At 36.5% G+C, this 111152-nt stretch overlaps 4 protein-coding genes and 2 long non-coding RNA genes across 65 annotated transcripts; 5 read left to right on the top strand and 1 right to left on the bottom strand.

Moving 5' to 3' along the window:
• Positions 1-1225: 1225 nt before the first annotated feature.
• Positions 1226-13004, bottom strand: LOC100788220 (protein FAR1-RELATED SEQUENCE 5). Its single transcript, XM_003517880.5, has 2 exons — positions 10552-13004; positions 1226-1642 (listed from the first exon to the last, which is right to left on the bottom strand). The coding sequence occupies exons 1-2, from the start codon at positions 12709-12711 to the stop codon at positions 1472-1474; spliced, it is 2331 nt and encodes a 776-aa protein (XP_003517928.1). The 5' UTR covers positions 12712-13004; the 3' UTR covers positions 1226-1471.
• Positions 13005-33057: 20053 nt separating this feature from the next.
• On the top strand, positions 33058-38884 carry LOC100781438 (protein FAR1-RELATED SEQUENCE 9). Of its 6 annotated transcripts, XR_005887707.1 has the most exons (7): positions 33058-33240; positions 33303-33489; positions 33594-33705; positions 33816-33895; positions 34697-36249; positions 38312-38538; positions 38682-38884. XR_005887707.1 is itself a non-coding variant. In XM_006572850.4 (6 exons), exons 5-6 carry the CDS (start codon positions 34771-34773, stop codon positions 38477-38479), a joined length of 1647 nt encoding a protein of 548 aa, XP_006572913.1. In that variant the 5' UTR covers positions 33058-33240; positions 33358-33489; positions 33594-33705; positions 33816-33895; positions 34697-34770; the 3' UTR covers positions 38480-38884. The 6 variants fall into 6 exon arrangements, 5 of the variants coding, with proteins under 5 accessions (XP_006572913.1, XP_006572912.1, XP_040863743.1 ...); XM_006572850.4 differs by having other exon boundaries at positions 33358-33489; positions 38312-38884; XM_006572849.4 differs by having other exon boundaries at positions 33314-33489; positions 38312-38884.
• Positions 38885-55382: 16498 nt separating this feature from the next.
• On the top strand, positions 55383-56810 carry LOC106794262 (protein PHYLLO, chloroplastic). 6 transcript variants are annotated; one of them, XM_041015558.1, is made up of 4 exons: positions 55383-55927; positions 55997-56113; positions 56494-56555; positions 56725-56804. In XM_041015558.1, exons 1-2 carry the CDS (start codon positions 55411-55413, stop codon positions 55999-56001), a joined length of 522 nt encoding a protein of 173 aa, XP_040871492.1. In that variant the 5' UTR covers positions 55383-55410; the 3' UTR covers positions 56002-56113; positions 56494-56555; positions 56725-56804. The 6 variants fall into 6 exon arrangements, with proteins under 6 accessions (XP_040871492.1, XP_040871495.1, XP_040871497.1 ...); XM_041015553.1 differs by having other exon boundaries at positions 55384-55927; positions 55997-56120; positions 56725-56810; XM_041015557.1 differs by having other exon boundaries at positions 55384-55927; positions 55997-56120; positions 56710-56727.
• A 1099-nt stretch (positions 56811-57909) lies between these two features.
• LOC121174904 (uncharacterized) lies at positions 57910-58656 on the top strand. The gene is made up of 2 exons (XR_005891596.1): positions 57910-58359; positions 58429-58656. It is a non-coding gene; the product is annotated as an uncharacterized lncRNA (long non-coding RNA).
• Positions 58657-58932: 276 nt separating this feature from the next.
• LOC102661143 (uncharacterized) lies at positions 58933-79197 on the top strand. 50 transcript variants are annotated; one of them, XR_005891546.1, is made up of 14 exons: positions 62139-62275; positions 62344-62467; positions 62840-62901; positions 63070-63137; positions 63969-64052; positions 64245-64301; positions 65307-65451; positions 66090-66173; positions 66366-66422; positions 67427-67571; positions 68912-69056; positions 69694-70045; positions 70467-70544; positions 71066-71109. XR_005891546.1 is itself a non-coding variant. In XM_041015567.1 (7 exons), exons 2-6 carry the CDS (start codon positions 70036-70038, stop codon positions 72629-72631), a joined length of 291 nt encoding a protein of 96 aa, XP_040871501.1. In that variant the 5' UTR covers positions 69725-69777; positions 69970-70035; the 3' UTR covers positions 72632-72759; positions 73284-73326. The 50 variants fall into 50 exon arrangements, 2 of the variants coding, with proteins under 2 accessions (XP_040871501.1, XP_040871506.1); XR_005891550.1 differs by lacking the exons at positions 70467-70544; positions 71066-71109 and adding exons at positions 76502-76504; positions 78527-78659; positions 79152-79197 and having other exon boundaries at positions 63969-64301; positions 66090-66422; positions 69694-70041; XR_005891558.1 differs by lacking the exons at positions 70467-70544; positions 71066-71109 and adding exons at positions 76502-76504; positions 78527-78604; positions 79152-79189 and having other exon boundaries at positions 63969-64301; positions 66090-66422; positions 69694-70041.
• Positions 79198-79291: 94 nt separating this feature from the next.
• On the top strand, positions 79292-81169 carry LOC100808170 (uncharacterized). The gene is made up of 5 exons (XR_001383238.1): positions 79292-79774; positions 79868-79887; positions 80281-80386; positions 80510-80736; positions 81101-81169. It is a non-coding gene; the product is annotated as an uncharacterized lncRNA (long non-coding RNA).
• Positions 81170-111152: the final 29983 nt, after the last annotated feature.

Genomic DNA, 111152 nt, shown 5'->3' with positions numbered 1-111152 from the left:
AAAACTTTTTAAATTTAACAATCTCGTCAATTAATCTACATTGGGTAAAAAATTTAAATCATATAAAATAATTGAATTATTATCTTAGGATTATTGATTTTTAGGAATTATGATTTTGGGTATAAAAGAATTATCCTTTACCAAATATGTGTATTACAAAGAATAAATACTTTTTTTATATAACTAAAATTTATAATAAATAAATACTTTTAATTATATACTTTATATTATAATTAAAATTTATAATAAATGAATATTTTGAAACATTTAAAATATATTTTAGATTTATGATTAATAATTTATATTGTGATAGTAATTATTGATATATTTTTTTAAAATATATATATTGGAAGAAAAACAGTTAAACACGTTCTCATTTAAGATTGACAATTAAAAATACTCTTAAGATGAGTAGACTTTTTATTAGAAATTACAACCACATGATACCATGCCACAATAGTATAAAAGCAAAGGTACATTCTAGAATCTTAAGCCTACAATGTTACTTATTTTGGTAAGAGGATAATATTTCAAGTAATTTCTTAATTTCTCTTAGAACAGCTACTATAGAATCTTGAGCCTATAATGTTATTGATTTTGGTAAGTGAAGATTTCAGGTAATTTCTCAATTTCTCTTAGGATTCACTAGACATGACAACCACCATCTAACTCTCTATGTGATCTTAAATTTGAATTTAAATTTGACTTTTGTAATTTGAATATTAGAAATTCACCAAAGTTAAAGTAAACCTTAAGACTCAATAAATATTGACATAAATACTTATATATTACTCACCAACAAAATTCTCACATCAATAGAAAAAATTGAATCTATAGAAAAAATTGAATCTATGTCTTTGTGAAATATGAATTCGTTCTATACCAACTAGATCAATTTTTATTGATTAAATACACCCAAGCTTTTATGATTAATGAAAAATAATATTCTAAATTCTCTTGCAAAATCTTTATTAATCTTCTTACTAGGCAAAACAGAGTATTAAAAGCATTTTAATTTCCAAAACATTAAATATGTTTATTTTTCATTTAATATTTTCTTCATATATGGTATTAAAAAATTATAAATAGTTGTTCAAATATTTGGACTGTAGGCAAATCAAATAGTTCATTTTGTGAGTTAAAAACTATGTAAGCAATTTCTTAAAAAAGAAAAAGCTATATAAGCAATTATTAAACTCAAAAAAATATTAATACATGACGTATATGTGCTAAATTATTATTTTCTTAACGAAAACTTGGACTATAAAAGTTGACATCAATATAATAAATATAGTACTGAACAAAAAAATAATCCACTGCAAACCAACTTTATACAACATCATAAGAGGGCTACAAGACAATTGTGGGGCGGCGGGTTGTCATGGGATCATTATTGATGCGCGATAGGGTTGCCAAAATAGAATTTAGAATTTGTTTTCGTATCTGTTTCAATGTTAATTATCCATAGTCTTTAGATGCCATCTTTCATGCTTATCTTGATGTTTTCCACCTTAACTGACAACTCTAACTTGTGATCCTCAACAGCTTTCAAAACTGAAAGCAGGTTGGACCGATAAATTTCACACTTCCGATTTGCACACTCAAGCTCATTCATAAGTTTTCTAATATTATCCAAATCATCCTGCAGGACATAAAGCAATGAAACTAAAATAAGCAAAAACATACTTAAGCATGAATGATTATATATTTAAAACCAATGATATTATAAAATCTGTTACACAATAAATGTTTTCTTTCTTCAGAAGGAATAAAATATTTGAAAGGAATGAGAAAGTACATCTAGGGGAAGAATAATAAATAAATCCCCCTAAATAGAAGAAAATGAAAAGACACCCAAAGCAAAACAGTAACGAAGTTTTTATATATTTTTCCACATCATTAATATTTAACCTTCCTCAACCAAATGCATGCATGCAAGAACAAAATGGACTTATGGACCTGAAAGCACTTTTGACAAATTTCACAAGGACACAAATATGCACATGCTTCTGTTCCATCAAATAGCAGAAGCTAGACAGGTAAGTTAACAAAATCTTAAGTTAAAGTGGATATAAGACAATATCCAGTCAATAGGTATGTAATTATGAGATCTGAGTAAATGCATCCTGAAGAATAAATACTCTGCAATCATAATACCACCAAACATAACCTCATAATACTAACATTCACAATGTATATCATCTACAGGCCAATGTCATCAACATTAGTTGCTTAAAACCCACAACTAAGACCATACACCATATCTTAATTAAAGATTTTAATTATGAGATGATATGTGGTGCAAGTATTTTTAAAATTAGCATTGAGGATAAAAAAAACATTACAGAGGAAAACTAGGTTCAGCACAATATGCATACTTGATTAACCCAGTCATAATTAAGATAATTCTCTTAAATAAGGCGAAAAAATGCACATCAGACAACCGAGTGCATTAATCAGACTGGAACAAGGAAAACTGATCATTATATTCATATGTGAACTCTGAATTGCAAGGATGAAAGCACAAACAAAACATAAAGAGCTTGGTTAGATGAGAGACCAAATAAGGAAAACACTCAAGGGATTTATCTGTTGAAGGGCCAACTTTGTTCAATCGTGATTCATGATTAAGATATTCCTTTTCCTCTCTAAATATATTAATTATTAAACTACCAATTTGCTTTTTAAAAGATAAGTTACAAGAATTTGGTCTTCAAAAGATAAGTCCATATTTGACTAAATTAGTCATAATTGATGTACTTATAGCCCAATCCTCGGTCAAGGTTGATGGACTTATAGCCAATTGACGTAAATATTCTATGGAAAGTAAATTTCTCCAAAATCATGGAAAGTAAATTTCTCCAAAATCATTTATTCAGGGAGAAAATAGGTAGTTTGGTGCAGAAAATCTACCATAACTAGTTAACTTCCCTATAGGAGTTGTTGAATATTCGGGGAAACATTAGTCGCATGATGGGAGGCACCTGAGTTAGGGTACCGACTTGCTGAACCTTGAGGTTTAGCGCTGGTAAGCATAGCTTGAGGAGTGGGGTGCAAAAAATTATTCGAAAAATTAGGGTTCATGAAGGGAGCCTGCCGTGGTATAGCATGAAGCACAACAGAAACATGTCCTTGAGGCATGAATAAATAGGAACCAGAAAAAGGAAATTGAGAGGGAACCCTAAGTGGAGGATACCTTGACGTAGTGGAGGATTGACTGAAGAAGGAGGATTCAGAGACATAGTAGGCACAGTTTTCATCAAAACAATGATAGCAAACAGAAGCATCATGTCCAAATTTGCGACAAACTTGAACACTTGAATATCTGCCATGGCCTCCATGACCACCATTATGGCCACTGCAGCCACCTCTGCCAGTGGGACCAGCAACGTAGCGATCACCACCATTAGAGTCAAAGAACTGAGATAAACATTGCTCAGTCAGATTCTGCAGAGGAAGTTGTGGTGAGGCATTAGAAGTAGATCAATTTTTTCATATTCGCTACTGATAAGAGAGTAGAACTTGCTATTATATTCGCTCCGGCACCCCTTCCAGAATAATATCAATTTGTTCTTTAGAATAAACAAAGTCCCCAATCACCATGAGAGTATCAACTAAGGCCCGAATACGAAGCAAGAATTCAGATATGTTGCTATTCTCAAGTGTAGTGCTGTGTAGCTCAGTGCGATCACATTAGTGTGCAAATGAAAATGTGAATCTTCTCCCAAAGTTGCCACAAAGATTTGCAACCAATAACACAGCCAAGCATTTCGCATGAAATAGAAGATTGAAGCCATGATAAGAGAAGTTGGTCTTGCTGCTCCCAAGCAAGATAAGAAGCAGAGACTCTGCCAGTGTCATGATCTTCAACAGTGAGGAATTTGAGGATTGACAAGAAAATGATGCAATCAGTGGTGACATTTTATCACAGGATGTTGATACCCGAAGAGATAGTTTTTCGTATATAATTTCTCTGAAATAGAGTGAGAGAAAGTAACAGCAGCCACCAAATGACAGCAGTGGAAAGGTAGAAATAGGTTCCACATTGAACGGAAGTGTCAGAGGTGGAGGAGGATTTTGATCAGAAGCCATAGATCTAAGTTAAGAATCAAACTGTGCTCTGGATACCATATTAGAATTTATGAACAGAACTGTAATTTGTATTATTGAAATTCTGAGAATTGTTGGTTTACAACAAAGGAGAAGATAGCTATTTATAGCTGTGCAATACAAAACAGAAAACCTAACTAACTCTCAGTGTGACAGCTATCCCCTATCTAAAAAGCAAAAGAAAAGACACCGAGTAAGTATACTGTAATATCACTAATCCAAAATGATGTATGGGGGCCATGCTGAATAAAGAACATAACAGGCTCTATATGGCCTGTCATGTTCATTAATACCACCAAACAGAAGACGCCTTTATTAAAGCTCTTCCAAGATCAAACTATGACAATGTAAGTGTACATGAGTAACTAACTCTGGTTAGTTTAATAACTGTAGTCACTTGACAGTTAGCTCTAGTTAGGTTTCAGTTACAACTGAATCTCAGCAGTATAAATACTGCTCTTGTAAGGGATCTCAGTGGCTTCGTAATATTTTCTAAATTTTTATTTATTTATTTATTTAATTTTTTTGCTCAGCAAAAGTAAGTAGTATATATATAAATGAGTACCAGAGGTACTGTAGATACATAATGGGAGTGGATTAGCAGCTGGTTCTGAATGCCAAGATACATATAATAAGAACCAAGCTGAACCTGCAGAAACAGAAATACATTTACCCTGCACTAATTACTTAGATTACAGCAGCTACCATCCTTTCCTAATTACAAAAAGCTACTGTGAGATGAGAGGACCAGTGATTGAAATGCAGGGTGAAACCCTTCTCCATAACTTTAAGCCATGTCCATAGTAGAAAAATCGCATCCTCCATCACTTTACTTCCTTCGAAAGTTTGGTTAGCAAAGATCACCCCATTTCGATGCTTCCAAATGGTCCATGTTAGCGCTACCCACCAGCACTTCCATCTTATTGCTTTAGTTCCAACAGCAGACCCACTTACATGTTGCAGAAAATGGTCCTTGGGATTTTGTGGGAATACACCCCTTGTGTTTACCCATTGCAAAGACTCCCACCATAAAGGGAGGGTTTTGTTGCAGTTGAAAAATAAATGGGCTGCGTTCTCCTCCGAGGTGTTGCATAGAGGGCACCTTGAGTCATTTATCTCCACTTGTCTACTTCTCAGGTAGGTCCTAGTTGGTAATCGATCTCTAATGAGCCTCCATGCGAACACCGCTGCCTTGGATGGAATCTTAAGCTTCCAAAGATCCACGAAGGTCCGGTCTTCATTTTCCCCCCTTTTTTCTGCCAACAGTAGCTGATACGCTGTTTTTGCTAGAAAATTCCCGCTCGGGTCAACCTTCCATATCCATGAATCTGCACTATTTTGGTGAATTGTTAGCTGTGCTGTCTCCTCTAGAAAATCTGCCGCCATAGCAATCTCATTTTCGAAAAGGGGTCTCCTCCAGCCAAAGTTCCATTCCCACCCTGCAGCATTATGGCTTCCCATACAATTGATGGTTTGCTGCTGTTGATTTGAAACCTGGTATAGTCTAGGGTATTTTGCCATTAGTGTTCTGTCATTGCCTGCCCATATATCTTCCCAAAATCTGAACTTGTCTCCACATCCCACCCTCCATTCTATCTGATTCCTAAGTACAGTTGAGTCCCGTTGTTGGTTGATGGACATAAGGTCCTTCCACCATGGTGAATGATAGCTGCTTCTTCTTTCTTCATCAAGGGATCTCCATCCGCCATACTTAGAGATCAGTATTCTAGTCCACATCTCCCCTTGGTTCTGAAATAATTCCCATCTCCACTTTCCAAGCAGCGCTGTATTAAACGTCTGTAGATCTTTTATACCGAGTCCTCCTTTGTCTTTTGGGAGACACACTGTTTCCCAATTGACCCATGCAATCTTCCTTTGTTCCTTCCTCCACCCCACAAGAATCTACGTTGAATATTGACCAGCTTGTCAACAACTTTGCTGGGTACCCTGAAAAAAGAAAAGAAATAGATTGGAAGTGAAGTTGGGACTGCATTAATGAGGGTGACTCTCCCATCGAAAGATATATGTTTCTGTTTCCATCTAACTAATTTTGCCTCACTTCCTAATGATAGGATCCCAGACCACAGCACTTCTTGGATTTGCCCCAATTGGGATACCAAGATAGGGAAATGGCATGGACAACACGCTACAGTTTAGGAACTCGGCAGCCACCCTCCTCCATTCATCAGATTTGCCAATCACCCCAAATCGACTCTTCGCAAAATTAATTTTGAGCCCTAATGATAATTCAAAACATCTGAGAATGGTTTTTATGACCTTCACGTTCTGCATTGTAGCCTCCCCAAAGAAAATGGTATCATCCGCATATTGTAATATGCTAACTGGCTCCTTATTCTTGCCCACTAGAAAGCTGTTAAAGAATTTTTTATCCACCGTTTCTCTCATCAAACCTGTTAAACCTTCTGCAGCAATATTAAACAGTAGAGGGGCTAGGGGATCCCCTTGTCTAAGGCCTCTTTGTGGGGCAAATTCTTGGGTAGGGCTACCATTAACCAGAATGGAGATCGATGCTAAGTGGAGACAACCCATGACCCACTGAATCCATTTATTGCAGAACCCCAAACACCTCATCATATGTGCTAGGAACTTCCATGAGACGGAGTCATATGCTTTTTCATAATCTACTTTAAACACCAAGCATGATTTTTGACTCCTTTTTGCCTCCTCCACTACTTCATTAGCTATCAGTACACTATGTAGTAGGTGTCTTCCCCTTATAAATGCGGATTGTCTCTCATCAATGATGTCCGACAACACCTTCTTCAATCTGTTTGCTAGTATCTTGGCCACTATTTTATAGACATGGCCTATTAAAAAGATAGGTCTATAATCGTTGAGCGTTTGAGGATCTTTCAGCTTGGGGATCAGAGCGATAAAAGAGGCATTACCACCCTTCGGGAAAATACCGTTGACATAGAATTCGTCCAGGAACCGGATGATGTCAGGATTTAGTGTCTCCCAAAAGTGCTTGATAAACTTGAAATTTAAGCCATCAGGTCCTGGGCTTTTCTCACTGTCACACCCATACTGCAAACTTTATTTCCTCCTCCTACAATCCTCCCACCAGCAAATCATTTTGCTACGATCCAATCCTCCGAAATCTGGTGCCACTAATTTCTGGTCTGTCGAGATCAGGTTCGCTAAATCTGGACATGAAGAAATTGCGGGTTTCTTCTTTCACTCTAATTGGATCTTCAACCCAAGCTCTCTCAATGAGCATTCCATTGACTGCACTACTCCGGCGGTTAGAATTCATGAGCATGTGGAAATATCGTGAATTATAATCCTCTTCTCTGATCCATTTTGAACGTGCCTTTTCTCTCATCAGGGATTCATGTGACTGTGCCGCTGTCCAAAGATCCTCCTGCAACTTTTTACGTGCTGCCAGTTCCTGCGGGGACAGCTGTCTATCATTGCTGCCTGCTTCCAACTTGTTGAGATCATACTCGATCTGCTGTACCTTCTTAAGTGTGTCTCCAAACTGCTGTTTGTTCCACTGCTTCATCCTTTCCTTGAGTTTCTTAATTTTTTCTTTCAGTGAGTATCCCCCCACCCCCTTAATTGTAAGTTTGTCCAGCTCCCTTTGACTAGGTTTTCGAAAGTTTTGTCGTTCAGCCAACAATCGAGAACCTTGAAGGGTTTGGGACCCCAATCAACAATTCTAGATCTAAGCAAGATGGGACAGTGATCCGAGAAGTTTCTATTCAAGATGAGGTATGTACTTTCGGGCCATTTAGATATCCATGCATCGGAGACAAAGAATCTATCCAGTTTGCTCTTTGCAGCCCCATTGGGTCTATACCATGTGAATTTTCTCCCTACACACTGTACTTCTTCTACTTCTAAGTCGGAAACCCAACCATTGAACTCAGTAATGGTATTGTCGACCGCCACCCTCTGAGACACACTTAGTCTCTCAGCTGGATCTCTAAATGCAATATACAAATCCCTTTTCCCTTGCGTTTGGTATCAGAGCTCTCTGATCTTTTTTTCATGGCTTCCACAAATTCTGGTGCAACTCTGGCCAACAACGGTGGGCCAACTTTGGCGAACAACTCCAGTGCAACTTCACTCAACATGGTTCTGATGAATCAAGATGTTTCTTTGTTGTTCCCTACAACAATTTTTTTTGCATCAAATCACAGAATAGATTCAATCGCTTCATTGCGAGTCCTCAAATCCCTCCGCAAAACCTTTCCGATGAAGATCATGATCTTAATCGCGTTAATCCTCTCTTCTTGAAGTGGCAGAAACAAAATCAGTTTCTCATTGTTTGTCTTCAGTCTACGCTCTCAAGCTCCATGCTTGCTCGAGTTCTTGGATCAACACACTCGTATCAAATGTGGGACAAGATTCATGCATATTTTCATCACCAAACGCAAACAACGGCATGACAGCTCCGATTGGAGCTCCGTCACACAACATTGGATAACCATCAAGATTCTGATTTTCTCTCTCAGGTCAGAGACTCATTGATGTGCTTGCTTCGGTAGGTGATGCTGCTACCTATCGTGAGCACATGTATGTGATTATGGAAGGACTTCCTAGGGATTTTGACTCGACCATCGCTCTAATTGAAAGTCGTCTACCACACACATCGCAATTGAAGAGACTGAAGGATACATCCTTGCGCAGGAGCTATGGCTTCACAAATAGACCAAACTCGAAGCTTTGAGTAATTTCTTCACACCAAGAGTAAATCTCACCGAAGTGAGTTTGCTGCACTCCACTGAGATTGACAACTCGAATTTGTACTCCGACACTAATGCTGTGTATACGAATCAATATTCTTCAAATTCACAAGGTTCTAGTGGCCATAATGGCCGAGGCGGGGGTGGTTTCAACCATGGAGGTGGTTGCGGTAGTCGGAGCTCAGTCTAGTGTCAAGTTTGTTTCAAGTACAATCACATAGCTCTGACATGCTACAATCGATTCAATCCTCAGTATCAAGCTGCCAGTGGTGGTAACAATAGCAATTATGGGAATAGCAACAATGGCAATTATGGGAATAACAACAATCATAATAACTGGTCTCACAATCAGAATCAGAATCAGAATTGGGGTCAGAATTAGAACCAAAACAATAACTGGAACAAGTCTTCTAATTCAAATTGGAGTTCACAGCAAAGTCAGAATCAGAATCATAACTCTCAGAACTCTAATTCTAGCCCTGCACAAGCTATGGTGGCAAATTCTGACTGCAATGCTTCATCATCTTGGTTTCCAGATTCTGGAGCGTCCTTCCATGTGACCAATAACTCACAGAACATCCAGCAAACTTCTCCTTTTGAGGGTCCAGACCAGATCTCCATTGGCAATGGACAAGGTCTGAATATCTCAGCCGCTGGTCATTCCAATTTTGTTTCCCCTTTCAGTCCTAATGTCAAACGTATTCTTAAAAACATGCTTCTTGTTCCTCAAATAACTAAGAACCTAATTAGTGTAAGCAAATTAGCCAAAGATAATCATGTTTTCTTTGAGTTTCATGCTAATTGTTACTTTGTTAAATCTCAAGATTCCAATAAAATCATTCTTCAAGGAGATGTTGGATCTGATGGCTTGTATCAATTTCCCAATCTTCAGTTCTGCTCTGTTGTCCAGCTTGTATAAACACTTTCTTCTGTTGATTGTAAAAATACTGTGCCTAATTCTATATATATCTGACACCATAGGCTAGGTCATCCCAATTCTCAAGCTTTAAAGCTTGTGCTTAATCATTGTAATTTCAAAATTCATGTTAAAGATGAACTGCCCTTCTGTTCTGCTTGTTGTATGGGCAAGATTCATAGATTTCCTTCTAAGCTTTCTCAAACTGTATACAATTCTCCTTTGGAATTAATATGCAGTGATCTGCAGGGTCCTTAAATAGAGTAAATCTACAAAAGCTTTCTCAAACAGAGCTTTATTTAAAATACGACAAATGATTATATATCAGGACTTGAATAGAGTAAATCAACAAAAGCACTCATAATAACTCAAGGTGATTGAAGGATTAAGAGTAGAAAGTAACTAGCCTTACCTTGAGAGCTGAAAAGGGTGCGCCGACAACCAACTTTCTTAAAATCTTATGCGGTTAGATGAAGGTTCGAGACTAGTTATATATCTCTAACCCCCTCACATCAATTCCTTAGGGCTTGAGACAGGGCCATTGCACAGGTTTTCTCTATATTGTGACAGAATTGAGCTTTATTTATAAGAATGAAAGTGGCAGGGATCAAACTTCTAACTACTTGGTCATAGCAGCTCTGGTACGATTTCAAGATTGGTTTTAGGTGAAGTCGTGAAGGTTTATATCATAATGCCTTAAGCTATTAGGGGAAGGTTCAGGATTGGTTTCATATAATGATGGATGAAAGAGTAAAATGCACTCAAACAGATATCATAAAAGAGGTTAAAAATATTTTCAAATGGAAATCAGACCTTAGACATATGCTGGCTCAAGCTTGCTTCCTGGCACCCACTTGTGTAATTAGCATGACTTTCATCATTCAGCACGTGACTCCTTACCTTTCCATTACTGATAGGAATTTTTCCCTCATTTTGTATTCCCTGAGAAACTCTTTTTGCAGCTTCTTGTAAAGCATCTATTGCGACATCATAAGTTTCAGCAGACCGCGCGCCTTCATCAACAAATTTAAGAGCCTCATGCCGGAGGGTGTTATATCTAACTGTATGAGATTCCAAATAGTAAGTATATACATCACAAGCATGTTCTTCTAATATTACATTGCTTTTGGCATTTCTTGTCCAACGTTTCAATATATAATGAGATGGGAGAGTAAGCACATTGGTAACTCTAAAGACTGCCAAAACATGCCTACAAAGAAGGCCTGAAAACTCAAACATTTGGCAACTGCAAGTTGCTTTCATCTCCAGAACATTGAATTTAACACAATACCCTTTATGGTCCTCTCCAAATTTAGCTACATGATATGTAATGACCTCCCCATCATCATCGGCTTTGGATGCCATTAATGCAAGTGTCCCAACTAACTCCTCCTGGAACCTCATGAAAATTTTTCTCGTGTAAAGCTCAGATGCTTGCTTCTCCATTGGAGATGGGGTTCTCAATACCGGCAAAGTATTCATTGTGTCATAATCCGCTCTCACTTCTTTCTCATTGCGACTTTCAAGTGCTTTCTCATAGAGCTTAAAGAACTGACTTAAATTGGTTGAAGCATTTATATACCCATCAAAGTAAGAGTTCATGCTATCACTTCGCTGAGTGATGGACATTTCTGCAAAGAATGTGTCTCGCAAATATACAGGTACCCACTGCCTACAAGAAGAATATATTGCTTGAAGCCATTCATGGACCCTGAGATCATATTTATCTACAAGTGTTGACCAGCAAGACTTAAATTCCTCAGTCGACTCAGTCAAGTTAACACATTTGTGAAATTCTGCTTCAAAATTTGGATATTGGAGGAAAATATGAGATAACTTCTCCTGGCATTTTTTAAAGATGTGCCACTTGCAGAAACGGTGACGAGTCTCGGGGAAGACTTGTATTATGGCTGACCGAATTGCAGAATCATGATCAGTTGTTATTGACACTGGCGGACATCCAGACATGGCCATAAGCCATGTCTTGAAAAGCCACACAAATGATGCTTCAGATTCGTTAATTAGGAAAGCACAACCAAAGAGAACAGGTTGCCCATGATGGTTTACACCAGTAAAGAAAGCAAATGGTAACCGATACCTATTAGATCGGTATGTGGTGTCAAAGGTTACAGTATCACCAAAAAATGTATAATTCATCCTAGCCTTGGGATCAGCCCAGAAAACATTGGTTATGGACTGATCCTCATCTCCTTGCACAGCATAGAAGAAATTAGGGTTTTCGGCATGCATCTGTCTCAAATAATCAAGAACAAGTTGAATGTCACCTTCTAAACTTCTCAGCCTATTATTCCTCATGTAATTCCTACAGTCCACCTCTGTGAAGCCGACTTTGCTAATCCCACCATACTCTTTAATTAGTGCAGACATAATTCTACGAGGACCCATCCCAGCAGCCTGTAAAGTATCGATGAGAGTCTTGGCAGCTCCTGAAATTTGCCTGTGAGAGCGAAGGCAATGCACCTGGTCTGGTGGAACGAGCTCGTGATTATGTTCTCTAACAAAGCCAGAGACGATCCACTTGCCAGAGTCTTGCATTTTGACAGAAAGAGAGGCTTTACAACCGACTCGGGTAATTGTTCGTGGGCGCTTGATCTCTCTATCCTTCGTGCGTTTCTCATTCAAGTTGCGGAAACCCTCCTTTGCGCAAACAAATTGCCTCTGTATAATAGCTCCATCGCGCCTGGAACGACGGGATGAGCTGACGCGAGTACTAAACCCAACACGACGGGCATAGGAATTGTAGAAGGCCTTGGCAGCCTCTTCAGACTCGAATTCCATGCCCTCGCAAGGTTCAAGATCTAAGAGGTCCACCTCAGGAAGATATATTTCCCCACCTCCAGTGGCTACACCCAATTCCTCCTCATCAATTCCTCCTCCGTCGTCATCGTCATATTCTCCCTCGCCTCCTCCCAGCCCAATATCAAATTCTAGCACCTCGACCTCGTTATCCATCACTAGTTAACTTGTTTATATTCCGAATACTAACACTATTTCTGCGATCGGGATTCAGGATATACACTACAACGAAACGAAAGCAAAGCCACGAGATATGGAAAAGAAAACAACTGACCGTCGTCGAGGTCGAGGTCGAGTGACAGTAAGAAGTCCGCGCCTGACAACAAAGAAATTATGCAACTCCTCAAACCAAACTGCAGAATGAAAAATGCCGATAAACATATTGCTCTCCTCTCAAAACAAAACATAAAGATATTTAACCAACTTTTTTTTTTTTTTATAAAAAACCATATCATTCAAATATGGATAAGTGATAATGGAATTTAAATGCTAGATCCCCTCCTCTTTAAAATTGTGTCATTGGATAATGGAATCAATGGAGTCAAAATATTTTTAAAAATGGGAAACAGAATTGTATTTAAAGTTTCTTATTTATACTTTCGGTTGCTGTATTTTAATATTTTTTATTATTTATTCACATAATTTTAAATATTTGATATTACTTATTATTATAATAATTGAAAAAAAATTTCTAATACTTTGAAATCGAAAAAAGAATTTAATACCTATCTATATCCTATATTATAAAAGAGAAGTATAGGAAAATTACTGGTGTGTCCCTGCTTAGAAAATGGGCACCTGTCCCTTTTGCTGGGTTTATTGTCATTTTGTTGGCTTTTTGGTTTGTGTTGGAGGTTTTACACGTGTGTGGTTTACGTGTTTGTTTTTTCATCATTTTTCATCAAAAAGGAATTGTTGTGCCATGTGTCTGATGGCTAAGCTAGCTTGCACTCTTTGATTGGGCACGTGATTTGGGTGTTTTGTGCAATGTCGTTGGTTGTTGTTGTGTCATTTTCGTTTGTTTCATTTTCAAGTTTGAAAGCAAAACTGAATTTGAAGGTGTGAGGCTCTGCCTTAGTCATTTCTTTTCTAACTTTTATGTTGTGCATGGCTGTGATTTTCCTTTTTGTTTTCCAGTTTGGTTTTGTTCTGTTGTTCGGGTTGTTCTGTTTTTTTGTTTAATGTCTTTGCATTTGGTTTGGTTTCAGTTTGTATGTGTGTTAGTTTTTCCAGGTGATTTTAGAACTCTTTTTCGGTATTTTTCTTCTTTGGTGCTTTGTTTACTGACTTTTATATTGTGCATGGCTGTGATTTTACAATTTTTCTTTGGTTGAGAAGTTTCTTTTGGAGTTTGTTTTTGCTCCGTTGCTGGGTTTGACTGTGAGAAGAAAAGGTAATGTTTATGTTGTGCATGTGTGCTTTAGCTTTTGTTTTTTGTTTTTTAATGAGTTACGTTTGTTTTATAGTTTGCCTTTTGCTGGGTTTATTGTCATTTTGTTGTCCTTTTGGTTTTTTCTTCGGCTACAACACGTGTGTGGTTTACATGTTTGTTTTTTCCTCAAAAAGCAACTGTTGTGCCATGTGTCTAATGGATAAGCTAGCTTGCATTGTTTGGTTGGACACGTGGTTTGGGTGTTTTGCAGAATGTCGTTGGCCGTTGTTGTATCATTTTCGTTTGTTTCATTTTCAAGTTTCAGAGCAAAACTGTTTGTTTGCTTGCTTCTGGATTTCAAGGTGTGAGGCTGTGTGTTGGTCATTTGTTTTCTAACTTTTATGTTGTGCATGGCTGTGATTTTCCTTTTTGTTTCCCAGTTTGGTTTAGCTCTGTTGTTCGGTTGGTTGTGAGAAGAAAAGGTAATGTTTTTTTTTGTTGAATGTCTTTGTATTCGGTTTGTTTTGAGTCTTTTTCTGATTTTGGTGCTTTGTTTTCTAATTTTTCTATTGTGCATGACTGTGATTTTACAGTTTTTCTTTGGTTGAGAAGTTTGTTTTGCAGTTTAGTTTTGCTGCCTTGCTGAGCTTGATTGTGAGAAGCTAAGGTAATGTTTATGTTGTGCATTCTTTGGTTGAGAAGTTTGTTTTACAGTTTTCCTTTGTTTGGTTGTTAGTTTTGAGTGCAACAAATGAAAATTATACTTTTGTACCCAAGTTTGAGTTTGGCTGAGAGAAGTTGAGCTTTAACTTGAGGATGTCTGTTTTTTCTATGGTTTGTTAAGTTTGGTGTTAATGCATTCTTATATGTTTGTTGCCTCTTTTGTTAATTTTGTTTACTCACATGGCCAGGTGTTTATTTTTACTTATTCATATGCAGTTTATTGTGGTCTTATGTGTGTTTTGTGAGTTTTCTTCTTTGTTTTTTTGGTGACAGGTTGTTAACTTTGGTTTCCAATGGTTGAGGTGGTAGTTTAATTTTTTCACTGTTTGACTATATGCTTGGTTTTTAACTGATGTTCTGTTTTTCTTGGTGTTGTTGTTCAGGCTTTGCGATTATGAAGTTATGGCACGTGTTGTTGATAAAATTAAGTTGATAGATGGATCAAGGGAAGCTCTTAAACTTTCTGTAAGGATCACTGATCTTTGGTTCATTGGGATTCCCGAAAAGTCTGAACATGCCAAAATGGTGGTTGTTGATTATGATGTATGTTTTTGGCAGTTTTTTTATTATAAATTATATTATTGACCATTCAATCAGGTATTTATATGTTTTCTATATTATAGGGAGATGAAATGCATGTTGTGTGCAAACAAGATCAACTGAAGTCTCGCAAGGCTGATTTGAAAGAAAATTTGACTTATGTGATGCATAATTTTAAAGTTATCAAGAATGATGGGAAATTCAGAGTTTGTGATCATGAATATAAATTATGTTTTACTGGAGTTACTGTTGTTAGGCAATCTGATATGGAACACTTACCTTTTAGGAAATTCAGATTTGTTGATTTTTCCAGTGTCATCGCTGGTCATTTTCAAATTGGACTCTTGGTTGGTAAGATCGTTGTTTGCAATTTGTGGATTGATTTTGTTTGACGTGATTATGGCTTTTCAAGTAAGATGCGTTTACCTTGTGGTTGCTTTAGATGTTATTGGCGTGGTTGATGAAGTGGTATTCCGATATGTGTCATCGAAAAATACGAGGGTTGTTTTGAAATTAAAGTATTTAAGGTTATCTTTTACAATTTAAGTTTTGAGTGTGTGTCATTGTTGTTTCAATCGGATGATGATTAGATGCTGATATACTGATACATTAATTGTTGTTTCCTTCTGATAGTGGACAGGTGCTATCCTGCACACTCTGGGAAAATTACTGCTTACAGTTTTTGTCTTATTTGAATGACGTTCAAGATGAAAGGCCGATCGTTATTCTTTTGACACATGCCAGCATTAAGGAAGCGCAGGGTCAGTGTAATGTGAAATTTCTCAATTTTCATGCTTACTAGATAATATTTTTTTGGGGTCTAATCTGTAGGATCATATTCGTCGTCGGTCAGTAATTCTTTCAAGGCGTCTAAACTCATGATCAACGACCTTGTGCTGGAAATTCAAGAATTTAGAGAGAGGTATTTTGGCAATGTGCTACTTATGTGATTGTAATTTCAAACTGTTAAATATGTAAGTAATCTTTGTTGGGCTTTTGCATTTGTTGTATTCTTATAGCCTTTTAGATTTAGGGATCGAGGTTAGATAAGTTTTGACGCCTATTGGACAAGGAGTTCACAGGTTTCAGGTCATCTCATTATCATCAAAAGATGCATTTCTGTCAAAGGCTGAGTGAAAAATATCTCTCAGATAATGCACTTCTGAGGATATGTTCTTATTCATTTGGAGCTTCTCTTTGCGAAAATCTATTGTTATTTCCTTCAAACAGGAAATTGTTTGTGTTACTGTTGCCAAGATTACAACTATAGTGATGGACAACTATTCATGGTGCTATCCGGCTTGCGATCAATGTTATAAAAAAGTTGACATAGAAATTGTGCCGTTCACATGTCTGTGTGGAAAAGAGAACGATCAACCTGTACTAAGGTGATTGATTCACTGTTTAATTGGTATGACGTTCATCAACTACTTTTTCTTATACTGGTATCTATATTGGCAGGTATAGAGTTGAGGTGATGGTTAATCACAAGGGTGAACAGACCAAATTTTTTATCTAGGACCGTGAATATGCACAGTTAATTGGTCAATCAGCGGATGAAGTCAACAAGCTCAAAATAGAAGTATGTTATTGTATTGTCATGCAATGTTTTTTAATTTACAGTGAAAATTTGTTAGGTTGCTATCCATTTTCATTCTTCTTTTTCCGCGCAAGGATGGCGATGTTGATTTAAATGTCTCTCCTCAAGCACTAGATAGGCTATTGGGTTGTTTCCTTGCATTCAAAGTGAAGGTGCAACCAAGGTTCAGGAATTCTGTTGTTCTTAAATATTCAGATGAATCAGACTTGATCAATGTTGTGCTGGATATGATTCCCGATAGTGAGGTTGTGTTTTGTCAAATGTATTTTAGTTATTGTGAGTGTATGCATATATTCCATTTGTTTTTTTAGTGTCAATTCATATATCATGCAGCCATGTTGCAAGATCGAGAATTCAATACTTGAGTTGACCGATCCTACAGAGCTTGAATCTGTAAGCTAATATTGTCTTTCTCTGTTTTTCTTGGTGTATGTTGCAATGATGGCAACAAAATTTAGCTGACTCATCAATCAATATTTTATGCAGCAATCTGTGTCTGTTACCGCTGATCATGACCGCTCAATGCTTGACTCAAGTGAGCCTACAGAGCTTGAATCTGTAAGCTGGCGTTGTCCTTGTGTGTTTTTGCTGGTGTATTTTCCGATGATGTCAACAAAATTTAGCTTACTGATCAGTTAATATTTTATGCAGCAATCTGTGTTTGTTACCGGAGATCATGACCCTCTTCTCAGGATTCCATTGACACCAACTAAGCGCGTATCTTTTGATGAGTTGGATTATGAGCGAAAAAACTTTCAGATTTCACCTGCCGAAGTTTCCTCCAACAAATTAGCCAAGCATTCTCAGGCTGAATGAATTATGCTGTTGACATGTTGCCTTGGATGTTTTTTTATGATCGTATGACCAAATTGTAATATTTACCCCGTCGCACTTTTTGCGGTTTTTTTACTCTTTGCATGGACGACGTTGTTGGAACATTAATTGTTGGCTATTTTGTAGAATACCGTTCCTGTCTCATTTTTGTTAAGTTCATTTTGTACTTGCAAACCAAAACTGTTTTTTTTCCTCTTTGATTAAATGAAACAATAGTTTTTTGGGGCTTTGCATTACTCTATTTGTTAATACTGTGATGAAATTGCAATCTGTGGATTATTGTTGTCAAAATCTTAATGAATGTAATCAACTCAAGTTAACTGATGAATTAAAATTTTTTTTCTCTGCTGAGTGCTAATTAAAGAGAGATTGAATACAAGGATTATTTCGATTCAATACAAGAATGCTGATGAATGTTAACAAGTCAAGATAATTGATAAAGAGAGATTGAATACAAGGATTATTTCGATTCAATACAAGAATGTTGATGAATGTTAACAAGTCAAGATAACTGATGAATTAAGGGTTTTTTTTGAACAAATTACACATAAACTAAAATATAAGCTGACATTTAGTAATTAAACTCAGTTTTTTGACTACTTAAATATTAATCATGAGTCATTACAATCAGTAAAATAGATTGACATATTAAGTAATTTTCAAAACTATTTAATCCTATCTTTATTGCTATTGCACAGCTAATTTTGAAACTTAATATTCAGTACTAAGTAAAGAGAGATTCAAGGCAAGGATTATTTCGACTCTATTAGGGATGAGAATTGCAAATATGACATATTGATCAACCAAAGAGAGATTGGACAGCCTTTGATATCAAAGTTTTCTCTACCGTGCATCTTTAGTTGTAGTTTTGTGTTCTAATTTCAATTTCATGCTTAATTTTCTTTTTTATTACAATAACTGTAAAAATGTCTAATCACATTTAATCCACCAAACCCAGAATTGATATTTGCCATCTCTTGCTTTATGTCAATTAAGATTTGTTTATTAATTTACCCATGAATCTTTAGTTGTAATTTTGGATGCCAAAACAAATCTGTTCATTAATTATGAAATCCATTATATAAAAACATCTAATCACATTTAATCCCCTAAACTCGTATTTCATATTTGCCATCTCTTGCTTGATGTCAATTAACATTTATTTATTAATTTACAAAATATTCCATCCTTTGTTGCAAGTTCCGTTCTAAATTCTTAAGCTCTAAAAGTGCAGATCAATCACATAGTTGATTCTATATCCAGAACTTACTCCTCTATATACAATATCTTTACATCTGAGTCTGATCATTGCTACATGACTCATTTTCGAAGCTACTTTAATTCAACTTGCATGTTTAATTTTGTCTTTATTACACAACTGGACATTTGGAATTACTTTGATGTATAATTTCCTCTTTGTGCATTTCAAAACTTTGTCGTGGTGAATTGATATACCAAACAGCTTCATTGATATCAACTGCAAACATGCAAAACAATACACATGCAAATGCATCTACCTCAGGTAAAGCCAGAATGTATAGGAAAGCTATCCTGGAAAAAAAAAAAGATAAGATTCAGCCTGATAGATCACATGAGGCAACTATAGATTCCACTCTGAAAGATATACAACGTCATGGTGAGAAATTATAAATAAGATGTTTTCTTTTAAAAAAACATTAGTCTGTTCAACTTGACTTAATTTGTATCTATTCTTAAGTCATGACAGCTGATTCATTAGAGGATATAAATTCTGAATCTCCACAAGGTACGATGATAGAAAATCCTTGTTCACTTTTTTTCCCAAATTTTAATTATATCTATGATATCTAACCTAAATTGTTACAACATCTGATTCTAATTTTTTGTCTGAGGATGAAAATTGTCAATCCAATAGTAATGAACCTGTAATCGATACTGAAGGTAATAATTATAGCTCTGATATAACCTTAAGGATATCGATTGATATGCTTTAAATTAAATTCTACTATCTCATTAGACAATTTCAGGCTATTCTGACTTGGGTGATCAGGCCAGGCAATGTAGACATTGCAATGCAAAAATGTGGTATAATGAAAGAATTTCAAAAGATAAAAATACAACAAGTCCAAAATTCAGCTTATGTTGTGGAGATGACAAAGTTGAACTTCCATTATTACAAAGTCCCCCGAAGTATCTTGAACGACTTATGTTTGATGGTAATGCAAGTGATAGTAAAAATTATCAGTGTAACATACGGACATATAACATGATGTTTGCCTTTACATCTGCTGGTATTAAGCTAGACAAATCAATTAATGAAAGCAGAGGACCTCCTACAATTAGAATTCAGGGTCAACCATGCCATCGAATAGGCAGCTTATTACCAATGCCTGGAAAACAACCGAAATTTGCATAGTTATATATCTTTGATACGTAGAATGAAGTTGAAAATAGAATTAATACAATGAGGTAGTACTTCTTTTGTTTCTTTTATTATCAAATATGAAGAATTATGATTGGGAAAACATGTTTTCTGACACCAATGGATGTATTTTTATATTGTTTTTTGCAGCCAACATGTTGTAATTCAACCAGAGATTGTTTCAACTTTAAGTCAAATGCTGGATGAGCACAATGTCCATGCAAAAAGTTTCAGAATGGCCAGGGACAGATTGACAGATAGTCAACTAGATAATGTAAAATTGAGATTGATAGCTGCACGTGAGAAAGATGGTCGTACATACAATCTCCCAAATGTTTCTGAAGTTGCTGCCCTGATTGTTGGTGATTTTGATCCAGACTCAAGAAGAGATATTATTGTTGAAACTCAAAATGGAGAATTACAAAGAATCCATGAATTACACTCTAGCTATCTAGGACTCCAATACCCTTTACTCTTCCCTTATGGTGAAGATGGATATAGACCTGATATACTTCACCGTTCTATATCTAGCAGCAGAAAAATGAAGAGAAATCGTCTAACGATGAGAGAGTGGTTTGCTTATAGACTGCAGTCCAGATCAAATGAAGCACAAACTTTGTTGCATTCTAGAAAACTATTCCAACAATTCATCGTTGAAGCATACACCATGGTTGAGTCTGAAAGACTTAGCTACATCAGGAACAATAAAAAAAAAACTTAGAGTTGACAAGTATTTAGTTTACAAACATCATTGGATGCTGGAAGCAGTAAAGGCTCATCTAAAGGAAAAAGAATGATTTTGCCGTCAACCTTTGTTGGCAGTCCACGTTATATGGACCAACTTTACTTTGATGGTATGACAATATGCAACCATGTGGATTTTCCAAATCTTTTTATTACTTTAACCTGTAATCCAAATTGGCCTGAAATCCGTAGAGTACTTGCACCTTTGAATCTAAAAGCAATAGATAGACCGGATCTTATCTCACGTGTTTTAAGAATGAAGTACGAACAAATGCTTTTTGACTTAACAAAAAAACACCTACTTGGAAAAGTAGTCGCATGTGAGTTTGCCATTAATATGCTTCTTAAAGTTACACATTTGTTTATTGCTTTTCATTTTTCCCTGATATGATACAACTATACAAAATTTCTATATTACTGTTGCACTATTAATACGATCAGCTAACAATTGCAAATATGCACACAATTGAATTTCAAAAAAGAGGACTTCCTCATGTGCATTTATTGCTATTCTTACACCCAAATAATAAATATCCATCTTTAGATGACATTGACCAGATAATATCAGCAGAAATTCCTTCACATGAAAATGACCCGGAACTCTATACATTAGTCCAAAATCATATGGTACATGGGTCATGTGGAATTCTGCAATCTAAGTCTCCATGTATGAAAGAAGGCAAGTGTAGCCGTTTTTACCCTAAAATGTTTCACCCTTAAACTGTTTTAGATTCAAATGACTATCCAATCTATCGTAGAAGAAATGATGGTCGTATAATTTCAAAGAATGGAGTTATTATTGATAATAGATATATAGTACCTTACAATGCAAAATTGCTGAGAAAATACCAAGCACATATAAATATTGAATGGTGTAATCAAAATACTTCCATTAAATATCTATTTAAATATATAAACAAAAGGTTATGACAGAGTCACTGTTGTTATTTATGATGCTAATGATGCACTTGAGAATCCTATCACTCAAAATGATGAGATTAAAGAATATGTAGATTGCAGGTAATATTAATTTAATATGTATACTTAATTTACTCATTGTTTCTTTAATTAACTCTTTTAATTATGAATTTTTTATGCCAGATATATTTCTCCATGCGAAGCTACTTGGAGAATTTTTGGTTTTCCAATACATGCTAGAAAGCCTGCTGTGGAGAGATTACATTTTCATCTGCCAGGGCAACACAATGTTCTTTATGAAGATGATGATGATATAGATGATATCCTGTCAAAGCCAAGCATTTCAGATTCAAAATTCTTAGCTTGGATGAATAGCAACAAATGTTTTTCAGAAGGTAGAAATCTTACTTATTCATAATTTGTTTCCAAATTCGTGTACAACCAAAAGGCTAGATCATGGAATCTTAGAAGGAAAGGCAATACAATTGGCAGGCTAATATAGGTTCCACCAACCATTGGTGAATTGTTTTATCTAAGAATGATGCTTACTACATGCAAAGGAGCTACTTCATTTGAGGATATTAGAACAATTGAAAATGTTTTATACCCTACATATAGAGAAGCATGCTTCGCAATGGGTTTTTTGCAAGATGACAGAGAATTTGTGGAAGCAATCAAAGAAGCTAAGGACTGGGGCACAACTAATTATTTGAGAAAATTATTTGTCTTAATGCTATTATCAGGTGCCATTACTAAACCTGCAGAACTTTGGAATCAGACATGGAATTGGTTAGCTGAAGACATTGCATATCATTATAAAAAAACAACTCTGAACATAGGTTAGTTTTAATCAGTTTGTAACTTTCTATATTGAATAACATCGCAGATATGCATTGTTTAACTATTTTCTTTATCATTTGTTAGAATTAGAGATTGATGATGAGCAACTTAAAAATTTAACATTACTGGAAATTGAAAAACTTCTGCATCCACACCAAACATCACTCAAAGACTATCCTACAATGCCATATCCTGAGGGTGCAAATCTTGCATTGTGTCTAGAGAATAGCTTGATATTATCTGAACTTAATTACAACAATGATGAGGCTAGATCAGAATTCGAAAATCTTTTTCTATCTATGACAGGTAATCTACCAATTCATATATTATAAATTGCATTTAACAAAGTTAAATTCCATCTGTATCTTCTAATTTTGCATCTGCTAATTCTTCATTTCTATCAAATCTCAACTTATTTTTTATTCTAGACGAACAAAAACAAATTTATCACAAAATTATGGAAGCTGTCAACAACAATGAAGGTCGCATGTTTTTTCTATATGGATATGGAGGTACAGGAAAAACATACATATGGAGAACATTAGCAAATTCACTGAAGGCAAAAAATCAAATTGTGATTATGGTTGCTTCTAGCGGCATAGCTTCTCTGTTATTGCCAGGAGGCAGGACTGCTCATTCCAAATTTAAGATACCTGTGCCAATTTTTGAAGACTCAACATGCAACATACTTCAAGGAAGTCAACTAGCAGAATTGTTAAATCAGACAAATCTGATAATTTGGGATGAAGCACCCATGGCACACAAATTTTGCTTCCAAGCACTTGATCAATGTTTAAGAGACATTATTAAAGAAAAAAAATCGAATCAAATTTTTGGAGGCAAAGTTATTGTATTTGGTGGAGATTTCCGACAAATTCTGTCAGTCATTCCAAGAGGAAGTCGTTCAGACATTATAAATGCAACAATCAATTCATCATATTTGTGGCCTTCCTGTGAAGTCTTAACAATCAGCAAAAACATGCGTTTACAAGGCAATGCCCAATCAATTGATGATCAAGAAACTACTAAATTTGCAAAGTGGATTCTAGATATTGGAGATGAAGTTATTGGGAATCAAAATGATGGATATGCTACCGTTGAAATTCCTGAGTACCTATTGATTACTGAATATAATGACCCCATTGATGCTATAGTCAAATCAACATTTCCAGATTTATATGAACATCACAGTAATCCTGAATTCTTCAAATGTAGAGCAATATTAGCTTCCACCAATGAAACAGTTGAAGAGGTCAATGATTATATACTTTCCTTGATTCCAGGTATTTATGCATATCTGAAACTTACAAAAACTAACATCCATTCAGTATTTATTCTCTATTTAACTTTGCATGCTACCTGAAATAAATATAATAGGTGAACAGATGGAATACTTAAGCTCTGATTATATAGAGAAGTCAGAAACCATTGACAGTTGGCATTTCCAATCAATTACAACTGAATTTCTCAATTCACTAAACACATCTGGTCTGCCAAATCATCGTATCAAGCTAAAAATCGGTAGTCCTATAATGTTGCTAAGAAGCTTAGACCAAACATAAGGTCTGTGAAATGGTACTAGATTAGTAGTTACTAGACTAGCCAAACATGTAATTGCAGCTGAAATCATTTCTGGCAAAAATTTTGGCGATAATGTTTACATCCCAAGAATGTCAATGTCACCTTCACAATCACCATGGCCTTTCAAGCTTTTAAGAAGGCAATTTCCAATCATGCTATCTTATGCAATGACAATTAACAAGTCTCAGGGCCAATCACTTTCTATGGTTGGACTTTATTTGCCAAAACCAGTCTTTAGCCATGGAAAATTATACGTTGCATTATCAAGGGTCAATTCAAGGCAAGGATTGAAAGTTCTTATTCATGATAAAGACCAAAAAAATATGACTTCTACTACCAATGTAGTCTTCAAAGAGGTTTTCAAAAATCTTACAAGGTAACTCTAAATTTTGAAACAACAAATTGTACTATTTATTGGCAACAATTCCTAACTGTTATCTTACTCATATACATTCTAACATACAGCCAAAGATGATATCATATATTACAATCTTAAATTTTACATTGTCAGGTATGTAATCTTAATCACCACATTAATATCTTCCATTTATAATTTCATTTACTTAAGGTTATATTATTAACCCGTTTAGAAACATATCCATAACCTCTGAATATTTAGCACTTTATCACAGCTTAGCATATTGCTATCACATCTTTAAAAATGTCTTTTACTTAATTAAACAATGCTTCTCATATTCAGTTGCTTTCTTTTACAACCAAATCATACAATGACCGCCTCTCATCCACAAATAAGAGCTACTAAAAGAGAACTAGAATCAAATGACTTTAATATATCTGAGCCCAAATTGTTGCTTTGACATTTACCTGTACAAATTTTCTTTATTTTTCTCCGAAATATAGAAATTTAAACTATTGAAGTTCAATAATAAAGTATCTAGTGTTCATACGCTACTCCTTATATGATAATTATCCTTTAAACAATATTTAAAAAAAATCGCTCATGCCAATCGTGCAAATATATTAGATCATGCTGCATATACTCCATTGGTTGAAAACAACATCATTCTTATTTTACAAAAAAAACTACATTAAAAAAATCTAGTTATGCAACATGACATAGTTAGTTTTAAATAATTGCCATATATATCCTTCAGAAATCATATCATTATAAAATACCATATCATACCCCCTCTGCAATACATTAAAAACCAAATTCTAACAAGCAATTCTAGAAATTGCCCCAATCCTCATATCCAGGCCCAAAATAAATCTACACCATTACTGCCCCACAATATCAACGGTGTTAAGCTTCTACTTCCAACAAAAACTCTTCATTTACTTGGCACTTCTTCAATTCACAATTATTCACTTCACACCTATTGACAATCGTGCTCACTTTAAAAGCAATGATCAAATCAACCGTCAGTTATGCCATTGGAAACAAGCAAATATTAAATACCATACTCTAGAAAATGCTATAATCTACCTTCTCCTGCAAATCCTCTTTCACTTTTCTGTCCAAACTCCACTTTCACGCCATCCACAAAATGAACAACACATCTTCAACAGCATCAAGTAAAGTAAGTCATTCCTACTCTCCTCTTCACGCCAGGCAATTTTTTCTTCCTTTTCTTCAAGATCTACACTTAATCTATTCAAACTACGATATCTATGTGATTGCAGATGAAAAATCCCATGACCGGACCACCATTGATCATTCAATTTATCGCTGCCTTCAACAATGACAAAGTCATCTTTTTTTCCAATTCTTCCATTAGTATTATCGTTCCATATACATGCATTTATATTTCTCACTTTTTTTACAGAATACCATACAACTTCCAGCATTCTATCATACACAATGGGCACCACAGTATCCCGAGTTTGTTCATCTCAGATACAATGGAGCCATCTACGAAATACGGGTCAGACAACACAAAGAAAAAGTGTATTTAGCAGATGGACTCGAAAAATTCAGGAAAGATTTGAAAATCTACGAGTCAACCACCATCAACTTTTTTGCTTGTGGCCATCACTCTGTATTTGACATACATTTCATACCACCACTGGAGCAGCAAACTTGTGGCAGACATAGGCATTCATCCAGAAAGCATATCTGGACTCTTCGACTTACTCAGGAAATGCTGGGTGCTCCTGAACCCCTGGTAAGTTGACTTTCATACCTTAATCTCTTTAAACACATTTTTACCATTTTAACAATTCTACTTTTTCCAATTTACAGAAACTCCCCCGTTGTACAGAAGTTCCTCTTAAAGCTTGCGGTAATCACATGACAGTCTTAAGGCGACATGGCTACCCATTGCAATGGAAAGTTGAAACTCAGAATCCTGCTATTGGGGGAAAAGGCGTTGTCCAACCATGGTACGATTTTCTTGAAGAAATGGACTTTGATGATGGAGATGAAATCTCTATTTACTATAGACATTATGAAAAAATTTGGGATATCATAATTAGGAAGCAGGAGATTGGGAGGATAGTGATAACAATTAGACTGCCTTTAGTTCCAACAAACTCTGTTAATGTTTACTCATGGTATTTTGTTGTTAATCAACTTTGTTTTCAATCAACATTTTGGTGTTAATCTCCATTTTCCTGTTAATCAACTTTGTTATTTTGGTGTCCATCAACATTTAGAAAACGCTTACCAAACAACCCATGCATGTGCACGGGTTGCAGACTAGTTATCTATAAAAAAAAAATTACACAAATTATAATTGTAAAATGAAAAAAAGAATGTGACTGTTTGAATGAAGCATTCGATCACGCTTTCCTCCTTTGTTTATGAATGAATCCATTTCGATCATTAAGATACTAACATGGGTAGGATTTTAAATATTAAAATAACTAATTTAAAAATGGTATTCACTAAAACTGCCACAATTTTTTTTTCATTAAAATCATCCTGGAAACTAGTTCAACAAAGACCAAGGTGGATCATCCAACAGGCCTCAAAATCAAGGGCCTAGCCTTTATGAGAGAACAACCAAGCTGGATGAGACTTTGGCTCAGTTCATGCAGGTTACTATGTCTAATCACAAGAGCACAGAGTCTGCCATAAAGAACTTGGAGATTCATGTACGACAGTTAGCCAAGCAAATAGCTGAGAATTCTTCTGGAAGTTTCAGAGCCAACACTGAGAAAAATCCTAAGGAAGAATGCAAAGTTGTCATGACTAGAGGCAAGAAGGCAATCATAGTGGAAAATGAAGGGAGGAATGTGGATGAGCAAGAGTTAGGAGCTGAAGAAGAAAAAGAAAAAGAAAAAGAAAAAGATTAGTTGAGAGAGAAGAAAATAAATGGTGAAGAGAAAGAAGAAAAAAATGAAAAAAAAAGAGAAAAAGAGGAAGAAAAGAAGACAAAGAGTGAGTTGGCTAGAGAAAAGAAGAAGGAGGTTGTCCCATGCTCAGGGAAGGAAGTGCAATATCCTTTGGTGCCATCCAAGAAAGACAAGGAATGACATTTTGCTTGTTTTCTTGATATCTTCAAGAAATTGGAGATAACTATCCCTTTTGGAGAAGCCCTACAGCAAATGCCACTCTACTCTAAGTTTATTTGCGCTTAGCGCACTGATGCACTTAGCGAGACTATGCTGCGTGCTTGGCTAGATGACTCGCTTAGACCAATTCCAATAATTGCAATTCCAAAGAGGTTTTTGAGCTTAGCGTAATGCTCTCGCTTAGCGAGGCCCCTTCAGCCAATGGGTAGGGTTTGATGCGCTTAGCGCGAGTAGTGGCTTGCTCAGCGCATGAAGAATGATTCGCTTAGCGCACAGGGCGGGCTGAGCGAGTTGATGACTGAAAAATTTTCTAAGTTATTCTTCATCCACAACTTCAAAGAAGCTCAAACAATCCCATGTTATCATACAAAACATGTTGATGACTTACTCTAGCAATCACAAACAAGTTGAAACCTAACTATATGCAATGATTAATAAAATAAAGGAAAAAGAGCTGGGTTGCCTCCTAGTAAGCGCTTTTTTAACGTCACTAGCTTAATGCATGTTACCTCATGGGTCTGGAGCAAGCTTGGCTCTGGCCATCAGAACCATCTCATTCTTAAGCTCATCCATCTTAGAACAGATGTTCCTGTCAAGTAAGTGCTTTTCTGCATCAAACAAATCAAATTTGATCTTCTGATCATCTACACCCATTTCAATTTTACCTTTCCCCATATCCACCACACAATTGGTGGTTACCATGAATGGACGACCCAAAATAAGTGGGATTTCAGCATCCTCCTCAATATCCATGACAACAAAGTCCCAAGGGAAGGTAAATTGCCGCACCTTGACGAGGACATGTTCAATCACGCCATAAGGCCTTGTAATAGAATGATCTACCAGCTGCAATGTCATTCTTGTTGGCATAATTTCCAACTCTCCAATTCTTCTACAAATGGAGAGAGGCATCAAATTTATACTTGCCCCTAAGTCAATGATGGCTTTACCAATTGACACTGGACCAATAGAGCAAGGGATTGTAACACTCCTTGGAGTTTTAAAGCCTTAGAACTTGATAAAGCAAGCTAGAAAACTGTATGTCTAGGAATGGAGTGCAGTGATTTAGTCTTTAGTATGTTGTAATCTTAATGCAACTCATTTAAACTAAGTTTGTTGAGGGATCAAGGATGAGGTTTAAATAGAGTTAGGCCCATTCACTCGAGGGATCTTGGTTTGGGTAATTTTTCAGCATAAGAACACTAAAACAACGTTAAATAGAGAAAAACCTTTAGCAACATCAAAACAAGTTCAGTAGAATGACCAAACGCTTTTTACTTGACTGTTTTTACTTCTCAACTTCTAGATATTTTAGTTTGTAGTTGATTAGATTTTCATATAAAAACCCCATTTAACATTTACTGCTTTAAACAAATGTTTGCTCATTGGACACGTATTTTCTGAGTGAAACAAGTTCCCTGTGATTCGATACTCGGTTCTTACCGTTTTATATTACTTGCGCGACTCGGTACACTTTCCGATTAGGTTTTCCGAAGAGCGAACAAAGTTTTTGGCGTCGTTGCCGGGGAACTTCTTTCCATTTAGAAAGTATACTTCAATTTGTAGACATTTATTCATTATTTTTTGATTGATTTTGTGAATAGTTAGTTAGAATTACGCTCTCTTGATTTGGTTAATTGCTGGTCATTTTAGTGTTTCTTGTATGCGAGGCAACTCTTCTGCAGGTGATTTAGTTCCATTAGATTTGGAGATAGAGGCTACTTGCAGGAGAAACAACGCCGAGAGAAGGAGAAAAATTTTGCAGGAAAGGACAACACAACCAAGTTTGGAGAAAGCTCAATCATCTGAATGATCTTCAGTCTTTCCAGAGTTAAGAGAATCTGAAGTAGGTGCCTCTGAAGTTCTAATTATGGCTGAAGATCAACCACGAAAGGTTACTCTTGAAGATTATTCTAGCTCAACCGTGCCGTAATTCTTCACAAGCATTGCACGGCTGGAAGTTAAAGCTTACAACATCACTTATCCTCATTCCTTGATTTAGCTGATTCAAGGAAATTTGTTTCATGGATTGCCAAATGAAGACCCTTATGCACACTTGGCTACTTAGATTGAGATTTGCAACAAAGTGAAGATTGTCGGTGTGCCAGAAGATGCAGTGAGACTCAGTTTATTTTCATTTTCCTTGGCTGGAGAAGCTAAGAGGTGGTTGCACTCTTTTAAGGGAAACAATTTAAAGACTTGGGAGAAGGTTGTAGAGAAGTTTTTGAAGAAGTATTTTCCTGAGTCCAAGACAGCTGAAGGCAAGGCCGCTATCTCTTCATTCCATCAATTCCCAGATGAATCCCTGAGTGAAGTGCTTGAGAGATTCCGTAGTTTGCTGTAGAAAACACCAACTCATGGATTCTCCGAGCCAATTCAACTTAACATTTTTATAGATGGGTTGAGGCCATAGTCCAAGCAATTATTGGATTCTTCTGCTGGAGGGAAAATTAAATTGAAGACTCCTGAAGAAGCTATGGAGTTGATAGAAAATATGGCTTCTAGTGATCATGCTATTTTGCGTGATCGGGCTCATGTGCCTACAAAGAGAAGTTTGCTGGAGCTTTCCTCACAAGATGCACTGTTGGCACAGAATAAGCTGCTAGCTAAGCAGCTAGAATCATTGACGGAGACACTTAGTAAGTTGCCAACCCAATTGCAAGTGACTCAACCCTCACATTCAACAACTCTGTAGGTTGGAGGATGTAGCATATATGGAAGAGCTCATGAATCTGGTTGCTGTATATCTCTTGATGAAGCTGCAAAGGAGGTGAATTATACGGGGAATCAGCACCGACCAGGATTTAATGCTAGAGGATTAGTAGGTTACCAGCAAGGTTCCAATTTTAATCAGAATCAAGGGCAATGGAGGTCTCATCCTGGAAACCAATTCAATAAAGACCAAGGAGGATCATCCAACAGGCCTCAAAATCAAGCGCCTAGCCTTTATGAGAGAACAACCAAGTTGGAAGAGACTTTTGCTCAGTTCTTGCAGGTTACTATGTCCAATCACAAGAGCACAGAGTCTACTATCAAGAACTTGGAAATTCAAGTAGGACAGTTGTCTAAGCAGATAGCCGATAATTCTTCTAGAAGCTTTGGGGCTAATACTGAGAACAATCCCAAAGAATAATGCAAAGCTATCATGACCTGAGGCAAGAAGGTAATCATGGTGGAAGATGAAAGGGGGAATAGTCATGAGCAAGAGCTACTAGCTAAAGAAGAAGAAAATCAATTGAGAGAGAAAAAAATAAATGATGAAGAGAAAGAAGAAAAAAATGAAGAAAAGAAAGAAAAAGGGGAAGAAAAGAAAACAAAGAATGAGTTGGCCAGAGAAAATAAGAAAGAGGTTGTCTCATGCTTTGGGAAGGAAGCACCATATCCTCTGGTGTCGTCCAAGAAAGATAAGGAACGACACTTGGCTCGTTTCCTTGACATCTTCAAGAAATTGGAGATAACTATCCCCTTTGGAGAAGCCTTACTTGCACTCGTGACCTCGGCACAACGACTTAGGCCATACTTCTAGAGTTATCAAGTGGTAGTCAAAACAAACTATCCCATCAAACAAATTTTGAGAAAGCCCGAACTCGCAGAAAGAATGATAGCCTGGTCCTATGAACTTTCAAAGTTCAACATTCACTACGAACCACACGAACCACACGGCCCCATGAAGACACAATTCATGGTTGACTTTCTGGCAGAATTCGCTAGAACGACACAACCACCCATGCTGGTGGATCATTTTTGTTGATGATGCGTCTAACGTAAAAGGAAATGGGGCAAGGATTATCCTCGAAGACCATAACAATATCACTCTAGAGCAAGCCCTTAACCTCAATTTCAGAGCCTCAAACAATCAGGTAGAGTAAGAGGCGCTCATTGTAGATCTGAAGCTAGCCAGAGAAGTTGGAGCCAAGTGGCTACGATGCTACAAAGACTCGTAGCTTGTCCAAGGATAGTTTGCCATCACATACTAGACCAAGGAAACAGTGCTGCTCAAGTATTATCACGTAGCGAAGTCTCTAATCGACAATTTTGAATGTTTCAAAATGTATTACATCCTTAGGGAAAACAACACCTGAGCGGACCTACTCTCTAAGCTGGTCAGCACCAAGAAGGCCAAACACCTCAAGACCATCATCTAGGAGACGCTCCAAACTCCCACCATAGATGTTGAGGAAATTATGACTAGAGAAGAGGAGGAACCAAACTGGATGACCCTATACAAAAACTTCATAATACGGATGGTCCTACCAATGAATGAGGACGAAGCCTGACACCTTAGACAGAAGGCCAGCTACTACGTTATCCTTAATGGCGAGCTATTCAAAAGAGGGTTGACAACACCCCTACTCAAATGCCTAAACAGCCAACAGGCAGACTACGTAATAAGAGAACTTCACGAAGGGATTTGTGGACTCCACACCGGAGGGTGCTCCCTAGCCACCAAAATGATGTGAGCAGGCTACTATTGGCCAACACTTAGGGCATACACCCTTGACTTCACCAGGACATGTAGGCGATGTCAATAGTTTGCAGACGTGCCACACACTACTCCTAACAACCTTCACAGTCTGATCTCCCCTTGGCCCTTTGCCATGTGCGGAATGGACACACTGAGACCGTTGCCAAAAGCCTTATGAGCTGTCAAATAGTTACTAGTCGACATCGACTACTTCACCAAGTGGATAGAAGCAAGACCACTTCAGGACATTACGACCAACGAGGTGGAAAAATTCACCTAGAAGCACCTCATTTGTAGTTACGACCTCCCATACGCCATTGTCACCGACAACGACACCCAATTCAAAGCTCAGACTTTTGAAGACTTCCTCACAAGACTAGGCATCAAGCACCTAGTCACCTCTGTCGAACATCCTCAGACTAATGGATAGACAGCTAATAGAGTCATCTTCATGGCCCTACGAACTAGACTCGACAAGTCTATAGGCTTATGGAAAAAAGAACTCTACAACATACTATGGGCATACCACTGCACACCCTAGACAGCTACCAACAAAACTCCTTACTCACTCACATATGGCACAAACACCATGATCCTTGTAGAAGTCGGAAACCGTCGATAATGAGACTACTATTTCAGCAATAGTAGAAAGAAGAGAATATAAGAATAGAACTTGAAACTATCAAAGAAATTTGTGAAATAACGAGGATTAAGGAAGAGCCTGTCAAACTTCAAGCAGTTAGAATATACAATACAAATGTTCAACCACGAGCCTTTCAACCCGACGATCTCGTATGACGAGTCCGAGAGAAATTTACAAATTTTATCTGAATCATTTATCCATTATTAAGCTTAAAAAGTTAGGCATAAAATTTGAAAAAATAAAAAAGTAGAAAAAAATTTATAATAAAAAAGTTGAAAAAATATGTTAAATTAATTTATTAAGGATAATATTTAAAAAAAAAATTAAAAAATATAATTAAGCCTAATTTAGAGTGATAGTAACCATGTATTTGAGCACAGCAAAGAGAGATCGGAAAGAGAGCGTGGCCTTATCATATCATAATTGGTGAGCAGCCGAGATCTGTTGCCGGTGCATCGAGGAAAGTTTAGAGTTTGAACTCTGTTTATCCAATGCACAAAGCGTAGATCTCTGTGATATAATGGATTACAGGAAAATCAAAGACGAGGTGAGTGTTTTTTCGCATATTTCTTCAATTAATAGTACGATTTTGATGCATTGTTGTTGTAGGATGAAGTTAGGGATGTGGGCGTTGAGGACGTTGGAAAATCATTTTTGCTGTCAGGTACCGGTATCGCTATCGCTCCTCCGGGCTGGATAATGGATAGTTGTGTTGTACCGTTTCGTATCTCTTCCGGTCCCAGATAACGATTTGACTTCCGAGGGAGAAACCAAAATTGACAGCCACAGGGAGAAAGTAAGTAAAGTGGAAGCGCAAGTATGAAAACAATTCACATATAATAAGTGAAATACTTACTTGTTTGATTTCTTAATTATTATCCCTGTTGCCTGTTGGTATAGGTCAGTTGTTACACTTGCATTGACTGTTCTTACTAGTTCGCAAGGCATTCTAATCGTTTGGTCCAAGAGAGCTGGCAATTATGAGTATAGAGTCACTACTGCTAACTTTATGGTGAGGATATATCACATCCTCATATCCTATACGCTCATTCTGTTATTTCTACTTTTATTATCTTCCATAACTTCAAACCGAAACCTGCTTTATTTCTCTTTTGGTTATAGGTGGAGACTTTAAAATGTGCTATATCCCTTGTGGCCTTGGGAAGAATATGGAAAAAAGGCGGTGTCAATGAGGACAACAGGTGAAGCCATTTTTTGTTTTGTTTAGATTTCTTAAATACTACTATGTCCGCAATAATGAGGAGCTGCAAGTCAGGGAATATATTAACATTTTAACAGTGCATTTTTAATTATGGTTGTGAACATCTTTAATCCGATCTTTTTGATATTTTTGGAACTGGACTAATTTGACTGTTAGTTGCATTTGTAAACTCTTGGGCTTCCTTATTCCCTGAAGAAATAACCTGTGTATGGCTAATTCATAGGAAGAAAGTAGTTGTTTACTTTGTGAATCTGATTGAAAATTTAATACTTCATCATATACTAGTAAGCACAGTTGCACTTGGTAATCAAAACATTTGGTTATATGGTCCTACAAGGTAACTTTTAAAACCAAAAACTGTCTTGATGGGATTTTGAACTGTATACCCCATGAATACTCCACCACTATATTTTGATATTTTAATTTTGAAAAACAGACAAACATTCCTTTTATATGGTGTTTATTTTATGTGTGTTGGGGGGAGGGTCTGAACAGTGTTCTTTTGGTGGAGAGGAGTTCACAAGGCTAGAACCTATATTGTTAATTGTGTTGAGTAGGCCAATGGGTTCATGTAATTTTCCTGGTGGTATTTATGTATTTGCAACTTCATCTTTTTTATTGAAGCTTTATTTTTTTTCCCTTGTTGGTGTTTTTTTAATCTGGGTTTACAACAACTCACGCACATTGCTCAACCAATTGAGCTAGACCCCCTTGTCGGTGTTTTATATAGAATGAATTTATATAACTTGATAACTTGATGTGTATTGTTCCTTGGACATAGGTTGACTACAATCTTTGATGAAGTTATAGTGTATCCTATTCCACCAGCACTTTACCTTGTCCCCTACAGCACAAATGAGTATCACTAGACAGTGTCCCCTTGGTGGTGGGGGTCATCACGTATTGGACTACTTGAAGCATATGCAGGCAGAGAATCCTGCTTTCTTTTATGCAGTCCAGGATGTCAATAATCTCGCGTGTGGGAATATATTTTGGGCTGATGCAACATCTAGAACAAACTACTCTTATTTTGGAGATGCTGTTATATTGGACACAACCTACAAGACTAACCGATGCCGGGTTCCATTTACCTCTTTCAATGGGTTGAATCATCATGGGCAACCTGTGTTATTTGGTTGTGCATTGATTTTCAATGAATCTGAGTCGTCATTTATATGGCTATTCAGGACTTGGCTTCATGCCATGTCTGGCCGCCACCCTGTCTCTATTACAACAGATTTGGACCCTTTCATACAAGTTACTGTTGCCCAAGTTCTCCCTTCAACTCGCCATCGGTTTTGTGAATGGAGCATATTCAGAGAAACCCGAGGCAAACTGGCTCATTTATGTCAGTCATATCCTGCTTTTGAAACTGAATTCAAGAAATGCGTTCATGAAAGTGAGACTATTGATGAGTTTGAGTCTTATTGGCACTCACTCTTGGAAAGATTCTACGTCATGGACAATGAGTGGCTTCAGTCAATATACAACTCACGACAACATTGGGTTCCTGTGTACTTGCGGGAGACTTTCTTTGGAGAGATATCTTTGAATGAGGGAAATGAATATTTGATTTCTTTCTTTGATGGATATGTGAATTCATCCACCACTCTACAGGTATTGGTTAGACAATACGAGAAAGCCGTGTCAAGTTGGCACGAAAAAGAATTAAAAGCAGATTATGACACTACTAATAGTAGTCCAGTTTTAAAAACACCATCTCCTATGGAAAAACAAGCTGCGAGTCTTTACACGAGAAAGATATTCATGAAATTCCAAGAGGAGTTAGTAGAGACTCTTGCAAATCCTGCTATAAAAATTGATGATTCAGGAACAATCACTACATATCGAGTTGCCAAATTTGGGGAAAACCAAAAATCTCATGTTGTGACTTTTAATTCTTTTGAGATGAAAGCTAGTTGCAGCTGTCAGATGTTTGAATTTTCAGGAATTATTTGTAGGCATATACTGTCAGTCTTCAGAGCTAAAAATGTTCTCACTCTTCCATCTCAGTATGTGTTGACATGCTGGACAAGGAATGCTAAAACCGGTACATTGTTAGATGAACATGCATCTGAATTGCCAAGTACTTCTCGTGAATCTGTACCAGTTTGTTATAACAATTTACGACAAGAAGCAATCAAATATGTTGAAGAAGGTGCAAAATCAATCCAAATCTATCATGTTGCCATGAGAGCTCTGAAAGAAGCTGCTAAGAAGGTTTGCACCATAAAAAATCAGAGTTCTGGAACAGCAGAGGGAGCTACAGCAACCAATGGAAGCAGGGGTGAATTGCTTGTAGCAGATGAAGATGTTCCAAGCAATCAATCTGTGGTTAGTTTCTTTGAACTTAAGATTTTTTCCTTAGATGATAAAGCCATTAGGTTCTCACTAGAACAATTATGTACACAAAGTCTTTCCCTGGCAAATTCTACAATGAGCTGCATCCAAGGAACTATACTATTACTGTACATGTTTTTGTGTTGAAGCAAAAAAAAAATGTACAAAAGGAAGGGGAAGGGGGCAGTTTCCCCCCCTTGTACAACCTCCAAGCTGGCACTTGGAGATCATGCTTGTTGTTTTCTAGGTAATGCTTTTCAATGTGGTAAGTAAATAACATTTATGTTTGATCTTCTACAAAGTGCTACCATCAACTTTAAACTTGTCTCAATTAATCCTTAAACTTTACATAATATACCAATGAGGAATAATAGCAATGTATTCTCCTTGGGTTTTTGTGGGCTGCAATGTTAATGCTATGATAATTGAATGTTGGGGAATCTTATAGACCGGTATTTATTGCTGATCGTTGGGATGGGAAGGGATAACATCTTGTGCAATTTGATTGGCTTTTTGTTTGGCACTGTTATGCAAATTTGTATATGGGTTAGGGTACCCCTTGTACCTTGTTTTTTAATATAATCTCTTTTTATTGGCTGATAAAAAAAAACTAGCAATGTATTCTCTAATACTTTCTTCTTAAGACTCTCTCATATTAGTTGAACTTCATGTGAGTTCTACTAGTTTGGGGATGTGAGCTGTATTTAGTGGGGCCAACATGAATACTACCTTATAAAGAGTGTGTTGGAAAGATAATGTTAGTTTGTTGCTAGTATTTCTCATGTGCCAGTAAATCCTTTTGTTTTTTATAGCATCCTTTAACTCATTACAGAGGTGTGCTTACCATGTGAACACTTGAGGACATGTCAAAAGACTATCCATCCATATCATCAAATCCTCACAATCCATTTTTTTTCTGCTTTATTTGTTTATTTAATAAATGTTCATAAATTAGAAAAACAAAATTATCTTTTTAAACAAAAACTTAAGTAAATTGTGAAATCTAATATATTTGTTGAAAACTGGGAAGATTGATTTAGGAAGAGGTAAAAACCACTTTGATGAACAAATCTCTAGAATGGGTGGGTTTGCACATTTTGGTTGGGGAGCTCTGCTTTGGTGTGCATGCAGTTGTAGACAGGTTGCATCTTGATTTTAACCTATGTTCTGCCTGGTGACAGTGGGTGGTGGTGATTGCGAGTGCTGGGTTTAGGATTAATGCATTATAGATTTCTTTGTCTCATTTATTTTTGTTCAAGATTTTTGTGGTGCATGGTTACTGTTTGGGTGATGACGGGGTTTGATGTTGTGGCATGGTGGTTGGACTCCATGCCACTTACTATTTTTTAAATTGTTGATGATTTAAAAACCTCGTAAATTATATTTTAAAACAAAAATAAATAAATAATTGGTCAAAAAGATTATTCACAAATGAATGGATTAGATGTCACGTAGCTCTTCCCTTGTTGAGTTAAATGGTAGCTAAACAGAAGGGTCTATTGTAATATTTTTTTAAGTTAATAGATTGGGACAAATTTAACGTTGGGTGATGCCATTTTGCAAAAGGGTAAAGTCTAAGAGGCTGATTGTAATTTTCCCTTGAAAAATATGTGCTATTTATACTATTTTATGTGAAGAATCTGTATTGCATATGTTTTGGTCATAACATGCTTGTTTGTCTGTGATGGACTTCTTCGACTTGACTGGTGATCTTTTTTCTCAACTCCTCTTAGTAATTTAACAAGTTTAATTTGTTTAGCCTGTAAGTTTAAATTGAACCTCTTGAAATTGAGGCTGTTTATATGGACTTGGATCTGACATTGTCTTGATGCCACCTTATATTTGCGCTCATCTTGCTAAGCTTTTAACATTATGCTATAAATTTATGTTTCTTTTTTACTAATTATTTTATAGAATTATGACACAAAGTTTGTGTATTTGCATTTGCATAAGTGTACACATTAGAGTAAGAACTGACAACATCTTATATGTGGCCTGTATTTTTGTTAATAGACGTGGTATTATAAAAAAATTCCTTTTGGATCCTATGCAACAGGCGGAGAAGCAAAAGAAAATAGGAGAGTTGACTGCTGAGTTAGAGGCCACAAATCAACGATGTGAAGTTTATAGAGCAAACTTGCTGGCTGTGCTAAAGGATATGGAAGAACAGAAGTTAAAGCTATCAGTAAAGGTTCAAAATGCAAGACTTAGTTTGAAAGAGTGATTCCCTGATTGCAAAGGGTTTTAATGCATGCCTGTCTTGCCATTTTGATTCCTCTTAGGGTATGTTAATAACCTTTGCGTAGTTTATCGTGGTCCGTGTCTGCAATCTGATTGAATATTTGAATTTCTCGATAAGTTATTAATTTTATTATTAATTTCTGTGCTATAAACATTCATTGAGCCACCCCACCCCTGTCCTCCAGCACTGCTGTGCGCCTACACCTCCGTCCAGATCCAGCACATACTCCCTTGCACCACCGTGTCATCGGCACCCACCGGGATCCTGTAGTTACGGGTTTTGTTGTTGCTGTCAATGGATTTGAGATGGTGATTGGGATTTGAGCCAACAATAAAAATATGATTCCGTTGTTGTACAATGAAATTATTTTTTCGTTGTTTTTTTTCATCCCCCTTTTAATCCTGCTCAATAGAATTATGTTTTCTTGGAAAGAGTATTTTTGAAATAAAATAAAAAAGTAGTCCGTATAGGTAGTTTAATAGCAGTATTGGTAGTGCCAATATTAATTTCCTAAATTAAATAGGCTTAGTAGCTTTTGAGTTAGATTGACCTTTTTTTTTTGCCTCGAATCAAGAAGCCTTAGGGGTTGTTATTGGCACCTATCATCATTCAAAATTTCAAATTTACCCTCACCCACAATACATAACAGAATCATCTTCCGTTGCATTAGGGGATGCAAAAATGGTTCAACGAAATCCTGATTCCGTTTTATAGTATACAACTGAATCTTGATTTTGATGTTTTTTAACCCTCCTTACACAATGGAATCATGATTATGTTGTGCATCATGTTTTATGAAAAAATTATATAACAAAATCATGATTTCATTGTGAGCTTCATTCAGACATAACATATTCGTATTTTTGTTGTGTATTTTTTGTTTTAAAAAATAAATAACGAAAATAAGATTTTATTGTGCATCTCGACAAAGAATACAATGAAATCGTATTTTTGCTATTTTTTTACGATTTTTATTAATTATAAATGAAATATATATTTTTTAAAGTAATCAAATTAATTGTGATATAATTTATCATTTTTAATAGTACTCAATGTTTTTTAAAAATAAATTAAATTAATTGGATACATATTATTATTTATAAACGTAATCAAATCATTAAAGAGTAATTTAAGTCATCACTAATTTAAATGTATATAAAAGGTAATTTATGTAACAATTAATTTGATTACGGTTAAAAACATAATGTTTGTCATCATTAACATAATTTGTATCAAAATTAATTAAACACTAATGGATCAAATAACACTAAACCCTTAATAGTCAAGTACCCATAAACCCTAATTTTTAAAGTAACACTAAACCCTAATTTGTCAAATAACACCAAACTCTAACTAGTCAAGTAACCTTAAACCCTAATTAGTCAAGTACACATAAATCATAATTAGTCAAATACCCCTAAGCCCTAATTTGTCAAGTAACCTTAAATCCTAATTTGTCAAATACTCATAAACCCTAATTTATCAAATACCCCTAAACCCAAATTGGTCAAGTAACCCTAAACCCAAATTGGTCAAGTAATACTAAACCCTAATTAGTCAAGTACCCATAAACCCTAATTAGTCAAGTACCCATAAACCATAATTTGTCAAGTAACCCTAAGCTATAATTTGTCAAGTAACCCTAAACCCTAATTAATCAATTTGTCAAATAACCACAAACCCTATTTGATCAAGTAACACAAAACACTAATCAATCAAGTACTCATAAACCCTAATTCGTCAAATACCCCTAAACCCAAATTTGTGAGGTAACCATAAACTTTGATTTGTCAAATACTCCTAAACCCTAATGTCGCAACGTGGGCCACGACGAGACAGCGAACTAAAATTTTAGATAAATTGTTTCCCAAAAAAAGGAAAACTTGGGGACTCCCCACCAATATTTATTTAAGAAAAATGTTAGGAAAAAAAAAAAAGAAATGGTTTACGATTTGAGAAAAAAGGATTCAGGAGTCATTTACGTACGGAGAAGGTGTTAGCATCCCATACGTCCGTCATGAAGATGACGACCTTTAATCGAGTGTGCTAAAAATAAAATGAATTTTTAATTGTTATCTTCCCTTGAGAACATGAATTATGTTTGTTATATTTTTGTTTATTTAGGGGAAAAAGAAAGAAATATTTTTAGAAAAAAGAAGAAATTTTATGTTTTTTTTAGTTTTTTAGGTCACAAGGTGTTTGCTGTTGCTCCTACGTATGTTGAGTAATCGAGTGTGCTACAGATAAAATGAATTTTTAATTATTATCTTCCCTTGAGAACATAAATTATGTTTGTTATATTTTTGTTTATTTAGGGGGAAAAGAAAGCAATATTTTTAGAAAATAGAAGAAATTTTATGTTTTTTTTTTAGTTTTTTAGGTCAACAAGGTGTTTGCTGTTGCTCCTACGTATGCTGAGATGCAATGAGAAAATGAGACTTACGTAGTTTTTTTTATAGAAAAAGAGCTTGTGTGTCGAGTTAATTATTTTATTATTATTATTATTATTATTATTATTATTTTGGAAAGATTTTGATTTTGTGGTAAACTTTGTGAATTCAAGCAAGTCGAAGACCAAGCATGACATTCACAAAATTTACTCACACTTTATTGAAACACTGCCAAGCAAGTCAGAGACCCATCATGGAGTCTGTGAAACGTGAAAAGGGAGAATTAAGTGTTCATTTATGTGAGAATTTTACTCCTTTTAGAAAAGACTTTAGTTTTGGGGTAGATTTTATAAAATCAAGCAAGTCGGAGACCCAACATGGAGTAAAAAGAGCATAAGCGTGTACTAAAGAATGCTAATGCGGATTTTCAAAAATAAATAAATAATTGAAGTAGTGCTAGGAAATCAAATAAATAAAATGAGAATAAAGATGAATAGAATAGAAGTGGAAAGTAAACTTAGTAATTAAGAATGCAGGATTGAAACATGGGGAAAAAGATGAATAACGAGATATTACAATACATTATTAATTAAACAAACTAACTAGGCAATGGTAAAAAGAAAAATACATTGAAGGATAAAATAAACGATATAGACAATAAAGAAATAAAATAAAATAAATAGCTATCCACTAATATTTATAATTATTTTTACTTTCTTTTTATGTCAAAGCCAAAGGGTTAACTTAGACTTAGTCAACACTGATGGGATGTTGACATGGCGGGTTTAATCACCCTCCTAAGTGGCAAGGGTGCATATATAAAGGAGGGGAGGGGGGGGGGGTAAAACCATCAACATTTATTTTATTCCAGACTTCACAAAAATAACGCACTAAGCCCAACATTGAAGAAGGTGCATGTGTTAAAAAAGTGAATGTAGATAGTGGTTTTCATTTTATTTCAGACTTTAATAAGGGGCAGGGCCAACAGAAAATGGAGGTGTATATATAAAAAATGAGTTGTAAAAAGTAATATTCTTCTTGTTTTTATGGTTATGGTTGGAATTGGGTCAGGCAACCAGACCCAACCACAATTAGGCAACAGGGTTGGAAAAACCCTATGTGCCTCAACCCTAAAACGTCGCAGAAAAGGTGGAAACCACCACGGAGGGTGGCACGCCTCCACGAATGGTGGCACACCTCCTCGGCACCACTGGTGCAGGGCCAACGGTGCAAGGCAGCCATAGGGATGGCAGAGGCAATGAAAACTTAAAACGAAATGCAACAACAAAAGGAAAATATTGATTCAATCCACGGAAACCTCGCTAACAGCCAAAGTGCCCACCGACGGGAATGGACAGAATGAAGTAGTAGATCAAGAAAAGAAAGAAAGAATGGGGAAGAGAGGAAAGGGAGAGGAAAACGTGAGAGGGTGAGGGAATGAGAGATTACTTGGTGACCCCTATCTCTTCTTTGACGGCGTCTTCAAATGGCGTGACATAATTGGTCCATTTTCGTCCTCAGGATCCGTGCGCCCTCTATGTCATTAATGCAAAGACTTTCCTCTTTTATGCATTGTGTTCCTTCCTCTTGACCAAATGGGCTCTCCTCGAGAGCCCAATAGGTCACATAGTCTGTCTTTTTTATTTATTTTTTTCGTTTTCTACTATTTTTTTTGTTTTTTTCTCTCTTTTTTATTTTTTATTATTATATTTTTTTATGTTTTCTCCTTTTCTATTTTTTTGGACCCAGACATAATTAGGGTCTAACAACTGCATCTCTTTACTTATCTTTTAATGAATGTAAAAGATAAGTAAAGACAAAGACACTAATTATGTTTGGATGATTCCTCGAAAGCTCACAACATGAGAATGAAGAATATTTGAAAAAAAAAAGAATTTGGTGTACCAACAAAATAAAGAACTTGAGTTCAACGACAAGACAAGGAAACGAGTCTCATGAAACAAAAAGCATAGGACTTTGAGTTCTATGAAACATAAAGACAAAGGACATTGAGTCTTATGAAAACATAAAGTAGAGAACATTGAGTCCTATAAAAACATAAAGACAGAGAATGTTGATTCCTACGAAACATAGAGACAGAGGATGTTGATTCTTATGAAAACATAAAGATAGAGGACGTTGAGTCCTATGAAAATATAAAGTATAGGACGTTGAGTCCTACGAAACCATAAAGTTAGAAGACGTTAAGTCCTATGAAAACATAAAGACCGAGGACGTTGAATCCAACAAAACATAAAGATAGGGGACTTTGAGGTCTACGAAACCATAAAGGCAGAGGAAGTTAAGTATTATGAAAACATAAAGACAGGATGTTGAGTCCTATTAAACATAAAGACAGAGGACATTAAGTACTATGAAAACATAAAGACAAAGGACATTGAGTACTATGAAAACATAAAGACAGAGGACGTAGAGTCCTATGAAAACATAAAGACGGAGGATGTTGAGTCCTATGAAACATAAAGAGAGAGGACGTTGATTCTTATGAAAATATAAAGACAAAGGACGTTGAGTCCTACAAAAACATAAAGACAACAGATGTCGACTCCTATGAAACTAAAAAGACAAAGGATATTGAGTCCTATGAAACTAAGAGACAAAGGACGTTGACTCCTGTAAAACATAAATGAGAGAACGTTGAGTCCTATGAAACTAAAAAAACAAAGGACGTTGAGTCCCGTGAAACATAAAGGTGAGGACATTGAGTCCTATGAAACTAAAAACAAAGGATGTTGAGTCCTCTAAAACATAAAGGCAAGGATGCTGAGTCCTATGAAACTAAAAAGCAAGGGACGTTAAGTCCTGTGAAACATAAAGGCAAGGACTTTGAGTCCTATGAAACTAAAAAGGAAAGGATGTTGAGTCCTGTGAAACATAAAGACGAGGACGTTGAGTCCTATGAATCTAAAAAGCAAAGGAGATTGAATCTTGTGAATCATAAAGGTGAGGATGTTGAGTCATATGAAACTAAAAGCTAAGGACGTTGAGTCCTATGAAACATGAAGGCGAGGACATTGAGTCCTACGAAATTAAAATGCAAAGGACGTTGAGTCCTGCGAAACATAAAGGCGAGAAGGTTGAGTCCTATGAGACATGCCAATAGGTACTAGTACCTAAGGGCTCAACCTTATAAGAAAGCAAAAGGTTGACTCTTTAAAAGGGATACTCATCCCAAACTCGAAAGATATGACTTGGATTTTGCAAACTAGCATGTAAAGAGAAATCTATGAACTTATAGGTTGATATGAAGTATATGAGTTTTGGAATGCATTATGATGAATGAAAATATGCATGCAAACTACGGCCTTAAATGCAGTAAGTGTAGGCATTGTACCCATCAATGCAATGCTAAAGGTTTTGAATCATGAAAGTTGTGCAATGCTCATGAAATTCTTTCTCTCTTATTATACATTGTTTTTTGTTGTTGTGCAAAACACATATTGATTGCCTCTTTCTAAAGGATGTGATAATTCATGCAACCTCATCCTATCTTTTGCGAATATCTTGATAGGACTCCCTTAGAGTGTATGTTTTGTTTCATTTAATCACTTGACAATTTTGGGTGACGACAATGGAGCCATTTGACATGTAATCAATCAACTAAAATATTGATCCTAGGGTCATCCCTTCGTTTTTTGTTTAAATACTTCGATTATTCTCCATAACAAGGAAATATAAGGCTTTCGGACTGATCGCGTGCACCATTGAAAGATGGCAATAGATTGTTACACTTTGGTATATGACCAAGTGAAACTTTTCTGATCCACATGGGCTTTATTGGGCTTGTAACATGGTCAGGGGCTAAGAGGGCTATGAAAGGAAGGATCAGAAAGGCTCAAAGAGTGTTTAAGGGTTATATTGAGCAAGAACCTTGAGAGCCTTGCTTGTACTTTTATTCATTTCAACTTTTTAGGTTAGGCTCTACTTCATTTTTCTTATACATTAATCATCATTGCACTTTTATGCATTCCTTGTAAAATTTGGAGGTCTTTGTCTCCTTTTTCTTTTCTCGCCTTTGGCGGATTTACTTTTTGTTTTTTTTTCATTGTTGCTGACCCTAGAGCTTAGTGATTCCTACTTAGGGTTTTCGCTTTTTTTTAAAAGAAAAAATTATACTTTGGCTCGAAGGGGGTGGCAAAGGATAAATTAGTGTTTAGGATAAAGAAACACAATATTGTGTCATTTCAAGTCCTAACTAAAGACTCTTATAGTTTGAATTTTGGGATAGAACTTCTAATAAACATGCTCCTGATTGTTTTCTTTTATTATTTCTTTTTTTTTCATATATGTATACCCTAACTTTTTCCTAGACTGCCCTTTTCGGGTTTTCAACCTACTGGGTGAGGACCTTTTATCTGCCTTTAGGTTTGTTTGAAGCTCGTACATGGTGCCTGTCGTTGCCCTAGTGTAGGGTTCAGAGGTATCTGTTGCTATCGTTTTTGACATCTTTGTAGCAAGAAGAAATGAAAGAAACCGTGTAGATTCTGGAAAAAGAATTTTCAAGGACGAGAAATATTTAAAGAATTTTCAATTGACAAATTAAGTCAAATGACTCTTACTCTTTAGAAAATTTTTAAGAAAGACAAAACTTTTAGGAAAGTTAAAATGAGGTCGCATGAATGTTTGTACTTATTATTTATTGATTTGAAACATAATCAATCAAATGCTTATTCAATTTTACTTGTTGCTTACGGCACCACCACCAAACATGTAGAACATGCCATTTCTGATTGGCCAGATTTGGAGATCAACTTTAGCGCACAGAAGTTCGATAATTGTGCAATGCAAATGACAACATTTCGTGCTAGTCTCTGTATGTCACTATTATCTTTTGAATGATCTTCTTGATATTCTAATTGACGACCTCAATTGCATCATTCATCTTGGGCCAATAAGGTGTCGAATCATGGTGTTGGATCTTGAAATCCTCACAAAACTCTTTCATCACCTTGTTCATGCTCATCATTGTTGCCATCATAATTGTCATCTGCCCCTTCATGGCCTCCATATCGACCTTCATCTGCTCTTGTCACTCATTAGCTCTGTCTTGGCATGTGTCTGGTATAGGTGCCATAAAGCACGATCTTTCTTTCTTAGCACATTGATTTCTTTTTTATTTAAAGGAAATAATGTAATGAACAATGTGTAACAATGCAACAAAACAAATATGTATGAATTCATGTAAAAGATAAGTTTCTAAAGTATTGCGAGTTTTACACAGAAAGTTCAGTAGAACATAGGGTTGAATTAACTCAAATTTTCATTAAAACAATATCACATCATGTGAAGGTCAAAATACAATTGAAAATAAAACACAGACACATCTATAGTTCTTAATTATGTAAGTCATTAGCTCTATTTGTTGTCCCAAGTTTCACAAGTTGGCTACTTCCAAACTTTTGACCTTGACTTGGTAAAACCTTTTTCTTAAAAAACTGCACTTAGTTTGACCCCTTTTTTCAAAGAATGCAAATTTTGATCATCAATACTTCGACAATCTATATCAGGTATGATGAATGAGCAGGACATACTTATGCGATTCATGATAGATGTATTTATGAGATCGACACAAGATGCCCAAAAGACCCCCTTTTCATGCTATCAATGCATTATATACCATGTTCACATGATTTTCGATCATTTTCAGGAAAACAGACTATGTAACCCCAACATGGTTTGTTTATGGCTATCACCATGGTACCCAACGCATGTAACCAAGAACGCGGTGTGAACTTTTGCGCTTCAGTGTGAGTTTTCGGTAATGCAAAAGAAAATGCAATGCATCAACAACTATATGACAAAATCATGCATGAGTGAACATAACATGTGAAATGATGACAACATAATGTATGTAATTGTTTGAACAAAAAAAAAGGCTAAATGAATATGCATGGAAATACAATGACTTATGCAAATGCGATGCATGAATATGATAAATGATGAATGCAGAAATGATATGTCTATCATGATGCCATGAAGAGATGCAAGATGCGATCAAGGAAACAAGACAAGGTGAGTCTGCTCTGTGTCCTAATTTAGGAACCTACTAGAAAAGGTCTAAAAGTCCATTATCCAGTGACAACTTCCAAGGGTACTTTCACGTAACCTCACTGGACTCTAGAGATATCATTCTCTTAGGTAACAACACTACGTCGATAGGGACTACCAGCGGCAATGCATCACCAAAAAAGTTTAACTCTAGCTGATGTTTCACTATCATTAAACGAGTCGGAGACCCAACATGACCACAGATCGACCTCCACTCCCTATGACTCACACAGACCCAGTTATAAAGCCCAATATCTCAAAGTGTGTGCAAAAAAAGATAGGTGTTGTGTGTGAACGAAGTAGCCTATGAATTACCCAACCCCTCCTGCGAAACAACCAGAAAATTCTTAGGCAGTTACAACAAGTATAGGGTTACTTGACTATGTAGGGTTTAGGGGTATTTCAAAAATTAGGGGTTTAGGGTTACTTGACAAATTAGGGTTACTAGAAAAATTTGGGTTTATGTGTATTTGACTAATTAGGGTTTAAGTGTACTTGACTAAATAGGGTGTTGTGTTACTTAACTAATTAGAGATTATTGTTATTTGACAAATTACACTTTAGGGTTACTTTGCTAGTTATGGTTTAGGGGTATTTGATAGATTAGGGTTTAAGGCTACTTGACTGATTGGATTTTAATGGGTATTTGACAAATAAGGGTTTAGGGTTTCTTTACAAATAAGCTTTTAGGGGTATTTGACTAATGAGAGTTTATGGGTAGTTGAGTAATTAGGGTTTATTGTTACTTGACCAATTATGGTTTATGGGTATTTGAAAAATTAAGCTTTAGTGTTACTTGACCAATTAGGGTTTAGGATTATGAGACAATTTAGAGTTACTTGATTGATCACTGTTTAAGGGTATTTGAAAATTTGGGATTCATAGGTTACTTGACAAATTGGGGTTTATGGGTGTTTATCTAATTAGGGTTATGAATACTTGACTAATTAGGGTTTAGTTTTACTTGACCAATAATTAGGGGTTATGGGTACTTGAGTAAATAAGGTTTTGGGGTATTTGACAAATTATGATTTAGGGTTACTTGACAAAGTAGCAAATATGGGTATTTGACTAATTAATGTTCAAGGGTACTTGACTAATTAGGGTTACTTGACTAAGTAGGGTTTAGGGGTATTTCAAAAATTAGGGGTTTAGGGTTACTTGACAAATTGGGGTTTATGTGTATTTGACTAATTAGGGTTTAAGTGTACTTGACTAAATAGGGCATTGTGTTACTTAACTAATTAGAGATTATGGTTATTTGACAAATTACACTTTAGGGTTACTTTGCTAGTTATGGTTTAGGGGTATTTGATAGATTAGGGTTTAAGGCTACTTGACTGATTGGGTTTTAATGAGTATTTTGACAAATAAGGGTTTAGGGTTTCTTCACAAATAAGCTTTTAGGGGTATTTGTCTAATGAGGGTTTATGGGTAGTTGAGTAATTAGGGTTTAGTGTTACTTGACCAATTAGGGTTTAGGGTTATTTGACTAATTAGGGTTTATGGGTATTTGAAAAATTAAGCTTTAGTGTTACTTGACCAATGATGCTTTAGGATTATGAGACAAATTAGAGTTACTTGATTGATCACTGTTTATGGGTATTTGAAAATTTGGGATTCATAGGTTACTTGACATATTGGAGTTTATGGGTGTTTATAATTAGGGTTTAGTTTTACTTGACCAATTATGGTTTAGGGTTGTTTTACAAATTAGGGTTTATGGTTACATGACTAATTAGGGTTTAATTGTATTTGACAAATCAGAGTTTAGGTTTACTTGACTAGTTGGGGTTTAAGTGTATTTTACAAATTAGGGTTTATGGGTATTTCACTAATTAGGGTTATGGGTACTTGACTAATTAGGGTATACTGTTTGTTGACCAATTAGGGTTTATGACTATTTTAAAAGCTTAGGGTTTACGAATACTTCACCAATTAGGGTTTATGGGTATTTGACAACTTAGTGTTTAGGGTTTAGGGGTATTTGACAAATGAGGGTTTAGTGTTACTTGACCAATTAGGGTATAGGGTTATTTGAAAAATTAAGCTCACAGGACTAATTATGGTTTAGGGTTATTTGTGTGGTTTTGATAACAGGTACATCACTTGGCTTTGATAACACATGAATGAAATTTGTGTGGTTTTGTATTGTTGATTCTGGAAACTAATCAAGGAACTCTATTTGAAGAATAAGTAGGCACCAATAAAATTAAAGGAAAAGAAAAGGAGAAGGGAATAACCAACATAGTACTCAATTATTAAAGGGAAAGGAAACTGGTTTAAATTAAAATTGATGTGAAACAAATGTAGTTTGCAGAGGTTTATAGTATATGGTAATTGTACAACCTTTTTTTTAGCTTCCCTTCTTAAAACAAGAAGCTTCTCTAATTAACTTTTGTGAAAGCTCCTTTTGCGCTTTCTTCACTAAAAATTTACTATTATTTTCCAGGGTCTTTTTAGAATTATTTTTGGTTCAACTTCTGATTGTTGTGTGTCTCTAACTTATAGGTTAGAAGTAAATATAAAGCATACTCTCTGATCATAATCAACATCAATTGACAGACACTCAATTTCTTTTTTGTTGCTATCTTTATTGCAATGAAGAAAATGCTTTGTTTTATTTGATTGGTTCCTATTTTAACTGACTGCACATTTTTGGTAACTTGACAGTCGGTGCCTTTGTGATGTCGTGTCATTTTGATTTATTAATTTACCCATAAACTTAACTTTCTCATTTGAATATTTTTACAATGTTCACAATTCTTTAGCAGTTTTCTACTTACACACTAATCTGTTACTACTTAATGGCGTGTATATTTGTTTTTTTGGATTCTATGACGTTCAAATCATAGAAAAAGAAAGTCACAAATATCATTAATGTGTTCGACATAATTTAAAAAAAATGCAGAACATGGGTACTTAACCATAGTTGCAAGGGTTCAAACCATAGTTTTTTTGATTTTGTGTTTCTATTTTGAGGTGTTATTCCATGGAACTGGTGCACGATATTATTTTTCTTGCCTTCTTTGATGTTCAAACCATAGAAAAAGAGAGTCACAAATAACATTAAAGTGTTCAACATAATTTTAAAAACATGCAGAACATGGGTACTTAACCATAGTTGCAAGGGTTCAAATCATAGTTTTTTTTTTTTATTTTGTGCTTCTATTTTGAGGTGTTATTCCATGGAACTGGCGCATGATAAAATAATTTTTGGATTCTATGATGTTCAAATCATAGAAAAGTGAGTCAAAAATATCATTAATGTGTTCACTATAATTTTTAAAAAATGCAGAACATGGGTACTTAACCATAGTTGCAAGGGTTCAAATCATAATTTTTTTTTTATTTTGTGCTTCTATTTTGAAGTGTTATTCCATGGAACTGGTGCACGATATAATTTTTTTAGATTCTTTGACGTTCAATCCATAGAAAAAGCGAGTCACGAATATCATTAATGTGTTCAACATATTTTTTAAAAAAATGCAGAACAAGGATACTTAACCATAGTTGCAAGGGTTCATTTCATAGTTTTTTTGATTTTGTACTTCTATTTTGAGGTGTTATTCCATGGAACTGGTGCACGATATAATTTTTTTTGGATTCTTTGATCTTCAAACAATAGAAAAAGTGAGTCACAAATATCATTAATCCTTTAGACATAATTTTAAAAAAATACAGAACAAGGGTACTTAACTATAGTTGCAAGGGTTCAAATCCTATTTTTTTTGATTTTGTGCTTCTATTTTGCGGTGTTATTCCATGGAACTGCTGCACGATATAATTTTTTTTGGATTCTTTGACGTTCACACCATAGCAAAAGTGAGTCACAAATATCATTAATGTGTTCGACATAATTTTTAAAAAATACAGAACATGAGTACTTAACCATAGTTGCAGGAGTTCAAATTTTAGTTTTTTTTTTTATTTTGTGCTTCTATTTTGAGGTGTTATTCCATGAAACTGGTGCACAATATAATTTTTCTTGCCTTCTTTAACGTTCAACCCAAAGAAAAAGCGAGTCACGAATATCATTAATGTGTTCAACATAATTTTAAAAAAATGCAGAACATGGATACTTAACCATAGTTGCAAGGGTTCATATCATAGTTTTTTTTTATTTTGTGCTTCTATTTTGAGGTTTTATTCCATGGAACTGCTGCATGATATAATTTTTTTTGGATTCTTTGATGTTCACACCATAGAAAAAGTGAGTCACAAATATCATTAATGTGTTCGACATAATTTTAAAAAAATACAGGACGTGGGTACTTAACCATAGTTGCAGTAGTTCAAATTTTAGTTTTTTTTTATTTATATTTTGTGCTTGTATTTTGAGGTGTTATTCCATGAAACTGGTGCACGATATAATTTTTCTTGCATTCTTTGACGTTCAAACCAAAGAAAAAGCGAGTCACGAATATCATTAATGTGTTGAACATAATTTTAAAAAAATGCAGAACAAAAGTACTTAACCATAGTTGCAAGGGTTCAAATCATAGTTTTTTTGATTTTGTGCTTTTATTTTGAGGTGTTATTCCATGGAATTGGTGCACGATATAATTTTTTTTGAATTTTTTGACGTTCAAACCATAAAAAAAGTGAGTCACAAATATCATTAATCCTTTAGACATAATTTTAAAAAAATGGAGAACAAGGATACTTAACCATAGTTGCAAGGGTTCAAATCATAATTTTTTTGATTTTGTGCTTCTATTTGGAGGTGTTATTCCATGGAACTGCTGCACGATATAATTTTTTTTGGATTCTTTGACGTTCACACCATAGAAAAAGTGAGTCACAAATATCATTAATGTGTTCGACATAATTTTAAAAAGATACAGAACGTGGGTATTTAACCATAGTTGCAAGAGTTCAAATTTTCGTTTTTTTCTATTTTGTGCTTATATTTTGAGGTGTTATTCCATGAAACTGGTGCATGATATAATTTTTCTTGCCTTCTTTGACGTTCAAACCAAAGAAAAAGCGAGTCACGAATATCATTAATGTGTTCAACATAATTTTAAAAAAATGCAGAACATGGATACTTAACCATAGTTGCAAGGGTTCAAATCATAGTTTTTTTGATTTTGTGTTTCTATTTTGAGGTATTATTCCATGGAACTGGTGCACGATATAATTTTTTTTGGATTCTCTGACGTTCAAACCATAGAAAAAGTAAGTCACAAATATCATTAATCCTTTAGAAATAATTTAAAAAAAATGTAGAACAAGGGTACTTAACCATAGTTGCAATGGTTCAAATCATAATTTTTTTGATTTTGTGCTTCTATTTTGAGGTGTTATTCCATGGAACTGCTGCACAATATAATTTTTTTTTGGATTCTTTGATGTTCACAGCATTGAAAAAGTGAGTCACAAATATCATTAATGTGTTCGACATAATTTTAAAAAAATACAGAACATGGGTACTTAACCATAGTTGCAGGAGTTCAAATTTTAGTTTTTTTTATTTTGTGCTTCTATTTTGAGGTGTTATTCCATGAAACTGGTGCACAATATAATTTTTCTTTCCTTCTTTGACGTTCAAACCAAAGAAAAAGAGAGTCACGAATATCATTAATGTGTTCAACATAGTCTTAAAAAAATGCAGAACATGGGTACTTAACCATAGTTGCAAGGGTTCAAATCATAGTTTTTTTTTTTTTATTTTGTGTTTTTATTTTGAGTTGTTATTCAAAGGAACAGGTGCTCGATATAATTTTTTTGGATTGTATGACGATCAAACCATAGAAAAAGCGAGTCACAAATATCATTAATGTATTCGACATAATTTTTAAAAAATGCAGAACATGGGTACTTAACCATAGTTGCAAGGGTTCAAATCATAGTTTTTTAGATTTTTTGCTTCTATTTTGAGGTGTTATTCCATGGAACTGCTGGAAAATATAATTTTTTTTGAATTCTTTGACGTTCAAACCATAGAAAAAGCGAGTCGTAAATATCATTAATCCTTTAGACATAATTTTAAAAAAATGCAGAACCAGGGTACTTAACCATAGGTGCAAGGGTTCAAGTCATAGTTTTTCAATTGTGTTTCTATTTTGAGGTGTTATTCCATGGAACTGATGTACGATATAATTTTTTTTGGATTGTTTGATGTTCAAACCATGGAAAAAGAGAGTCATAAATATCATTAATGTGTTCAACATAATTTTAAAAAAATGCAAAACATAGGTACTTAACCATAGTTGCAAGGGTTCAAATCAGTTTTTTTTTTATTTTGTGCTTTTATTTTGTGTTATTCCATGGAACTGGTGCATGATATAATTTTTTTTTGGATTCTTTGACGTTCAAACCATATAAAAAGTGAGTCACAAATATCATTAATCCTTTAGACATAATTTTTTAAAAAATGGAGAACAAGGGTACTTAACCATAGTTGCAAGGATTCAAATCATAATTTTTTTGATTTTGTGCTTCTATTTTGAGGTGTTATTCCATGGAACTGCAGAACGATATAATTTTTTTTGGATTCTTTGACATTCACACCATAGAAAAAGCGAGTCACAAATATCATTAATGTATTCGACATAATTTAAAAAAAATGAAGAACATGGGTACTTAACCATAGTTGCAAGGGTTCAAATCATAGTTTTTTACATTTTGTGCTTCTATTTTGAGGTGTTATTTCATGGAACTGGTGCACGATATAATTTTTCTTGCTTTCTTTGACATTCAAACCATTTAAAAAGCGAGTCACAAATATCATTAATGTGTTCAACATAATTTTAAAAAATGCAGAACATGGGTACTTGGCCATAGTTACAAGAGTTCAAATCATAGTTTTTTAGATTTTGTGCTTCAATTTTGAGGTGTTATTCCATGAAACTGCTGTACGATATTTTTTTTTTTGATTCTTTGACGTTCAAACCATAGAAAATGAGAGTCACAAATATCCTTAATGTGTTCAACATAATTTAAAAAAAAATGCAGAACTTGGGTACTTAACCATAGTTGCAAGGGTTTAAATCATAGTTTTTTTGATTTTGTGCTTCTATTTTGAGGTGTTATTCCATGGAATTGATGCATGATATAATTTTTTTTTTGATTCTTTGACGTTCAAACCATAAAAAAAGCGAGTCACAAATATCGTTAATCCTTTAGACATAATTTTAAAAAAATGCAGAACAAGGGTACTTAACCATAGTTGTAAGGGTTTAAATGATAGTTTTTTTTTATTTTGTGCTCCTTTTTTGATGTGTTATTCCGTGGAACTGCTGCACGATATAATTTTTTTTGAATTCTTTGACGTTCAAACCATAGAAAAAGCGAATAACAAATATCATTAAATTTACGGTTTAGTTAGATAAATTATTATACATGATATATTAATTTTGTTAAATTATTATTTTAGGTTTTAGAATAATAGTGTTTAGTTATTATTAATTTACGAGTTAGTTACATAAATTATTATACATGTTAAATTAATTTTGTTAAATTATTATTTTGTGTTAGAATATTAGTGTTTAGTTGCAGCATGAACTGTTACTGTTCACTCCGGTGAAGCTGATACAAGAAAGGTTCATTCTCACCGTGGTGCATCTGTTACATCCAAGCAATCAATTGGTTCTTTGATTTTGACGTGTTTCTTAGAGTCATATTATCATAATTTTTTTTAAAAGTTTTTTTTTACGTTACATACCATCCAATGATTCTTTATTAATTAATAATTTTTATAGATGGCTACTGAAGAATCAATAATATTTAAAGTAAACTATATTAAAAATATATATAACATGTTTTAAATAATAAAACATTAAAATAAAATAATAATATATCAAATAAAATCATAAAAAATATACTAATAAAATCAACTTAATATTATTTAATATATATTTAAATATATATTTTTTAACTTTTTTATTTAAAATAAAAATAAATCCATAAAAAATATTAAATTTAAAAGAAAAAACAAATTTACAAAAAGAAAAAAAAGGTTAACATAATAAAAACATGTCTACAAATAGTAAAAAAGCATTTAAAAAATGAAAATTTATAACAAAATATGACTTCCGTTTTAAAAATATCCGACTTTAAAGTAAAAAAAAATAACATTTGTAAGTCATAAATATTTTTACGATTTCAGTTAGAAGTCCTCTAACACCTGATACGATTTACCTTTAAGTATTCTTTTAAAATATATTTCCGATTGGAATATTAATTTTTTTTACCCCTTAGTAAAAAAGCCCTTAAATAGACTCTTTTTCTTCTATTTTTGCTTAATGTCAATAATATAAGATGTTCAATTTTATAATTATGTTGGTAGTTTTCTTTTATATATAGATAGTGAATAAAAGGTAAATGTAATAATGATTATTTCTCTCCTATTGTTACCAATATCAATAATATAATGTAGAATCTTATAATTATGTTGGTGTTTTTATTTTATATATAGAGAGTGAGGGTTTCGTTTCATAACCGTTAGCCATGAATTTGGCGGTGTCGGCGTTGGGAGGGTGGAGGGTGTGCAATGGAGCAATGTTTTTGCTTGAGGGAGGCGGTAATGGTTTGGGAATGGGAAGTGGGAGAGTGTGCAGTCGGAGTCGGAGTGAGGTTAGTGGAGTCAGAGTCGGAGTGAGGCTGGATGGACCTGTGCCCCTAAAAGACGACGTTTTGGAAAAGGAAGTGGTTTTCGAGCAGTGCGTGACGCGGACTCTGTCTCCGGCGTTGACATTGGAGGAGGGACTTGAGAAACTGAAGGAGGCTCTCCAAATCTTGAATTCTCCTTCCCCTTCTTCCCCTACTGGATTCCTTAGGTTTCAGGTGGCGCTCCCTCCCAGTCCTAAGACCTTCACTTTGTTTTGCTCCCAACCCCACTCCTCCTCGGTCTTTCCTCTCATTTATGTTTCCAAGAACGATGCCGACTCTAAATCACTCTATGTCAATTTGGATGATAATGTGAGTCACCAGAAAGAAAGGTTCTTTTTGGTTTTTCATCCCTCAGGTAAAGGTTCAACAATCTTATTGCCATTACTTTAATAACTTTAAATACTAATTCTTTAGCCGCTCCCAGATTGAGTTAGATGAGCTGGAAAGTGTTTCCATTCTGTCAATGACCCTTGCATGGGATGAATTTTCCTTCTCTACTTTTCAAGAAGCCCATTATTCGCTTCAAGTTTCTCTAGACCAGGTGCCTGGTATGCCTTTTTGATATCTTTTCGGTTTTTGTTGTTTTATTTACCATCATTCCCTGCTTCTATCATTTTTCATGTAATTTGGAATATTTAAAGTTAAATGGTCAAATTCTTTTTTGTATCAGTTTTTACACCTTTGTGAATGAAAAAAGGGAATCTTTCATTATGGTTTGTTTGGGCCTTTCTCTTTGTTTCCTATAATCTAGAGGATCCTTTTCTTCTTGGGTTCTGAAAAAATAAAAACATCAACTCCCTCCTCTTTGATTTTTCTATGTGTTTCATTTTCCTCTCTCTTTGCTGCCTCTGTGGTTGGAGATACAACATGCTTGCAGTGTTTAGTTCGTAGCTTCTGAATTCTGATATTGATCACTTGCAGTGTTCATGCTGCCTCTGTAATGGAGCAGGTTAAAGAGTTCCATTAGAAGAGATGGTTTTGAGGTAGCTAGTGCTGACAAGATGGCTAAGTCATGCATGGTTTATTTTGAAATGCATTTATCCCTAAGGAAAAAAAAACTTACAAAAGCTTTTAATGGTAGTTATAGTATCTACAAGGAAACTTTTTGTAACCTGGTCTATTGCCTTTTTGTTTGAGTAACTGGACATGCAGGTACGATAATTGGAAATGAAGATATCAATAGTATTAGGTGGCCCGGTTCTGCATGGAGACGCCTCAAGGTAATCAGATTCTTTTCAAGTCTTTAGATTTAGTCACTTACACATGAAGACTTGTCAATTAGAAGCTCAAACCTAGGATTGGTTTGTTCTATATTTGTTTATGATTCTGTTTTGCATTGTACTAGTTCTGAGAATTTCTTAGTAGTTTGGTTTTAACTTTACCGAGGCAGCTACTTTGTTGTTGAATTTTTCTCACCGTGGTGCATCTGTTACATCCAAGCAATCAATTGGTTCTTTGATTTTGACGTGTTTCTTAGAGTCATATTATCATAATTTTTTTTAAAAGTTTTTTTTACGTTACATACCATCCAATGATTCTTTATTAATTAATAATTTTTATAGATGGCTACTGAAGAATCAATAATATTTAAAGTAAACTATATTAAAAATATATATAACATGTTTTAAATAATAAAACATTAAAATAAAATAATAATATATCAAATAAAATCATAAAAATATACTAATAAAATCAACTTAATATTATTTAATATATATTTAAATATATATTTTTTAACTTTTTTATTTAAAATAAAATAAATCCATAAAAAATATTAAATTTAAAAGAAAAAACAAATTTACAAAAAGAAAAAAAAGGTTAACATAATAAAAACATGTTACAAATAGTAAAAAAGCATTTAAAAAATGAAAATTTATAACAAATATGACTTCCGTTTTAAAAATATCGACTTTAAAGTAAAAAAAAAATAACATTTGTAAGTCATAAATATTTTTACGATTTCAGTTAGAAGTCCTCTAACACCTGATACGATTTACCTTTAAGTATTCTTTTAAAATATATTTCCGATTGGAATATTAATTTTTTTTACCCCTTAGTAAAAAAGCCCTTAAATAGACTCTTTTTCTTCTATTTTTGCTTAATGTCAATAATATAAGATGTTCAATTTTATAATTATGTTGGTAGTTTTCTTTTATATATAGATAGTGAATAAAAGGTAAATGTAATAATGATTATTTCTCTCCTATTGTTACCAATATCAATAATATAATGTAGAATCTTATAATTATGTTGGTGTTTTTATTTTATATATAGAGAGTGAGGGTTTCGTTTCATAACCGTTAGCCATGAATTTGGCGGTGTCGGCGTTGGGAGGGTGGAGGGTGTGCAATGGAGCAATGTTTTTGCTTGAGGGAGGCGGTAATGGTTGGGAATGGGAAGTGGGAGAGTGTGCAGTCGGAGCGGAGTGAGGTTAGTGGAGTCAGAGTCGGAGTGAGGCTGGATGGACCTGTGCCCCTAAAAGACGACGTTTTGGAAAAGGAAGTGGTTTTCGAGCAGTGCGTGACGCGGACTCTGTCTCCGGCGTTGACATTGGAGGAGGGACTTGAGAAACTGAAGGAGGCTCTCCAAATCTTGAATTATCCTTCCCCTTCTTCCCCTACTGTCCTAAGACCTTCACTTTGTTTTGCTCCCAACCCCACTCCTCCTCGGTCTTTCCTCTCATTTATGTATCCAAGAACGACGCCGACTCTAAATCACTCTATGTCAATTTGGATGATAATGTGAGTCACCAGAAAGAAAGGTTCTTTTTGGTTTTCCATACCTCAGGTAAAGGTTCAACAATCTTATTGCCATTACTTTAATAACTTTAAATACTAATTCTTTAGCCGCTCCCAGATTGAGTTAGATGAGCTGGAAAGTGTTTCCATTCTGTCAATGACCCTTGCATGGGATGAATTTTCCTTCTCTACTTTTCAAGAAGCCCATTATTCGCTTCAAGATTCTCTAGACCAGGTGCCTGACATGCCTTTTTGATATCTTTTCTGTTTTGTTGTTTTATTTACCATCATTCCCTGCTTCTATCATTTTTCATGTAATTTGGAATATTTAAAGTTAAATGGTCAATTCTTTTTTGTATCAGTTTTTACACCTTTGTGAATGAAAAAGGGAATCTTTCATTATGGTTTGGTTGGGCCTTTCTCTTTGTTTCCTATAATCTAGAGGATCCTTATCTCTTCTTGGGTTCTGAAAAAATAAAAACATCAACTCCCTCCTTCTTTGATTTTTCTATGTGTTTCATTTTCCTCTCTCTTTGCTGCCTCTGTGGTTGGAGATACAACATGCTTGCAGTGTTTAGTTGTAGCTTCTGAATTCTGATATTGATCACTTGCAGTGTTCATGTGCCTCTGTAATGGAGCAGGTTAAAGAGTTCCATTAGAAGAGATGGTTTTGAGGTAGCTAGTGCTGACAAGATGGCTAAGTCATGCATGGTTTATTTTGAAATGCATTTATCCCTAAGGAAAAAAAACTTACAAAAGCTTTTAATGGTAGTTATAGTATCTACAAGGAAACTTTTTGTAACCTGGTCTATTGCCTTTTTGTTTGAGTAACTGGACATGCAGGTACGATAATTGGAAATGAAGATATCAATAGTATTAGGTGGCCCGGTTCTGCATGGAGACGCCTCAAGGTAATCAGATCTTTTCAAGTCTTTAGATTTAGTCACTTACACATGAAGACTTGTCAATTAGAAGCTCAAACCTAGGATTGGTTTGTTCTATATTTGTTTATGATTCTGTTTTGCATTGTACTAGTTCTGAGAATTTCTTAGTAGTTTGGTTTTAACTTTACCGAGGCAGCTACTTTGGTTGTTGAATTTGTTGTTTGTTTCGGGTTAGGGGTTTTAAGGTTTTCATGTTTTGTTTTTTTTTTTTGATCAGCAAAGATAGGTAATTATATATATGAACTGAGTACCAGAGGTACTGAAATACAAATGGTTGTATGCCCTTGCAATTGGTTCCGATATAGACTAAGTGGAGTCTAGAAAAGAACCATGCAGGCTGCACCCAAACATAAAATCATGGAAGCAATTTGGAAGCATAGAAATGCCTTGGTGTTTCACAACCAGGATTTCAACTCTGAAAAAGTTATGGATGAAGCTGTGTTTCACACCTGGTCTTGGATCAACAGCATGGAGAAAGATTTCCATAGTCATTTTAATCAATGGTCTTCTAGCTTAAAGGAGGAAATGTCTTAGGGTTTTCTTTTGTTGTATGGGTATCCACTTTTGTGGTTTATCTTTGTAGGTGGGGCTGGCAGAGTACTGCCTTGTATATTCTGTTATTCAGTACTCCTAGTACTGATTATTTTAATACTATCAGATTTTTGCTGTGCAAAAAAAAAAAAAATATGTAGACTTACATCCATTTCAATATTCATTTTGCAAAGCCTTTTAAAATCTTCATCCCCTCCACCTAATATTCATTCAAACTTCATCAGTCATCATCATCAAATTTAATGCAGGATACATTATACTTGGAGAACATAGAGGAAAGGGAAACTGGGGGCACGCCTCCAATAATCCAGACAGTGAGAGCATGGGACCTGGTATTAGGCATCATAAATTATACCACTGCTTTGTGCACCAAAACCCATTTACGTATTTTACATTAAAAAAGGACTTCTATCATTTTATAATATATCCATTGTACTGATTGTTCACTTTTCTTTGATGAGATGCAAACTTTTGCTTCCCTATTTCATTCTTTTAGTCAATATTTTGCATCTCTTGATATAGTTGTCCAGTTGAAGTCCACACCAAAGGAAAAGCAGAAGAAGCAAGAGAGAGATGATGGTATGAATAATGGATTTGGTTAGTGTTCTATATTATTTGTCTACCTGATCACAGTCAGTTCCTTGCTAATTATAAACTCTTTCTGCTGCATACTTTTATCCCTGTTTACATATTTTTATTTATATTTTCAATTTTTAATTGTTCATAATATTCCTTTTTTACTTATTGGCGAAAAAAAGAGAAATGATGTGTGTAGTGTATTTATATTGGAAATCATTTGAACACACGGCAACACAACTGGATAAACTTTATTTGTTGTCGAAGACTTTTGCTATAGGACGAGTGTCAATGATGTTATTCATGAAGAAGGTTGACTTCTTTGATTATATACTTCTAAAAGTCATTCATTTGGGCATCTTTCATATTATGTAAATTGCTAGATATTTTCATTTTTATATGTGTGCTAGATATTATGTGGCAAGGTCAAGGCATTTATCTATGGACTTTTGAGGTGTGTTTATAGGCGCTTTCTTGCAATTGGATTTTGGTTTTTCTTTAAGTTTTGATTTTGGAAAGTTGGTTTTACTTGTGTTTATTACTGATAATAGAACCAGTGCTTTTGGGGATTTTGTTTGCATACTGATTTCTTTCTGCAATTCATTTGGATGCAGTTTATATGGGGTTTCATGGATATTCAACTTTTCACTGCATATGGAATAAACTTTTCTCTTTATGATGGATCATAAGAATAGTATAATCACATTCAACCTGCATCTTATGCTCCCTTAGATCTTAATATCTCACACACAAAGGGATAGTGAGAGACAAGGGTAGAGACGAAAGAATTTTTTTTTTATCTCTGACTGAGCCAAATAACCAAGCTTAATATGCGTTTTCCTTTCCAATTGAAAAGTGATTATTATAACAGAATCGTGAAGGGTCAGTTTTCTGATTTGATAAAAACATGTCTACAAATAGTAAAAAAGCATTTAAAAAATGAAAATTTATAACAAAATATGACTTCCGTTTTAAAAATATCCGACTTTAAAGTAAAAAAAAATAACATTTGTAAGTCATAAATATTTTTACGATTTCAGTTAGAAGTCCTCTAACACCTGATACGATTTACCTTTAAGTATTCTTTTAAAATATATTTCCGATTGGAATATTAATTTTTTTACCCCTTAGTAAAAAAGCCCTTAAATAGACTCTTTTTCTTCTATTTTGCTTAATGTCAATAATATAAGATGTTCAATTTTATAATTATGTTGGTAGTTTTCTTTTATATATAGATAGTGAATAAAAGGTAAATGTAATAATGATTATTCTCTCCTATTGTTACCAATATCAATAATATAATGTAGAATCTTATAATTATGTTGGTGTTTTATTTTATATATAGAGAGTGAGGGTTTCGTTTCATAACCGTTAGCCATGAATTTGGCGGTGTCGGCGTTGGGAGGGTGGAGGGTGTGCAATGGAGCAATGTTTTTGCTTGAGGGAGGCGGTAATGGTTTGGGAATGGGAAGTGGGAGAGTGTGCAGTCGGAGTCGGAGTGAGGTTAGTGGAGTCAGAGTCGGAGTGAGGCTGGATGGACCTGTGCCCCTAAAAGACGACGTTTTGGAAAAGGAAGTGGTTTTCGAGCAGTGCGTGACGCGGACTCTGTCTCCGGCGTTGACATTGGAGGAGGGACTTGAGAAACTGAAGGAGGCTCTCCAAATCTTGAATTCTCCTTCCCCTTCTTCCCCTACTGGATTCCTTAGGTTTCAGGTGGCGCTCCCTCCCAGTCCTAAGACCTTCACTTTGTTTTGCTCCCAACCCACTCCTCCTCGGTCTTTCCTCTCATTTATGTTTCCAAGAACGATGCCGACTCTAAATCACTCTATGTCAATTTGGATGATAATGTGAGTCACCAGAAAGAAAGGTTCTTTTTGGTTTTTCATCCCTCAGGTAAAGGTTCAACATCTTATTGCCATTACTTTAATAACTTTAAATACTAATTCTTTAGCCGCTCCCAGATTGAGTTAGATGAGCTGGAAAGTGTTTCCATTCTGTCAATGACCCTTGCATGGGATGAATTTTCCTTCTCTACTTTTCAAGAAGCCCATTATTCGCTTCAAGTTTCTCTAGACCAGGTGCCTGGTATGCCTTTTTGATATCTTTTCGGTTTTTGTTGTTTTATTTACCATCATTCCCTGCTTCTATCATTTTTCATGTAATTTGGAATATTTAAAGTTAAATGGTCAAATTCTTTTTTGTATCAGTTTTTACACCTTTGTGAATGAAAAAGGGAATCTTTCATTATGGTTTGTTTGGGCCTTTCTCTTTGTTTCCTATAATCTAGAGGATCCTTTTCTTCTTGGGTTCTGAAAAAATAAAAACATCAACTCCCTCCTCTTTGATTTTTCTATGTGTTTCATTTTCCTCTCTCTTTGCTGCCTCTGTGGTTGGAGATACAACATGCTTGCAGTGTTTAGTTCGTAGCTTCTGAATTCTGATATTGATCACTTGCAGTGTTCATGCTGCCTCTGTAATGGAGCAGGTTAAAGAGTTCCATTAGAAGAGATGGTTTTGAGGTAGCTAGTGCTGACAAGATGGCTAAGTCATGCATGGTTTATTTTGAAATGCATTTATCCCTAAGGAAAAAAAACTTACAAAAGCTTTTAATGGTAGTTATAGTATCTACAAGGAAACTTTTTGTAACCTGGTCTATTGCCTTTTTGTTTGAGTAACTGGACATGCAGGTACGATAATTGGAAATGAAGATATCAATAGTATTAGGTGGCCCGGTTCTGCATGGAGACGCCTCAAGGTAATCAGATTCTTTTCAAGTCTTTAGATTTAGTCACTTACACATGAAGACTTGTCAATTAGAAGCTCAAACCTAGGATTGGTTTGTTCTATATTTGTTTATGATTCTGTTTTGCATTGTACTAGTTCTGAGAATTTCTTAGTAGTTTGGTTTTAACTTACCGAGGCAGCTACTTTGTTGTTGAATTTGTTGTTTGTTTCGGGTTAGGGGTTTTAAGGTTTTCATGTTTTGTTTTTTTTTTTTGATCAGCAAAGATAGGTAATTATATATATGAACTGAGTACCAGAGGTACTGAAATACAAATGGTTGTATGCCCTTGCAATTGGTTCCGATATAGACTAAGTGGAGTCTAGAAAAGAACCATGCAGGCTGCACCCAAACATAAAATCATGGAAGCAATTTGGAAGCATAGAAATGCCTTGGTGTTTAATAACCAGGATTTATGCTCTGAAAAAGTCATGGATGAAGCTTTATTTCTCACTTGGTCCTGGATCAATTGCATGGAGAAAGATTTCCATATACATTTTAATCAATGGTCATCTTGCTTAAAGGAGGAAATGTCTTAGGGGTTTCTGTTGTTTGGGTAACCACCTATTGTGGTTAATTTTTGTAGTTGGGGATGGCAGTTTCTGCTTGTATAATATGTTTTTCAGTACAACTAGTACTGACCCTATAAATATTATCAGATTTTTGCTGTGCAAAAAAAAAAAAAAAAATATGTAGACTTACATCCATTTCAATATTCATTTTGCAAAGCCTTTTAAAATCTTCATCCCCTCCACCTAATATTCATTCAAACTTCATCAGTCATCATCATCAAATTTAATGCAGGATACATTATACTTGGAGAACATAGAGGAAAGGGAAACTGGGGGCACGCCTCCAATAATCCAGACAGTGAGAGCATGGGACCTGGTATTAGGCATCATAAAATTATACCACTGCTTTGTGCACCAAACCCATTTACGTATTTTTACATTAAAAAAGGACTTCTATCATTTTATAATATATCCATTGTACTGATTGTTCACTTTTCTTTGATGAGATTGCAAACTTTTGCTTCCCTATTTCATTCTTTTAGTCAATATTTTGCATCTCTTGATATAGTTGTCCAGTTGAAGTCCACACCAAAGGAAAAGCAGAAGATGCAAGAGAGGGATGATGGTATGAATAATGGATTTGGTTAATGTTCTATATTATTTGTCTACCTGATCACAGTCAGTTCCTTGCCAATTATAAACTCTTTCTCCTGCATACTTTTATCCCTGTTTACATATTTTTATTTATATTTTCAATTTTGAATTGTTCATAGTATTCCTTTTTTACTTATTGGGGAAAAAAAGAGAAATGATGTGTGTAGTGTATTTATATTGGAAATCCTTTGAACACACGGCAACAGCAACTGGATAAACTTTATTTGTTTTCGAAGACTTTTGCTATAGGACGAGTGTCAATAATGTTATTCATGAAGAAGGTTGACTTCTTTGATTATATACTTCAAAAACTCATTCATTTGGGCATCTTTCATATTATGTAAATTGCTAGATATTTTCATTTATCTATCTATGTTAGATACTTTTGCTAGATACTTATGTGGCAAGGTCAAGGCATTTATCTATGGACTTTTGAGGTGTGTTTATAGGCGCTTTCTTGCAATTGGGATTTTGGTTTTTCTTTAAAGTTTTGATTTTGGAAAGTTGGTTTTACTTGTGTTTATTACTGATAATAGAACCAGTGCTTTTGGGGAATTTTGTTTGCATACTGATTTCTTTCTGCAATTCATTTGGATGCAGTTTATATGGGGTTTCATGGATATTCAACTTTTCACTGCATATGGAATAAACTTTTCTCTTTATGATGGATCATAAGAATAGTATAATCACATTCAACCTTGCATCTTATGCTCCCTTAGATCTTAATATCTCACACACAAAGGGATAGTGAGAGACAACGGGTAGAGACGAAAGAATTTTTTTTTTTATCTCTGACTGAGCCAAATAACCAAGCTTAATATGCGTTTTCCTTTCCAATTGAAAAGTGATTATTATAACAGAATCGTGAAGGGTCAGTTTTCTGATTTGCCATGATTTCCTATAATTATCGTCTATTTTTTTTTTCCTGAAGGTATTTGCTATGTAATTTAATGTTTCACCTTTTTGTTTCTTACAGGAGTGATAACAGCTAGAAGTGATACAGATTGATAAATTAAGGTATCAAGATGTCTTATCGAAGGGGTTCCGTTCAGCCGCCGATAAGGTGGATACTGCGGACTCAGACTGCTGGGAATTTAGGAGCCAATTAAAGAGTATGAAAGGTACATTTTGGACAGATTTAGATTTAGGGGAATAGGATTGAAAGGGTAAATTAAAAGATTTTTATTTTTATTTTTCATGCATAAGAAAATAATAAGAAAGATTGTGGTAAAGGTACTAGGAAATAGGATAAAAAAAAGTCCTCCCAAGGGTCATTGCCAAGAGATGAAGTGTGTTTTGGGGAGGGAAAAAACCTACTTCAAAGTGTTGTGGCCAGTTAGGTGGTTGATGAAGTTAGGAGGAAGAGAAGGAGATGCTTGATTATTAAAGTTAATTATGAGAAAATTTATGATTTGGTCTCATCGAATCGAAGTTTTTATTGATGGAAAATAATTGAATAATAACACATATATAAATTATAGCATGTAGATATAAAGCGATATTATAACATGAGTTTGACTTGATTTGATTTTATGCTTTCAGTCGATTAGAAATATCATACGAGTGAGCGTTAACTTTAACGTTAAAATCAACAGCCCCATCATCACAAACAGATTTGAAAAACAGAGAAGCCCAGAAATAAAATATGTAGACTTACATCCATTTCAATATTCATTTTGCAAAGCATTTTAAAATCTTCTTCCCCTCCACCTAATATTCATTCAAACTTCATCAGTCATCATCATCAAATTTGGTGCAGGATACATTATACTTGGAGAACATAGAGGAAAGGGAAACTGGGGGCACGCCTCCAATAATCCAGACAGTGAGAGCATGGGACCTGGTATTAGGCATCATAAAATTATACCACTGCTTTGTGCACCAAACCCATTTACGTATTTTTACATTAAAAAAGGACTTCTATCATTTTATAATATATCCATTGTACTGATTGTTCACTTTTCTTTGATGAGATTGCAAACTTTTGCTTCCCTATTTCATTCTTTTAGTCAATATTTTGCATCTCTTGATATAGTTGTCCAGTTGAAGTCCACACCAAAGGAAAAGCAGAAGATGCAAGAGAGGGATGATGGTATGAATAATGGATTTGGTTAATGTTCTATATTATTTGTCTACCTGATCACAGTCAGTTCCTTGCCAATTATAAACTCTTTCTCCTGCATAATTTTATCCCTGTTTGCATATTTTTATTTATATTTTCAATTTTGAATAGTTCATAGTATTCCTTTTTTTCTTATTGGAGAAAAAAAGAGAAATGATGTGTGTAGTGTATTTATATTGGAAATCATTTGAACACACGGCTACAGCAACTGGTTAAACTTTATTTGTTTTCGAAGACTTTTGCTATAGGACGAGTGTCAATGATGTTATTCATGAAGAAGGTTGACTTCTTTGATTATATACTTCAAAAACTCATTCATTTGGGCATCTTTCATATTATGTAAATTGCTAGATATTTTCATTTATCTATCTTTGTTAGATACTTTTGCTAGATACTTATGTGGCAAGGTCAAGGCATTTATCTATGGACTTTTGAGGTGTGTTTATAGGCGCTTTCTTGCAATTGGGATTTTGGTTTTTCTTTCAAGTTTTGATTTTAGAAAGTTGGTTTTACTTGTGTTTATTACTGATAATAGAACCAGTGCTTTTGGGGAATTTTGTTTGCATACTGATTTCCTTTCTGCAATTCATTTGGATGCAGTTTATATGGGGTTTCATGGGATATTCAACTTTTCACTTCATATGGAATAAACTTTTCTCTTTATGATGGATCATAAGAATAGTATAATCACATTCAACCTTGCATCTTATGCTCCCTTAGATCTTAATATCTCACACACAAAGGGATAGTGAGAGACAAGGGGTAGAGACGAAAGAATTTTTTTTTATCTCTGACTGTGCCAAATAACCAAGCTTAATATGTGTTTTCCTTTCCAATTGAAAAGTGATTATTATAACAGAATTGTGAAGGGTCAGTTTTCTGATTTGCCATCATTTCCTATAATTATCGTCTATTTTTTTTTCCTGAAGGTATTTGCTATGTAATTTAATGTTTCACCTTTTCTTTTCTTACAGGAGTGATAGCAGCTAGAAGTGATACAGATTGATAAATTAAGGTATCAAGATGTCTTATCGAAGGGGTTCCGTTCAGCCGCTGATAAGGTGGATACTGCGGACTCAGACTGCTGGGAATTTAGGAGCCAATTAAAGAGTATGAAAGGTACATTTTGGACAGATTTAGATTTAGGGGAATAGGATTGAAAGGGTAAATTAAAAGATTTTTATTTTTATTTTTCATGCATAAGAAAATAATAAGAAAGATTGTGGTAAAGGTACTAGGAAATAGGATAAAAAAAAGTCCTCCCAAGGGTCATTGCCAAGAGATGAAGTGTGTTTTGGGGAGGGAAAAAACCTACTTCAAAGTGTTGTGGCCAGTTAGGTGGTTGATGAAGTTAGGAGGAAGAGAAGGAGATGCTTGATTATTAAAGTGGATTATGAGAAAATTTATGATTTGGTCTCATCGAATCGAAGTTTTTATTGATGGAAAATAATTGAATAATAACACATATATAAATTATAGCATGTAGATATAAAGCGATATTATAACATGAGTTTGACTTGATGGGATTTTATGCTTTCTCCTGCATACTTTTATCCCTGTTTGCATATTTTTATTTATATTTTCAATTTTGAATTGTTCATAGTATTCCTTTTTTTCTTATTGGTGAAAAAAAGAGAAATGATGTGTGTAGTGTATTTATATTGGAAATCATTTGAACACACGGCTACAGCAACTGGTTAAACTTTATTTGTTTTCGAAGACTTTTGCTATAGGACGAGTGTCAATGATGTTATTCATGAAGAAGGTTGACTTCTTTGATTATATACTTCAAAAACTCATTCATTTGGGCATCTTTCATATTATGTAAATTGCTAGATATTTTCATTTATCTATCTTTGTTAGATACTTTTCTAGATACTTATGTGGCAAGGTCAAGGCATTTATCTATGGACTTTTGAGGTGTGTTTATAGGCGCTTTCTTGCAATTGGGATTTTGGTTTTTCTTTCAAGTTTTGATTTTAGAAAGTTGGTTTTACTTGTGTTTATTACTGATAAAAGAACCAGTGCTTTTGGGGAATTTTGTTTGCATACTGATTTCCTTTCTGCAATTCATTTGGATGCAGTTTATATGGGGTTTCATGGGATATTCAACTTTTCACTGCATATGGAATAAACTTTTCTCTTTATGATGGATCATAAGAATAGTATAATCACATTCAACCTTGCATCTTATGCTCCCTTAGATCTTAATATCTCACACACAAAGGGATAGTGAGAGACAAGGGGTAGAGACGAAAGAATTTTTTTTTTATCTCTGACTGTGCCAAATAACCAAGCTTAATATGTGTTTTCCTTTCCAATTGAAAAGTGATTATTATAACAGAATTGTGAAGGGTCAGTTTTCTGATTTGCCATCATTTCCTATAATTATCGTCTATTTTTTTTTCCTGAAGGTATTTGCTATGTAATTTAATGTTTCACCTTTTCTTTTCTTACAGGAGTGATAGCAGCTAGAAGTGATACAGATTGATAAATTAAGGTATCAAGATGTCTTATCGAAGGGGTTCCGTTCAGCCGCCGATAAGGTGGATACTGCGGACTCAGACTGCTGGGAATTTAGGAGCCAATTAAAGAGTATGAAAGGTACATTTTGGACAGATTTAGATTTAGGGAATAGGATTGAAAGGGTAAATTAAAAGATTTTTATTTTTATTTTTCATGCATAAGAAAATAATAAGAAAGATTGTGGTAAAGGTACTTGGAAATAGGATAAAAAAAAGTCCTCCCAAGGGTCATTGCCAAGAGATGAAGTGTGTTTTGGGGAGAGAAAAAACCTACTTCAAAGTGTTGTGGCCAATTAGGTGGTAGATGAAGTTAGGAGGAAGAGAAGGAGATGCTTGATTATTAAAGTGGATTATGAGAAAATTTATGATTTGGTCTCATCGAATCGAAGTTTTTATTGATTGAAAATAATTGAATAATAACACATATATAAATTATAGCATGTAGATATAAAACGATATTATAAGATGAGTTTGACTTGATGGGATTTTATGCTTTCAGTCGATTAGAAATATCATACGAGTGAGCGTTAACTTTAACGTTAAAATCAACAGCCCCATCATCACAAACAGATTTGAAAAACAGAGAAGCCCAGAAATAAAATATGTAGACTTACATCCATTTCAATATTCATTTTGCAAAGCATTTTAAAATCTTCTTCCCCTCCACCTAATATTCATTCAAACTTCATCAGTCATCATCATCAAATTTGATGCAGGATACATTATACTTGGAGAACATAGAGGAAAGGGAAACTGGGGGCACGCCTCCAATAATCCAGACAGTGAGAGCATGGGACCTGGTATTAGGCATCATAAAATTATACCACTGCTTTGTGCACCAAACCCATTTACGTATTTTTACATTAAAAAAGGACTTCTATCATTTTATAATATATCCATTGTACTGATTGTTCACTTTTATTTGATGAGACTGCAAACTTTTGCTTCCCTATTTCATTCTTTTAGTCAATATTTTGCATCTCTTGATATAGCTGTCCAGGTGAAGTCCACACGAAAGGAAAAGCAGAAGAAGCAAGAGAGAGATGATGGTATGAATAATGGATGTGGGTAATGTTCTATATTATTTGTCTACCTGTTCACAGTCAGTTCCTTGCCAATTATAATCTCTTTCTCCTGCATACTTTTATCCCTGTTTACATATTTTTATTTATATTTTCAATTTTGAATTGTTCATAATATTCCTTTTTTACTTATTGGGGAAAAAAAGAGAAATGATGTTGGTAGCGTATTTATATTGGAAATCATTTGAACACACGGCAACAGCAACTGGATAAACATTATTTGTTTTCGAAGACTTTTGCTATAGGACGAGTGTCAATGATGTTATTCATGAAGAAGGTTGACTTCTTTGATTATATACTTCAAAAACTCATTCATTTGGGCATGTTTCATATTATGTAAATTGCTAGATATTTTCATTTTTATGTGGCAAGGTCAAGGCATTTATCTATCTTTGTTGCTTCTTCAGAATAGTTTCTACTGGTATTAGTGGTGCAAGCTACTGCACCGGAACTTTCAATACTGTCGATTGCTCTCCAGATGGAAGGTATGTTCTAGTGTCAAGTCGGGGAAACTTCTACCTAACCTGGGAGTCTGGTCATTATAGGGGACCAATAGTGTATTTTAGCCTTTATTTTTTTGAATGTGTGATGATTTATTAATTTCATTCCTGTGACTTGGTTTGTTGTCATTCTGTATGCTGTACCTAATACATGCATTATTGGAATTAGGTGGGAGGAAAGATAATGAATTTATGTAATATTCCACGAGTTTGCAGTTTGGTTATGTACTACCAATCAGTTCCACAATGTGGAATCATTTGAATCCTTAGTACCTCTGGTACTTCTAATATATAATATATCTATTTTTGCTGAGCAAAAAAAAAAAAAACATGCATTATTGGAGTTCAATTGGTTGCTTTGCTGGCTCTTTTTTTGCACTTAGTTTTTACTTTTATTTCGATCAACTTGATTTGTAGTTTTCTTTCTCTAGAGGAATAAATTATTCAAGTTTGTTAAGATACAAATAATATTTTTGATCTCTTTAGGTTACTAACAAAATGTGCAGGTTGTGGAGGCAAGTCAAGATTTTGTGCCACTTATTTTGAGGCAAGTCAAAATGTGCAGTGGCTTTAAATATTTTAGAAAAGTTGATGACCTTTGGTTCAAATCCTATTTTGTGTTGTTTTTCTCTATTTTTATATTCACGTGTTCACAAACAACAAAAAGTAGCGTAAACAAGAAAAAAAGTAATGTACTGGGCTATGCGAGAAAGCAATAAACAAACATTGGGCAGTGTGTGAGAACAATAGCCAGGTATAGGACTGTGTGAAAGTAGATATAATAGACAGACCAAAGTGTATTGGAAAGTGAGAGAGTTCAACCAGGAAATTGAGTGTATCCGACTAGACCGAGTTTCCCAGTTCTTACTGGTTCAGTGTTGGGTTGATTCCTTGGCACCGAGTTAGATGCATATCCGATTTGATATGTGACCCGAACCGGTGCTATGCCCGGGTTCCGGTTTAACCGGTTGGACTTGCTGGTCCAGTCTGAGTTTTATAACACTGCACACAAGGTCCCTTTGGTCTTGAATCACAGACAGTACTCTTGCCCACTTACTTTGTACTAAAATTCATCATTTTATTAAAAGAGCGAAGACAGCATGTATGAACTCTATTCATGTTACATTAGGTGAAGTTTACGAATTGTTTATAGTCTTTTTATTACAGCTCTAACAAAAAAAACTAATTCAAATTCAATTTATAATAAAAAAAACTTCGTACCCCATTGCCCAGAGGCTCTTCGCTATGCGAAGGTATGGGGGAGGGATATTGTACGCAGCCTTACCCTTGCATATGCAAAGAGGCTGTTTCCGGATTCGAACCCATGACCAACAAGTCACCAAGGCACAACTTTACCGCTGCACCAGGGCTCGTCCTCTCAAATTCAATTTATAATATTTAATTTTTTTTGCAGGATGATTGACTTTGGGATGGGTAGGTCTTTACGCCATTATCTTATTCTGCGATGACTTTGTGAGAGAGGAAGAATAAAAGGGAATGAAAGTTTGGAAAATTTTAGACTAGAAGAAAGCCAACTTAGAGTTGAGCTTTTTAAGAACAAATTCTATCTCAAAATCAACTATAAGATGAACAAGAATTTTAAAATTTAAATAACCAAATGGTCTAGTTCTAAAAATAAGCTCCATTTCAGCTAGATATCTAGCTTTGATGGTTGCCGAACACCTTAGATTTTGGTAAATTTAATTCTTGTACCACGGAAAAAAAAAGAAAATTATTCATTTGCCATGTTATTTATAGTTGTTATGTTTCTCTGTTGCATTTGTCTGAAGTGTTTGTCCTTGTTATGTTTGTCTCTTGTATTATCAGATGGATCATGCCAATGAATTATCAAACTCCCTGAAAGAAAGTGCCAATATTAACACTGTTCGGGCATCGCTTATTGTTGAAGAATGCACAAGACTTGGTTTTGGTGGTGAGATGATCTGATAAATTATTACAAATGCACCAATATTAATGCATGATTCTGATTTATTCTTTCGTTTAGTGTTTGTGTATTGCTCCTGGATCTAGGTGTTTCCCTCTTGCTGTTGCTGCTGCAAGTCACAAATTAATCACATGTATTTCATGCTTCGATGAGCGTTCACTTGCATATCATGCTGTTGGATATGGAAGAGGATCTCACATTCCAGCAGCAGCCATAACATCATCAGGCACTGCGGTTTCCAACCTTCTTCCTGCTGTATGTTTCATTAATATTGCTTGTTTGACAGGGATGTCCTTATTTTCATGAATTTATTTTAGGCTAAAATACATTTTTGGTCCCCCTATAATGCTCGATCTGCAATTTTGGTCTCCTAGATGCTTTTATTTTTCACTCAACGTTTGACCATGGATAATCAATTAACGGTCAACTAACAGAAGAACCAAAATCGCTGATTTTGAAAAATAGGGGGACCAAATTTGCGGATTGAGCATTATAGGGGACCAACAATGTATTTTAGCCTTTATTTTATTTTGAATGTGTGATGATTTATTAATTTCATTCCTGTGACTTGGTTTGTTGTCATTCTGAATGCTGTTGCTAATACATGCATTATTGGAGTTCAATTGGTTGCTTTGCTGGCTCTTTTTTTGCACTTAGTTTTTCTTTTATTTCCATCAACTTGATTTGTAGTTTTCTTTCTCTAGAGGAATAAATTATTCAAGTTTGTTAAGATACAAATAATATTTTTGATCTCTTTAGGTTACTAACAAAATGTGCAGGTTTTGGAGGCATGTCAAGATTTTGTGCCACTTATTTTGAGGCAAGTCAAAATGTGCAGTGGCTTTAAATATTTTAGAAAAGTTGATGACCTTTGGTTCAAATCCTATTTTGTGTTGTTTTTCTCTATTTTTATATTCACGTGTTCACAAACAACAAAAAGTAGCGTAAACAACAAAAAAAGCAATGTACTGGGCTATGCGAGAAAGCAATAAACAAACATTGGGCAGCGTGTGAGAACAATAGGCAGGTATAGGACTGTGTGAAAGTAGATATAATAGACAGACTAAAGTGTATTGGAAAGTGAGAGAGTACAACCGGGAAATTGAGTGTATCCGACTAGACCGAGTTTCCCAGTTCTTACTGGTTCAGTGTTGGGTTGATTCCATGGCACCAAGTTAGATGCATATCAGATTTGATATGTGATCCGAACCGGTGCTATGCCCTGGTTCCGGTTTAACCGTTTGGACTTGCTGGTCCAGTCTGAGTTTTATAACACTGCACACAAGGTCCCTTTGGTCTTGAATCACAGACAGTACTCTTGCCCACTTACTTTGTACTAAAATTCATCATTTTATTAAAAGAGCGAAGACAGCACGTATGAACTCTATTCGTGCTACATTAGGTGAAGTTTATGAATTGTTTATAGTCTTTTTATTACAGCTCTAACAAAAAAACTAATTCAAATTCATTTTATGATATGTAATTTTTTTTGCAGGATGATTGAGTTTTGGATGTGTAGGTCTTTATGCCTTTATCTTAGTCTACAGTGACTCTGTGAGGAAGAATAAAAGGGAATGAAAGTTTGGAAAAGTGTAGACTAGAAGAAAGCCAACTCTGTGTTGAGGTTTTTAAGTACAAATTCTATCTCAAAATCAGTTATAAGATGAACATGATTTTTAAAATTTAAATAACCAAATGGTCTAGATCTAAAAATAAGCTCCATTTCAGCTAGATATCTAGCTTTGATGGTTGCCGAACACCTTAGATTTGTGGAAATTTAATTCATGTACCATAGAAAAAAGAAGAAAATTATTCATTTGCCAGGTTATTTCTAGTTGTTATGTTTCTCTGTTGTATTTGTCTGAAGTGTTTGTTCTTGTTATGTTTGTCTCGTTTTATCAGTTGGATCAAGCCAATGAATTATGAAACTCCCTGAAAGAAAGTGCCAATATTTACACTGTTCGGGCATCGCTTATTGTTGAAGAATGCACAAGACTTGGTTTGATGGTGAGATGATCTGATAAATTATTACAAATGCACCAATTTTAATGCATTATTCTGACAGAAACTGCATATAATATAAACCAAGCTTTGTTCACAGAAGGTTCTGTTGGAAGCTTTGTATTCAGCACTTGAGTAAAGAAAGTCTATTAAACTATAATTTAGATATTATTTATCTCAATGGAGCCTAAGCATGTTTGAAATGTTGTATGATTTTTTTTCTTTGGTTATTAATTCAATTGACAAACTGAAATTGATATAAAGTTTGTGTTACAACTTACAAGTCCCACTTTAAAATTCTATTCATTGCACTCTGTATTTTAGCTTCTAATCACAATCCATTCCTGATTTTGCTAGACCAAATCATGATGGTCTGTACAGAGCTATAGACATCTACTTGAAGGTAGGATTTTGTTTATCCTTTATGGTTTTTGTGGCTATTCTTGCTTAGTTCATAACTTCTGATTGTTGTGTGTCTCTAGCTTATGGGTTAGAAGTAAATATAAAGCATACTCTCTGACCATAATCAACATCAATTGACTGACACTAAATTTCTTTTTTGTTGCTATCTTTATTGCTCTGAAGAAAATGTTTTGTTTAATTTGATTGGTTCCTATTTTAACTGACTGCACATTTTTGGTAACTTGACAGTCAGTGCCTTTGTGATGTCGCGTCATTTTGATTTATTAATTTACCTATAAATTTAACTTTCTCATATGAATATTTTTACAATGTTCAGAGTTCTTTAGCAGTTTTCTACTGACACACTAATCTGTTACTGCTTAATGGCGTGTATATATATTTTATATATAATGAGGAAATACCTTTCCCCAAAATGTGAGGTTCCGGAGTTCAAATTCACTCTGAGCCATTTACTGATATGATGAGAAAACAGACAATATATATGTGCAAACTAAAAAATATGCTTCTGATCAGCTTCTTCAGCAGGAAAAGAGAGAAGCTGATTGCTCATGATGCACGTGCCGCCTTGCCCAATTGTTTGTGCTATTGCCACCACTCAGAATAGCGTGTTCCAATTCTAGACTAGGATTTTCTTTTAAATTATTATTATTACGGGAGAATTAGAGGAACGCGTTTGTGAAAATTCAAATCATGAATCGCCATTTGGTAGAAAGGTAGCTGTTAAAATTGAACGACGCCGATTTTAGATAGTGAAATAGAATTGTTTGTACCTGATATCCTTGATGCATGCCGACACTTTGGTTTTTTCACTGTTGTTGTAGTATACAATTCCAAATGAATGCCCAATACGTCAAGCAACTGCTCCGTAATTTCTGTAAGTTCACTTTTTTCTTTCTTGCTTTCATTCTCTTCTTTTTTCCCGTTACGATTATAGTAGATTCATTCTAATAGTAAAAACGTATTTTTTTTCTTTATTATTTATTTGCCCACCATGTGTTTGTGCTATTGCCATCACTCAGAATAACCTGTTCCAATTCTAGACTAGGATTTTGGGTTTTTTTTTTTTTTTGCTCAGCAAAAGTAATTATGTATTATAGATTTGAAAGAGTACCAGTGGTACTGTAGTTACACATGAAAGACTAGGATTTTGGGTTTAAGAACAGTTTTCCAAACCAGGCTTTGTTTCTTACCCAGCTTGAATTTTATTTTATTTTATTGTCACTTGGACTTGCTGATTGCTGACACTCGCTTTTGTTTTTTCTGTTTTAAATATTATCCTTTATAATTAAGAGGTAAATTTAATGTTCCTATTCACACTCTCTCCCACATGGTTAGTTGTCCACAACATGATTTTCATGTAAAAGTTCATCCTTTTTGCTTTTCTGCATGTTGGGTTGGTCAGAGATAGTGGGAAAACCGAAGAAATTTTCCTTCTTGATTGGTGTGCCTTGCAGAAACAACGATATCACTGCATTTGTGGCAGAGTTTCATCCATGGCCTTTGGAGGTGTGTTTATAGGCACTTTCTTGCAATTGGGATTTTGGTTTTTCTTTGAAGTTTTGATTTTGGAAAGTTGGTTTTACTTGTGTTTATTACTGATAATAGAACTAGTGCTTTTGGGGAATTTTGTTTGCATACTGATTTCCTTTCTGCAATTCATTTGGATGCAGTTTATATGGGGTTTCATGGATATTCAACTTTTCACTGCATATGGAATAAACTTTTCTCTTTATGATGGATCATAAGAATAGTATAATCACATTCAACCTTGCATCTTATGCTCCCTTAGATCTTAATATCTCACACACAAAGGGATAGTGAGAGACAAGGGGTAGAGACGAAATAATTTTTTTTTTATCTCTGACTGTGCCAAATAACCAAGCTTAATATGTGTTTTCCTTTCCAATTGAAAAGTGATTATTATAACAGAATTTTGAAGGGTCAGTTTTCTGATTTGCCATCATTTCCTATAATTATCGTCTATTTTTTTTTTCCTTAAGGTTTTTGCTATTTAATTTAATGTTTCACCTTTTTGTTTCTTAGCGGAGTGATAACAGCTAGAAGTGATACAGATTGATAAATTAAGGTATCAAGATGTCTTATCGAAGGGGGTCGGATCAGCCACCGCTAAGGTGTGGATACTGCGGACTCAGACTGCTGGGAATTTAGGAGCCAATTAAAGAGTATGAAAGGTACATTTTGGTCAGATTTAGATTTAGGGGAATAGGATTGAAAGGGTAAATTAAAAGATGTTTATTTTTATTTTTCATACATAAGCAAATAATAAGAAAGATTGTGGTCAAGGTACTAGGAAATAGGATAAAAAAAATTCCTCCCAAGGGTCATTGCCAAGAGATGAAGTGTGTTTTGGGGAGAGAAAAAACCTACTTCAAAGTGTTGTGGCCAATTAGGTGGTAGATGAAGTTAGGAGGAAGAGAAGGAGATGCTTGATTATTAAAGTGGATTATGAGAAAATTTATGATTTGGTCTCATCGAAGTTTTTACTGATGGAAAATAATTGAATAATAACACATATATAAATTATAGCATGTAGATATAAAACGAAATTATAAGATGAGTTTGACTTGATGGGTTTTTATACTTTCAGTCGATTAGAAATATCATACGAGTGAGCTTTAACTTTAACGTTAAAATCAGCAGCCCCATCATCACAAACAGATTTGAAAAACAGAGAAGCGCAGAAATAAAATATGTAGAATTACATCCATTTCAATATTCATTTTGCAAAGCATTTTAAAATCTTCTTCCTCTCCACCTAATATTCATTCAAACTTCATCAGTCATCATCATCAAATTTAATGCAGGATACATTATACTTGGAGAACATAGAGGAAAGGGAAACTGGGGGCACACCTCCAATAATCCAGACAGTGAGAGCATGGGACCTGGTATTAGGCATGATAAAATTATACCACTGCTTTGTGCACCAACCCATTTATGTATTTTTACATTAAAAAAGGACTTCTATCATTTTACAATATATCCATTGTACTGAATTTTCACTGTTATTTGATGAGACTGCAAACTTTTGCTTCCCTATTTCATTCTTTTAGTCAATATTTTGCATCTCTTGATATAGTTGTCCAGGTGAAGTCCACACCAAAGGAAAAGCAGAAGAAGCAAGAGAGAGATGATGGTATGAATAATGGATTTGGTTAGTGTTCTATATTATTTGTCTACCTGATCACAGTCAGTTCCTTGCTAATTATAAACTCTTTCTGCTGCATACTTTTATCCCTGTTTACATATTTTTATTTATATTTTCAATTTTTAATTGTTCATAATATTCCTTTTTTACTTATTGGCGAAAAAAAAGAGAAATGATGTGTGTAGTGTATTTATATTGGAAATCATTTGAACACACGGCAACAACAACTGGATAAACTTTATTTGTTGTCGAAGACTTTTGCTATAGGACGAGTGTCAATGATGTTATTCATGAAGAAGGTTGACTTCTTTGATTATATACTTCTAAAAGTCATTCATTTGGGCATCTTTCATATTATGTAAATTGCTAGATATTTTCATTTTTATGTGGCAAGGTCAAGGCATTTATCTATCTTTGTTGCTTCTTCAGAACAGTTTCTTTTGGTATTAGTGGTGCAAGCTACTTCACTGGAACTTTCACTACTGTCGATCGCTCTACAGATGGAAGGTATGTTGTAGTCTCAAGTCGGGGAAACTTCTACTTAACCTGGGAGTCTGGTCAGGTGAGGGTTTTAGTTTGTGATGGCTTTTGCTTTTGCTTCTATTTGCCTGGTCTCCTAGATACTTTTATTTTTCACTCAACGTTTGACCATGGATAATAAATTAACGGTCAACTAACAGAAGAACGAAAATTGCTGATTTTGAAAAATAGGGGGATTGAATGTCTTGATTTGGAAATAGGGGGACCTAAATTGCGGATTGAGCATTATAGGGGACCGATAGTGTATTTTAGCCTTTATTTTATTTTGAATGTGTGATGATTTATTAATTTCATTCCTGTGACTTGGTTTGTTGTCATTCTGTATGCTGTTGCTAATACATGCATTATTGGAGTTCAATTGGTTGCTTTGCTGGCTCTTTTTTTGCACTTAGTTTTTCTTTTATTTCCATCAACTTGATTTGTAGTTTTCTTTCTCTAGAGGAATAAATTATTCATGTTTGTTAAGATACAAATAATATTTTTGATCTCTTTAGGTTACTAACAAAATGTGCAGGTTGTGGAGGCAAGTCAAGATTTTGTGCCACTTATTTTGAGGCAAGTCAAAATGTGCAGTGGCTTTAAATATTTTAGAAAAGTTGATGACCTTTGGTTCAAATCCTATTTTGTGTTGTTTTTCTCTATTTTTATATTCAGGTGTTCACAAACAACAAAAAGTAGCGTAAACAACAAAAAAAGCAATGTACTGGGCTATGCGAGAAAGCAATAAACAAACATTGGGCAGCGTGTGAGAACAATAGGCAGGTATAGGACTGTGTGAAAGTAGATATAATAGACAGACCAAAGTGTATTGGAAAGTGAGAGAGTACAACCGGGAAATTGAGTGTATCCGACTAGACCGAGTTTCCCAGTTCTTACTGGTTCAGTGTTGGGTTGATTCCATGGCACCGAGTTAGATGCATATCCGATTTGATATGTGACCCGAACCGGTGCTATGCCCGGGTTCCGGTTTAACCGTTTGGACTTGCTGGTCCAGTCTGAGTTTTATAACACTGCACACAAGATCCCTTTGGTCTTGAATCACAGACAGTACACTTGCCCACTTACCTTGTACTGAAATTCAACATTTTATTAAAAGATCGAAGACAGCACGTTTGAACTCTATTCATGTTACATTAGGTGAAGTTTACGAATCGTTTATAGTCTTTTTATTACAGCTCTAACAAAAAAACTAATTCAAATTCAGGTTATAATATGTAATTTTTTTTGCAGGATGATTGACTTTTGGATGTGTAGGTCTTTACACCTTTATCTTATTCTACAATGACTCTGTGAGAGAAGAAGAATAAAAGGGAATGAAAGTTTTGAAAATTTTAGACTAGAAGAAAGCCAACTTAGAGTTGAGCTTTTTAAGAACAAATTCTATCTGAAAATCAATTATAAGATGAACATGATTTTTAAAATTTAAATACCCAAATTGTATAGATCTAAAAAAAAGCTCCATTTCAGCTAGATATCTAGCGTTGATGGTTGCCGAACAGCTTAGATTTTGGGAAATTTAATTCATGTACCATAGAAAAAAGAAGAAAATTATTCATTTGCCAGGTTATTTCTAGTTGTTATGTTTCTCTGTTGTATTTGTCTGAAGTGTTTGTTCTTGTTATGTTTGTCTCTTGTATTATCAGTTGGATCAAGCCAATGAATTATGAAACTTCCTGAAATAAAGTGCCAATATTAACGCTGTTCGGGCATCGTTTATTGTTGAAGAATGCACAAGACTTGGTTTTGGTGGTGAGATGATCTGATAAATTATTACAAATGCACCAATATTAATGCATGATTCTGATTTATTCTTTCGTTTAGTGTTTGTGTACTGCTCCCTAACTGAACCTTATGTTGCACATGTGATGTCAGATGTTCTTTCCTCTGAGTCTGCCCTTTTTCTTAGTAATACTATGCCCATTCAGGATGCAAATATATATGGATGTAGTTGGTCTATATGCTATCAAAGTGTTTCATGACTCCTGTTAAACTCAGACCTACCAATTAACTTGGTGAGGCTAGCTGCTAACAGGGGGGCTAGTGGTATTGATGGGTTACTTAGCACAGCCATTGGTTTTTCTGTAGGATGCAACAAAAAGGTAACTTTTTAGATTGAGAACTACCCATTTCACATATTAGCTGCTGGTTGCTGTAGTTAACAGTCTCTTGTAGGATTATACTGTTGGTTTAAAATAAGGAACGTTTATATTAAGCATATTCTATTAAGTAGTATGTCTTATTTGGGGAAATAATTAGTTCAATGTATGTCCATTGCTGCTGTACTATTTTGCTATAAGAGAACTGGGAACAGGGGATTGATTACTCCCATTTATTTGTTAGAAACTTCATCTCTTTGTTTTGATTCTTTGACAATTGTTTTTCCATTTATTTTTTGCTTCAATTGTTTACCATATTTTCCTTTCTCTTTTTAATAGTTTCTTTTAATTTCACAATTTCATTCAGGTGTTGTGTGTAATTGGAGATATTTCTTTATTGCATGAGACAAACGGTCTGACAATTTTCAACCAGCGGTAGGAAATTATCTACCAAATATTCACTTCATATAATGTTTGTTTATGCATTGTTTTGGAAATGCTTGTCACTAGTATATTGATATACACTTTTACTGTTAGGTGTCTAGTCTCATTATACGTACAATAGTCAATTGAATTAAGTAATCATCTTACATAGGGTAATTTGGATCCATGTATTTATTACTTTAAATTCTGTATCCTTGGTGTAGATGATGCACATGGTTTACACTAGTATATTGTTCACTGCAATAACTACTTGTTTGAAGAATCCATCAGTAAAGATTATTAGAGTTTGAGATAGGTTTGAGAGAAGAGAGAGGAAGCAAAAGATGAAAACTGATTATGATTACACTCTAAACAAGCTAGCACATCTGTCTGTATTTACAGTGACACAGTTGTTAGCATCTCAACTAACTTCAACAAACTATCAAACTAACAGAAAATAAACAGTTAAGCTAACTCTAACTAACTAACTACAATTGAACTAACTGCATACTTAACTGACTGTACATTTATCTCTAATACCCCCCTCAAACTCAAGGTGGATGATTTCCAGAATGGAATTCAGCCACATTGAGTTTGTCTCTTAGAAACATAAACCTAGAAGGTGCCAAAGGCTTTGTCAAAGCAGCTGCCCATTGATCAACAGCTAGAATGTGATGAACCAGAAGTTGCTTTACTAGAACTCTCTCATGAACCAGAAGTTTCTAGAATTAGTTCCATTGTAACTATTCTTTGTTTGTGAGAGTTCTAGCAAAGCAACTTCTGGTCCGACACATTTAGTTTGAGAGAAGGGGGGGTATTAGAGATGAATGTACAGTTAGTTAGAGAGATGCCAATAGTCATGTAACTGTCTATATATAGATAGGTGTGCTATCTTGTAAACTCAAATCGTAGATCCAACACTTTGAGAGGAGTGTTTGTAAATGGTGTTTGGATTGATGAATCTAGAAGGGTGAAGGAGGAGATATGCTTGTTCTTCAAGAACAGATTTCAGGAGGAAGAGTGGGTGAGACCTAAACTAGATGGGGTCAGCTTTAAAGCCATTGGACAGCAAGACAATGACAGATTATTGGAGCTTTTCACTGAAAAAGAAATTAAGAATGCGGTGTGGGAGTGACAAGACCCCTGGCCCAGACAACCTTAACTTCAAATTCATTAAGGAATTTTGGGAAATTATCAAGGTTGATGTGCTTTGCTTGATGAATGAATTTTTTGTTCACGAAACTCTCCCAAAGGGTTGCAATGCATCTTTCATTGCTCTCATTCCCAAGGTAAATGACCCTCAAATTTAAATGAATATAGGCCTATTTCTCTAATAGGTGGCATATACAAAATTGTGACAAAGGTGTTAGCAAGGAGGTTGAAGGAGGTGCTGCCAACATTAATAGATGAGAGACAAACAACATTCATGGACGGCCGACATTTGCTACACATCACCCTCATTGCAAATGAAGTAATCCATGAAGCAAAGTCAAGGAACAAGCCGTGCTTGGTCTTCAAAGCGGACTTTGAAAAGGCTTACAATTTAGTATCTTGGGAATTCCTGCTATATATGTTGAGGAGGATGGGTTTTTGTGAAAAATGGATATCATGGATTGAGGGCTGCCTAAAATCAGCTTCTGTCTCCATATTGATTAATGGCAGCCCTTCGTCAGAGTTCATCCTACAAAGAGGCCTATGACAAGGGGACCCACTAGCTCCGCTATTATTTAACGTTGTTCTGGAGGGACAAAATGGACTGATGAGAGAAGCGATGGAGAAAAACTTGTTTCAAGGTTTCTTAGTGGGTAGAAACGAGGTGGAGGTTAGCATATTACAGTATGCAGATGATACACTCTTTTTTGGGAAAGCTATATGTTTAATAGAAAGCAATGAAAGTGTGGTGAATGTGTGAGATTTTACACAAAATTCAAACTTCAAGTGTTAGGATTAGTTATGGTTAGTTTCTCAGTTCAGAGGTCCTTAAATACCTCAGTTGCAACTAACTTGAATTAACTTTTCAAATGAACAATATCAGTTATATTCTTTTTCGATTTTTCTCTCTCACTCTCTCTCAATGTATCGAAATGGTATCTAGAGCCATTTTTTCGTAAGCATAGTTTTTCTGCGAGGTTCTCTACTGTGTGTTCATGGCTTCCGCTCCTTCCAATTCCGTTTCTCAATCTTTTTCCAACTCGATTGCAGAGAAACTTGATGATTCTAATTATCTACACTGGCGTCAACATGTTGAGCCAGTGATCAAATCGCACAAGCTGCAGCAATTTGCTATTAATCCCATTGTTCCACCACGTTACCTCACTGAGGACGATCACATCACTGATCGAGTCAACCCTGAGTAGGAAACCTGGGAGGTTCAAGACCAAATGCTTCTTGTTTGGCTACAATCTACACTTTCGAAGTCCGTGCTGTCGAGAGTTCTTGGTTCCAATCATTCGTATGAAGTTTTGAACAAAATCCATGAATACATTAGCCTTCACACCAAATCTCATGGGCGGCAACTTTGTTATGCCATGCGCGCGGTTAGTCTTGATGAAAAATTGATTGAGGAGTACTTGCGCAAAATCAAAGGCTACGTTGATGAATTAGTTGGCGTAGGCGTTCCTGTTCGTCACGAGGAGTACGTTGATGCGCTTCTCGAATTAGTTGGCGTAGGCGTTCCTGTTCGTCACGAAGAGTTAGAAGCGTATTCCCTCCATTGCCGAAATTGAAGCTCTTCTCTATGGTCATGAAACTCGCCTTACTTGCTACAATCGAGATGCTCAGATGATCAATTTTGCATCGCTAAACTACACCCAAGGTTACTCGCATCTAAACACCAACAAAAATGGTGGTTATCAAGACTCGTATGGCCGCGACGGTGGCTATGGTACCTTTTCTGATCAGAGTACTGGACACGGTGGTGGAAGCTCCGGCAGAGGCCGCAATGGTGGCCAGTTTGCTATCTTTCAGTGTCAAATTTGTCTTAAATATGGACATATTGCTAATGTTTGTCATTTCAGGACTGATGTTAGCTTTCACCCACATGATTCTCTAACTTTTTTTTATCCTACTACCATGTAGCTTATTCCTTATTCTACTGGTCCAACTAGAACCTCCAACACTTGGGTTAATCCCAATTCTAAGTCAACGGGTTCGGGTCACAGTCAACCTAGTGCCATGCTCACGAACTCGGCCTCTCATGGAACTGGTTGACCTGGCTCTACTTGGATACCAGACTTTGGACCCAGTTTTCATTGGTGATTCTCAATTAAGCAGTTCACTCATTTTGATGGCCCAGATCAGATCTTCATAGGCAATGGTAAAGGTTTAAGTATCTCTAAAACTGGTTCCTCAACCTTTATGTCTCCTAATGACACTAGTATAACCTTTAAACTTCACAAATTGTTACATGTTTCTTCTATTTAGAAAAATTTGTCAAGTGTGAGTCAGCTTGCCAAAGATAACTCTGTGTTTTTTGAATTTCATCCTCATAGTTGTCTTGCAAATCTCAAGAGAGACATAAAGTCCTCCTTCAAGAGGTTGTGGGCACTGATGACTTTTATTCATTTCACAATCTTCAACTTCAAGGCAATCTTCCCTGCTGATGCTACTTCTGTCCCTGCTACAAATGTTGACCTCCCTTATTCAATTGCTAATGTCAATAATAGCTCTAACAAAGGCTCAAAATCTGGTTTTTCTTCTTCCAATGTTGCTAATCTTTGGCATGCTAGGTTAGGGCATCCAAATGATCATGTTATGAAAATTGTTCTTAATCATTGTAACATTTCCCATTTGAATAAAAGCTTCACAAAATTTTGTTTCTCTTGTTGTATGGGTAAAACTCATTGATTACCTTCTCACAATCCTACTAATGTATATTCACCTTTAGAACTTATTTTCACTGACTTGTGGGGACCTTTACATGTTTCCTCATATGTTGGTTATACATATTATGTTTCCGTCATTGATGCTTTCTCTAGGTACACATGGATTTTTCCTATATAAAGTCCAATGGCGAAACCATCTCTATTTTCCAAAATTTCAAGTCCATGGTTGAGTTACAGCTTAATACTAAGATTAAGAGTATTCAGTCAGATTGGGGAGGTGAATACAAACCTTTCTCTAATCTCCTAGCTTCCTTTGCTATCTCTCATAGACTAATCTATCCTCACACTCATCATCAAAATGGTGTGGTTGAGAGAAAACACAGACACATAGCTGATTTGGGTTTAACCTTGCTGCATCATGCTTCTTTACCACTATAGTTTTGGGATTATGCCTTTACAACAGTTGTTTACCTAATTAACATGTACCTACTACTTTTCTTAAATTTGGTGTTCCTTTTGTTACCTTGTTCAATATAGAGAGATGAGAAAGGAGAGAGAAGAGAGAGAGGTGAGAGAAGAGAGAGAGGAGCGAGAGGAGAGAGACACTGGGTGGGTAAGAGTTACGAGTAGAGGTAAGAGAGATGTGAGGAACAGTGCAAGCTTCGGAAAGGAACCCCAATGGGGGTATGCCGGGACCAGAGGAAGAGTGTCACAAAAGGCAGTTGTTGTGAACTGGAGAGATCACAAAGACATCTCTTCATTTTACTTCACAAGGTTTGCGGACGACACCACGGAAAGGGAACTCTGGATGCATTTCAAAAGATGGGGTGATTTAAGAGAAATCTTCATACCCTATCGAAGGAATTACAATGGTAGAAGATATGGTTTTGTTCGATTTAAAGGGGTCCGAGATATACAACAGTTGGCTAGGCAGCTAGATAGCATCGTCATCAGAGGCATGAAGTTATATGTCAATATCCGCAAGTATAACAGAGAGAAATGAGCACAGGAAGACATAGGCAGACAACCACAGAACATAGGAGGAGCCATACACACACAAGTTCGGAGAGCCACACAGCAACGCCAAGGAAAACCACTATCTTATGCGGATGTAGTGAGGAAGAAAAACACCATTCACCAGCAAAGAAAGGACCAAAAGCAACTTTCTCAAGGAGTTGAAAACTACACTTCCTCAGTATACCTAAACGTGAAGAAAGAAGAAACCAAATGGCTAGAGGACGCGTGGGTTGGACGACTAAACAACCCGGCCATGTTCGAAAGGTTGGAGGAGGAGCTGAGATGGGAACTGGGACTAGATTTAGCCCCTAGATATTAAGGGGATGATCTAGTTCTCCTACCTGGAATGACTGAAGCTGAAGTGGAAAGAGTCATGAGTGGCGGCGTACAAGGAAACACGCCTCCCTTCTACTCGTTAGAGCGATGGAAGCCAACTATACGCCTGGGGAATAGAACGGTATGGGTCCATTGTTGGGGTATTCCACTCCATGCTTGGGATAGGAATTATATCAGGCAGATTGTCGCGGGTATGGGAGTCATGGTGGATGTAGATGATGACGTTGAAGTCAAACGGAGAATGGATAGGGCACGAGTCCTTATCAGGACTCCATGGTCACCGTTGATTAACCATGTCATTGAAGTTCACATCGACGGCGAAATGTTCAAGGTCCACGCTGTCGAAGAATGTGGACCTATGGTCTGTGAGAACCATACCGGAGGACGATGCTACAGTGACTCTTTGGAGGAAATAGAGTCCACTGACAGCCTCGCCGGAGACGACTTCTCAGAACCGACAAGGCTCGAGGGAGCGCACCGCGATCTATGGCGAGACACGTCGACGGACCAGCTCCCCAACTCCCCACATAAAATTACCTTGCCAAACGCCGGCGCCGGAGAGCACATAGAGACCAGAATTACCACAGGCTGTAAGGAAGATGATTACTTGATGGATAAAGTTGTGGTCTCGTGGTTAATGACTGGAGTGAAGGACCCGATAACGGTCAACTCATCTATCGAGGTGCATGCATCAGAGAACCCACCTTTGGAAAGCCACCTCAACAACCATGAGTCTCGGGCTGCTGCGTTTCACGAAAATAGGCAGAGAGAGAAGGGAGAGAGTAGCGGGCTTCAGAAACAGCTCCATCAGCCATCACGTGACTCTGCAGAAGATAAAGGTCCATCAAAAGGAAAGGAAGCTTATATAGCTCATGCGGAAAATGAAACAGGAATCAGCTTGGGACAATAGCAAGAAGACATTGTAATATGGGCCTAATTTGGGCCTGCCATCTGTTTTACTAAATGAACCTGCAAATCACTTGGGCCTCACCCCCCCTAAAAATAACAATGAAGTGGGCTGTAAATGGCAAGTGCATTCTCGAGGAAGTTGGTCCCAAAGGAGACACCATAGGCAGGAAGGGCAACTAAATACCAACCAGGAGAAAGAAAATGACACACATGCAGACAGCAATAGTAGTGCTTCTAACAGTGGGACAAAGGACATCAGTAATGATCTCGAGGAGGAGGCAAACACAGGATTTTTACAAGTCCAGGAAACAATCAACATGTGGGACATGATTCAACAATTGGGGGTGACATTGGGGAACACTGAAGAGGATCAGCAAAGCAGAATTTTAGAAAAAATAAGAAGTATGGAGGGCAGAGATAGGATAGAAGCTGAGAAGCTGGGAGAAAAGATAAATGATCCATGAATATAGCCTCATATAATGTCAGAGGCTTGGGGAGGGGAGTAAAATGGGCTGCAATAGATTGATTAACAAGGAGAGTGTTCACATGATGTGTATTCAAGAGACTAAGAAAGAAACAATTGACAAGTCCTTATGTCAGGCTCTATGGGGAAGTGTTGATGTTATGTGGGAAATGCAACCTGCTAACAACTCAGCTGATGGTATCCTTTGTATGTGGACTGAAACAGAATTCAAATTACAAAATAAGATAACTGGAAATGGCTTCATCTACCTGGAAGGGGAGTTCATTAGAGAAGCTCAGAAAGTGTGCATTGTTACCATATATTCTCCTTGTGACATACATAACAAGAGAATATTATGGGAAATAGTGAGGCAGCTGAAACAATCATCCCAAGTAGGGTTGTGGTGTGTGCTTGGAGATTTTAATTGCATAAGGAATCCAACAGAGAGATTTGGAAAATGTGAAAGGCTTTATGGAGACAACAGTATGCAGGAATTCAATGAATGGATTGATGATTTAGAGGTCTTGGAGGTTCCTTCTATGGGTAGACAATTCACTTGGTTTAGACCAAATGGAGAGTCTAGAAGCAGATTGGATAGGTTCCTAATATCCCCTGAGTGGAGGGACAGATGGCCTGAAAGTGTGCAATTTACTTTGCCAAGGAATTTCTCTAACCACTGCCCTATTCTACTTAGACCTAAGGATGTTGATTGGGGTCCTAAACCCTTTAGGACTCTAAATTGTTGGTTAACAGACAAATCTTTCAAGGAAGTAGTACAGCAGTGTTGGGATTCTGTCCAAGTTTCGGGGTGGGGCGCATATGTATTAAAAGAAAAATTTAAGAGGCTGAAACACACAATAAAGAGATGGAACAAAGAACAATATGGAGACAACTTCAAAAAAGTCCAGAACCTGGAAGTTGAACTAAATAAGTTGGAGGAAGACACAATGAACAGACAGCTGACTGACCAGGAAGTTTGCAAAAGAAAGCAGTTGCAGGAATCTTTATGGATAGCTGCCCAAGCACACGAATCGCTGCTAAGACAGAAATCTAGGTCAAGATGGATAAAGGAGGGTGATTGCAACACACGCTACTTCCATATTAGGATGAATGCAAATAGAAACAGAAATTGCATTAAAGGAATATTCATTGATGGAGTATGGACAGATGACCCCCATAAGGTGAAGGAAGAAATCAGAAACTTCTTCTCCAAAAGATTTCAAGAATCAGATGCTCAAAGACCCAACATTGATGGTATTAGCTTCAGAACCATAGATCAGCAACAGAATTCCTTGCTTGTGGCCCCATTTCAGGAGATTGAAATACAAAATGCAGTGGGGGAGTGTGGGAGTGACAAGAGCCTAGGCCTTGATGGCTTCAATTTTAGATTTATAAAACAGTTTTGGGATATACTAAAGCCTGATATCTTGTGCTATATTCATGAGTTTCATGCTAATGGTGCCATTCCCCGAGGATGCAATGCCTCCTTTGTAGCTTTAATTCCTAAAATATCAGAACCTCAACATTTGTGTGAGTATAGACCCATCTCATTAATTGGGTGTATGTACAAGATAGTGGCGAAATTGCTTGCGAACAGAATAAGAAAAGTCATGCCAGCAATCATTGATGAAACACAATTTGCTTTCATTGAAGGGAGGCATTTACTGCAAAGCGTACTTATTGCCAACGAGGTAATAGATGAAGCCAGAAGAAGCCACAATCCTTGCCTTATATTTAAAGTAGATTTCGAGAAGGCATACGACTCGGTATCATGGGAATTTCTGTTGTACATGCTAAAGAGACTAGGATTTAATTCACAGTGGATCAAATGGATTGAAGGATGTATCAAATCTGCCTCAATGCTAGTTTTGGTAAATGAAAGTCCTACAGATGAGTTCCTCCCTCAAAGGGGCATTAGGCAAGGGGATCCGCTAGCACCATTTCTATTTAATGTAGTAGCGGAAGCTTTATCAGGGTTGCTGAGGAGGGCAATAGCAGAAAATCTGTATAAAGGCTATTCAGTGGGATCCAAAAATGTTAACATAAGCATTTTACAATATGCGGACGACACCATATTCTTTGGGAAAGCAAGTATGGAAAATGTGAGAGCTTTAAAGGCTACCCTGAGGGCTTTTGAGTTAATCTCAGGCCTAAAAATCAACTATGCAAAGAGTTGCTTTGGAGCATTTGGGGTAACCGATCAATGGAAGCTTTTTTTTTGAACTGCAAATATCATTTATATTGATAACTGAAAACTTAAAGTACCAGAGGTACTACAGGTTATATATAGAAATTACAACAGAAAATAGCCATATAGGCACCCAACCAAACCATCACATACAACCAGCCCTTCCTAAAGATTTAGGTAAAAACTAAAGACATTGCTGAGGACCACTGTGTGGAAGGGACAGTGAAGTCCTTTTCCCACCCCTTCAGCCAGGTCCACATAAGGAAAAGAGTGTTGTCTGCCAATTTAGAGATATCAAAGGATTGGTTTTGGAAAACAATATCATTCCAGACTTTCCAAATTGATGTTGTAGCTGCCAGCCACCAGATTTTCCATCTTCTACCAACAGCCCGATTTCCTACAGTAGGAGCATGTTGAAGAAAATTATCCATTGGTCTACAATGGATGGTCCTGTCTTCCTTCACCCAGGATAGAAATTCCCACCACAAAGGTTGAATTTTGTCACATGTGAAGAATAAATGGGGAGCAGATTCAGGCTTGCTGTTGCAGAAAGGGCACAGGTCATTATTAATAAGGATTTGCCTCTTGGCCAAGTTGTCCTTAGTGGGAAGTCTATCCCATAACAATCTCTAAGCAAAGGACAGTGCTCTCGGGGGGATTTTGATATCCCAAAGTTGCCGGAAAGCCAGGTATTGGACCTCGGAAGACTGCTCATCTTTTAGAAGTTGGTAGGCCGATTTAGTAGAGAAGTTGCCACTAATGTCAGCTCTCCAAACCCAGGTGTCATTGAGATTGCTATTAAGCCTAGTCATTGAAATGAGATCAATGAACTTGGAAGCAATTTCTGTCTCATGATCAAACAGGTTTCTTCTCCAAAGAAGATTCCATTCCCAACCATCCTCAAAAAAGGATCCCATATCAGCCACTATATGATTTCTTTGAGAAGAAATTGAGTATAACTCTGGAAATTGATCTTTGAGAGGGAATCCATCCTTAGCCCAAGCATCTTCCCAAAACAAAATTTGATCACCCCTACCCATCTTCCAGCAGAATTGTTTCAAGACAGCATTCATATTATGATCTTGGTTGAGAGCCTTTAGGTCAGCCCACCAGTTGGAGAAATAGTGTTTGTGAGGCCCCTGGTCCAGTCCTCTCCACCCCTGATATTTGGAAATCAAGATCCTATTCCACAGCTGGTCTGGTTGGTGAAACATGAACCATTTCCATTTGATTAGTAGAGAATTATTTAAAATTCTCAAATCTTGGATCCCCAATCCTCCTGCATCTCTAGAAGCACAGCATTGTGTCCAAGAAATCCAAGCTATCTTCTTCTCATCTGATTTCCCTCCCCACAGAAATTGTCTTTGAATGGAGGATAGCCTATTAATGATTGTTTTAGGGGCCTTGAAAAAGGAAAGGTAGAACAAAGGTAGAGCTGTTAAAACAGCCTTAATAAGAGTGAGTCTGCCAGCCATGGATATGTTTCTCTTATTCCACCTATTCAACCTATCTTCAAATTTCCTAATCACAGGATCCCAAATCATCCTTCTTTTGGGATTAGCAGCAATCGGAATTCCTAAATAGCTGAAAGGAAATTGAAGCAAGGCGCAGTTAAGATGATTTGCAGCATGAAGACACCAATCTTCTGTTTGCCCAATAGCTCCAAATTTGCTCTTAGCAAAGTTAATTCTCAAACCAGACACCAGCTCAAAACATCTTAGGATACCCTTCACAGTTTTGACATTTTTCATAGATGCTTCTCCAAAGAATATCGTGTCGTCGGCATATTGAAGAATGTCAACAGGCACGTTGTTGCTTTCCACCAAAAAGCTAGAGAAACACTGCTTTGACACAGCTTCCCTCATGAGACCTGTCAACCCTTCAGCCACTAGATCAAATAAAAGAGGGGCCAAAGGGTCCCCTTGTCTCAACCCTCTTTGAGGTTTGAATTCAGCAGTAGGACTGCCATTCAAGGACAGATATGGAAGCTGAAGTAAGGCACCCCCTGATCCACCTAGACCACCTCTCAGGAAATCCCATTTTGCTTAGCATATAAAAAAGAAACTGCCAAGAGACAGAATCGTAGGCCTTCTCGAAGTCCACTTTGAAAATCATGCAAGGTCTCTTAGATCTCCTAGCCTCCTCGACCACTTCATTTGCCACCAAAACTCCATGAAGCAGCTGTCTCCCTTTAATAAAAGTTGTCTGCCTCTCATCAATAATCTGCGACATGATGTTTCTCATCCTATTAGCCAGCAATTTAGTGATAACTTTATACATACAACCTATGAGGGAGATAGGCCTGAAGTCACTAATGAGCTGGGGATCCTTTATCTTAGGTATCAGAGCAATGAAGGAAGACTTGCTTCCTTTAGGGAAAGAAGCATTAACATAAAACTCTGATATAAACCTAAGGAATTCAGGTTTTAAATCCTCCCAAAAGAATTTAATGAATCTGAAGTTGAAACCGTCTGGCCCCAGACTTTTATCATTTCCACAGCTCCACACAGCACATCGCACCTCTTCTTCTTTAAAAGGTTCAATCAATGAATCCCTCTGAATATGAGTTAAAACATTGAATGAGACTCCATCTAAGTTAGCCCTATGCAGCTGGGATTCCTGAAATCTTCTCTGGAAATGCTGCAGTATTTCAGCTTTAATGAGGTTAGGGTCTTCCACCCAACAGTTGTCAATTGTTAACCCTCTCAAGTTATTTCTTCTCCTGCTGTGATTAATCAATTTATGGAAATAATTGGAGTTGCTGTCCCCCTCCTTTATCCATCTGCTTCTGGACTTTTGTCTCAAGGTGGATTCATAAAAATTAGCCTTGTCCCAAAGCTCAGCTTGAAGCTTTTTCAGCAGCTGAACTTGTTGATCAGAAGGCTGGGATGGTAAAGAGTTCTCCAATTCATTCATCTCCTGCTGGATTTGATTCACCTTGGTACACATGTCTGCTGCATTCTCTTTACTCCATAGCTTCAGTCTAGCTTTTAAGATCTTGAATTTATTTTTTAAAACAAATCCACCCCATCCGAAGAGCTGGTTGTCAGCCCAACAGTCCCTCACCACTTTCTGGTACTCCTTGTTGTTGAGCCAAGCATCAAAAACCTTGAAAGGCTTTGGACCCCAGTCGATGCTTTTAGATTTCAAAATTATGGGGCAGTGGTCAGAGTAGTTCCTTTCTAAATTACATTGGGAGCTATCTGGCCATTTATCTAACCACCCATCACTAACCAAGACTCTATCAATCTTGCTTTTACAAGATCCATTTGGCCTGACCCAGGTAAAAGGCTTTCCCATGCAAGGTATATCCTCAACTTCTAATTCAGCAATCCACTCATTAAACTCAGCTATGGTACTGTTATCAGTACCCAAAGACTTAGAGAGAAAGAGAATGAGAGAGAGAGAGAGAGAATGAGAGTTTAGACAGAGAGAGAGAGAGAGAGAGTTTAGACAGAGAGTCAGTAGTGAGAGAGAGAGAGGGAAACACAGGGGGGGAGCGAGTCTGAAGGAAATTGACAGAACCAGAGGGCCAACCCGAGGGAGACACCTTCTGAGAGAATACCGGCGAGGACGAGTACGGAGCAGGAGTGTTGGTTACCGATATCATGATTTTCGACCAGGAAACGCAGAGGATGGGGATGTGCGTGAAGCTGTTGATACCACAACCTCAACCAATGAAGGAGAATGGGTTAAAGTAACCCGTAGGAGGAATAAGAACACGACAGTTGGTCGATTGCAAGCACGGTCAATGAACTAGCACGTGTCTAATAGAACAATAACATGGCGGAACAAGGCTGACATCACATCATTTTACTTCTCTAGATTCCCATCATGGGTTAATGAGAAGGACTTGTGGCAGAAATTTCAAAGATGGGGAAAGGTAAGGGAGGTTTTCATCCCCAAGTATAAAAACAGAGAAGGGCAGAGATTTGGTTTTGTCAGATATAAGGACGTGGAAGACGCAGCGGGGCTGGAAAGAAAACTAGATAATAGTATCTTCTTTGATGGGAGGAAAATGTTCGTTAATCAGCCCAGATTCGAAAGGAACAAGGGGGCCATAAGGAAGCAAAATGGTAACAGTCTGCCTCATAATGTTAACTTGCAAGGTGTGGACAGACGTAGACAAGGAGGCTTGGAAACGTGTGTTAATGGCGGCAGACTTTGTTCATACGCCGAGGTAGTTAAGGTAGCTCAGTTGGGAACGAGTGTCCTTTGCCACCAGAATGAAAAACCCCAACTCGTTGAGGATGTGTCGACAGCAGTCATCCTCCAGGTATCAAAGGCGCAGAAGGAGTGGATACAGAATGCATGGATAGGTCGACTAAAAAATATCGGCATGTTTGAAAGATTAGAGGAGGAATTCAAATGGGTGTTAGATAACGATGTTACCCCGTGCTATTGGGGTGATGACTGGGTAATCTTCCATAATCTGCAACAGACTAAGGCTATGCAGTTGATTCAGGAGGAGAGGCAGAATGGTTCCACTCCGATCATGGACCTTTAGAAATGGTCCCCGGACTTTCGTCCGACACACAGGCTGGCATGGGTTCTTCTCTGGGGTCTGCCGCCGATGGCGTGGGAGCCGGACTCAATGGGAAAGGTGGTGGCGGAGATTGGCGACTTGGTGGAAGTCGACGAAATGGTGGAGAACAGAAAACGGATGGACGTGGCAAGGGTCCTCATCAGGACAAACGGTAGACCGGGGATACATTCGGAGGTGACGGCGGTCATAGATGGAGTTTCAAATGTCATCCATATCGTTGAAGACATGTCGTGCATGGGTGAGTGGCGGAAAGTGAAGAGATCGGACACTGGGTTCCCGCCGTCCCCGTTTTCGACGGAGCCAAACACCCCCGATACTGGTGGGGGAGATTTCCAAGGGGCCGTAACCCACTTCGAGCTAGCCGACAACACTCCCGGTGACGACGAAGGCTTCTCCACCGACGGGAGACAGCCACTCTCTCTTCAATCGCGTCGCGACCAGTGGGTAAAAACCATTGGTCAAAGATGCTTGGACCAGGATTTTCGTGAACCAACCAACGACAACTTTTTCTCGAGTTGCCCCCCAACCGTTGGTCCTGCTATATTACCCGAAGAAGTCTCTGCCCAAAAGCTGTTAACGAAGAGTGCAGTTAATGGTTTTCCGAAAGGGGAGGCGAGAGAAAAAACACTCACCCAGGAGACCCAACATGGAAAGCCTATAGTGGAAGGACCGACAGGTTCAGTTTGCGACACAGCTAAGGAGCAGCATAATTTTAATCCAAATGAAGCACCTATCTCAGCCTATGTTGACCAGCCTTATAATAGATCTTTTTCTAACCCACATCAAAGTTACGAGGATGAGGGGGGGTACATGGGCCCCAGTCCTAAAGGCCCAATATCAGCACCTGGCACTAGATACTACGTTAGAAGAAAGGTTAGAGGACAACCTCCATCTCACGAGAACCTAGGTGTGGACCTCATAACCCCTCCTAATTTGCCACCTAAAGTGGGTACAAACAGCAATTCTCAAGACAGTAATCTTGGGCAAATTAATTCTCATACCCTAGAGAACCAATATGCCTTAGTAAAGCAAATGGGCCTGACCCATGGAGAGGACAGTGTGAAGGTTCGGAGGATGATGGTAGACATGGAAAACAGAGACACCAAGCAGGCAGCAGAGATGGGAATTAAAATGGCCTCATCATGATCATTCTCTCCTATAATTCCAGAGGTTTGGGCAAGGGGATTAAGTGGGCTGCCATTAGGAGAATTAATATGAAGCATAAGGTGGACATTGTGTGTATTCAAGAAACCAAAAAGGAGTCTTTTGAGAGGAACACTTGTCAATCTATGTGGGGGGATTCTTCAGTGTCATGGGATTTTGTTCCTTCAATTCAATCATCAGGAGGCTTGGTGTGTTTGTGGAATAACTCAGATTTTCAGGTGGAGAGGAGGGTAAAAGGCAGAAATTTTCTAATGTTAGAGGGGAATTGGATGAAAGATAATCAGAGGATTCGAGTTGTTAATGTTTATGCTCCTTGCGATTTACCTGGGAAAAGGGCTCTGTGGGATGATTTGAGGCACCTTAAGGATTCTGATCCTAATGGCCTCTGGTGCTTTCTAGGGGATTTCAATAGTATAAGGAACCAGGGGGAGAGAATTAGCATATCACAGAGGTCTGTTGCTACTTCAGATACCTCGGACTTCAATGACTGGATATCTGAGATGGAGCTCCAGGACATAAGATGTTTTGGGAACAATTTCACTTGGTTTAGGCCCAATGGCAGTGCCAAGAGCAGACTAGACAGATTCCTGGTGTCTGATCAATGGCTATCCTTGTGGCCTGATACTTCTCAACATGTTCTTCAAAGAGATTATTCGGATCATTGCCCAATCATCTTGACCACAAAGATGGTGGATTGGGGCCCTAAGCCTTTTAGGGTGGTGGACTGGTGGCTTAAACATAAAGGGTACCATTCTATGATTAAAGAGGCTTGGATCTCAGATGTGCAGGGTGGATGGGGGGGAGTTGCTCTTAAAAATAAATTGAGGAACCTGAGATTGGTTATAAAACAATGGTGTAAAGAGAAGGGGGACATCAAAGCTTCTCAGATTCAGAACCTGAAGCAGAAACTTCATGATTTGGAGAATTTAGCTTCTCATAGAACCTTATCTGAATCTGAAGTCATAACCAAGAGAATTCTGCAGCAACAGCTGTGGGATGTCTCAACTGCTTATGAATCTTTGTTGAGGCAGAAATCTAGGGATAAGTGGATCAAGGAGGGCGACAGAAACACAACATACTTTCACAAACTGATAAATTTTAGAAGAAGCTCAGGTGCTGTCCAGGGTATCCTTATTGATGGTGTGTGGGTCCACCAACCAGACCTTGTTAAGAAGGCAGTGTTCAATTTCTTTGCTGAGAGGTTTACTGAACAGAATCATCATAGACCTACCTTGGATGGGGTTTGTTTTCCCTCCATAGATCAACATCAAAGAGTGGGGTTGACTGCTCCCTTTTCTGACATAGAGCTCAAGGATGCTGTTTGGAGCTGCGATGGAGATAAATGCCCGGACCCGGATGGTTTTAATATTAATTTTATCAAGAAATTTTGGGGACTGTTGCAACCTGATTTTAGAAGATTCGTGGATGAATTCCATGTCCATGGCACTTTTCCTAGAGGGAGTAATGCATCTTTTGTGGCTCTTATCCCCAAGATAACCCAACCGCAGTCCTTAAATGATTATAGGCCCATTTCGCTCATTGGGTGCATGTATAAAATCATAGCTAAGCTTCTAGCAAACAGGTTGAGGGTGGTGCTTCCAGATCTAATAGATGAAAGGCAGTCAGCCTTCATAAAGAATAGGCATATCCTTCATGGAATTCTTACTCTTAATGAGGTGGTGGATGAAGCTATTCGGAGGAAGAAGCCTGCTATGATTTTTAAAGTGGACTTTGAGAAAGCCTATGATTCGGTTTCTTGGTCTTTTCTGAACTATATGTTGATGAGATTAGGCTTTTGTCCTATATGGAGAAAATGGATTTCTGTTTGTCTCCAAACAGCTACAATTTCAGTCTTGGTAAATGGGAGTCCTACCAAGGAGTTTGTTCCTTCTAGAGGATTGAGGCAAGGGGATCCTCTAGCCCCTTTGCTTTTCAACATAGTGGCTGAGGGTCTTACTGGTATGATGAGGGAGGCTTTGAACAAAGATCTGTATTCAAGTTTCTTGGTTGGGAAGCAAAAAGTGCCTACAAACATTCTGCAATATGCAGATGACACTGTTTTTATTGGAGAGGCCTCTTGGGAGAATGCTGTAGTCCTAAAGTCAATGCTGAGAGGTTTTGAAATGGCATCGGGCTTGAAGATCAATTTTGCCAAAAATCAGATTGGTGTTGTGGGGGTTCAGACCAGCTGGATTCAGGAAGTAGCAGATTTCCTGAACTGTAGACACATGGATTTTCCTTTTTATTATCTAGGTATGCCTATTGGTATCAAATCATCAAGCAGGGTAGTATGGGAGCCTATGATATCTAAGTTTGAAGCTAAGCTCTCCAAGTGGAATCAGAAGAATTTATCAATGGGTGGTAGGGTTACATTGATCAAGTCTGTCTTGAATGCCCTCCCTATTTATCTCTTATCTTTTTTCAAGATCCCCAAAAGAGTGGTAGATAAGCTGGAATCTCTTCAAAGAAACTTCATGTGGGGGGGAAACCAACAGCTCAAGAGAATCCCTTGGGTAAAATGGGAAGTGATCTGTCTTCCAAAGAGTGATGGAGGTTTGGGGATAAAGGATCTGGCCAAATTCAATGCACAGCTTTGATGGGGAGATGGATTTGGGATCTAGCTGCTAACCACAATCAACTATGGGCCAGAATTCTCATTTCCAAATATGGAGGCTGGGTAGACCTGCAGAGTGGTAGAGATAAAGCTTGGCATTCCCATTGGTGGAAGGACCTTAGAAGACTCTATAATCAGCCTGATTTCCACAGCATCCACCAGAATATGGTATGGAGGGTTGGTTGTGGGGACAAAATCAAATTTTGGCAAGATTCTTGGTTGAGTGAGGGTTGTAACCTTCAGCAGAAGTATAATCAACTCTATACCATCAGCAGACAGCAGAATCTCACCATTTCTAAGATGGGAAAGTTTTCTCAGAATGCTTGGAGTTGGGATTTTAAGTGGAGGAGTTTATTTGATTATGAGTACGCGATGGCTGTTGACTTCATGGATGAAATCTCAGGCATATCCATCCAGAATCAGGCTCATGATAGCATGTTCTGGAAAGCTGACCCTAGTGGTGTTTATTCCACTAAGTCAGCATATAGGCTCCTGATGCCATCCATCAGCTCTGCCCCTTCCAAGAGGAATTTTCAGATCCTGTGGCATTTGAAAATCCCCCCTCGAGCTGCGGTTTTCTCTTGGAGGTTGTTTTTGGATAGACTCCCCACTAGGGGAAACTTGGCCAAGAGAAGCATTCCTATTCAGGATATTATGTGCCCTCTCTGTGGCTGCCAGCATGAGGAGGCTGGGCATCTTTTCTTCCATTGTAAAATGACTAAGGGGCTGTGGTGGGAATCCTTGAGATGGATCCGGGGTATAGGAGCTCTTTCAGCTGATCCGGCTAGCCATTTTATCCAATTCTGTGATGGATTTGTTGCCACGAGTAATCACAGAAGGCGGGGCATGTGGTGGATTGCTCTATCTATTACAATATGGCAGCATAGGAATTCTCTCCTGTTTCAAGGCACTCCTTTTGAACCGCAGAAAGTTATGGAGGATGCATTATTTTTAGTTTGGTCTTGGCTAAAAGTTGGAGACAAAGGTTTCAATACATCTTATAACCATTGGTCTACCAATCTTATGGAGGCTTTTGGTTAAGATATCTGTATTGATGTCCTTTGTGATGGGCTCTGTTGGGGTTTTGTTATTTCTGTTTTTGGAAGGTGGCACCTAGTGCCTTGTAATTGCTTTCTTCAGTACCTCTGGTACTGGTACTGTTTAGTTTATTAATAATATCCTAATTTTGCCTTCCAAAAAAAAAAATGGTACTGTTATCAGAATTGCTGCGATTGCATCCCATTCTTTCTGAAGGGTGTCTAATGCAATTGAAGTCCCCTAGAAAACACCAACATGAGTCTTGGGATTGGATCTTTATGTGGAAGCTTGATGCGACTAAATATTTGAACTGCAGTTTGTTAACTATTCCTTTTGTATAGGTTTTTCACGATAGCTTCTCTTACTAACCCATTCAATGCTTCTGCCACAATGTTAAATAGAAGCGGTGCTAAAGGATCCCCTTGCCTCAGGCCTCTTTGTGGTATGAACTCATGCGAGGGACTACCGCTCACCAAAACTGAGATGGAAGCTGATTTTAAGCACCCCTCCACCCATTGAATCCACTTAGAACAAAAACCCATCCTCCTCAGCATGTAAAGCAAGAAATCCCATGATATTGAGTCATATGCCTTCTCATAATCAACTTTAAAAACAATGCTTGACTTCTGCCCTCTCCTAGCTTCGTCGACCACCTCATTTGCAATTACCGAGCTATGTAGCATATGTCTTCCTTTTATGAATGCGGATTGTCTTTCGTCTATGATAAAAAGGGATGACCTTCTCCAAACGGTTGGCCAGAATCTTTGCCACTATCTTGTATACACACCCTATCAGTGAGATGGGCCTGTAGTCATTCAGAAGCTGTGGCTCTCGTACTTTGGGAAGAAGTGCTATAAATGATGCATTGCATCCCCTGGGAAATTTTCCATTAACATGGAATTCATCTAAGAACCTCTAAACATCGGGTTTAATGAGATGCCAAAATTTCTTGATGAATTTGAAATTTAGTCCATCTGGACCTGGACTTTTCTCACTCCCACATTCCCATAAAGTGCTTGTCACCTCAACTTCCTTGAATCGTTCCACTAGCATATCATTATGGTGCCCATCTATGGTCTGGAAGAATATACCGTCCAACTGTGGTCTTTCTTGGTCCGATTCTTGAAATCGCTGTATAAAGAAAGATCTTATTGCGTCTTTGACTCTTGCCAGCTCTTCAATCCAAGATCCATCAATCATCACTCCTTTGAAGCAACTATTTCCGCGGCTGACATTCATCAACAAATGAAAATATCTTGAGTTACAATCTCCTTCTGCCTTAGTAAGGACTCATGTGATTGGGCCGCTATCCACAGGTCTTCTTAAAGCTGCTTCCTGGTCAACATTTCTTGAGGGGTTAAGTGTCTGTCACTTGTGTCATTCTCCAACTTGTTTAGCTCCTCCTCAATTTTCTTGAATTATTTAAAGGTATCACCGAAATGTTCTTTGTTCCAGGCCTTCATACTTTGCTTCAATTTTTTGATTTTTTCTTTAAGCACAAATCCTCCCCAGCCACTTTGCTGATTAGATCTGCATGCCTCTTGAATAGTTTTCTTGAATGAATTGTCTGAAAGCCAACAATTGAGGATCTTGAACGGTTTGGGACCCCAATCAACAAATTTGGATGACAGCATGACTGGGCAATGATCAGAGAAGTTTCTATCCAATGCCTGCTGAGTGCTACCAAGCCATTTGGCGAGCTACTCTGGAGAAACCAAGAATCTGTCCAACTTGCTCCTAACAGTTCTGTTTGGTCTAAACCAAGTGAATTTTCTTCCCAACCATGGCGCTTTATTTACCTCCAATTTTTCAATCCATTCATTGAACTCATTGATACTACTTTCCCCTATCTCCCTTTGACATACGCCCAGTCTTTCAGATGGATCTCTGATATTATTAAAATCTCCCAAGATACACCATAGTCCCCCTTGGCTCTGGCTCTTCATCTGCTTGACATTATCCCATAGAACTCTTTGATTATGGATGTCACATGGTGAGTAAATGGTGATGATATGAATCTGTTGAGTCTCTAGGAGCTTCTTTACTACCAATAATATGAACCCAGGTCCACTAACTTTTTTTTCTAGCTTGAAAGTTTTATCACTCCAGATGCATAGAATTCCACCTGCTGAATTTAATGCAGGTAGTGCCTCCTAGCTGACTTCAGAGTCCCCCACAGAGCCTGACATGTGGACTTATCTATAATCTCCTTTTTCGTCTCTTGTATACATAACATGTCAATATGCCACATATTGACCAATCTTCTAATTGTTGGTCATTTGACCCCCCTCCCTAGCCCTCCCTCTGACATTGTATGAGATGATGTTCATTGGATACCCCTCCTACTTCCCACGCTCTGTGCCTCTATTTTATCCCTTTTCTCCATTTCCATTAATTTGCTCACATAATTGTTTTGCTGTGGCCCACAAGTGACCCCCAATTCCTTTGCCATTTCCCATAATGCTGCAGCTTCTTGCTTCTGCTTGGTAGCACCTTCTTCCTCCTCATAGTCTATTTGAATTGGGCTTTTATCTATGTTAGAACTGATTCCTACTTGGTCTAAACCCGCTTTGTCCTCGACCCCGAGCTGATGATGGTTTGGGCTATGGATGGTGGTCTTTAATTTTGGGTTTGTGGCTGAAATGGGGCCTTCTGTGCTGCAGCCTAGGTGCAATTTCTTTTGGAATTTTTTTTTTCGTGAGTAAACCTGCAAATTAGGTGAATGAGAGCTAAAGAGGTGTTGATGAAGTGAAGTGAGGGGGGTGTGGATAGCAAGGCCCGATCCACCTTCCATATTCTTCTCTTGCTGACGTGGCTGGTTATAAATAATAATACTCGTTCCCTTCACGCTGCCATACCTCATCTTTTCGCTATTTTCTGCTTCTCCCCCTCATTCGATCCTCTCTGTATTGGTTATTTCCTTGGTACCCTGCATGTTTCCTTTTTTATGTAAGTTGACTTCTGATTCCGTCTGAGCGTCTAGCTGTCGGTGGGTATGGGTCTCCACTGTGTCGATCAAGCACGTTTGTCTGCCCTGACGTATTTCATTAGCCGTTGGGCCAGAAAACCACTGGGTAATGCAGTTGTCTTATGGTTGCTGATTATCCTTTGTTCAGTGGATAATTGGGTGGTAGCGTGTAACACTGTTCCCGACGGCAGCGCCTCCACCTCCTCCTCTTTGGCTGCAGCCGCGAGCTCCTCTTCTTTAGCTTCGTACACCGTCGAGTCCTGCTCGGTCGAGTTCACCGCCGCGTCCTGTATGGGCTTCGTCGAGGTCACGTCCCGCTCGGCCCAGGTCATTGTGGTGTCTCGGCTTGTTTGACCATCGTCGGCGACGCTTCCTGCTCAGCTGCCAACATCATCTCGCGACGGTTAGGTAATTGCCCAGGTACATAGCTCGATCCCCCCTCCGGCAGCGCCTCATTTGATAATGGCTGCACTTCAGCATTTCTGAGTGCCATCGTGAAATCGCATTCATCGTCCTTATCACTATCTATTGTTTGTATCTCCTCCGATGATCCATACTCACACCATCGCCTGCAATGACCCCTCTCTGGGTTACTTCTGCCTTCTTCCACTATATGCACACTGTGCATCTCCCCATGGATATGTACATTGACTATGTGTTGTTTGAGTGGTCTTCGTGATGTTTTCAGCAGGACCCGTGTCCTGTCCAGCCTCCTAACCACTTTGACATCGTCATCAACGTCCACCAAATCACCAATGGCAGCCATAATCTTGCTTATTTGTTTGGTGTCCCAAGCCAATAGTGGTATACCCCAGCAATTGACCCACGTTAGTCTATACCCCGTGCACAGCTTCGGGCTCCATTTTTCCAGGGAGTAGAAAGGGGTAGCTCCTCTTACTGTTCTTCCTCTGTCATCTGCTTGGCTCTTTCGTCGGTGAGGCCTAATAATAAGATCATATCGTCCCCCATGTACTTCGGCACTACATCTTCTCCATCGTCCCAGTACAAATCATCTTCAACTTTATCAAACATGGCCAAATTTTTTAACCTCCCTACCCATGCCTCCTTGACCCGGGTAAACTCAGTTTCCGGCACATCAAGATACACCGATGACCATGACCCTTCATAACTGCGAATTTCACTACCTACTGGTCTCCTTGAGCCTGTTCCACTTTTATTCCCTGACACAACCTCCACATACGACCCTTTGTTCGACTTGGGTTGCAGCTGCCTTAACCGAATTGCCTCCTCTCCCCTTTGCTCATTGTTTGCCACTCATTTCATCTCTGGGTTTATCTGCTGGATTCTGTTCCTCCCAAATTTGGGGGTGTTGACGTACATCTTTAGGCCACCATAGACGATGTCATCAAGTTTCTTTTCGAGACTATGCACATCCTCCACGCCTTTGAATCTAGCAAACCCATATCTTCTACCATTCTTGTTCCTATTCTTGGAGATGAAAACCTCCCTTACATCACCAAACTTCTTGAAATGGTGCCATAAGTCTTTCACAGTGGCCTCCTTTGGAAAACGAGTGAAGTAGAACGATATAATGTCATTCCAACCCCTCCAATTAACTCGATTGTAGCTTGGTTTATGACCATTCCTAATTCCGGCATGATTCTGGTGGGAATCCTCTCTCCAGCTCTCACTGTATCTCTCTTTCTTCTCTATCCTGAACCTCACTCTCACCCACCCATTCTCTCTCTCTCTCTCTCTCTCTACTCATCTCTCTTTTTCCTCTACTAGGTTGATCTCTCCTCACAAGGCACTTCTATATGGATGGACACACATTTAGATTATTAAAAGAAAATAAAAAAATAAAAAAATAAAAAATAAAAAAATAAAAAATTCATTTTTTAACTTTTGGAAAAGTCAGCTTAAAATATAATATAAAATTAGCAAAAATAATGTCTCTTGACTATTTTAAGTCTTGTTATTATTAAAAAACATAGAAGGTTGATTTAAAAAGATGAATATACCATCAATTTAGATATTGTTATATATTACTCATATTTCATTTCATTAGAGTCTCTCTTTGTGTGTGTATGCGATGCCCCTCTGTCCTATATTTTAGACCTTAGTCGAGTCGGAATGTCTGTGTCCGTATCCGTGTCTGGTGTTTGTGTCAAAGTGCGTGTTTTATAGACTGAAAGTGACAAGAAACTGAAATCTAAACAAAAAAAAAGGTAAGGTATGCTATATACAGCTGAGTAGACAACTAGCCCTAGGATGCATAGTTGTATGGGATGGTTCTCTCTATTAAGCAAAAATGTTTTAATCTATCTATCTAATCTACATACACACATTAAATTTTGTATTTTATTTCAAATTAAATATTTTTCCCAATTATTTTGATATTCACGCCATGTTCTACCAATGCTGCCTTTTCTTTCCTAAGGAAAAAATCAATATACTTTCAGCATCAAACATTTGCATGTGAAGACAAAGGCAGAACTATTGAGCAAAAATGTTGTAATCTATCTATCTAATCTACACACACACATATTAAATTTTGTATTTTCTTTGAAATTAAATATTTTTCCCAATTGTTTTGATATTCACGCCATGTTCTACCAATGCTACCTTTTCTTTCCTAAGGAAAAAATCAATATACTTGCAGCGTCAAACATTTGCATGTGAAGACAAAGGCAGAACTTAAAGAAGCTATGTGTGTAGCACAACATGAGCAAATGGACTGTATGGTTGAGATTGAGAGTTCCATTAATGCCAATGCCAATTTCCACAGGTTTAATTTGCATTTTGGTTATTTAATATTTTGTTGACTTAATGAACAAGTCTTTGCCAACACCTTCATTTCTTGACTCTGCATTTTGAAAAAATTTGAACTCCAAACTACTTAACACACCATAAGTTTCCTGTCATGGATTTTCAGTCAAGGCTCAATAAAGGACAAGTTCTATTTATACAAAATCCGTGAAATACAGTGTTCTAAATATAGGTGAGTTTCCACATTGTACAGTGATTCTAATCTCTAATTTATTTGGATGTTCCTTTCTTTTGATTCTTTTCCTTGGATTGGATGTAATGGTTTTGTGGCAGAATTGCACTTGAAGCTCCGCCAACATCAACATTTGTTACTGATAGTTGTAAGGAATTTTATAGAGAAGGATTTATTTTATCTTTAGTGCTTGAAGAGGGAAGCGTTGGTTATGGTGAGGTTGGTATCAGTTTCATGTTATATCATGTCTTGTATCTTGCTTTACATTAATGTCTTGCTTTATAATAACGTTGGGCTGTTAAAAAACTGAAGATTAGATAAAAGCTAAATTTCTTAGTAAATGTATTTATAGAGTTAGAGTTCATAGCTCTAATACAAGATATGGATAGCGGTGTGGAGTGGCTGCCACAAAAAAATGAGATAGTAGATAGTGAGATGACCGCTACTCTAATATTTTCGTAAATGTTAAATAATTATTATTATATATATACTCTTTGGAGTCAAATATGAGCAAAAAAAATTTGTGAGTTATGGAACATAATATAAATTTTTTCTAGCTATTTTTACCTTATTTAATGACACCATCCCTATAACCCTCTCAACTAACTGATATTCTATTTCTATTGACGTTTTTTTATTCATGATATCAAGTTTCAATGAAGGATAGTTTTGGAAAAAAGACAATGATAACTTAACGTAACATAATGAGATGGGTTACAAGTAGAATGATCATCTTTCCGTAGGGCAATGGGTAGTTCAAGGTCAAATTGCAGGCCTGGATCTAGTAGAAGTCTGCACTAGGGAAGGTTGATCATGGTCTGGACCTCAGCTAAAGGAGTAGGTACAGGTGCCACTGGTTGGTTTAGGAGACATTGATATCTCTAAATAGATTGTACTGTCAGAGGATGCTCAGATGGGTTTTCATATAGGATAGAGGGAACATAAAGTAGATTGAAGGGACAATCTGGCACGAGGAACAAAGCAGCTTTGATACCATAATAAAGTTCAATAAGTTGAGGAAGACTATTAGAAAAGATGCGAGTTGAGAGAAAATGCACAGAGAGAATTTTGAGTTTTATTTAAATGTGAAAAATTGAGCCTTTATTTATAAATGGTCAGGAAAGGTGTAAGCTAACCAATATCTCAATAACAACAGATTGAAAGTTATGAAGCACAAAACCTCTCTTGTTTGAAGAATCAATAATGTTACAAAATTCCTAAAACTAGTAGGAGTTACCATCTGAGAGGGACCACACGCATCTGAATAGACTACAACAAAAAGGGATGTAGCCTTTTTATTGACATGGTCAGGAAAAGAGTGACGTGTGTTTTCCTAATTGACATGACTCACTATGTAAATCAGACAACTTGGAGAGACTTGGCAACAACTTCTAAAGTTTAGGAAGACCAAGATGTCCCAACTAGGCATGTTTGGTGAGGAAAGATGTGGTAGCAAAACACATTTTATGGTGGAGCGAAGGGGCAATAGAGATTATGAGACTCGCATCCAATGCCAATCGTCTCTCCCGAGCTTCGATCCTACAAGGTAACAATGCCTTTAGTGAATGTTTCTAAACAATAATGGATTGATTAAAGGGACAATCAGGTACAAATAAAATAGAATTGACAGTCAATAGGGGAAGGGGATAGGTGGTGTTGATTCCCTAGCATTGTATTTGGGAATCGTTGGCAGTATAACTTAGGTGCTATCTACACTCCGGTGTGCTCCTGTTCCTCCAATGATCCTTTTTGGCTGTTTGGCTCCTTTTAGTTGTGTTTAGTTGCTCTTTGGCGATGGCTTCATCTAATTTTGGATCTGCTTCCTCTGTCATGACTTTCACAAACGACCCTTTATCTCCTGCGAAAAACTCATTGGCACAACCAACTACAGCACCTGCACCTAGGCAGTGCTGTTCAGTTGCGGTTCCAAGACCAAAGCCCTGCCGATCACTTGACCACTAAATTGAAGGATGTTCCAACTAAAAATCAAGTTCGTTGGAAGCAAATTAATGCCTCTTTATGTAGTTTCCTTTGGTTTTCTCATGCTCCTGACTTTCAGGCACAATACTAGGCTCTTACAAACTGGTATGATGTGTGGACCAAGGCCAAGAAAGTTTACTCCAACGATGTCCATCGTGCTTATGGTTTGTTTACCCCTTTAACAAACATCAAGTTGGAGAATGCTGACATGTAGACATACCGAGGTAAGCTCGATTGCTTGATTGCGGAATAGTCTACAAACAAGTTAGAGAATGTTGACATGCCTTTTACCAGTGATGTAGAAATTTTTTACAAACAACACAATCAATTTATCATGGTGCAGACCTTGATGCAGTATGCATTCAAATACTATTGGATCCCATTCTTCCTACCTATGACATGGTTTAGGAGCAGTTGTTGTGTTTCTCCACACTGCATACTTTTGGAAACTTTTCCACGTCTATCAGGGAGTGCTCTACCCTTGTTTCTCATTCCTCTAATAATGGTGCATCTATCAGTGGTCGTCGACGTCCTCGTTGCAACTACTACAACAATTGGAATAATGTGGAACAAACTTAACTAGGACCTCAATGTTATCCTTTTCAATGTTTTTCTTCTTTGTCAAGACCTTTTTCATGAATTTAGCATATGCAGGCATTTGCTTCAAAGCTTCTGAGAATGGAATGTTGATTTGAAGCCGCTTGAAGATATCAATGAAGCAAGAAAACTATCGCTCCTTACCTTTCTTAGTTGGATTTTTTTGATAAGGAAGCTCCTCAATGATATGGGGCTTTGGCCTTTAACTTCTCCTCCTTAGTATTTCTATCTTTAGCCTTCACTCCAACAACCTCTCTCACTACTTCCTCTTCACCCTCGCTCTCCTTTTCTTTTTCTCCATTTTTTTAATATTTTTTTTATTTTATTTTCTTCCTAATTGTCTTTATTTTCTTCCTCGTTGTCTTTGGAGCTCTATGATGTTGAGATCCAAAGTCATTGGTGATGCAATCTTGTCCCCCAAGGACATTGGATAGAAGACTCCAAGAAGATTGAGCCAAAGATGTGGGAGATCTTAGGGTTCTCATGAGCCTTAGGGTAGATTTTGGGCCCATGGACTAAGTATGAGTCTATTTATCTTTGTACATAGAGTGCTGCTAGGTGCACCCAACATTTTTGTTGGTGCACCCAACACTTAAGGGGAAAAGACATATGTAACCCTGACTTAATTATTTTAAAAAAAAACTATTCATTCTCCTCTCTCTCCCTTCCAATCCCGCGTTCTGCGTCTTCCTTGCTGTTTTTTCTTCTTCCTCGTCACTAAATTCTCCTCCCTCCCGCGTTCTGCTTCTTCTTCGTCACCTCCGTTCTTCTTCTTCCTCACCTTAGTCTAGGCTTGTCTAGAAAAAGCTTGACCCATGATCGTCATCAGGCGCAGCCCATTTGTTCTGCATCTCCGTCTTCTTTGTCGGCGTTTCGTTGTGTGACCGCGCTACCATGGGTGTTGACCATCCCAGCCAAGTTGACGGTGGTGTTGCCGCCTCCGCGCATCGGCATTGTCGAGGTAAGCATCGTTACGCTGAGTTCGCCGACGTCGTTTGCAGCATTGGAAGTTACGGATCAAGTTGATCCATAAGCTTCTTTCGAATCAACATGATTCGAAAAGGCTTACGGATCAACTTGATCCGAAAGCTTTGTCTACACACTTTTCGGATCAAGTTGATCCATAAGCTTCTTCTGGAAGCTTCTTCTGAAAGTCAAGAAGGGGTGTGTTGTAAGGTTTGATTGGAAAGCGGTGGTGGGTTAGTAATTGCAAGTTTTTTCTCTTTCCAAACTGCCACTTTGAACCAATTTAAAAAGATAAATTATCAAAATATTTTTTTTAAATATAAAGGATCAAATTAAACAAAACCAAAAAAAAGGACCAAATAAGCCATTTGGTCTAAATTTTTTAATTAATTTATATGTATTTTATTTTTATAGAAAACTAACCTATAAATAAAAATGTGTAATATAATCATAATTTTAAATTGAGTATGACTAGCTGGAGTATAGAATTGAGTGGTAAATCAATGGAATTGAGTGGTAAAAAAAAAGGACCAAATAAGTCATGTCTGAAGTTGAATTCAATCAAACTCAAAAAAATAAAAATAGTACCCCTTCTGCAAACGATTAAAGGGTAGTAAATTCTTATGAAGTGAAGTGTAGATTAGGCCCACCAATTTTGTGCCCTAATTGAATAATGAAAAGGATTAAAGAGTATGTCTCACTGTATTGTTGCGTCTCCGCCACGTGTCAGTGACTACTAGCCACTGACAATGTGTGAGCAAATGCAAACATAAACCGATCCTTTTCTTTTGCATTCCATTTGCAATTTCTTTGTTCTCATGGCTCCGAAACGACGTCCTAAGGTAGGTTGTTTCACATTCCCTTTTCTCATTCAATCAATCACTTTTTTCTTCTTTCCATGAACTTAATCGTGTTTGTGATTTGCAAAAAGGTGAGTCGCGAATGGACGCTGCACTCGACGCCATGGAACCCTACGACTTCCCCAACAGACTCGAACGAAATTAAAACAAAAAAAAATGATTATGCTATGCATGAATTCAAACAGTGCATTAACTTCAACATAGTCGAACGAAATTAAATTCGCATCAAATACTACAACTAACTCATACTAATTTTGTAACAAGGACAACTCGTCTTTCATTTGCGGTACAGGTTTACTGAAAACAGCTAAAATTTCTATTGGCCCAATCTTTTTCTAGTAGTTAGACTCAATGAGCACCTTCATCACGTCGTCGTTGGTTTTGAGTTCAATTATTTCGAATTTTATAACTTTTTCTGAATACTCGTGGTGACTTGGTTTTCGAAAAAACAATCGTCTTACCATTTGTGTTTCATCAATACCATAAGGGGGAATCCCACGAGGCGCAACTTGCTTTGATCAAATCCTTCAGTTCATCCATGGTACATCCAGTGGGAATGTCAAAGTTTTTGGGATTTTTTCCTACGAATGAGTAACCAACAAACTCATTTTGGCGTGACATGTTCCACCTCCCATTGTAATATAGCAGGGCATCATGAGTAGGGTTCATAATAGATTCAAGTAAATTTAAAATGCCATCTGGGGTTCTAGCAATGCTACATAAAAACTCAATCGGATCAACAAACAAAAATTCATGATTACACATTAACATTGTGTTAACATCAGCATCATCTTTCAGTTGCATACATTTAAACCGAAATTGATTACCTGCATACGTGAAAGGCTGTCGTTAGTAAATTTCATCCAAAAATTGTTTGTCGGTTAGCTTAAGGGTATTGTGTATTCTGGTTTTTAACGTTTGAAAATCACACCCGTTAGGTACTCGAATGGGAACTGGAGTGGAAGCTTGAAAGGAAACATCACTATTGTTGTGAACAATGGATCCATTTGGAAAAATAAAACCTAATGTGGAGTTCACAACTGCCTGACTGCTTGTCTCCCCCAAGAATGCCATAGTTTTTTGTAAGACTTGGGTTGAGACTGAAACTTGTGCTTTCTTACAGTGTTAGGCTGTGTCATATATATATATGAGTTTTAATATCAGTACTGTATTTTTTAAAGATTAAAAATACACATGCACAGTGTTAGGCAATGCCATTTGGAAGAATAATTCTAGTTTTCTTCGTTTTCTACTGATTAATGGAAGGGTAAGTCTCCAACGTTGTTTTCTCTTGAGGATCAAGCACAACTCTCTTTGAGGTTCTATTATTACTATTAAATTCTGATCAGTTTTTCTTCTTCACCAATTACTCTGTATTTGTTGCTATTAATTCATGCATGCTTAGTGCTTGATTAATTGTCTCTGCGCTTAATTTACGTTCATGCTTAATGATCATTCATGATTAATTGGTGTATGTGTTGCTTAATCACATAATGAATGCCTTATGTTAAATTTCGCTTCGTAATTTAATTTAGGGTTGGATTAAGTGGTTGAACTGATAAAG

Source organism: Glycine max, chromosome 1, assembly GCF_000004515.6.
Source record: "Glycine max cultivar Williams 82 chromosome 1, Glycine_max_v4.0, whole genome shotgun sequence".
Lineage (NCBI taxonomy): Eukaryota > Viridiplantae > Streptophyta > Magnoliopsida > Fabales > Fabaceae > Glycine > Glycine max.
The sequence above is the reverse complement of the archived record's forward strand: the minus strand, read 5'-3'. Positions and strand labels throughout refer to the sequence as shown.

Bases quoted from the DNA above. Each gene is read 5' to 3' on its own strand.
- LOC100788220 (XM_003517880.5), bottom strand. From the start codon at position 12,711: ATGGATAACGAGGTCGAGGTGCTAGAATTTGATATTGGGCTGGGAGGA. The intron at 1,643-10,551 runs GTCTGATTTCCA...TATGTCCTGCAG, and splicing joins TGAGCCAGCATATGTCTAAG to GATGATTTGGATAATATTAG.
- LOC102661143 (XM_041015567.1), top strand. The intron at 71,107-72,386 runs GCAAGTCAAAAT...TTGTATTATCAG, and splicing joins TTTGTGCCACTTATTTTGAG to ATGGATCATGCCAATGAATT. The intron at 72,493-72,590 runs GTGAGATGATCT...TCCTGGATCTAG, and splicing joins CACAAGACTTGGTTTTGGTG to GTGTTTCCCTCTTGCTGTTG.
- LOC106794262 (XM_041015553.1), top strand. From the start codon at position 55,411: ATGAATTTGGCGGTGTCGGCGTTGGGAGGGTGGAGGGTGTGCAATGGA.
- LOC100781438 (XM_006572850.4), top strand. From the start codon at position 34,771: ATGAGTATCACTAGACAGTGTCCCCTTGGTGGTGGGGGTCATCACGTA. The intron at 36,250-38,311 runs GTTAGTTTCTTT...CCTATGCAACAG, and splicing joins TTCCAAGCAATCAATCTGTG to GCGGAGAAGCAAAAGAAAAT.